Source organism: Dendrobates tinctorius, unplaced genomic scaffold, assembly GCF_039654945.1.
Source record: "Dendrobates tinctorius isolate UK_male_01 unplaced genomic scaffold, ASM3965494v1 ptg000370l, whole genome shotgun sequence".
In the NCBI taxonomy this organism is placed as follows: Eukaryota; Metazoa; Chordata; class Amphibia; order Anura; family Dendrobatidae; genus Dendrobates; species Dendrobates tinctorius.
The window spans coordinates 3,173,286-3,317,464 of record NW_027362036.1 but is presented as its reverse complement, the minus strand read 5'-3'; the positions used below and the strand labels follow the sequence as shown (position 1 = coordinate 3,317,464).

The following is a 144,179-nucleotide window of genomic DNA, read 5'->3' as shown; positions in this document are numbered from 1 at the left end:
TGTGGGCAATCCCTTCGTTGTGTCATTCTCAATTAAGCAGATAAAAGGCCTGGAGTTGATTTGAGGTGTGGTGCTTGCATTTGGAAGGTTTTGCTGTTAAGGAAACATGCGGTCAAAGGAGCTCTCCATGCAGATGAAACAAGCCATCCTTAAGCTGCAAAAACAGAAAAAACCCATCTGAGAAATTGCTACAACATTAGGAGTGGCAAAATCTACAGTTTGGTACATCCTGAGAAAGAAAGAAAGCACTGGTAAATTCATCAATGCAAAAAGACCTGGGCGCTCACGGAAGGCAACAGTGGTGGATGATCGCAGAATAATCTCCATGGTGAAGAGAAACCCCTTCACAACAGCCAACCAAGTGAACAACACTCTCCAGGAGGTAGGCGTATCAATATCCAATTCTACCATAAAGAGAAGTCAGCATGAAAGTAAATACAGAGGGTTCACTGCACGGTGCAAGCCACTCATAAGCATCAAGAATCAAAAGGCTAGACTGGACTTTGCTAAAAAACATCTAAAAAAGCCAGCACAGTTCTGGATGATGGAAAGAGAAAAGTATGGCGAAGGCGTGGTACAGCTCTTGATCCAAAGCATACCACATCATCTGTAAAACACGGCGGAGGCAGTGTGATGGCTTGGGCATGCATGGCTGCAAGTGGCACTGGGTCACTAGTGTTTATTGATGATGTGACACAGGACAGAAGCAGACGAATAAATTCTGAGGTATTCAGAGCCATACTGTGTGCTCAGATCCAGCCAAATGCAGCCAAACTGATTGGTCGTCGTTTCATACTACAGATGGACAATGACCCAAAACATAAAGCAACCCAGGAGTTTATTAAAGTAAAGAAGTGGAATATTCTTGAATGGCCAAGTCAGTCACCTGATCTCAACCCATTTGAGCATGCATTTCACTTGATAAAGACAAAACGTCAGACAGAAAGGCCCACAAACAAACAGCAACTGAAAACCACCGCAGTGAAGGCCCGGCAGAGCCTCAAAAAGGAGGAAACACAGCATCTGGTGATGTCCATGAGTTCAAGACTTCAGGTAGTCATTGCCAACAAAGGGTTTTCAACCAAGTACTAGAAATGAACATTTTATTTACAATTATTTAATCTGTCCAATTACTTTTGGTCAAGTTGTAGGCACAGGGAAGAAAATCCTGGTCCCGGGTTACCCGACAGCTGGGTAATGACCGGGATATAGTATGATGGCTTATTGTCAACGCATTTCAGAGATTTCAGAGTCACCCACTCATTCCTCAGCACAATCATACATGAGACTATATATATATATATATATATATACACTGTAATGCACTGAAGGAGTTGGTGTGGCTCTGAACCGCATTGACAATGAGCCATCTATAATAATAAATGCCCTAAGCAGCTTCCGGTTGTAACAACTTCCGTCCAGTTGTAACCGGTGACGTCACCGCACACCTCTTTCCATGTTAACCCTCAACACACACACTCCTCTCACCTTTCACCATCTCCACTCACTCTTTCACTCCACATACGACTCCTTCTCTCACTCCGTCTCTCATACTCACGCCGTCATCGCCGCTGATCCCCGATCCCCGACATTTTCTTCCGCCGGCGCCATCCTGGATCCAGACGTCCTTCACGCCGGCGACATGCTCTTGCGGCGACGCCTTTTTGGATCGGCGAAATCCCGCGATAGTCAAGATGGCGTCGCCGCAAGAACATGTCGCCGGCGTGGAGGACGTCGGGATCCAAAATGGTGTTGGCGAAATCTCGCGAGATTTTGCCGACGCCATTTTGGATCCCGACAGCATCCACGCCGGCGACATGTTCCTGCGGTGACGCTATTTTGGATCGGCGAAATCCCGCGATACTCAAGATGGCGTCGCCGCAAGAACATGTCGCCGGTGAGGACGACGTCGGGATCCAAAATGGCGTCGGCGAAAACTCGCGAGATTTCGCCGACGCCATTTTGGATCCCGACGTCGTCCACGCCGGCGACATGTTCTTCCGGCGATGCCATCTTTAGTATCGCGGGATTTTACGATACTCAAGATGGCGTCGCCGCAAGAACATGTCGCCGGCGTGGACAACGTCTGGATCCAGGATGGCGCCGGCGGAAGAAGATGTTGGGGATCGTGAAGCAGCGGCGATGACAGCGTGAGTATGAGAGACGGAGTGAGAGAAGGGGTCGTATGTGGAGTGAAAGAGTGAGTGGAGATGGTGAAAGGTGAGAGGAGTGTGTGTGTTGAGGGTTAACATGGCAAGAGGTGTGATGCTATCGCATCCTCCCAATGCGATAGCATCGGGCCATTATCTAGTCATACTATATCTGATTATGGATCTCATGTTTACAGTAAGAGCAGATCACTTCCATTTACTTGGCAATTTGTGCATTAAGGTATTTTTGTGTCTGTCAATGTGTTCATATATCATACTGACTTACATTTAACTGTCCCTCATATAGTCTTATTATCCTGCATATTAGGATGTAATAGTATTAGTAATTACCCAGTATTCTGACAATATTCAGGGTCAGTGACCCTATTTAATATATGTGTCACTGTGTTCATTTCTATTAGAGGATTGTAAACAGTTACCGTTCGTTTTTTTCTTTGCCTACAGAGAAATCATGTTAAGGGCTACAGCTTGTATGAGTTTCAGTCTAGCATGTAGAAAATATCTTTTTTTAGCAAGGCTTCCAGCCAAACCAGAACTCCATGATTGGATTCTAAAATAAGGTTGTTGGGCGATGCACAATGTCTTCTGCTTACAGCCGGTATGGTTATTGTTATTAATAGTGTTTTGCAACACATGCCACTCTACCAACTCTGGGGTGTCTTTGTTTATTATGTTGGCACTATAATTGTTGTTCTTGTTTTTGTGCTTTTCAGTAATATGGTCTTGTGCCAGCATTATAGACAGACATCTTGGCTCCGTATACTGAACTTATTGACTTTTGTGCTCCTTTAGTTTATAATGTTTTAATTATGCGTGTAGGAAACATATTTATTAATTTTCTTTTATTACCGTAATATACTGTTGGTTACAATTGTCTATTTTGGAAATTATAATACTTTGCATTTATGATCTATTTCTTATGTTTTAGTATAGTAAAGTGCTTGTTTTTATTTAGTTGAAACTTTATAGTTATTTTATCATGGTTTAGCGGTGTTTTTACACAAGAAGTGTGAAAATGTGTGGATTTAACCAAAGGTTACATGGACATTACTGTAATACAGCTCAGATAATTAAGAAATCAAAATGCCATAATACAAGATCACCTACTTCTTTTGCAGTGCTGATGTTCTCAGTCAAAAGTTGCCACTTTGCTTTTGGCGCAAGCTATCATGACCAATTAGGTGGTCTAACCATCCAATCAAAGGAGCTCGTCATCAGTCAAATAAATGGACGGGTTTGTCAGCCAATTTATAAAAGGTATCAACCACTGAGGACTCTCAATTCTGAATATTTTACTCCCATCTCTATGTTTAACTGCCCTTAGTCCTTTCATCTGTGCCAGCCATCTGCCTACTGCCATGATATACTTCTGTGTTATTTTTCTGCCCTCTGAGCAGTGTAATTTCTTCACCTTTCTAAGGGGTTACATTTCTCCTTGTAGAGAGTGACATATCGACCCTGGCATGCCAATGCTCTTCTAGGAAAATTAAATTGTCATAAACACTGTGTCTGCAAATTGAGATTCTGATTTGGCTTTTATCCTAAGTCAAATTACAAGACTCGTTAAATGGTCAATAGTGACTTGTAGGATTGCTGCTTCCACCAGGTGGCGCTATAGAGGTCAAGTCCTCTTCCTCCCTGTAGAGGCAATTTGCATATTGACCATTCTACTGATGGTCTGCATACCCATTCTGGTTCAACCTATCACTGCATGACCCCTCTTTGCCCTTTTAATGTGCCTGACCTCCTAAAATCAAACCCTGATTAAGTTTTTAAATCCAAGTCTGTCTTTATCCCTGACTTTGTGGTTGGGACAGAGTTTGTCTAGTATTTTCCCTCAACACACTCCACTGGTAAGTGGCTACTTCACTGATGGAACTCGGATGCACCTGCAGTATGGACCACATATAGATGTAAACCTGTATTGCGGTTTAAGGGTGGAAATCAGGGAGTTCCTAGAATCTGCTAAGTGGAGTGGTTAGTGCCAAACCTAGCCATGGAAGTCTGCAATAGATTTATTGTTCCTGGAAAATAATTCCTCCCTAGTATGGCATCATATACATATATATACAGGTTGGGCCATTTATATGGATACACCTATGGTAAATAAAATGGGAATAGTTGGTGATATCAACTTCCTGTTTGTGGCACATTAGTATATGGGAGGGGGGAAACTTTTCAAGATGGGTGGTGACCATGGCGGCCATTTTGAAGGCGGCCATTTTGGATCCAACTTTATTTTTTCAACGGGAAGAGGGTCATGTGACACATCAAACTTATTGAGAATTTCACAGGAAAAACAATGGTTTGCTTGGTTTTAACGTAACTTTATTCTTTCATGAGTTATTTACAAGTTTCTCATTGTTTAAAGCCATTGACATGTCGCAGAGGTTAACACGTGAGGAGCAGATAGAAACTGTGTTGATGTCTGGTGAACGCAGTACCCAGGTCATTGATGCAGATTTCAATGCAAGACACTCTATGCAAAAACTGTCACCATTCCCATTTTATTTAGGTGTATTCATATAATGGCCCACCCAAAAATGTTTGTCTCATCACTGAACATAATGTTGTCATGATCCATGCTGGATCAGAACTGATAAAAAGCACAGGTAACCTTTTTTTTTTTTCTTAAGCTGTGCTTAAGTTTGTTTTTTGCCCTCGGTGGCCATTAGGATTATTGCACTGTGGTGTCTTTTGTTCTAAATTTGCCCTCGGTGGTGGTGAGCGTCATTGCACTCTGGTTTATTTAGTTAGTGCACATGATTAAAATGCAGGTGTGATTGCTCTTGCTCTGCTATGAAAGAGTCACAGGTGTTGCAATCAGTATTGGTGATAGTGTTCATTTCAACCATCCTTGGAGGAGGAAGGAGCTGGACAGCGTTCCTTGCAGCACTGTCTTAGCCCTGATGTGGAAGGAGTCAGAGGGGATTTCCTTGTAGCTCTGACAGAGCTTGGTGGCAGCTATACAGGAGGAGAGCTGCATTCTGGTGGTGGACTCTGTTGCCAGGAGCAAGTGCAACAGAGTAAAGCTAAGTGGTGTTTCCCTGTTTGTGTTTTTCCTTAGTGTGTATTAGTACAGCGGTGGGCCAGTGCCTGCGCCACCCAGCTCCCTAGCGAGGGATAGGTGTAGGGTGTGCTAGGGCGACAGGTTCCTGATCGGTGCCCGGTGTGGAACCGGCATAGGGAACGTTAGGAGCGTTAGGGACACTGACTCAGGGGAGTGCAGGAGGTCTCCACGTCCCCTTTTCCTATCGCAGGGCCCACTGTTGTAACTGTTTCCCCTTTCCCCGTGTCTTGTTGTTTTCGTTACCGGCCTGCGGGCTGTGTCACACAGGACAGCTTCACGTGCCGCGTCTTGTTGTTTCAGTTATCGGCCTGCGGGTCGCGTCACACAGGACGGGCATCATGACATTATCACCAACCCATAACTTTTTTTTTCTGCTGAGCCATGGACCCAGTTCAGCCCTTTGCCCAAATGCTGCAGATCCTTACTAATGAGATTAGGGGGCTGCGCGGAGGGTTGGTGCAGCAGCTACGGCTGTTGGTGGGCTCTGGGGGCTTGGTTCAGGAACAGGCTCAGCCAGAACCCAAGATATCCCTCCCTGACAGATTTTCTGGAGGGAGAGATCAATTCTTGGTGTTTCAACAAGCCTGCAAATTATATTTCAGGCTGCGCCCTCATTCATTAGGGAGTGAAGAGCAATGGGTGGGAATCATTATGTCCCTTCTTAAAGGGGATCCCCAATCCTGGGCCTTCTCCCTACCAGACGATTCTCCATTATTAGTGTCCGTGGACGAGTTTCTTGCGGCTTTGGCGCTTGTGTATGGGGATCCTGATGGCGTCGCCCTGGCGGAATCCCGACTCCGTAGGTGTAAACAGGGAGCCCAGGTTGCTGACGAGTACTGCTAAGAGTTTAGGAAGTGGGGTATTAACACTAAGTGGAATGACCCTGCACTTAGGAGTCAATTTGTGCAGGGTTTGACTCCAAAGTTGCAGGATACTCTGGTGCAGTATGCTGCCCCCAGGTCTCTGGAGGCCGCCATGTCCCTTGCCATCCGGGTGGATAGACGCCTTAGGGAAAGACATATACAAAAGGTGCCCCCTGATGTCCTCGCTAGGGAGGAGGACCCACCAGTGCGGACGGAGGAACCCAGACAGCCCGGAGTTGTTGATACAAAAAATGGGGTATCTGCGGCTCATCGTGGTGGGGGGGTATGCTTTTTCTGTGGGAAGCCTGGCCATTTTATGAGAGCCTGCCCAGTTAATGCCAAGTCTCCAGACGAACCTATGCAAGTAGGAGGAGCTAGTTTGTATTCGGAGCTGCCTATGGTTCGGGGAGTGGTGTCGGCATGTTTGTACTGTGGGCAGACTGGTCATGGCCTGAAGGCTTGCCCATTGCGCATCAAATTATCTGTGCCATCTGAGGAGCCGCATTCCCCTGGTTGCTTCGAGGGAGGTGACCAGGGAGTACACATTTCCTCCATTTTGCCCTCCCAAGGTACCATGTCAGCAGAGGTCTTGGCTGGCGGGGTACCGGAGGTGATACCGGTGCTTGTGGACAGCAGAGCAGGAGTCAGTCTCGTGGATGCTCGCTTTGTCCAGACTCATAGTCTGAGGTATAGGACGCTAGCCCAACCTATTAGCGTCCAGGCCATAAACTCTGTTCCACTGAGCGAGGGGAGCTTGACCCAAGTCGTAGAGAATATCCATCAACGTATAGGACATCATGAGGAGTCCTTGTCGTGCTATGCCTTGGAGGGAATGCCAGTACCTATTGTTTTAGGCCTCCCTTGGCTGAAAAGACACAACCCGGTAATAGATTGGCAGGCGAGGGAAGTGGTTAGCTGGGGGCAGTCGTGTGAGGGCTGCTGCCTACGAACTACTGTCTTTTCCGTCTCTCCTCAACTGACCCCTTCCTCTCTGGTGAGAGCAGCAGGTGTACTACAGGAGAGTCACAGGTGTTGCAATCAGTATTGGTTGATTGGTTGGATGCACGACTTCATCCACTAGTATTGAGATCACCCAGCTATATCAAGGACAGCAAACATGTGTTACGTGTAATGAAGAACATTAAGTGGAATAGTAATTATATATGGGTTACTGCAGATATTGCTATACTGTATTCATCTATACCTCATCATCTAGCTATTCGTGCACTTCAGGATCAGTTGCTTAAATATACTAAATACAGTGTGGAATTGCAGCAATTTATTTTATCTGTAACTGAATTTTTGTTAAAAAACAACTGCTTTATGTTTAAAAGAAAAAGCAATTTGTTCCTTCAATTACAAGGATGTGCGATGGGGGCGAAATTTTCCCCATCGCTTGCAAATATATTTGTTACTTGGTGGGAGGAAGAAAAAATTTATGGTCAGGAAAATATTTTTATGGATCATATAGAATTTTTTGGAAGATTCATTGATGATCTGATAATAATATGGAAGGGTGATCCAGATAATATAAAAGAATTCATAAAATTCATTAATACTAATAATCATAATCTAAAATTTACATATCATATGAATAAAGAACGAATTGCTTTTCTTGACATGATGTTGATTGGAAATGAAGCAGATTTTAGGGTTGAAGTATGTTTATATAGAAAACCGCAATCAGGTAATTCTTTGCTGCATGCTAGCAGCAACCATCCCAAACATGTCATTAATAATCTCCCAGTAGGTGAATTTGTGCGTGCCAAGAGGTGCTGCACAACTGATTCATTTTACAGACAGGAATGTGAAGTAATTGATGAACGATTAAAGACTAGAGGTTATCACAAGCATCAAATTAATAGGGGTAAAATTGTAGCAGAAAGAAAAACAAGAGATGATTATTTGGAAATAAAATCAAAATTTAGTAATTTTGAGGAGAAACCAGTTTTTATTACTAAATATAGTGATCAATTTAATCAAATAACGGAAATTATTAAATCAAATCTACCTATTTTACGGGTGGATCCAACTTTGAGAACTATATTGGATAAAGGCTGCAATTTTATTCCTAAAAAAGGAACTACAATTGCGAATATTTTGTCCCCCAGTGATCACACTTTGCGTTTTTCATCAGAAAATAATTCAAGCTGGTTATCTGTCTCTGGTAGCTATCGTTGTGGAATAAGATCATGCGGTTTATGTAAATACATGTATAATACGTCTACATTTAAATCCACAGTTACAAAAAATGAATATGTCATAAATATGTTTGCCAACTGTAGTTCCACATATGTTATTTATTTAATAACATGTGAAACATGCTGCATTCAATATGTGGGCAACACCACACATCCTCTTCGCAAAAGGATTTCTGAACATCTTTATGGTTCATGTAATAAAACTACAAGGAGTCCCTCGGGAGCCTCTCAGCATTTTATTTCTGTACATGGAGGAGATGTCAGTACTTGTAGGGTTAATATAATAGAAACTGTCCCAAACCCCAAGAGGGGAGGTGATAGAAAAAAGGAATTGCAGCGCAAAGAAGCAATGTGGATTTTTAAGTTAAAAACATGATATCCCGCAGGCATGAATTTAAAATCTGATCTTTTATATATATATGATTAAGATGATGTGGTGATTTCCTCCATGTTCAGATACTATGCCTTTTTTTTTTTTTTTTGTGGAGAAAATCCTCCCTTCCTGCTATTGTGGACCTCCGCCCATTTTGTTTCCCTCCCACTTTACTTCAGCCAGCAAGTGTATAGGTATATGCTTATTTGTAAGATGTTAAGCTATGAGTAAGGACCCTCTAGTCCGAAACGCGTAAGCGTCTGTCACATTGGTGAACCATATGTTTTTTATGCATCTATTCTGTTTTTAATCGTTTTTTTGGAATAAAGTCTTTTGATTTTAACCATCCTTTGGTCGAATTTGCTGGAACATCTCCCAAGTATTGTGCCTACAAGATTTTCCGGAATCCAAGTTCCCTGCACCGCCCAGGATTGATTGCATTCCTCCAGACTTCACATTTGCTACGGTTTGGTGAGCTGACAAAAAACTTTTTCCTTTGTGTACTACAGGAGAGTATGGGCAAGTCTCAACCCTCGCCATTGTCCAACCCTGGGAGGCGCAGACCTCGTGGTGGAAGGGGTTGGAGGGTGGTGTACCCCTTGGTGAAGTGTGGGGGTGTGAGTGTGGTGACACAGGGGGACATCTATGTTGTCAATCCCAGAAAGAGTTCTCCAAATGGTGACAAACGAACGAGTGGTAATAAACGTTCAGGTCTGGACCTGTGTGTGAACGAGCATGTATGGGTGGCCACCAAAAAACATCCAGTGTAAGTGTGTTGTGGAGTGTTACCAGCTCATACCAAACATACACATACACAACTTGTTCCCCAGGTCAGCGCTTCGGAGATGTGTGGTGCCTCCAGAACATATGTTGCCAATTCCAGCGGGCTCATTTCTCATCAACCTGATGTGCAGGTAGTTGCTGGGGTGAACTCTCGGTCTGGGCGTCCCCGCTGTAGGTGGTTCCCTGACGAGGAGCGGTCTTGAGGGTCCAGAGGCCCCTCATTAAGGGGAGGTTACTGTCATGATCCATGCTGGATCAGGACTGATAAAAAGCACAGGTAACCTTTTTTTTTCTTAAGCTGTGCTTAAGTTTTGGTTTTTGCCCCCGGTGGCCATTAGGATTATTGCACTGTGGTGTCTATTGTTCTAAATTTGCCCTCGGTGGTGGTGAGCGTCATTGCACTCTGGTTTATTTAGTTAGTGCACATGATTATAATGCAGGTGTGATTGCTCTGGCTCTGCTATAAAAGAGTCACAGGTGTTGCAATCAGTGTTGGTGATAGTGTTCATTTCAACCATCCATGGTGGAGGAAGGAGCTGGAGAGCGTTCCTTGCAGCACTGTCTTAGACCTGATGTGGAAGGAGTCAGAGGGGATTTCCTTGTAGCTCTGACAGAGCTTGGTGGCAGCTATACAGGAGGAGAGCTGCATTCTGGTGGTGGACTCTGTTGCCAGGAGCAAGTGCAACAGAGTAAAGCTAAGTGGTGTTTCCCTGTTTGTGTTTTTCCTTAGCGTGTATTAGTACAGCGGTGGGGCCAGTGCCTGTGCCACCCAGCTACCTAGCAAGGGATAGGTGTAGGGTGTGCTAGGGCGACAGGTTCCTGATCGGTTTCCGGTGCGGAACCAGCATAGGGAACGTTAGGAGCATTAGGGACACTGACTCAGGGGAGTGCAGGAGGTCTCCACGTCCCCTTTCCCTATCGCAGAGCCCACCGTTGTAACTGTTGCCCCACCGTTGTTTTAGTTACCGGCCTTCGGGCCGTGTCACACAGGACAGCTTCACGTGCCGCATCTTGTTGTTTCAGTTACCGGCTTCGGGTCGCGTCACACAGGACGGGCATCATGACAAATGTTCTGTGTAAACTGATGGTCCTGTCCTAATTTTTGTTTTGACCATTCTGCAAATTCAGAACGTCGATCTGGGTCACCAACCATTCCCATTTTATTTAGGTGTAACCATATAAATGGCTCATCCACTGTGCTTCTAATTAGGTGATCACCTGAACCAAATCTTATTTAATGAAGGAAAGTATAAAAAAAACCCTGCTGTGGTGTTCACGATCCTCTTGCAATAGGACATGCTGGATGGGAAAACAAGTGATAGTAATATCCCAAAATTTATAGGAATGAAAAAATAACCTTTAACCATGCTAAGGAATTGAAAAGAAAAGTCTTGAGTGAGGAAAAGAAGGGCTCAATTCTGGTTTTACTAGCAGAGGGATACAGTGAGCGTCATGTCGCCTCCATCCTTAAAATTTCTAAGATGGCAGTCGATTACAACGAGGTCAAGCAGCAGACATTGGGGACAACAAAGCTACAGACAGGCAGAGGGCGAAAACGACTCTCCACTGACCAGGAGGACCGTCGTCTTATTAAAATGTCATTCAGCAACCGTTAGATGACATCAAGTGACCTACAAAAGGAATGGCAAATGACAGCTGGGGTGAAGTACACGGCAAGAACAGTTCGTAACAGACTCCTAGAGGCAGGATTCAAGTCATATAAAGGTAGAAAAAAGCATTCCATCAATGAGAAGCAAAGGAGAGTCAGGCTGACGTTTGCCAAAGACCATAAGGATTGGACCATAGAGGACTGGAGTAAGGTAATCTTCTCTGATGAGTTTAATTTTCAGCTTTGCACAACACCTGGTCATCTAATGGTAAGACGGAGACCTGGAGAGGCGTACAAGCCACAGTGTCTTGCACCCACTGTGATATTTGGTGGAAGATCGTCGATAATCTGGGGATGCCCTATTTTGTAAATATCCATGCTCATGAAAATCACTTACTGGAACTAGAAATAATAGTTGTAAGGTAAAGGCCTCAGCTATTTTGAATACACAAAATCCCCATGGCAAACCAATGTGGAGCTCCCTTTGCATGTTGCCCCACTGGCGTAGTTAGTCACAGCGCAGTTTAGTGTAGCAGAAGCCTCTCTCTGCTACACTGCTAAGTGCAGAGCACAGTGCAGTATGAATGAATGATGCAGCCATCTTCTTCACCCTTTCCCCCTAGCGCTCTGATTGATGACCTGAATGAAGCAGGATCTGCTGATTACAAGAGCCATTGATTTGAGAGATTAATATCCTCCGACCCTCACCCTAAGTAAACAATTGGCATAGGAGCTGATAACTATGGACCTTCTTGAGATTGCTAGAGCCCACATTATGCTACATTTTCATGTACAGTGCTTCGATGTGGGCACCGAATGCAACAGGAAATGGTCAGCAAAGAATCCGGTAAGCACTGCCCCCTTTCCCAGCTTGGTAAATGTGGCAGGAGCAGAAGGCTGCAGGTTGGTGAATCAGTAGCAGTTGAGCCAATGCAATAGTTAGTGTAGTGGAATGAATTTGGATGAGATGGCTTTCTTCTTCCCCCTTCCGCTTGGTACTGTCCCCGTTATGAAGAACCTTCCTGTACAGCACTTAGTTGTTGGTGTTGAAGGTGAGTGTAACAGGAGAGTTGGTAACGTGGTATCATTATCCCTCAACTCCACCTCCTGATGGATGAATGTGGACGACAGTATAGACAAGTAGGTGTCAAGTCCCCTTCTGTTGGCCCACAAATATACACTGCTCAAAAAATAAAGGGAACACTTAAACAACAGAATATAACTCCAAGTAAATTAAACTTCTGTGTAATCAAACTGTTCACTTAGGAAGCAACACTGATTGACAGTCAATTTCACATACTGCTGTGCAAATGAAATAGACAACAGATGGAAATTATTGGCAATTATCAAGACACCCTCAATAAAGGAGTGGTTCTGCAGGTGGGGGCCACAGACCACATCTCAGTACCAATGCTTTCTGGCTGATGTTTTGGTCACTTTTGTATGTTGGTTGTGCTTTCACACTCATGATAGCATGAGACAGACTCTACAACCCACACAAGTGGCTCAGGTAGTGCAGCTCATCCAGGATGGCACATCAATGCAAGCTGTGGCAAGAAGGTTTGCTGTGTCTGTCAGCGTAGTGTCCAGAGGCTGGAGGCACTACCAGGAGATGTGGAGGGGGCCGTAGGAGGGCAACAACCCAGCAGCAGGACTGGTACCTCAGCCTTTGTGCAAGGAGGAACAGGTGGAGCACTGCCAGAGCTCTGCAAAATGACCTCCAGCTGGCCACAAATGTGCATGTGTCTGCACAAACAGTTAGAAACTGACTCCTCGAGGATGGTCTGAGTGCCCGACGTCCACAAATGGGGGTTGTGCTCACAGCCCAACACCGTGCAGGACGCATGGCATTTGCCACAGAACACCAGGATTGGCAAATTCGCCACTGGCGCCCTGTGCTCTTCACAGATGAAAGCAGGTTCACACTGAGCACAAGTGACATATGTGAAAGAGTCTGGAGATGCTGTGGAGAGCGATCTGCTGCCTGCAACATCCTTCAACATGACCGGTTTGGCAGTGGGTCAGTAATGGTGTGGGGTGGCATTTCTTTGGTGGGCCGCACAGCCCTTCATGTGCTCACCAGAGGTAAGTTGACTGCCATTAGGTACCGAGATGAGATCCTCAGACCTCTTGTGAGACCATATGCTGGTGCAGATGGCCCTGGGTTCCTCCTAATGCAGGACAATGCCAGACCTCGTGTGGCTGGAGTGTGTCAGCAGTTTCTGCAAGATGAAGGCATTGAAACTGTGGACTGGTCCGCCCGTTCCCCAGATCTGAATCCGATTGAGCACATCTGGGACATCATCTCTCACTCCATCCACCACATTGCACCACAGACTGTCCAGAAGTTGGCGGATGCTTTTGTCCAGGTCAGGGAGGAGATCCCTCAGGAGACATTCCGCCGCCTGATCAGGCGCATGCCCAGGCGTTGTTAGGGAGGTCATACAGGCATGTGGATGCCACACACTACTGAGCATCATTTCCTTGTCTTGAGGCATTTCCACTGAAGTTGGATCAGCCTGTAGTTTGATTTTTCACTTTGATTTTGAGTATCCTTCCAAATCCAGACCTCCATGGGATATTAATTTTGATTCACGTTGATCATTTTTTTTTCTTGTTCTCAATGCATGCCACTATATAATGAATAAAGATTTGCAGCTGTGATATTTCATTCAGTGATATCTATGATGTGGCATCTTTGTGTTCCCTTTATTTTTTTGAGCAGTGTATATGCCTTAGTTTATCGTGTGGTCACCCAACCACATGGTGGAAACATTTCATTTACAAACCGACATAGGAAGCGCTAAGGTATATATATTAAAAATGAGTGGTGCACTACACGCTTCCCTCATCCACACTCCAGGTCAGTGGTCTCTGACCATGGACAGGAAGAAATTTCTTGACTTTCTGGGATCCCAGGTTCGTCTGCTCATCTCTAATACAGTCATGGCCAAAAGTATTGACACCCCTGCAATTCTGTCAGATAATACTCAGTTTCTTCCTGAAAATGATTGCAAACACAAATTCTTTGGTATTATTATCTTCATTTAATTTGTCTTAAATGAAAAAACACAAAAAGAATTGTCCTAAAGCCAAATTGCATATAATTCCACACCAAACATAAAAAAAGGGTGGACAAAAGTATTGGCACTGTGCGAAAAATCATGTGATGCTTCTCTAATTTGTGTAATTAACAGCACCTGTAACTTACCTGTGGCACCTAACAGGTGTTGGCAATGACTAAATCACACTTGCAGCCAGTTGACATGGATTAAACTTGACTCAACCTCTGTCCTGTGTCCTTGTGTGTACCACATTGAGCATGGAGAAAAGAAAGAAGACCAAAGAACTGTCTGAGGACTTGAGAAACCAAATTGTGAGGAAGCATGAGCAATCTCAAGGCTACAAGTCCATCTCCAAAGACCTGAATGTTCCTGTGTCTACCGTGCGCAGTGTCATCAAAAAGTTTAAAGCCCATGGCACTGTGGCTAACCTCCCTAGATGTGGCCGGAAAAGAAAAATTGACAAGAGATTTCAACGCAAGATTGTGCGGATGTTGGATAAAGAACCTCCACTAACATCCAAACAAGTTCAAGCTGCCCTGCAGTCCGAGGGTACAACGGTGTCAACCCGTACTATCCATCGGCATCTGAATGAAAAGGGACTGTATGGTAGGAGACCCAGGAAGACTCCACTTCTTACCCCGAGACATAAAAAAGCCAGGCTGGAGTTTGCCAAAACTTACCTGAAAAAGCCTAAAACATTTTGGAAGAATGTTCTTTGGTCAGATGAGACAAAAGTAGAGCTTTTAGGGCAAAAGCATCAACATAGAGTTTACAGGAGAAAAAAGAGGCATTCAAAGAAAAGTACACGGTCCCTACAGTCAAACATGGCGGAGGTTCCCTGATGTTTTGGGGTTGCTTTGCTGCCTCTGGCACTGGACTGCTTGACCGTGTGCATGGCATTATGAAGTCAGAAGACTACCAACAAATTTTGCAGCATAATTTAGGGCCCAGTGTGAGAAAGCTGGGTCTACCTCAGAGGTCATGGGTCTTCCAGCAGGACAATAACCCAAACACACACTTCAAAAAGCACTAGAAATTGGTTTGAGAGAAAGCACTGGAGACTTCTAAGGTGGCCAGCAATGAGTCCAGACCTGAATCCCATAGAACACCTGTGGAGAGATCTAAAAATGGCAGTTTGGAGAAGGCACCCTTCAAATATCAGGGACCTGGAGCAGTTTGCCAAAGAAGAATGGTCTAAAATTCCAGCAGAGCATTGTAAGAAACTCATTGATGGTTACCGGAAGCGGTTGGTTGCAGTTATTTTGGCTAAAGGTTGTGCAACCAAGTATTAGGCTGAGGGTGCCAATACTTTTGTCCGGCCCATTTTTGGAGTTTTGTGTGAAATGATCAATGTTTTGCTTTTTGCTTCATTCTCTTTTGTGTTTTTTCATTTAAGACAAATTAAATGAAGATAATAATACCAAAGAATTTGTGTTTGCAATCATTTTCAGAAAGAAACTGAATATTATCTGACAGAATTGCAGGGGTGTCAATACTTTTGGCCATGACTGTATGTAGATTAAATAATATGATGGCACTTGAAATGTATATGGTCCTATATTGCAGAGATACAGAGACCATTGGACCCTCCATATAGGCTTTGCGAGCATAACTTTGCTTTAAATGCATCTTAAGATGGTGTTAAAGAGCAGTCTCAAGTTAATTATTCTATGAGAAATTTGTCTAGTGCATATCTTAGCTTTTCGAGATGAAAAAAATCATGCTTTTTAAAGAACAGATGTAAATGGTCAATTTGCTCTCTGTTTCTCATCCAACAAATATAATATTTGATAATCATCATTAAAGATCCAAACCCTTAGATTCAGAGACCAGCAGAGCTGGATTAATATGAAAAAAAAAAATCTAAATAGAATGGGGCTCCTGTGACATAGAGGAATGTGTGATGACAATAAACTACCTGTAACTCAATCACTGCAAGGTAAAAAGTGACTGTGGCAGATTTCTTGTCTTCAGCGCATTATTTCTAGCACAAATGTCAGAGTATTAAGAGGTTTGAACAGAATAAATTGTACCAAATTATAGAGTATCTACTGAAACCTCTCATGAGATGACCACATCTAGTCTAGATTGTTCATGACAGTTTTTTCCACCATATATTATGTATGTGGGCATCTTCTTAGATTACTTCTCAATGCAGTTTTGAGTGGTCTTCATAAAGAAGTTTCTTTGTATATGTTTACAGCAGTCAGTTCATCAGCTGATTGGTGACAAGTTTCCATGAGCCAATGATCAGGAACAAATGGTTTTATGAAAGCCTGTTTGCAGATTATCAACCTGGGCAATTGCCCTTTATAGGTCCTGAATTAGAGATTCCTTATTATTCACTAGTCAGAAATCACTAATAAGTACCAAAGGGATTTAGAAACTTGATATTCCATTTAATCTATAGAAAAAAAGAGCTTCTCTATCAATGAGAATGACCATTCATACAGAATGATAGACACATTCTTAGGACCCTATTATTCTCATCTAGTGAGGTGATTTCTCAAAGCTGCAAGTCAGGATGGACAGGTGGACCCAGAGCATTGGTGCAGCAGGCTGGAAGGTACGTGGAACAGCAAGGACTTGGACACACTGGAAGCCAAAGAACCTAGACGGAAGATGAAGAAGGGAACATCAAGTCTGAAGGCAGAGAAACCACATGAGTTTTGCAAAAATTAATATGTAATCTGAACAAAGTCCACTAACAGTTCTTGGTGCTTACTGCAACCAAAGGATTATCTGGGAGATAGAGAGTTGAGAGTAAGGGTCCCGTTACATATAGCGACGCTCCAGCGATCCCGACAACGATACAACCTGGTAAGGATTGCTGGTACATCGCTACATGGTCGCTAGTAAGCTGTCAAACAGGCAGATCTACTCAACGACGCAGCAACGATACGGCAATCCGTATAACGACCTCGGCGGTCGTTGGGACCTTGTCACACAGCAACTATTCTAACAACTCAGACCTCGATAGGTGTGCTTCAGTGTTGCCTTTTGAGTCATCAACGAGGTCGCTCATCGTTGTTACGGCGTCAAACACAGCGATGCATGCTGGCCAGCGGGACATCAACGATAAAAAAATGGCCTAGGACATTCGAGCACGATCAGCGATATCGCAGCAGGGGGACGGTTGCCGCTATGTGTCACACGTAGCGAGATCGCTGGCGAGGTCGCTGTTGTGTCACAAAACCTGTGACGTTTCAGCGATCTCGCTAACGATCTTGCTATGTGTGAAGTACCCTTAAGCCTTTATGTCTGAGGATTTGCATGACTCACAGGAGTTTTGCAAAGATTAATACAAAATATGAACGGATAGAGACGTACTCTAAACAGCAATTGGACACATAGGTGTCACAATCCATGCTTGGATCTGTGGCAGATCTGGGCTCACATATATCCTTTTTTTTCCCTTCAAGCTTCTGGCTTAATGTTAGTTTTTGCCCCCGGTGGCCGCCGGTATTATTACAACCTTAGAGGCTGCTAATGGGTTTTTCCCCCGGTGGCTGCTGGGGTTATTACAACCTAGTTGCTGCTAATGGGTTTTGCCAACGGTGGCCGCTGGGGTTACTACATGTGTAAATTAGCCAGCAGGTGTTAACCCTCCCCTCCTTCCTATAAAAGGGTGTCAGGTGCTCTGGATCACTGTTGGTGATACTGGTCATTTCCTAACCAACCTTGGAGGAGAGAGGAGCTATTTGGAGCAGTGCTTTGCAGCTCATCCTGAGCTTTGGTGTTTCAGCTGTTCAGTTGGAAGCTGTATCCGGCTGCTGTACTCTGTTGCCTCAGGAGCACTGGCAACAGAGAAAGCTAAGTTGTTTGTTTTCCCTGATCGTTATTTTCCCTAATGTTATATTAGTGCAGCGGTGGGACCAGTGTCCGCACTAGCCAGTTCCTTAGTAAGGTATAGGTGCAGGGCTAGTGAGGGATTCAGGTATCCTGGTCAGCGACAGGTGAAGAGCCTGTATAGGGAACGTGAGGAGTGTTCAGGGGCACAGCCTCAGGAGAGTGCAGGAGGTGTCCACGTCCCCGTTCCCTATTGTAGGGCCCACTGTTGTAACTGTGTCCCTGGTGTTCCCTTATTGTCTTGTCGTTCTAGTTACCGACCTGCTGGTCGCGTCACACAGGACAAGTCACTACGTGACAATAGGTCTCCATACCAAGACACAGTTGTGTGTAAAATTGGGCCTCAAAAGGCCTAGGGAAATTACATCACTAAGACTTGCCAAGCAATGTGTAAAACCTGACATGGAACACAGGAAAGGGCAGTGGTCATAGGGTACGTGAAAGGAGCCCGGCCCAGACATGACAGGTGCTTAACAGTCCTTAAGTCATCATTACCTTTGCACCTTTTTTTCTGGCATAGAAATGGTTTCTATGTTTGCCATTTATTTAATATTTCATTTGTGCCTTATTACAGTTAACTTTACTTGTTTTGTCAGCTTTTGCTTGTTTGACAATGTAGGCATGGTTTTCCTTATCCGGACATTTTAACTTAATAAATCATAATTTAGTCTAGTTGAGGATGGAGTACAAAATCTGTATAATTTTATTTTTGCACAGATGAAGAATAATGTATGTCAGTTTATACGATTGTGAACACAAGAAATTAAAGCATATTTAATTTTGTAGAAGTATTTACCCACATGTGTCATTTGAAGAATTTGGCTGAAAACAGGCTATGAATACTAAAAGGAATTCTCTTAAAAATGGAATTCCTTACCAACCTTTTTTTAGCAAAATCAAGTAAATGTTTGTATTGTGTTGTATTTGGACAAGATTAGGAACTTTCTTTCAGTGTTTACCCAACACTTAAACTCTTACGAATTTGGGATCACAGATCAGCTGTGTTTACCTGCTTTATGAGATTGCGTCCGCTACTTTTTACACTATCTACATACAGAGTGATATTCTCTTCTTGTTGCATTGTATAATATGCCCCAGGTGGAGGCCTATATATTGACTATTAAGGTGTCTTCAGATAATCTACTTAAAGCAGCTGTCATTTACCCTCACCTCTAAGAAAATATTAACTTTGCATATTATACAAAATCCTGTATCCTAGAAATGGAGGTGCTAAGAACCAAAGAAGAAAATAGTCCCCTGGTGCTGCCTAGAATCACACCAAGGAATTGTGTTAATATAGCCTATTCTTCATACAATGTGTCACGGAGTTGGATTAACTCCTTCTTCAGGTATAATCCATCCATGATACATGAAGAAGGAGTCGATCCAACTTTAAAATGTGTTGTATTAAGAAAAGACTAGCTAAGCCCGTGCCAAATTTTCGTACACTGGTCGTCGGGGGTGCAGGAAATTTCAGAAAAAGCAAGCTGGTCAAATGTAAATGTATTTCATGAGCTGATGAACACAGACAGGTATTTATATATGTAGATTGGTAATGCGATAAATTGTTTTGATAAGCAGAGGCCAAAAAATGTCTTCCGATTGAGGTGCCACCTGCAGGTCATTGTGTTTTTCTGCAGGTTTATGAAAATGAATGTTTAAACTGTATTTAGTGATAAAATTGTGAATGTGTGGTTTGTTTGGCTGTTTTCTTGCTGAAGGGAGCAAGTTTACCTTTCAAATGGTGTATCATATGTGTGTGTGGGACAAAAAAGCAGTGCATGCATACAAATGTGTTGGTAGTGTGCTTTGGGGTACTGTGGTGCCACCTGCAGGTCATTTTTCCTTACTGCAGGTTTATGAAAATTAATGTTTAAACTGTATTTTGTGATCAAATCGTGGATGTGTGGTTTGTTTGGCTATTTTCTTGCTGAAGGGGGCAAGTTTACCTTTCAAATGGTGTATCATTTGTATGCGTGTGTGGGTGCAGTATGAACGGGGATACAAAGGAATCACCGAAAAACAGTGTTTAGAAATAATAGAATAGGTTGTATTAACAACATTCCTGGTCAGCAATTCTTGGCAGCACCCAGGACCACTTCTTTCTTTTCTTCTTTGGTCCCTAGCAAGTCTCTTCCCACCTGGATGTGTGTCTGTGGTTGGAGTAGCAGCCTCTCATCGGTTTATGAGTTACGCAGTTGTGCCTAGTCACATCCTATTCAAGTGAAACATTTTCTGCATATAATCACGTTGTATTCCTGCCTGAGACAACACACTTTGAGCATCTCTTCCTCTTTCTTTTACTGGAAATGGAGGTGTCATCACTAGGGATTTTTAAGATAAAGGGAATGATGAAAGAAAGTAGAACTATTGCAGTGGTCACCTGAATTAAGTGTGATAAGAACATTACTTCTATAACTTCCAAATAATGACCATAAATGTGGCTCATATTAATAGAAGATGGGGATGAAGATTAACCCCTTCCCGACCTTTGACGCCACGTAGGTGTCATGAAAGTCGGTGCCAATCCAACCTATGACGCCTATGTGGCGTCATGGGGAGATCGCGTTCCTGCGGGTCGGGTAACGGGGTCAATGAAAGGTCACCTGACCCGCAGGTACAGGAGGACCTTTGCTTCACCCCGGGGGGTGGCTTTGCCCCCCACATGGCTACAATCTCTCTGATTGGCTGTTTCACTTTCAACAGCCAATCTGAGCGATTGTAATATTTCACCAATGAAACTTGGTGAAATATTACAATCCAGACATGGCCGATGCTGCGATATCATCGGCCATGGCTGGATACTACGATCTGACCCCCCACACCGATTGACGGGGGTGATTTGACCCCGCCACCGACTGACGGCGTCGATCTGCCGCCGCCATCAGTATTTGGTCCCCCTCCCCTGCCCCCTGCTCCCCCACCTTCTGATCACACCCCCTCCCCCCGGTACCTACCGAGTCCCGATACCTCCCAGTGTCCCTCCAATCTTCATCCATGGGAGCTGCCATCTTCCAAAATGGCGGGCACATGCGCAGTGCGCCCGCCGAATCTGCCGGCCGGCAGATTCATTCATTCGTTGCAGGTACATTTTGATTACTGTAATAAACTCTGTCACAGTGATCAAAATAAAAAAGTAAATAAGCCCCCCATAGGTAGGGAGAAATAATAAAATAAAGAAAATATATTTATTTTTATTTTTCCATTAGGGTTAGAATTAGGGTTAGAATTAGGGCTAGGATTAGGGTTAGGGTTAAGGTTAGAATTAGGGTTAGGGTTGGAATTAGAGTTAGGGCTAGAATTAGGGTTAAGATTACGGTTAGGGGTGTGTTGGCGTTGGGGTTGGGATTAGGGTTAGGCTTGTGGTTAGGGTTAGGTTATGGTTACGGTTGGGATTAGGGTTAGGGGTGTGTTGGGGGTTAGGGTTGTGGTTAGGGGTGTGATGGGGTTAAGGTTGAGATAGAATTGAGGGGTTTCCACTATTTAGGCAAATCATGAGGTCTCCTAACACGACATGGCGCCACCATTGATTCCAGCCAAATTTGCATTCAAAAAGTCAAACAGTGCTCTCTCCCTTCTGAGCCCAGAAGTGTGCCCAAACAGTGGTTTACCCCAACATATGGGGTATCAGGGTACTCAAGAAAAATTGCACAACAAACTTGGGGGTCTAATTTCTCCTGTTACCCTTGGTAAAAAAATAATATTTTGAGGAAAAAAATTATTTTTTTATTTTCATGACTCTACGTTATAAACTTCTGTGAAGCACTTGGGGGTTCAAAGTGCTCACCACACATCTCTAATTTCTACTGTTTAGGCACATCAGGGGCTCTCGCAGACCATTCCATCAAAGTCGGCATTTCAAAACGTCACTACTTCCTTTCTGAGCCCTGACGTGTGCCCAAATAATTTTCCATTCAAAAAGTCAAATGGTGCTTCTTTCCTTCCGAGCCCTGCCATGTGCCCAAACAGTGGTTTATGACTACATATGAGGTATTGATGTACTCAGAAGAAATTGCCCAACAAATTTTATTACTCAGTTTATCCTGTTGCCCATGTGAAAATGAAAAAATTGAGGCTAAAAGAAAATTTTTGTGAAAAAAAAGTAAGCTTTCATTTTTACGGATCAATTTGTGAAGCACCTGGGGGTTCAAAGTTCTCACTATGCATCTAGATAAGTTCCTTGGGGGTCTAGTTTCCAAAATGGGGTCACTTGTGGGGGTTTATACTGTTTAGGCACATCAGGGCCTCTGCAAACGTAATATGACGCCCTCAGACCATTCCATGAAAGTCTGCATTTCAAAACGTCACTACTTCCCTTCCATGCCTCGCGTGTGCCCAAACAGTGGTTCCCCCACATACATAGGGTACCAGCATACTCAGGATAAACTGGACAACTTTTGGGGTCCAATTTTTCCTATTACCCTTGTGAAAATAAAAAATTGCGGGCTGAAATATAATTTTTGAGGAAAAATAATGATTTTTTATTTTCACGGCTCTGCGTTATAAACTTCTGTGAAGCACATGGGGGTTCAGAGTGCTCACCAAACATCTAGATAAGTTCCTTGGGAGGTCTAGTTTCCAAAATATGGTCACTTGTGGGGGAGCTCCAATGTTTAGGCACACAGGGTCTCTCTATACGCGACATGGTGTCCGCTAATGATTGGAGCTAATTTTCCATTCAAAAAGTCAAATGGCGCTCCTTCCCTTCCGAGCCCTGCCGTGCGCCCAAACAGTGGTTTATGACCACATATGAGGTATCGTTGTACTCAGGAGAAATTTCCCAACAAATTTTATCCATTTTATCCTGTTGCCCATGAGAAAATGAAAAAAATTATGCTAAAAGAAAATTTTTGTTGCAAAAATTAAAATGTCCACTTTTTCCTTCCATGTTGCTTTAGTTCCTGTGAAGCACCTGAAGGGTTAATAATCTTCTTGCATGTAGTTTTGAGTAGCTTAAGGCTATGTGCACATGTGCGGAATTGATGCGGATTTTATGCGCTTTTGCCAAGTTTTTTCACCGTGAAAATGCGGTGAAAACGCATACAATAAGCAACCCATTGTATTCAATGGCATTCCGAACATACTGTGCTAATGCTGCGTATTTTTCCATGATGGAATCGCTTTGCGGAAAAATACGCAGCATGCTCATTCTGCACACATAGGAATGCATTGTTCCGCTTACTTTCTGCATGTGGCTATGCCCACCATGCGCAAAGTAAGCGGAAAATGTGTGGATAGTACCCACGGTCTGGATGAGAGGAGACTCTCCTTCAGGCCCTGGGTACCATATCCCTGTTAAAAAAAAGAAATAAAATAAAAAATTGTGATATTCTCGCCTTCCGGCGGCCCCCGCAGCGTTCCAAGGCCTCAGCGATGCTCCCGCCAACTCCTGTTCCCAGTGATGCTTTGCGACAATGACCTGTGATGTCGTAGCGGTCTCGCGAGATGCTACGTCATCTGGGGTCATTGTCGCAAGGCACCGCTGGGAACGGGACTTGCCGGGAGCATTGCGAAGCTCAAGAAGGCTGCGGGGGACGCCGGAAGGTGAGAATAATGCGATTTTTTATTTTTTTTAATTATTTTTAACATTATATCTTTTTACTACTGATGCTGCATAGGCAGCCTCATAGTAAAAAGTTGGTCACACTTGTCAAACACTATGTTTGACAAGTGTGACCAACCTGTCAATCAGTTTTCCTAGCGATGCTGCAGAACGACTGGAAAACGCTAGCATTCTGCAAGCTAATTACGTTTGCAAAACGCTAGTTTTTCGTGGGAATTCCGCATGCGGATTTCCTGCAGCACGGAGTTGCGGAATTGCCGCAGAGATTTCCATGGCAATTCCGCACGTGTGCACATAGCCTGAGGGGTGCAGTTTTTAGAATGGTGTCACTTTTGGGTATTTTCTGCCATATAGACCCCTCAAAGTGACTTCAAATGTCAGGTGGTTCCTAAAAAAATGGTCTTGTAAATTTTGTTGCAAAAATGAGAAATTGCTGGTCAACTTTTAACCCTTATAACTTCTTCCTACCCCAAAAAAAATGTAGTTTCCAAAATTGTGCTGACGTAAAGTAGACATGTTCAAAATGTTATTTATTAACTATTACAGAATAAAAATTGAAAATTTCAAAATTTTCAAACTTTTTGCCAGATTTCCTTTATTTTCACAAATAAATGCAAACATTATAGAACTAAGTTTACCACTAACATGAAGCCCAATATGTCACGAAAAAACAGTCTCAGAATCACTAGGATCCGTTGAAGCGTTCCTGAGTTATTACCTCATAAAGGGACACTGGTCAGAATTGCAAAAAATGGCCAGATCATTAAGGTCAAAATAGGCTGGGTCATGAAGGGGTTAAGGAGAAAGTCAGTAGGTTCAACAATGGGGATTTGTAATAGGCTGATTACATTTACCAAGCAGAGTGCTCAGGAGAAAAAAAAATTCTGATTATTTTGGTCTCCTTTCTGTGCCATTTGTTTATATTGATGCACATGTATAATCTAGCAGTGATGTCACACTACTGAGACAATAAAATACTGTACATAATATAATGTTTTCATTTTTGCAATAGGTCCCTTTTATCGGTATTAGGTGATGAGAAGTGCTACCTCTCAGGTCATCATTCAGGTCATTGCTGCTTATCCCTCACCTCCAGCCACTGTCTACACTCCTCGGATTAGATAGGTGGCCTCAATTACTTAAGCTTGTCTGTTCTATTTCTGCAGTCTGGTGACTCAGGTCCATCCAGGAAAGAGGAACAAGTAGAATGTCAATATAAGGAAACCTGGTTACACACATCTATTCAGCCATTGTGGTTACTTAGTAACATCTGCTCCACATAAGATATGCCCTGTCCTGGATAATACCGTTCAAAAGTTTAGGGTCACTTAGAAATTTCCTTAATTTTTGAAAGAAAACCACAGTTTTTTCCAATGAAGCTAACAGTAAATGATACAGAAATACACTCTATACATTGTTAATGTTGTAAATGACTATTCTAGTTGCAAACGTCTGGTTTGTAATGCAATATTTTCATAGTTGTATAGAGGCCCATTTCCAAAAACCATCACTCCAGTGTTCTTATGGTACTTTGTGTTTGCTAACTCTGTAAGAAGGCTAATGGATGGTTAGAATACCCTTGAAAACCCTTGTACAAGTATGTTAGCACAGCTGAAAATAGTTTGGCTGATTAGAGAAGCTATAAACCTGACCTTCCTTTGAGCTAGTTGAGAATCTGGAGCATTACATTTGTTGGTTCCATTAAACTCTCAAAATGGCCAGAAAAAAAACCTTTCATGTGAAACTCAACAGTCTATTCTTGTTCTTAGAAATGAAGGCTATTCCATGCGAGAAATTGCCAAGAAACTGAAGATTTCCTACAATGGTGTGTACTACTCCCTTCAGAGGAGAGCACAAATAGGGAGGTGGGAGGCCCCGCTGCACAACTGAGCAACAAGACAAGTACATTAGAGTCTGTAGTTTGAGAAATTGACATCCCACAGGTCCTCAACTGGCAGCTTCATTAAATAGTACATGCAAAACGCCAGTGTCAACGTCTACAGTGAAGAGGCGACTCCGGGATGCTGGCCTTCAGGGCAGAGTGGCAACGAAAAAGCCATATCTGAGACTGGCTAATAAAACGAAAAGATTAATATGGGCAAAAGAACACAGACATTGGACAGAGGAAGATAGGAAAAAAGTGTTATGGACAGACGAATCGAAGTTTTAGGTGTTTGGATCACACAGAACATTTGTGAGAAGCAGAACAACTGAAAAGATGCTGGAAGAGTGCCTGACGCCATCTGTCAAGCATGGTGGAGGTAATGTGATCGTCTGGGGTTGCTTTGGTGCTGGTTAAGTGGGAGATTTGTACAAGGTAAAATGGATTTTGAATAAGGAAGGCTATTACTCCATTTTGCAGCGCCATGCCATACCCTGTGGACAGCGCTTGATTGGAGCCAATTTCATCCTACAACAGGACAATGACCCAAATCACACCTCCAAATTATGCAAGAACTATTTAGGGAAGAAGCAGGCAGCTGGTATTCTATCTGTAATGGAGTGGCCGGCGCAGTCACCAGATCTCAACCCCATTGGGCTGTTGTGGGCGCAGCTTGACCGTATGGCACGCAAAAAGTGCCCATCAAGCCAAACTAACTTGTGGGAGTGGCTACTGGAAGCATGGGGTGAAATTTCTCCTGATTACCTCAGCAAATTAACTGCTAGAATGCCAAAAGTCTGCAATGCTGTAATTGCTGCAAAGGGAGCATTCTATGACGAAAGCAAAGTTTGAAGGAGAAAATTATTATTTCAAATAAAAATCTTTTTATCGAACCTTGTCAATGTCTGGACTAGATTTTAAATTCATTTGGCAACTTATTTGATTAATAAAAGTATGAGTTTTCATGGAAAACACAAAATTGTCTGGGTGACCCCAAACTTTTGAACGGTAGTGTAATCCAGGATTTGAAATCGGCATACACAGATTACTAAATCTACCCCCCTATGTACCTGTGCTGTATACGAATTAGGAAAATTTTGCTAATACTCATGCAAAGGAAAAGAGGAATACTTGCCAATATCAACAAATCAGATTCCAATTCTTATTTTTGAAAGACCTTTTCAATATAAAGTAAGCATCTGATTGGCTGGTATGCACAACGTACTTTGTACCGCTTTTGATAAATCTCCGTAGTAAGTTGGTATAACAGGGCCTAAATGATTATATATTGTTGGGTGCATACATCACTCCTTCTCGTCTAGCATGACCCTTTGTGCTGCATGCCTGTGCCTAATACTACCCATCTATTGAGGAAGCGCATTTATCGCTAGTATTTATTGTCATTCTTTGAGCATGACTGCATATATAGACATAGACACAACACAAGGTTATTTTTGCACCCAGGATGTAATATATTTTAAGCTGCATGCTCAGCGGTTCAATTCTGACAACCTTCTATTCTGCAGAGTTTGCTCCTAGGTGGCCCACCGAACGACATGCTAACATGAAAGGGCTCTCAGCAAAAACACATTTACCTTCATTTCACTAAATATAAGTGGGATATGTCAAAAATGTCCATTTCTCATCACTATTTGTAGACTCTACTGCTTCCTAAGTAAAATATAGTTATTACCCTTCTTGGCGGCAACTGCAAATACGTTTATATCCTGTGCCTAAGGGGAGTTCACCTTCATACTTCCCATCCAAGAGAAGGCAGCGGCATTATGTCAGGAGTAGCAGAGGCAAGATTGTCAGACGGGCGGGTTTGTAATTCACTAGCTGAAATGCTTGTCCCATAAAAGACATTTATCACCTATCAATGTGACGGGTGATAAATGTCTGATTGGCCGGAGCTCTCCTGTGGAACCGGCAGCGATCACTGTGATTGCAGTGTAAAAGTATGTATAATGGGGGAGACATAGACAGGGGAGCACTGCGCATGAACTTTTCTGTCATCTCCATAGACATTAGAGGCAGACTCGTCTCTTCATCATCATGTCCTCTTATTGCAGATCTATTATCTCTCTATCTATCTACCTCATATCTATCGATCTATCTATCATCTATCTATATATCCCATATCTATCTATCTATCTATCCCATATCTATCTATCCCATATCTATCTATCTATCTATCTATCTCTTAATCCCATATCTATCTATCCCGTATCTATCTATCTCCCCCATATCTATCTATCCTGTATCTATCTATCTATCTATCTATCTATCTATCTATCCCATATCTATCTATCCCGTATCTATCTAGCTATCTATCTAGCTATCTAGCTATCCCATATCTGTCTATCTATCTATCTATCTATCTAGTCCATATTTATCTATCTATCTATCTATCCTGTATCTATCTATCCCATAGCTATCTCTCTATTCCATATCTATCTATCTATCCCATATCTATCTATCTATCTATCTATCTATCTATCTATCTATCCCATATCTATCTATCTATCTATCTATGTACCTATCTCATATCTATCTATCTCTCATATCTATCTATCTATCTATCCCATATCTATCTATCTATGTACCTATCTCATATCTATCTATCTCTCATATCTATCTATCTATCTATCTATCTCATATCTATCTATCCGATATCTATCTATCTATCTATCTATCTATCGATCCCATATCTATCTATCTACCTATCTCATATCTATCTCATATCTATCTATCAATCTATCCCATATCTATCCCATATCTATCTATCTATCTAGCTATCTATCTATCTATCTCTCAAATCTATCTATCTCATATCTATCTATCTATCCATCCATCCCATATCTATCTATCTATCCGATATCTATCCTTCCATCCCATATCTATCTATCTATCCGATATCTATCTATCCCATATCTATCTATCTATCTATCTATCTATCTATCCAACAGCACAAAAAAACTATCCAATAATGTATTAGAAAGAACATAAATTCCGAATTACTGAGGAATGTGGGCCACAGTAGCCGCATAATAATGCACAGCCGGAATTAATGCTATATCTGACATCATGGCCAAGTTGAGACGTGGCGAGGATAAATTGGCCGAATGTTCGCCTGTGCTGTCCCTCCGATTAGTGCGCCTTCTATGGCTGATCAATAGTTTGGGACAGAATAGCTTGATAACACATGTCGTTTTCCTCTCCACTATCCTTTTCATCATTCTGCAATGAAAAAGATTCCACACAAGTGGATTTGGGAATGTGACAATGTTCTAGGCTGCGATGAAAGCGGATACTTTGGCTGCCTAAACAGTGAGATGGGAGGGGGGATAGAAAGGGATAAAGTAGTAAGTGTGGCCGGATAACCAGACCACTCCTCCCTTGTAAAACACTTCTTTAGCATGAATGAAGCTGGGATTAAGTCCTTCCTATCCCTCGTGTCATTGGCTGAGCCGGCTGAGGAAAAAGATTTAAAAAAGGAGAATAATTAGTGTCTGAGTAAACTCTTAAGCTGAGACTGAGCTGGAAGAAGCATCAGAGGCAGCACCATGTACTTTGCCTTGGCTGTACACTGCACCCTACTGCTGATCTACACTGTCCTAGATCCTGCGCTGGGGTGGCCATCACTCAAAAACGACGCCACAGAGATCATTCCGGGCACCATCGAAAATACAGAGGGAGTCGTGGAAGCCACCATCACCAGCGACAATTACACGCTGAACCAAGCAAAACATGGGGGAAGATACCTGCACCAATCCACAGACCCAACAGGTAACTACACAAGTTCCAAACTTTTCAAATATTGCTTCCTGCACACATGTAGCAGAGCCGAGACCGCTCATTAGCGCAAAACTTATAGTTATACCAGAGGTTGTCATTTACCATTGTCATTTTTTATGGAAAAATATGGAAAAAAAGTATATCCTTATTACGAAGACTAACACAATACAGCCCCCCCAAAATATAAATTAATAAATTTAACTCTGCTACATCCGTACTGCAGGTTAGAAAACAATGTAAGGTTTTTGTGCTGTTATATGAACATTTATAAGAAGGATTATTAAAAGATTAAGCACAATTAATTACAAATGACTAGTAAATGAATTACTAACAACTGTAGTTCCGATAATTAATATTATAAGTCTGGTTGTAAAGCTTTGGCACTTGTACCCCAGATGATAAACAGTTTGTATGTAGGGGGCTTCCATGTAGTAGTTATACTTAGATTTCGTCATAGACGTGTCGCACAGTGATGTATCCAGGTGGGAGGTAGGACATGAGTTATCAATGAGAAACACCAAAATGGAATTCCCCTTTAACCTCCGTTCATTATGGTCGTTCTAGAATGATCATTTCCATTTTATTATTATTAGGTGACAAAAGTTTACATGGGAATCTGTTAAAAATATTACTGTGCAATGTGGAAAATGTATATTGTAACGTAAACGATATAATATTCTGTGGGTTAATCATTTTTGCGGAATATGTACTCCATAAGATTTTTTTGCATGTTTGCACCTCAATATATTGGCATCACGAATCCTATGATTTGTCCTATGTAAAATAACGAATAGTCCAACATAAAATCACCGAAAGACCGTTTGCGATGTTTTAAAAGACTTTATGATATTAAGACATGTTTTCTAACCTAATCCTCAATGTGTGATTGATCCAACCTTGCCCCTTGCGTCGTCACTAGAGTTGAGCGAAACAGGTTGGTCAGATTCAAAAGTCGCCGACTTTCCCCAAAGTCGGGTTTCATGAAATGAAACCCGACCACAGTGTGAAGTCGGCCATGCGGTCGGCGACCCAAGCGCCAAAGTCGGGTTTCGCCGAATGCTTGCACGTGACTTTTTTCAGCCAATGAGAGAAGCAGAGCATAGCGTAGCGGGAGCGTAGCCGGAGTGGGAGAGAGAGAGGGAGAGGGAGAGAGAGAGAAGAGAGAGCGAGAGAGAGAAGAGAGAGAGATTTTGCCGCCTCTAGGGTTAAAATTCATGCCAGGTGTGTTTACAGTCCTCCTCTCACTGCCGACTTTTCTCCCCATTGACTTGCATTGGTTTTCATGTTTCACGACTTTTCCCTATAGTTGGCCGATTTCGTTCGACTCGACTTTTGAGAAAGTCGGGTTTCATGAAACCCGACTCGACCCTAAAAAAGGCAAAGTCACTCATCTCTAGTCGTCACCTTCAGCTATGTCTGGCATAACATTTTTCTTTCTACGAGGTTATGGAATTTCCCACATAATACTGAGGAAGAAACCAAACATTAAGATCGTGAGCAGCTGTCCATGTCTAGTAAAATTAGTGATTTTTAATTGGTGCTCCAGATAGATGGCGTTACTCATTGGAAAGGTGAACAAAGCTGCTTTGGAAGGGGCGCTGTATACCTAGGGTCTGATTCACGTGATAATAATATGGATACATTTTAAAATAGTTCCCACTAACAAGCTTTATCATTTACTGTATACACAGCATAGACAACAGTTTCAAAGTATGATACCAATTTGGTGGGGGTCCCAAATTCTTCTATGTGAATGGAACATTAGCGTGTATAACTTACATACTCCCCATTCACCTCTATGGGACTTATGGGAAAGCTGTCACTGTCAGTCCTACAGAAATAAAGAGTGCAGCCATCATACATACGTACTACTGCTCTACAAACCTTGGCACCCCCCTAGCTCTCTGGAATAGTTGATTTCCAATGGTCAGACCCCTAATAGTGATACATTTGTCAATTGTCCTGTAAATAAGTGACATATATTGTTTATGGGGCAACCTGTGTTCTAGCAGTGTCACTCTATTACTTATGAGGTTCTATAGAACCAGATTTAGGGTTCTATGAAAACATTGGTTTTGTCATACAATGAACAGTGCACTGTGTCTCAGTGGATAGCACTGCAGCCTTGCAGTCTGGGGTCCTGGGTTCAGATCCCACTAAGGACAACATTTGCAAGGAGATTATGTGTTCGCCCCGTGTTTGTGTGGGTTTCCTCCGGGTTCTCCGGTTTCCTTCCAAAGACATAACGATAGGGAATTTAGATTGTGAGCCCCATCAGGGACAGTTTCAATAATGCCTGTAAAGTGCTGTGGAATTAATGGTGATATATAAATGAGTCAAATAAATAACCAACACCTCAGTGTTCTCCATGAGGTTCTACTACATCAGTCTTAGATCACCACGTTGGTTCTGAAATACCTTTAAAGATGAAGTTTGTCGCGAAACCTCTGACCCAATAATGTGGCCATATTTTAGTTGTGTGAATTTAGGGATTTTACACTCTACATCTTACCTGAAAGTGATCCTCCTGATGTATGAGATCTGCTAATCTTCATAAACATTGTCAGGTGGAATCTGATGAAATGACGCTAAAACGCCTCATTCCAAGCTGTCAACTAATCATCACAGCATGTCATTATATAATGTGACCCCAGTTTACATGTGGCAATAAAAGGTTGAGAGAGAATTATGTTCTGCCAAGTATTTTTGCAATCTCTCTGCACTTGTTTCCGAGGTAGATCTGCTAAAGACCCAAAAACTGTGAAAATAGGCTGGTTAATAAGGACATGCTGCTTGAAGGATTGAGATCTTTATGGTTGTTAAAGGGAACCTATCAACAGGATTGTGCACAGTAAGCCGGGATCACACGACTGTGTGAGGTGCGAAAAACTTGCACGAGTCTCTCGCATCAACACCCGGGGCTGCTGCCGGCACTCAGGACCGGAGCTGAGGCTGCATAGAAATACATGCAGCCGCACCTCCGGTCCTGAGTGCTGGCGGCAGCGCCGGGTGTTGATGTGAGACACTCATGCGAGTCTCTCGCATCACACACGGTAGTGTGATCCCGGACTAACCTACAGACAGTGTCAGGTCGGCGCCGTTATCCTGATTATAATGATACCTGGTGATGAAATCTGTCTTGTGGTTGTTATTTAATCTTTATTTTCAGTTTTGAGTTAATGATATACCCGTGCTCTGGGGTGACCTGTGGGGGGTTTTCATGTGCTCCTCTGATTAGGTATTCATAATGCTGACTGCGGACAGGTCACTGATCGCTCTCTGACCTGCCCCCTAGTTTACATAATGAATATTGTACGTATTGAAAAAAAAAAAGAGCACCTTCAGCAGGTACTGGCCATCTTGCTAGAGGAAAAAAATAAAATTGCCTCCTCCAAGATGGCACCTCTGGCACCTGAGCAGTAGCATCTATGGGATCGCCAATAGCCGCTACTGCGCCAGCGCGGCAGGAGCCATTTTGAAACAGTTTTTTCTATTTTTATGAATTTATTTATACCATCAAAAATAGAATTATATGCACATTTTATATGCGCACATGGTGCAGCGCAGGTGCTGCTGCCTGCCTGATCAAGGTGTTTTTTTTTTTTTCTTCAAAATATAGTATATTCATTATGTAAACTGGGGGGCAGGTCACTGAGGAATCAGTGACCTTTCAGAAGCCTTACAATTGAATAGCTAAGCAAAAAGCAAAGCACCACATGGAGTTCCCAAACAGGCCGCCTCGAAGCACGAACTTATCATTAACTCAAAACTGAAAAGCACTATATGGGCAAGTATGTCAGAGAAAGTTGAATAAAATGATATCTTTTTATCTGCGATCCGATGACTTTTTCCAGAAAAATCCACGTTTTTCTTAATGTTAAGATCAATGGGCCGGACACAGAGCATCCTGAGAATCTGCCTCCGGCGCTCATTTTAAATGAAAGGGGGCGTTACCAGTGTAGATCAGGAGAGCAGACTGTCCATCATTACATGTCTCACACTGGTAAGCTCCCTTTCATTTAAAAGAAGTTCTGGAGGCAAATTCTCAGGGAGATCTGTGTCCGACCCATAGATCTTAACATATAATTTACACATTATGTTAAATATGGATTACTATGCAACAAAACCTCATATCGCAGATATCAGTGTGTTGGGCCACTGGGGAGGCGCCAGATGTTGCAGAAGGGCCAGCTGGGGCATGTAGTCCCACTGGCAGAAGATAATGATGTCACAGTAGCTGAGGTGGGTCGCTGGACCCCTCAACACTTCCCTTGTGTCCAAAACAATTGTCAATGGCACTTGTGGATGGTATTGTACCCCCCGGAGGCACTCCTGTAGTGGTGGTGTCTGGGTGCAGGTTTTGGGGCGCTCGTGTTGTTTGTGCAATCTCAACCTCCAGATACGCAGGTGAACTTGTAAACACAACAATTTTACTGAAAGAGGTAACTTGGTACAGTCTCTCTTAAAGGGAATCTGTCACCCCTTTTTTTGAGATATCACATAATGATATCATTCAATTGTGTGTCACATAAGGATTCTCTTAGTACTTTTGCTTCCCCCTGACCCCGCACCTTTCATGCATAAATACTTTTTTTATATCGGCTCAGATGTATGTAAACTGCCGCGGTCCGGTCCGCTGGGCGGGGCTTATTCACCTGCTCCCCCCCTTCCTGTCTTGCTGCACACAAGAAGAAATGCATAGAGCAAGACAGGGGGGGGCAGGTGAGTAAGCCCCGCCCAGCGGACCGGACAGCGGCAGTTTACATACATTTGAACCGATATAAAAAAGGTATTTATGCATGAAAGGTGCGGGGTCAAGGGGAAGCAAAAGTACTAAGAGAATCCTTATTTGACACACAATTGAATGATATCATTATATGATATCTCAAAAAAGGGGTGACAGATTCCCTTTAAAGGCAAAGTTCAAAGTATATTGTGCATATGAAAGCAATGGTTTTCTACTCGTGAGACAAGCGAGGTTATGGCGGCTGGAGCAGAGTTCTCTTCACTTGCTATTAGAGGAAATGCTATGCGCAGTCCAAGAAATATTACACTGATGGAGGGACCTTCACAGATTGGCTCTACGTGGAAACACACTAAAGTGAGGAAGTACTCACAGTTTTGAGACTACCATTTCCTTTTGCAGGGGGTAGGTTAAACAAAGTCAGTGGTGAGGCAGCCACGTGGATCTGGTGCTGGCTAGAAGCAAACAGGATAACCAGCATGCAGGAGAGCACATGTGCAGCTTTATCTCTCCTGACTGGATGAGGCTTCACTTCTTTGTGGAGAAGATTATTTGGAGAAAAATGTCCCCCCAGGGTGGACTAGCATGGAGACTATGCTGGGAGCAGAAGTGTTTGCTTCACCAAGAACTGGTTTGTACAAGTGTTCAGGAAGTGTGTGAGCCCTGAGCTGGCTGGCATTTCTAAAGGCCCCGTCACACTAAGCGACTTACCAGCGATCCCGACACCGATATGAAGGTGTCAGGATCGCTGGTAAATCGCTATGTGATCGCTGGTGAGCTGTCACACAGACAGCTTCACCAGCGATCAGCACAGCGATACTGAGCGCCCGGCATCGCTGGCCATCCTGTAAAAAATAGAATCAAAATAAAAAATAAAGTTATTCTCACCTTCCGACGTCTCGTTCAGCCATCCTGCCTCTCTCCACGCTCCGGTCCCAGTGATCCTTTGCACGAATGACCGCAAGATGTCACAGTCTCGCGGAATAACAAAGTCTCGCGGTCATTCGTGCAAAGGATCACTGGGACCGGAGCGTGGAGAGAGGCGGGATGGCTGAACAAGACGTCGGAAGGTGAGAATAACTATATTTTTTATTTTTTTATTATTTTTTACACCTGATCGCTGGTCTCCCGCCTGTCACACACAGCGATGCGTGCTGGCCAGTGGGAGACCAGCGACCAAAGAAATGTCCAGAGGTTACTTCCAGCGATCAGCGATACCGGCAGGGGGGCCGCTCGCTGATCGCTGTCACACACAGCAATCTCGCTGGTGAGATCGCTGTTACGTCACAAAAGTTGTGACTCAGCAGCGATCTCGCTACCGAGATTGTTTAGTGAGACGGGGCCTTAAGGCAGTTTGTTGTGAGGAGAATAATGACTTAGCTTTCATATATACATTGACCATTAGATGGCAGCAAAGCACATTTATGAATCATCTGTATGCAATGCAATGTATTACATCTCCTAACTTGCAGTGCCCAAACTAATTCTGACACACTGGAACAAATCTACTGCCACACGACAACTGCCTCATTCAGCAGCAGTAGAATGGGTAGCGGGATACCTCATCAATGTATCATTTTATTCCTCTTTCCATGACCTGCATGTTCACATAGATGGCTTAGGAGGATTGATCCTACTGACAGATGACCTTTAAATGTGAACTTGATCTTACTGGTTCATCTATGGCACAACTCAAGAGAAATACTTTGACATTTGTGACCATTAATTAAATACATCTTTTGCTTTTATTAATGGCCATGGAGCTCTTTAATTTACACTTTCTACATGTTTTTCTAAGCACCGTATATACTCGTGTATAAGCCGACCAGTGTATAAGCCCATCCCCCCTAATTTTGTCACAAAAAACAGAGAAAACTTATTGACTTGCGTATAAGCCTAGGGTGCACAGTGAGTGGCCCCAGTTTTGCTGCACAGTGAGTGGCCCCAGATAATGCTGCACAGGGAGCGGCCCCTGTTTTGCTGCACAGTGAGTGGCCCCAGATAATGCTGCACAGTGAGTGGCCCCAGATAATGCTGCACAGTGAGTGGCCCCAGTTTTGCTGCACAGTGAGAGGTCCCAGTTTTGCTGTACAGTGAGTGGCCCCAGTTTTGCTGCACAGTGAGTGGCCCCAGATAATGCTGCACAGTGTGTGGCCCCAGATAAGGCTGCACAGTGTGTGGCCCCAGATAATGAGGACAGTGAGTGGCCCCATCATGTTGCTGCTGCTGTCGCTGCCTCCTTACAAAAAAAAGCTGAGAACGCATACTAACTACGTCATCGCGCCCTCTGACCTGAACGTCACACCCAGAAGACGCAAGACAGCAGAGCGACGTGCAGCGGTGGAACGGGGAAAGGTGAATATGGCTCCCCCCGTTCATACTCACCCCCTCCTGGCGCTCGTCTCTGCAGCCCCCCTGCTTGTTCCTTGTTCTCGGCGCCCCTGCTCTTCCTGCTTCAGCGGTCACGTGGTACCGCTCATAAAAGTCATGTATATGTGCATATTCATGACTTTAATGAGCGATACCATGTGACCACTGAAGCAGGAAGAGCAGGGGCACCGAGAACAGGGAACAAGCAGGGGGCTGCAAAGACGAGTCAGGAGGGGGTGAGTATGATCGCCGACCCCCCGGTATATGACTCGCGTATAAGCCGAGAGGGGGACTTTCAGCCCAAAAAAATGGGCTGAAAATCTTGGCTTATACACGAGTATATATGGTAGTTTATGTAATCATTTCAAGGATTGGGTTGACTCTTTTGAGTTGGCAGGACATAATCTAGAAGAAAGCTGTGGCCCTGGGCAAAACCCCCAATTACCTTGTAGAAAAAAATCATGACTTGTAGAATATGAATGCACTGGTAACATTAAAGCGGCATTCCAGTCAAAACAGATTAACTATGTTATGCTACAGAGAGTTTAGAAAGGTGTGACACAGGGAATCACCCCCCACCAAAGAGAATTAGTCAAACTGTTCCACCAAAGTCTATACTAGGTATAACTAGTGTTGAGCATTCCGATACTGCAATATCGGGTATCGGCCGATATTCGCTGTATCGGAGTTCCGATACTGAGTTCCAATACTTTTAGAATATCGAATACCAGAATCGGAAGTTCCCATAATGCAATGAGCCAGTTTGATTTTATTCAGCCAATGAGGAATCCTAAGAAGTGTGGGCACATCCTGTTATGCATGTTAGGCATGTTAACTAATGGCATGGCTGTGATTGGCTGCGAGCAGACCACCCAGCTGCTCCTCCCCGAGACACACGCTGAACAGTGATCTATGGAAAGTGAAACTAGTGAGGGAGGAAGAAACGACCAGTTCTCATTTCAATGCCAGAACACCCCCCCAGACGTTTATCTTAGAAGCAAGAGATGATATCTTGGAAACCGTGCAGACTAGCCACAGAAGGTAAATTACTTATTGTCAGCATTCTGCAGCCCAGATATGCACTGAGATTATGTGAAAAGCCCGGACAACCCATTTAACATAGTCCATATCTTTGTAACTCCGAACGTCTTAAAAAAAAATTAATTCCTGCTATTCCATTTGATTGGACTAAACCTCTATGCCTTTAATGTCTCCTCCACCTCCCCCAATACATTCTACATTATTCTTAGTTGTTTTCCTTCATGTAGAATTAGCCTACAAGGAAAGTAAGGGTTTATTTTCATTCCGATATTTGTGTCCCATTGACTTGCATTGGTTTCCGGTATCGGAATCGGCGATATCCGATATTTTTGGGGTATCGGTCCGATCCAATCCGATCCAATATTTCCCGATATCGGAAGGTATCGCTCAACACTAGGTATAACACATTGTATCAGTTTTGACAGAATTGTCTTCTTGCCACTTTAGAACTAATCAAAAATTGTGTAATGTATGTATATAATTATTAATACACTCTGTGCACGTGAGTGCCAATAATAAATTATACAACTTCGCTCTGTGAGAAAGTACTATCAAAAAGACTACTTTTGTCTACAAGTTGGCATCAGATAGAAGGGATATGTGATCAGATATGAGACACAGTCTCCTCCATTGAAACACACATCACCTGCTCTACATTTCTTTTGGCACAAGCACATTGGGAAGATGCTGTGTTCTTCGATAAAGTAGGTAGAAGGACATATCTGATTCCATCCCCTTCCACCTGCTGTCATCTCATGAATAGGAGATTATTTATTTGTTATGCATTGCTTATATAACGCCATTAATTCCACAACGCTTTACAGACATTATTATCACTGTCCCCAATGAGGCTCACATTCTAGATTCCCTATTAGTATGTCTTTGGAGTATTGAAGGAAACCCACACAAAAATGGAGAGAACATACAAACTCCTTGCAGTTCTTGTCCTTGGTTGGATTTGAACCCAGGACCCCAGTGCTACAAAGCAACGGTGCTAACCACTGAGACACTGTGCTGCCCTTGGAATACCATGCAGAAGTCACTTTATTTGTAGGCTTTATTATCACAAATAGTATCATTATGCCTTGTAAGATGGATGTCTCCCTTTGTATGAAGGGAACAGGTGTACCCTGCACTATATATTCTCATAGAGGAGATGTCATGAAATACCCAAGCCTAATTATCATAGAGCATCTTCTGACCTAGATATGACTGATAGATGGTCCTTTAGAAGTTTACACAATGGCTAGTAAGTTTCTTTGCTGAGCAATAAAGGTGTTTCACCAGGTGACAAAAGTAAATGTTCTTATCCCTTCAATTATTCCTATGCGACATAAGCAAACGTTTGTCATGCCCCTGAATGCCACTGTTTGTCTGTGATCATAGGTCATTATATCTAATTTTTGTCACGCCTGGCAGCAAAGGGGTTAATGCCCCTTTACATGCATCATAAATACCAAGTTAGAGTAATGACTCTTGGTTATTTGGACTGTTTCTATCTCTGAGGATGTGAGAGCTTTGTGTAATAATATAGATAATGGAGGCCCATTCATCACTTGAGTCTACTGTGTACCTAAACATTAACACTTATCTCTAGGGTCTACTCTCCTCTCTCCAGCCTCCAGTAGTGACAAGGACCAGCAGCACGCTAGTTTTATTGGCACATAAAAATTGCATTTTGTAGGTATTTCTTGTAAAGGCAACCAAGCACAACTCAGGCCTGACTTAAACTGACATCGTTAGAGTGAAGACTCCGAGGACCGGTACATTCTATATACGATATGGTGACTTGGTCCCTTCCTATTGATAGATGCAGTTTGGATTGATGACATTAAATAGTCACTTATTCTCAGAAGCAAAAGAAAGAGATTAACAAAGGACCCAGATTGTAAACCCTGTTTATAGTATTGATCCTCACGTGGTGGCAATAAGGTGTATGGAAAGGCAGAACTCTTGTGAGCATAGTACAGGTATTCTGCTCCTTTTCTATGGTTAGAAGAAGTCCATAGCAATGAAGTTTCAAAAAGTTACCTAAAGTTGTGACCTTGCAGAGTTTCTTTCAAGCCATGAAAAACACAAGATTGCTTCTTTCCTATGGTTGACCTCTGAATCAGAAGGTCAGTAACTGAAAGGTAGGATATGTGTACCTTATTGGGTAGGAATTAACTTTGTAAGCAATTTCTCAAGAACCACGCTATAATCCTTACTATTCTTGAAGGGGCAGTTCTCCATTATATACTGTACAACTCATTTTCAACTACCAATTACATGGCTATGACCTACAAGTTTGTATATGCCTTTACATCAACCTACAGAAGTTATTCTGCAAAGTTTATCATTGTGATGTCCATAGTGCAAAAAAAAAAATCACTTGATCAAATCAATGTCATCTGGGTATGCAGATGCCACCAAAGTTCACCATGAAGTATATGGATGAAACCCTTATCTTATATTACACTGGATTATTAAAATTCATGCAGTAGAAGACCAAAAACTTAGATTATTTGTATGACATTGGCCCCTTTAGGGTCATATAGTACATTACTCTTGAGTTGTGTCAACTGAATAAGCATTATTTTCTCCTATGAAAAGTGTTAATGACTTCTGCAAAGTTATGTGGCACCATGAGGTCCCTGGTGCTTAATGGAAATTAATTAGCTATTGTAAGAGCAAACCAATACTGTGACCATCATGCCAACATTGAGGCTCCAATTCAAGGATGCCCTGGACTTTCAAGATATGTCACTGAATATGACTCATTTCAGCATCAATCTTCAAGGAAAAGTTAATAAAAGAAGCACTCTCTTCAAAATTTTAGTCTCTTAGGCTACTTTCACACTTGCTTTTTTTTGCAGCGCGTTTTTCCCACATAAAAATGCATGGAAAAAACGCATACAAACGCATACAAATGCTGCGTTTTTTTCAAGCATTTTTATGAGCATGCATGAAAAAATCGCTGCGTTTTTATGCGTTTGTATGCGTTTTTAGTGCGTTTTTACCTCGTTTGTGTTTTTTCCAACATTAGTTGGCCCCTCACACTAACCCAAACCATGACTTTACTAACCCTAACCCTGACCCTAACCCTAACCCTTAACCAAACCATCCCTAACCCTGACCCTAACCCTGACCCTAACCCTAACCCTGACCCTAACCCTTAACCAAACCATACTAACCCTAACCCTAACCCTTAATCAAACCCTACCCTAACCCTAAACCCTAACTAACCCTAAACCCTAACCCTTAACCAAACCATACTAACCCTAACCCAAACCCTAACGCTAACCCTAACCCTAAACCCCCTTAACTAACCCTAACTATAACCCAAACCCCTAAATTCCATTGTCTAACTAATGGTCAACAAAAAAATGCATGCGCAAAAAAACGCATACATGAGCATGGCAATGCGCACATATGCGCACCCATAGACTTATAATGGGTGTCTTGCTGTAAAAAAACGCATTGCGCGCATGCGTTTTTTTGAGGCAAGTCGGACGTCCAAAAAATGCAACAGGATGCATTTTGTGCGCCCGAGCGCACACCACAAAAAAACGCACGCGCTGAAAAACGCATACAAACGCATATGTATGCGCACATAAGCGCATCCCATGCAAGATATAGGGAAAAAACGCATGCGTTTTTTAGCGCTAAAATCCAGCGCAAAAAAACGCAAGTGTGAAACCAGCCTTAACATATTGCAGTCATCATACAATATAGAAGAGAAGAAAAGGGGAAATTTATAATGTCTGCGCTGCTGAATTCTAAAGAAGGATCAATAAAATGAAGGTAGTTTATTGTCAACACTTTTCAAAGTCAAACTGACACCTTCCTCAGGAAACCACATGCAATCATATTATTTAGCACTATGTACTTACAATTGCTTATTTTGCCCAGTTTACACAGTTCCTTCTTTTCTTTTCTCTGCTCTAACAGGAAGTCTCTTTTCCCTGCATGAGTCATCTCCCTTTTCAACTCCTGACCCAGTTGCTCCCTTCTCCGCCTGCCAGGTATCTTTGCAGTGATGACTTATTCAAAGAAAATTGACCTCCTGTTTCTACATAGAGCTTAGAAGGATTCAGCTAGTCAGTTTTTAATCATGTGATGTCATAAACCTAATGGAAAAGAGAAGAATTAGCTGGGTAGAAGGGCAAAATGAGCAATTGTGAGGACACAGTGCTATATAATATGGTGAGTTCTTGATATTAAGAGGATAACAGTTGTGATGGAAAGAGTGCTTCTTTCATATCATAATTATCAATTTATATAAAGATAGTTTTGTTTTTCACATATATAAATAGCCTTTGTGCATAATTCAAGTATATCAGCTTAACCCCAATACGCTTCACTGGTCATCGTAGATAACGATGGGTCCATCGTCAGTGCTTTTTTGGGATAAATCAAATAGGAAATATAAATATTTGCAGTTGGTTCATGAGTGAAGTGTTATCCTGCACTTCGGAGAAATCAGGGTTTACACATCAGGAGAGCGATATGGTGGTATTATTACTTGCGAGTCTGTAGACAGAATGCGGATGCACATAATCTAATTTGCAGAGTTTACTCTTTGTATGATTACTGTGTTCCAGCGCAGAATACAAGTTCTTTTATACCATCTCTGATATCATTCTCAGCCTAAGAATGCTTTCAACACCCACACAAGAAATGATTGAATGGATTTTTCACATACTGCAGTACAGTTTGCATTCTGCTTTTAATTAATTTCAACCAAGGCAATCCATTTAAAGGCTGCCAATTAAATGGCACAACTCTTTCATGTCCATTGGTGGTATGTAGAAGAACAATGAGAGTGAGGGGCCATACTGTGAAGCATTTACATTGACAAACCACTGACAGCTACCAAAGAGAAGAAAGAACCCAGGGGTTATCATAACTGGTGACCTCAAAGAGGGCAAACATTGTGACAAAGCGGCAGGGGTTGTGGGTACAACATTGGCGTTCATGCTTTGCAGCCTACGTTGCCTCTCAAGAGCCAAAGTGCACTAATGCCTTCACTTGTTAAAAGTGGATTTGCATTGGGAAAATGTGTTTAGCATAAAATAGTTATTCAATTCAGTAATTGTTGTGACACATAAATCTACACTTTACATGTTCTATTCACCGTTGATTATTTAAGGAAATGTCAGAAAATAACCTGTTTAAATAAAGTTATAATGTTAAATGTATTTTTTTTATTTTTTGGGGGTAAAGTTTTGGCAAGTTTTTAATACTAAGGCCTCTTTCACACTTCCGTTTTTTACAATCAGTCAAAATCCGCCAGGTTTTGAAAAAAACGGATCCGCAATTTTTTTTTGCGGATCCATTTTTTTCCCCATTGACTTTCATTATTGGCGGATCTTGACGGATTGTCGTCCGTTGCATCCGTTTTTGTGCGGATCCGCCATAATGTTGCTGTCCGTCAACATCCTCAAAGATTTCCAAATGGAGCTTGCAACGTTTTTTTGGCCGGCGGATCCTCCAGACACTGATTTAACCCGAAATTCTGTCTGGGTGCTGGCCAAAAAAAAACAAAAATTCTCTCTCTCTCTCTCTCTCCTCTTCCCGGCCAGCGATTTCTTTAAATTTCTTCATTTTGCGGATCCTGTGGCATCCGTTCACATCAGTTAAGAACGGATCCGCTTGTCCGCCTTTTTGGCGGATTTTAACTGACACAAAAAACTGAAGTGTGAAAGAGGCCTAAGACTTGAAAAGTCTTCTGTGAAAAACAAGAACTATGACTCTAAAATTAGCTCCAATGGCCAGCGTGAAAATTGCTAGATTTCTATTTTTTTTTAAAAAGTTATCTTATGAAAAATAAAATAATAATCAAATAAATACAACATTAAAATAGATTTTTTCTAATCAATTTAATCAATAGGTCATTTTCTGATGACACTATCCCTTTAAAAGAACCGTTGCAAGTCAGATATTTGAAAATAAATAATATATTATTACACATTGTGGGCAAAGCAAACTGTAAAAGATATTTTGTAGAAAATGTAAGGGATTGGGATCGTTTATTTGTAAAGTCACTTAGGATTAGAGAAGGGCGAACCCGAATAGTAAAGTTCGGCGTCCATACCAAACACCTACTGTTCGGGCACGAACACCGAACACGGACTTCACCAAGAAGTCCATGTTACTGTTTAAGTTCGCTCCCCTGAACACCGAGTGTTTGTCACGCTGTCATGTGCATGACAGTGCGGCAAATACTGCTTCTGATTGGCAGTAAAATCATCACTGCTGGGCAGACAGCCATGGCTCCCATGCTGTCACATGACAGCAGAAGCCCACAGCTATGATCAGAGGTAAAAAGTTTACCTCCGGTTATTAGTGTCGACTGATAGGAATACTGCTCCCATCAGCCGATGCCTGCTGCCGCTAATAACAGTGAGATCAGATGGCAGCTGATGAGAGTATTCATCAGTTCCCCCCTGCACTGTAAATAAATAAATTTAAAAAATGACTTGGGTTCCCCTATATTTTGTATTAGTCAATGCCTGATGAAGAGACCTGAGTATTCTTGAAAGCTTGCAGTGTGTTACCATCTTTTCAGTTAGCCATTAAAAGGTATCAACCACTAAGGACTCTCAATTCTGAATATTTTTCTATATTTTTGATCACCAGCCAAGCAAAACTCACAGTTGGGGGGTGCAACCCCTAGTTCTCTGCCTCAGCAATGTTGGTTATCAAGAATAAAGTTCCACATGCCATTTTATATATTATTTGAATAAATAATAAAAAACTATGTTTGGTTTTGACAACCAGCCAAGCTACAGCACACAGCTGGGGGCTGGTATTCTAAGGCCGGTAAAGGACCATGAATATTGGTCCCCAGCCAGCCTAAAAATAGCAGCTCGCAGCTGCCCAGAAAAGATGCATCTATTAGATGTGCCAATATTGGTGCTTTGCCTGGCTTTTCCCACTTGCCCTGTAGCGGTGTCAAGTGGAGTTGATATTTGTGGGGTTAATGTCACCTTTGTATTGTTCGGTGACATCAAGCCCACAGATTAGAAATGGAGAAGCGTCTATAAGACACCTATGCATTACTAATCCTGCAGATATATGGTAAATAAATACACAGCCAGAATAAAGTCTTTTATTTGAAACAATGCAAAACACACTTTTCTATTTTTCTTAAAATAGCAAACACAGTTAAACTCACCTAACTCATAATTCCACTGAATCCCTAACCTCCTGTAATAAAACAAAAAGAAAAAAATAACTCTCTCTCACCTGTCCATTGTTCTGTCCTACACCATAATCCATATCTGGGGGATAAACAGTTTTCAACTTGGACAGTACCAAGATGCAACCATCAGGCTGAGAACCACTGGGGAATAAGCTGCTGCGAGCGCAGCATCAGTGACATCATCAAGATTACTGCAGGTCACTGAGGATGCATTCCCAGTCTGGCTGAACTGCGGTGACCTTGGTGAAATCTCCGCTAGCACAGTGAGAAATTCTCACAGTGCAGCACTGAGCTCAGAGAGTTCACCACAGTTCACTGTGAGTAATTTCTCCTGGTGAATAGCGGTGAACTTTATGAGCTATGCTCTGCATCATGAGACTTTAAATAAATAAATAATTTTAAAAAGCAGCCCACAGCCATCCACAAAAGGCGCATCTATTAGTGCACCAATTCTTGTGCCTTGACCAGCTCTTTCCACTTGCCCTGTAGAGATCGCAAGTGGGGTAATATTTGTGAGGTTGATGTCACCTTTGTATTGTCAGGTGACATCAAGTCCACGGATTAGTAATGGAGAAGCGTCTATAAGACACCTATCCATTACTAATCCTATAATTATATTGTAAATAAACACACAGGCAGAAAAAAGTTTTAAATTTCAAGAATGACACAGACACCTTTAATGATTCTAAATTAAACCATACTTACATCAACGCCAATTCCATTGAAACCCTCGTCTCCTGTAATAAAACCAAAATAAAAAAACAACAATATCCCTCACATCATATCAAAAATGTTCAAGATGTATAAATACCACCTCAAAAATTATTCATAAACCATAACTACCATAACTACCAGAATGGTGACCGGTCTGCAAACCCTGTCTTATGAGGAAAGGTTGCAGGAATTGGGAATGTTTAGTTTGCAAAAGAGAAGACTGAGAGGAGACTTAATAGCTGTCTACAAATATCTAAAGGGCTGTCACATTGTAGAAGGATCAACTTTATTCTCATTTGCACAAGGAAAGACTAGAAGCAATGGGATGAAACTGAATGGGAGGAGACACAGATTAGATATTAGAAAAAACTTTTTGACAGTTAGAGTGATCAATGAGTGGAACAAGCTGCCACGAGAAGTGGTGAGTTCTCCTTCAATGGAAGTCTTCAAACAGAGGCTGGACAGACATCTGACTGGGATGATTTAGCGAATCCTGCTTTGAGCAGGGGGTTGGACCAGATGGCCCAGGAGGTCCCTTCCAACTCTACGGTTCTATGATTCATTAGTAACTGGCAGAAAAAGAGGCAAAAAGCATGATAATAAAATTTCTTCAAAATTTATTATTTACTCAATACATAAAATAAACAAGGGGATATGCACAAAATGCCATGATAATACACAGACCAGAAACCACATCAGAAAATATGACAGGAAAACACCATAAAACTCATGTAATAAAAAATTTATTGTTTGATTATAATAAAATGCTTGATGTAATAGACAGATTATATGCAAAATTCACAATGAAAAAAATGCTACATGCAAGGAGGTGCCAATAATTGTCTGCTGCATATAAAATGCTAGCCACCCTATTGAAAAACAGCACAGCCTTTTATTAAATGCACAAATATCCACTGTTGAGAAAATGGTGTATAACGCCACTCAGAATGAGCAGTCACTTATTTCATATAAATTCCAGTCACCTATACTTCAAAAAAATAAAGTGCTTAATGCAATAAAGTTGATTTTGTGTGCAAAATATGCAGGAAAAGTGCATAAATAAACGTGCCAATAGTTGCCTGCTGCAAATAAATGCTAGCCACCGTATTGAAAAAGCACAGTCCTATATTCAGTGCACCTACCAAGTCACAACTGAGGGGAAAAAAAAGGTGATTCAGTTTCATTAGGAATGTTCATCTTCTTGCTGCATGAAAAGCTGCTAGCCACTTAAATCTCTTTATTTTGCTGCATATAAAACGCTAGTCATCTATGGGCACAATGATCTCCTGAACTTACATATGTTACAGGTACTGGTCTGGTCTATCACAGCCACCCCGACAGCGCCGTTTCACCTCAAAGGCTTCTTCAATCAGGGGCACTGAATATAGGACTGTGCTTTTTCAATACGGTGGCTAGCATTTATTTGCAGCAGGCAACTATTGGCACGTTTATTTATGCACTTTTCCTGCATATTTTGCACACAAAATCAACTTTATTGCATTAAGCTCTTTATTTTTCTGAAGTATAGGTGACTGGAATTTATATGAAATAAGTGACTGCTCATTCTAAGTGGCGTTATACACCATTTTCTCAACAGTGGATTTTGTGCATTTAATATAAGGCTGTGCTTTTTTCAATAGGGTGGCTAGCATTTTATATGCAGCAGACAATTATTGGCACCTCCTTGCATGTAGCACTTTTTTCATAGTGAATTTTGCATATTATCTGTCTATTACATCAGGCATTTTATTATAATTTTTGCTATCTATCAAACAATAAGTTTTTGATTACATGAGTTTTATGGTGTTTCCTGTCATATTTTCTGATATGGTTTCTGGTTTGTGCATTATCATGGAATTTTGTGCATATTCCCTTGTTTATTTTATGTATTGAGTAAATAATAAATTTAGAATAAATTTTATTATCATGCTTTTTTCCTCTTTTTCTGCCATTTACTAATGGTAGTTATGGTTTATGAATATCCCTCACCTGTCCATCGTTCTGTCCCATGTAGTAATCCATGTCTGGAGGATAAACAGTTTTCAACCTGCATGGTGCCAAGATGTGAAGGTCCAGGCTGAGAACAGCTGATTAATGAGCTGCTGAAAGCACAGCCTAAGTGACTAAACGGTAACATCATCGAAGTTTCTGATGGTCAATGAGGCTGCGCTCTCAGCTGAGCTGAACTGCGGTGAACTTTGTGAGATCCCTACTAGCACCATGAGAAAGTATCATAGTGCCGAGGCGAGTTCTCCGCAGTTCACCATGAGAATTTCACTAATAAATGCGCCTTTTCTGGGTGGCTGCAGACTCCTATTTTTAAGGCTGAAGTGGGTCAGTATCCATTGTTGTGATGGATCGCATAAGGGAAGGGGATGTCAACTTCACTCACCTCGGGGGAGGGGAGAGAAGGACCCAGCAGGGATTGGCTCTCTGGCATCACCACTTGCCCCAGGTCAGTCAGGGAACTTCACTGAGGGTAAATAGTTGCCGGAAAGGCTTCCCTTATTGGTACGAGTTATTGAGGCGCTCCTAGTTAGGGAAGATATATATCATCAGTCCAGGCTAGGGATATATATATAAACCTCCCTGCCATCACTACTAAAACAGTATGGTCTGCTGCCACCAGTTCCTCATTCGAAATAAGCCCCGTCCATTAGCAGGCTTACATCTGGTCAGAAACCAACCTGGGTAGCGTATAATAACCAACGGAGCGTGCGGACACGGGGCTTCGTATATCGAGATAAAATAGCAGCCCAAGATTAATTTTATGTTTAATCGCTGAAAGGTGCACTAGAAATATACAGGCATATTATTATTATTTTTATTTATTGTTATAGCGCCATTTATTCCATGGTGCTTTACATGTAAGGAGGGGTATACATAATAAAAACAAGTACAATAATGTTAAACAATATAAGTCATAACTGGTACAGGAGGAGAGAGGACCCTGCCCGCAAAGGCTCACAATCTACAAGGGCATATATTTACAGTACAAAATACAGGCATACAGTCAAGAGTGTAGCACAAGGATAGGGTATAGATAGGTTGCAATTACCGTGTTATGTAGCATGGGACCACAGGGAGGCGCTGATGGATCACAGGTCAAAATCTTTGTTACAGGATTTCCTGGCTGCGTCAGGCAATGGATCCTACTGCCAGTGGAAATCTCAGCTCAAAATTAGGAGCTGCCTCTTATCTCTTAGGCTGCTCCCTCCACACAAACTGCGCCCACCTCTGGGCTTGTGCAGCCTCTCTCCTCCCATATTTGAGAGTATGGTTTTCTGTCCAGAACTGTGGAGGCTCATAATTTTTCTCCCGAAGCTCTGAATGGAACGACAGCAGTGCCACTGGATTCTGCTGGATTTTATTTGTACAGAGAGATGAAATATGCCTACTGTATGTAATTCCTGAAAAAAGAACCAAAATCTCAGATACAGATATACTATATAAACATCCTAGACTAGTAACCAGGCCTAATGCGGGTTATACCCAGTGGAGCTTCCCACTACAATGAAACACGAAAACATGGAGTTAAACAACCATCAAATAGTAAAAAATATTTTTTAATAACAAAATAATTAAAAACACACAATAGATCCCAAATATCACAAAACAGTATCAAAACAGAGAAATTGATTATGAGTATAGGTACTCCAAAGTGGTGTCACATCAAAAACATCAGACCTGGGAAGAAACAACATGGAATCAAAAAATCCAACTTTAATCCAATTTAAAGTGACTGTCACGGGGCAGTAGGGAAAAAGCAGGAGAAGTGGAACCTGGGCCCTGTACTGCCCCTCAGGCTAAGCAGGCGCCCTGACTTTCCTTAACTTGGGGGTACACTTGATGGTAGTGAGGCCCAAGTCCCCGACCTGTCCCTAGCTCCTGTTTAGCCCTGAGCTAAACACCCAACCCCCTCCCCAGGAGGTGAGACAGGGAATAAAGTGAACTGCACTAATAACACAAAAGGAAAAAATAAAACAGACACCACGGGGTTAAAGCAACTAAAACCCAAAACTTAGCTTTATCTTCTGCCAATGCTCCAAGCAGCAGAGTAAGGCACCCGATCAGCATCCAGCAGCAACAGCACTGCTCCAGATAAGCTGAACCCCCTCTGCACCAAGTAGGTCCAGTCTTCACCAAGGTTGGTTAGCAAATGACCAGTATTACCAAGAGTGATCTGCATCACCAGGTGGGCTTATAAAGGGAAGAGGGAGTGGCACCCACCTGCATAGATAATTAATCATCATGCAGTAACACCAGCAGCCACCGGGGGGAAAAACCCATCAGCAGATCAACTACAGTTGTAGTAACACCAGCGGCCATCGGGGGCAAAACTGACATTAACCCACAATGGCCTGAAAGAGAAAAAGTTTATAAAGGAGAATCTAGAATCTGACAGATCCAAAAATGGATCGTGACAGTGACAATGCACAGATTCACAATAATAAAAGTAAAAGAAGCTCCCTATTACCATATAGATATTACCACCAAAGTATCATGCATATCCATTATATAAAAAGGTCAGTGACCACTCAGTACAACAAGGGAGCTAATATTACCATAATAAGTCCTTACTCATGTCAGTGTCCATAGATGTGGACATGCGCCCTGACGAGCTTTTGGCTATGGCTTCCTCAGAGGCCCAATATGCTGTTAATGTCCCCGATGTCCTATTTATATATCCCTCAGATGATCACCTAAATTGGTGCATGTACCCGAACATCCGGACAGCACTTGACGCATCACCCCTGGTGCCAAAATGGTGGTGCGGGTCTCAGTGAAGTCCCCAATGATGTCAGTGACCCAGATACGTCATTGTAAGGTGCCAGAGATAATGTTGTGGCCAGAGTCCATGTCGGGGACATGCACACTGATGATATCCTAGGTCCGCTATCCCAAACAGTGTACAAAGATGCCATATCATGTTGCAGGCAGCGGTACCAATATGTCATGGTTATAGATGAGCGATTTTGCCTCCGGGAGGGTCGAGTCGGGTTTCGGACCACCCGACTTTACCATAAGTCGAGTATACAAAAAAACCACTGCACTCAAGAGAAAAACAGAGGAGAATTGGTGCTCAAGTAAGGTTTCCAACCCATAGACTAAAATCGGATAAGCAATTTTTTTATTGTGCATCCAGACAAAAATAGACTCATATCATATGAACGTTTTCGGTCCAGCAACGGACTTTCATCAGAAAGGTCTTTTTGTTTCTTTTAGAGTAGACTGTAAGAGATAAGGCCCCGTCACACCTAACAACTCACCAGCGATTCCGACAACGATATCAATGTGTCAGGATCGCTGGTAAGTCGCTATGTGATCGCTGGTGAGCTGTCAAACAGACAGCTTCACCAGCGATCAGCACAGCGACACCGAGCGCGCAGTGTCGCTGTGTTCGTTAGTTACCAGCGCACTGATGCAGGGAGCTGGTAACTGACGTACACATCGGGTATCCAAGGGATGTGCTGGCCAGCGGGAGACCAGCGACCAAAGAAAAGTCCTGGGCTTTCCTACAGCGATCAGCGATACCGGCAGGAGGGCCGGTCGCTGATCGCTGTCACACACAGCAATCTCGCTGGTGAGATCGCTGTTGTGTCACAAAACTTGTGACTTAGCAGCGATCTCGCTAGCGAGATCGCTATGTATGACGGGGCCTATACAGTAGGGTAAAACATATCCTAAGGCAGGAATGAAATCCTGTAATGCTGTTTATTTTGTAATGACTGGAGCTCGAGTCTATCAAAGGGGCTGGATACAATATGACTGGATGAAGCAGGCCTTAGGGAGAGAGAGTCAGCGCTGTCTGGAGCAGTATCTGCAAGGGGCTGTAGCACTAAGAGGCCGCTGAAACAATCCAGGGTGCCGCCGTGAGAGGCATAGACTCGAGCTCCAGTCATTTGATAGACTCGAGATCCAGTCATTTGATACACTCGAGCTCCAGTCAAAAAGACCTTTCTGCTGAAGGTCCGTTGTTGGACCGAAAACGTTCATATGATATGAGTCTATTTTTGTCTGGATGCACAATAAAAAAAATTGCTTCTCCGATTTTGAGTGCCAAGTATTTTTGTATATATTTACCAAAAGTAGAGACGAACGAAATCGGTCGACTATCGGCAAAAGTCGGAGTTCCGACCGAAACCTGACCCCAATGCAACTCAATGGGGAATAAAAGTCGGCAGTGAGTGGAGGACAGTAAACACACCTACAGTGCCCATTTCTATGGCAACAACATGAATTCTTATTACTTAAGCTTGTCAACCTTAATTTACTTTATAATAATAGTAACGCATTGAAAACTGGGGGTTATTTGGCTAAAGTTGTGGGGGCGGGTACAGCCCAGTTAGGGAAGTGGAAAAACTGGCATATGTTGAGGTGTAGGCTGGACGTTCAGCAGCCACAAATGGAGGAATTGGAGAAGTCGGAGGAAGAGGAGGACAATGCAAGCCATTTTGCTGGCAACCTATGTGTCATCAGGGGAAGGTGGTACAAAATCCTTTGAAAACCAGGCATGGTTCATTTTAATGAAGGTGAGATTACCTACATTTTGGGTCGACAGCCTGGTTCTTCTTTCTGTCAGGATTGATCCAGCAGCACTGAAGACTCTTTCTGATAGCACACTACCAGCAGGGCAAGCGAGCTCCTGTAAGGCATATTGTGCCTATTCAGGCCAGGTGTCCAGTTTACAGGCCCAGTAGTCAAAGGGGAATGAACTGTGAGGGAGAACATCGATAGGGGAGGAGAGGTAATTTTGAACCATATTTGACAACTGCTGTCTCCTGTCTGTTGCAATTGATTCAGTATTACCAGTCGTGTGAGCAGTACTCGAGAAATCAGTCCACAACTTGGTCATGAAACCCCTGTCTCCAACACCACTTCGGCTGTGTGCACCCCGAACACCTCTTCCATATTGCCCAGGATGTCTCGTGGTAGAACCTGCACTGCTGCTCTGTGCTGGGAATGCCACTAACAAACGGTTTACCAGAGTTGCTTGTTTGTTTGCCAATATTAGCTCTAGGTTCTGCTGTGGCAAGATGTTCTGTAATTTGCCTTTATAGCGTGGATCGAGGATGCTGGCCAACCAGTAGTCATCATCCTTCATAATTTTGGCAATGCGGGGGTCCCTTTTTAGGATCCGCAAGAGATAATCACACGTGTGGGCCAATGTTCCAGGTGTCAATAATGCACTGCCATTGGTGGGTGGAGGAGAACTTTCTGCCAAATTCACATCCCTCCAGTCACACACAAACCCTGTACCTGACCTTGGCAAGCCAACATTTTCTCTTGCCCCCTGAGAAGCATCCTCCTCCCCAAAATAATCATCCCCCTCATCCTCCTCCTCCTCCTCTTCCTCTTCTTCCTCCACCTCATCCAGGACAGTTCCCTGAGCAGACAATGGCTGACTGTCATCAAGGCTTCCCTCCTCCTCCTCCTCCCCCTCCTCCGCTGCAGATGCCTGATCCTTAATGTGCATCAAAGTTTGCATAAGCAAATGCATAAGTGGGATGCTCATGCTTATGATGGCGTCGTCTGCGCTTACCAGCCGTGTGCATTCCTCAAAACACTGAAGGACTTTACAGAGGTCTTTCAGCTTTGACCACTGCACACTCGAAAACTCGATGTCTGCCTTCAAACTGCCTGCCCGTGTATCCTCCCACAAATGCATTACAGCCTGCCTCTGTTCGCACAGCCTCTCAACTATGTGCAGGGTGGAGATCCACCTTGCTGCAATGTCTATGATTATGCGGTGCTTGGGGAGGTGGAGCGATCGCTGCAGCCTCTGCATACGACTGGAGTCTACGGGCGAGCGACGGATGTGCGAGCACAGTCTTCGCACCTTATGGAGCAGGGCTGGTAAATCTGGATAATTATTTATGAAGCACTGCACCACCAGGTTCAAGGTGTGAGCCAGCCAAGGCATGTGTCTGAGTTTTGCCAGGGCTATGGCTGCCACAAAATTACACCAGTTCTCACTGACTACCTTGCCTTGCTCAAAATGTAGACTGCCCAGCCATGACTCAGTTTCTCGCTGCAAGTAGTCGGCCAGTACCTCTGCGGCGTGTCTGTTGTCGCCCAAAGACATCATCTTTAAAACAGCCTGCTGATGCTTACCATTAGCTGTTCGATAGTGGGACACCTCATGTGCAACACTGGCAGCTGCGGATGGAGTGCTGGTGCGACTGCGCTCTGTCGACGAGCTTTTGCCTCTGGAGGAGGAGGCGACGGGTCGAACGCCTACAGCCAACTGTTTCCTATACCGTGGGCTAGGCAGCACTGTCCCACCACCTCTGTCCTCTGTGGACCCTGCATCCACCACATTCACCCAATGCGCAGTGATGGACACGTAACGGTCCTGGCCATGCCTACTGGCCCATGCATCTGTTGTGAGGTGCACCTTTCCATTCATTGATTGTTTGAGTGCATGGACAATGCGGTCTTTCACATGCAGGTGGAGGGCTGGGATGGCTTTTCTAGAAAAGAAATGCCGACTAGGTAGGTCATAGCGTGGGACAGCGTAGGCCATGAGCTCTCGGAATGCTGCGCTTTCAACCAAACGGAAGGGCATCATCTCTAATGAGATCAGTTTGGTAATGTAGGCGTTCAAAGCCAGTGTACGCGGATGAGAGGATGAGTACTTTCTTGTCCTACTCAGAGTCTCTGCTAGGGTGAGCTGCATATGGTAGAACTAGCGGTGGACATGGCGGACTGAGAGGGGGTTGGTGATGATGGTGGTGGTGGTATTGGCCTAGATGCAGTCTTTCGTTGGAAAGACATTGTAATTCCCTGACTGCTTTGGCCTTGCGACGACACCGCAACATTTCTTGCTGGTGGTGTGCTAACCGGTGGGCTTACAGTGGGGGAAGCGATGTAGCGTTGCTGGCTACCTTCAGTCGGAGCAGGTTCTCATGTGCTACCTGAGGTTTTGCAGTTCGTCCACGCTTGCAAGTGCATGGTGTTTACATGTCTAAGCATGCAACTGGTATTCAAATTTCGGAGATTTTTCCCTCGGCTAAAGGTTCTTCCGCACTTCTTACAGATAACCTTTTCCTCATCAATAGGATTTTGGTCAAAAAAGTGCCACACTGCACTCTTACTACTGTGGGAAAAATTTTCAGGGCTTGCACGCTGTGCTAATTTGACCATCTGGCCAAGCTGTCCTGCAACCCTTTTTGTTTTTTTAACACGTTTTTGGACTGCTACGGGCCTGCCAGATAACCGCAGCTGAGATATCGATGCCTGCTGCGGATCCTCCTCCTCTTCTGAGCTATTGCCAGTGGCACCCTCTTCCTCCAATGGATGCCAATCCGGGTCAACAACTGGGTCATCCATCACCTCCTCTTCAATTTCATCTGCACCTTCCTCTGTGTCACCATGTAAGGTGGTATAGTATGCGGGAAGAGGCACCTGAGTTTCATCAGGGTCAGAATCTGGCTCAGAAGACTGCGAGGGCAATGCAGTCCTCTGGGTGAATGTACCAGCAGAATTATATGGCACTGGCTGTGCATCAGTGCACTCCATGTCATATTCATCTTGGTCTGGGGAATTTCAGGATTTCACTTGATAACTTAGGCATGGTATGTGAAAAGAGCTCCAGGGAGTAATCTGAAGTGTGGCCCGTCGCATCCTTCACTTTTGGCGGGGGTGACAGACACAAAGAAAGGTGTTGTTCCTGACCAGGAGCCTGCACTGACGACTCAGTGCTTGCAGTTTTTGAAACTTCAGAAGAGGAGGAGATAGAGCTGGAGGCTTTTTCGGCAATGTAAGCCAAAACCTGTTACTGATGCTCCGGTGTTATGATTGAGTCACCGTAGGAGGCAAAAACAGAAATACAAGCTAAGTCCAGAAAACCAGAGAAGTTGGCAACCATCAGATTGCAGACCCCTGAACCTACCAACATAACCAGCAGTAGCCGTGGGGGGTTCCTACGATGCCCTAGACCCCTCGATCACAGCCGGAGAATTAAATAGGCCTAAAGAAAGAAAGGGGAAATCTAAACTGCCCCAGAGCAGACCCCAAAGCAATAGGCAGCCCCCAACATATAATGACGGTGAAGCAAGATGAAAACACTAAAACAGACAGAAAGATAGACTGAGCAAAGCCGGGGCCCAAAACTACCTAGATAGGAAAGGACAGGAAGGCTGCTGTCTGCAATCTGCCAAAACCCTATCAAAGACATAAGCCAACAAGCCGATATGAAAAAGACCCTGAAGCAGCTAGGCTTCAAAAACTAAATCAGCACTCAGGTATTTTCAGAAGACAGAGCTAAAGGAATCCAGCACACCCCAGCAGGGAATGGCAGAAATCCAGAAAAACAAAGCAAACAAAGTCAAAGCACAAATGCAAAAAGCAGAGCAGCAAACTTAGCTCTAGTGGAGCAGGAATTCAGACTGGTCTCCAAGGATCCCACAGAGAAATCACCCGCAGGGCAGAAGGGCGTCAGCAGCCTTATATCCAGTCAGTAACTCCACTCAGCCAGTCATCATCATCAGCCTCAGGTGTTTGATAATCAGGCTCACTACCTTTCTTTACCAGAAGAGGGAGTTCCTCGGGCCTCAATAGTGAAGGGGAAAATGAACTCACAACAGTACCTCCCCCTTGAGGAGGGGTCACCGAACCCTCAACCATGCCACCAGGGCGATCAGGGTGAGCCCGATGAAAGGCACGCACCAATCTTTTGGCATGAATATCAGAGGCAGAAACCCAGGAATTATCCTCCTGACCATAACCCTTCCACTTAACCAAATACTGGAGTCTCCGTCTAGCCAGACGGGAATCCAGTACTTTCTCTACCTCATATTCCATGTTACCTTCAACCAATACAGGGTCTGGAGGTGCCACCCCCAGAACAACAGGTTCAACAAACCTCTTCAACAAAGATTTATGGAACACATTATGGATTTTAAATGTGACAGGAAGAGCCAAACGAAAAGAGACCGGATTAATAATCTCCACAATCTTGTAAGGTCCAATAAATCTAGGCTTAAACTTAGGAGAAGCCACCTTTATAGCAATATTTTTTGATGATAACCACACCATATCACCAACCTTAAACTGGGGACCAATGGTCCTATGTCGGTTGGAAAACCGCTGGGCCTTTTCCTGGGAGAGAGATAACTTATCCACCACTTGGTCCCAGATCTGGTGCATTCTCTCCACCACAGTGTCAACACCTGGGCAGGCAGAGGGCTCCACCTGCCCTGAAGAGAATCGAGGATGAAACCCAAAGTTACAAAAAAAAGGTGACATCAAAGTGGCAGAACTAGCTCTATTATTTAAAGCAAATTCGGCCAAGGGCAAAAATGAAACCCAATCATCCTGATCAGCAGAAATAAAACATCTCAAATATGACTCCAAGGTCTGGTTTGTTCTCTCTGTCTGCCCATTGGTCTGAGGGTGAAAAGCAGAGGAGAAGGACAACTGAATTCCCAGCCTGGAACAGAAAGTTCTCCAAAATCTAGACACAAACTGGACTCCTTTGTCAGATACAATGTTCTCAGGAATCCCGTGCAAACGAACCACCTGTTGTAAAAACAGGGGCACCAACTCAGAGGAAGACAGCAACTTAGGGAGTGGTACAAGATGAACCATCTTAGAGAACCTATCACAAATCACCCAAATAACAGTCATCCTTTGAGAGACAGGCATATCAGAGATGAAATCCATTGAAATATGGGTCCATGGCCTCTTGGGGACAGGCAAAGGCATCAACAACCCTCTAGAGCGAGAACACGATTTAGACCGGGAGCACGTCCCACAGGACTGCACAAAATTCCTGACATCACGAGACAAGGAGGGCCACCAAAAAAAACGACTCACCAGATCTCTAGTACCAAAAATACCTGGATGACCAGCCAAAGCAGAGCAATGAACTTCAGACATCACTCTCTTCTTCCACTGGTCAGGAACATACAACTTTCCACTGGGACAACGCTCAGGTTTGTCCTCCTGGAACTCTTCCAGAGCACGTCTCAAATCGGGCGAGATGGCAGAAAGAACTACCCCTTCGCCTAAGATGGTAGCAGGCTTGGTCACCACAGGAGAATCAGCAAAGAAGCTCCTAGAGAGGGCGTCTGCCTTGACATTCTTCGTTCCAGGAAGAAAAGAAACCACAAAATCAAAACGTGTAAAAAACAAGGCTCACCTAGCCTGTCTAGGGTTCAAGCGCTTAGCCGACTCTAGGTAAATCAAATTCTTGTGGTCAGTGAGGACCACGACTTGATGCTTAGCTCCCTCCAACGAATGTCTCCACTCCTCAAATGCCCATTTCATGGCCAACAGTTCCCTATTCCCCACATCATAGTTACGTTCAGATGGAGAGAACTTTCGGGAAAAGAAAGCACAGGGATTCATTTTAGATGTTACAGGATCCTTTTGGGACAAAACAGCTCCTCCACCAATCTTAGAAGCATCCACCTCTACCTGGAATGGAAGTGAGACATCAGGTTGCCGCAAAACCGGGGCGGAGGTGAATCTTCGCTTCAGCTCCAGAAAGGAAGAAACAGCCTCCGGAGACCAATTTAACACATCAGCACCCTTCTTAGTCAAATCAGTCAATGGCTTGGCAATACTAGAAAATTTTGCTATAAATTTCCGACAAAAATTAGCAAAACCCAAAAACTTCTGGAGGGCCTTCAAAGAAGTGGGCTGTACCCAATCGTAAATGGCCTGTACCTTGGCCGGGTCCATTTCAATAGTTGACGGGGACAAAATAAATCCCAAAAAAGAAATCCTCTGTACTCCAAAAAGGCATTTAGATCCTTTGACATACAGGGAATTCTCCCTCAAGATCCGGAACACAGTCCGAATATGTTCCACATGAGAATCCCAATCCTTGGAGAAGATCAAAATATCATCCAGATAGATAATCAAAAATGTATCGACAAAATCTCGGAAAATATCGTTCATGAAGCACTGGAAGACAGAAGGGGCATTAGTGAGCCCAAAGGCATCACCAGGTACTCAAAATGTCCCTCCGGAGTATTAAACGCCGTCTTCCATTCATCCTCATGCTTAATGCGAATAAGCTTATACGCCCCCCTGAGGTCAAGCTTGGTAAACCAGCAAGCACCTTTAACTCTGGAGAATAGATCAGAAATCAGGGGTAACGGATACTGATATTTAACCGTAATTTTGTTGAGGGCACGATAATCAATACAAGGTCTTAATGATCCATCCTTTTAGGCTACAAAAAAAACACCCGGCACCTAAGGGTGACGAGGATGGTCTAATATGACCCTTCTCCAACACCTCCTTAATATAGGATCGCATAGCCTCGTGCTCGGGTACAGATAAATTGAAGAGCCGACCCTTGGGAAATTTACACCCCGGGCTCAGTTCAATTGCACAGTCATAACTCCTATGAGGAGGCAGAGACGCAGACTCATTCTCACTAAATACATCATAAAAGTCCGCCAAATAATCAGGAACATCATGCGACTGAGGAGAGGTGGAAAAAACCAGAGCCTCACTAAAGGCACACCGACAACCCCAACTCACCACAGACACAGATTTCCAATCCAAAACTGGATTATGAATTTGTAACCAGGGAAACCCCAGAACAATAGTATCATGCAGATTATGCAACACCAAAAATCTGCAATTTTCTTGATGGTCTGGGGCGACCCGCATCACCACCTGGGTCCAAAACTGAGGTTTATTTTTAGCCAAAGGAGTAGCATCAATCCCCCTCAAAGGGATAGGCGTTTGCAGAGGTGTCATCGGAAATCCACAACGTTTAGCAAAATCCAAGTCCATTAGGTTTAGGGCTGCTCCCGAATCCACAAAAGCCTTGGCGGAAAATGTGGACAGGGAGCAGATCAGAGTAATAGCCAGAAGAAACTTAGGTTGAACACCCCCAACAGAAAACGTGTGTGCAAAGCGTTTCTCTCGTTTAGGACAGACAGAAATAATATGCGAGGCATCTCCACAGAAAAAACACAACTTATTACGCCTTCTGAACTCCTGACGCTGCTCTCTGGAAAAAACTCTATCACATTGCATAGGTTCAGACATTTGTTCAACAGGTGGCAACACCTCTCGTGCAGCTTTGCGTTCGCGCAAACGCCGATAAACCTGAATGGCTAATGACATAGAATCGTCAAGACCAGAGGGAACAGGAAATCCCACCATAGTATCTTTTACGGCTTCTGACAACCCCTTCCGAAAGAGAGCAGCCAAGGCATTATCATTCCAGGTAGTAAGTACTGCCCACTTTCGGAATTTTTGACAGTACAATTCTGCAGAATCACGACCCTGGTTCAATGCCAGCAGGGTCTTTTCAGCCTGTTCAATGGCATTAGGTTCGTCATACAACAACCCCAAGGCCTGAAAAAATGCGTTCACATTAGTCAGAATAGGATCATCTGGTTTCAAAGAAAACGCCCAATCCTGGGGATCGCCACGCAGCAAAGAGATGACAATTTTAACCTGCTGCGCGGAGCTCCCTGACGACTTAGGCTTCAAGGCAAAAAATAATTTACAATTATTTTTGAAATTCAAAAATTTAGACCGATCCCCAAAAAATACATCAGGTGTAGGAATTTTTGTTTAAGCAGCATGTGAATGAGCAAGGTAGGCGGAAATTCCCCGCACTTCCGCAGCGAGCTGCTCCACACGATCAGACAATTGCTTTATCTCCATTGAGAGAAAAAAAAATTCCCCCTACGGCCTCAGAGATATAGAGAAAAAAATATACACATCTTTTTTTTTTTTTTTTTACAATTCTTTCCTGCTATTGAGTACCCTAGGATCTGCGGTATGGCGGGTGATTCTGTTATGATTGAGTCACCGTAGGAGGCAAAAACAGAAATACAAGCTAAATCCAGGAAACCAGAGAAGTTGGCAACCATCAGATTGCAGACCCCTGAACCTACCAACACAACCAGCAGTAGCCGTGGGGGGTTCCTACGATGCCCTAGACCCCTCGATCACAGCCGGAGAATTAAATAGGCCTAAAGAAAGAAAGGGGAAATCTAAACTGCCCCAGAGCAGACCCCAAAGCAATAGGCAGCCCCCAACATATAATGACGGTGAAGCAAGATGAAAACACTAACACAGACAGAAAGATAGACTGAGCAAAGCCGGGGCCCAAAACTACCTAGATAGGAAAGGACAGGAAGGCTGCTGTCTGCAATCTGCCAAAACCCTATCAAAGACATAAGCCAACAAGCCGATATGAAAAAGACCCTGAAGCAGCTAGGCTTCAAAAACTAAATCAGCACTCAGGTATTTTCAGAAGACAGAGCTAAAGGAATCCAGCACACCCCAGCAGGGAATGGCAGAAATCCAGAAAAACAAAGCAAACAAAGTCAAAGCACAAATGCAAAAAGCAGAGCAGCAAACTTAGCTCTAGAGGAGCAGGAATTCAGACTGGTCTCCAAGGATCCCACAGAGAAATCACCCGCAGGGCAGAAGGGCGTCGGCAGCCTTATATCCAGTCAGTAACTCCACTCAGCCAGTCATCATCATCAGCCTCAGGTGTTTGATAATCAGGCTCACTACCTTTCTTTACCAGAAGAGGGAGTTCCTCGGGCCTCAGTAGTGAAGGGGAAAAAGAAACTCACAACACTCCGGCTTTAAAAGCGGTTTACCTACTCCCAGAAAAGGGAGCCTTCCAAGCCTTCTGGAGCGATGACACAGGCTCAACACCTCCTGCCTTAGGTGCTATTGTGCTTTTGGCACTACCAGCAGATTCACCACCACCATCAGTACCAGCTGGCCCCCCCACCCACATCCGTGGCCTCTTCCACCATACTTTCTCATGTTTGGGAAAATGTACCAAAAATACCAGCAGATATATGGTACTGTATGAGGAGAGTACAGCTGTATACGGTGTAGGGAAAAGTTAGAATCTCCGTATATATTTCCAGAGTCACACAAGATGCTCACTCAGTATGGATTTGACCCTAATACAAACAGCAGATATACGGTACTGTATGAGGAGTGTATAGTTGTATACGGTGTAGGGGGAAATTTAAATCTCCGTATTTAATTCCGGAGTCACACACAGATGCTCAATCAGTATGGATTTGACCGTGATACAAACAGCAGATATACGGTACTGTATGAGGAGCGTACAGCTGTATACAGTGTAGGGGAAAATTTAAATCTCCGTGTTTATTTCCGGAGTCACGCACAGAGAGTCAGCATGTATTTGTCCGTGATACCAGCCGGTACACGGTTGTGTGTGAGGAGCATACAGCTCTATACGGTGTGGGAAAAAATGAACGGTCAGTAACTGTGCAGAAAAAAAGAATAAAAGTATTAGTGCTGTGTAAAAAGCAGTCTGCACAGCAGTGTACACACAGCAATACAGCTATCAGGCAGCCTAATAACCAGCCCTGCTGCACACAAGAAAATCCTCCCCTGTCACTGCACACTAACTGTACAGCACAATTGCTAACAGCAAAGCACATAAGAACTTCTTATATCTTTACAGCTCTAACTCTCTCCCTACTGATAAACAGTAACCTCTCCCTTCTGTTAAGATCGGCAGAAGTAAAATGGAGGTCGGCGGTCAGGGCTTTCATAGATACTATGACACCCCCCAAAGCAAGCGAATCACTGCAATGCCCTTCTCTACGATGGTGGTGGACGCTGCATGCCATCTCGCTGCCCACAGTGTATGTCCTTGCTCATTGGCTGAAAAAAAGGCACCTGCAAGCATTCTGGAAATCCGACTTTGGCGCTCGTTTTGCCGACTGCATGGCCGACTTCACGGTATGGTGGGGTTTCGGTCGGCAAAACCCGACTTTGGCATAAGTCGGCGACTTATGAATCTGGCCGACCTGTTTCGCTCAACTCTAGTCATACCAGAAAGTAAGATAAACCAATGTATACAGCACAAACAAGTTTGGCTAATTAAAGTGCAAGTGCATGCAAAAACTATATAAACTAAGAATAATAATAATAAATCTAAATAAAGAGTGCACAATTTAGCCATATAAATAGACATTACCAATAGGGTAATATGCCTATTGTCATTTATATTGCTAAATTGTGCACTCTTTATTTAGATTTATTATTTTTATTTTTCTTAGTTTATATATGTTTTATGATTTGTGATCTATTGTGTGTTTTTAATTATTTTGTTATTAAAATTTATTTTTACTATTTGGTGGTTGTTTAGCTCTATGTTTTTGTGTTTCATTGTATGTAATTCCTGGTAGCTATGCTTCATAACTCCATAATGCAGAGTGCTAGGAGTGGCTGAATTTTAAGGGCTTGTGGGGGATGGAATGCAGAGTCCAATAATGTGCTCTGCTAGGCTCAGAGATATTGCATTCTGTTATTATAGGTCATTTTCTAGACTCAATACCTCAGAGTCTTGCTGTGACCTGTGATGCTTGATGTAAGCCTGATGGAACAAAGGGAGCCAGCTTGCTGTAGCTGCACTAGAGCTCACACCCTTGTGCTAATTGCTAGTCACAGAGCTTCAAAGGGCTTGTTCCTGGAGTTTAATTAAAGAAAAACAATGAAGCTATGGAATTCCAAGGGCATGGGCACATTTCGGGAGCGGAGGGACATCTCCGTCGTCCCTCACAATTGCCTCTTACCAGCCTGAGAATATCATCCCCAGTTGTCTGCTTTACTTTGTCTAATCAAAAATGGGTAACCAGCCTTGCTGAAGCTGATAGCTGAGGGTTGCAACCCCCATCTGTGAGTTTTGCCTGGCTGGTTATCAAAAATACAGGGGAACCCAAGCTGGTTTTTAAAAAAATTATTAATTTACAGCACAGGTGCCAGCTGGGTACTGCCATCAGTTGCTCCCCTGCTCTCATTGTTATTAGTGGCAGCAGGGGGTAAACTTTATACCTTTAATCATAGCTGTGGGCTCACGCTATCATTTGACAGCATGGGAACCGCGGCTGTCTGAACAGTGTTGATGATTTTACCGCCGATCATCAGCGGTGTTTGCCGCACATGACAGCGTAGCAAACACTGGATATTTAGGCCCCCTATTCAAGTGAATGGAATCCGGGTTCTGTTCTGGTACCCGAATCCGATCTTTTTGTGACTGTTCAGCATAACCTGCCAGACCCGACCATTGAGGTATCCGTCCATCTCTACTCAGGATATAAGTTATAAAAAATTCTGACATTTCCATTGGCCTCTTTGTATCCTTGTCTGTTTAGACAAGCATAATTATTTAAGGTTGAGTCCTCATGATCATAATTTAGCTAAGTAAATTTGCAATCAGTCCAAACATTGAAGAAATATAGATACCTTTGTTCTCCCTGATGATGATGATTTTTAAAGCCTTTACAACTTATCACAAGCTTGAAGAATGGCCACAATAAAATCAGGAAGATACACCGCCATTGTGTACAAGTGTCTGCCAGTAGTCCTTGACTCCAATAGCAGATGTTGATGAACCGAAAGATTGCGTTCCTTATGTCCCACAGATTAAGGCAAGAGTAATTGCTTATGGTAAAATCTGGGTAGTTACTGAAGGCCGAGACCTAGCTCATTTATACAACAAGATTCATTTATGTTCGATACATTTAATTTGCCATGTTACAGTTTGTCGTAAAAAAAAATCTACAGTCTAGGATGTAGGGCTTCTTGTGCTCTTCTGGACTTGTGAAGCTGTATGAGTAAAAGTTAAGGAGATTAAACTGGAGTCAAAATGAAAGTCTTTCACCCTAAGCAAAAAAAATTGAAAGTAGCTTTCCTTTAGAGGGCAGAAAACTGTCATTAGGAGAAGGTTTTATTTTTGGAGGTGTGCTGCAGAGATGTCAATGACATTCTGTCAGTTCCACTATTATAGCTGTATTATAAAAAAAAGTAGAATTTACACTGATTTTCTTAAAAACGCTCTTTTCACTATAAAATTTTTCAACATAAAGAGGCTGTTGATCTCCCGATGAATGAGCAAAACACTTGTTCATAGGGTATAAGGATCTTTTGTGCAGTGCAAAAGATCATCATTGTTGGCGGCACAATGTCCTGTGTAGACAGGGTTCACACTGCCGAGGACAATGTCATAGTTTGAGCGCTGAATGATCTATTCCAGATTATTCAGTGTGCATCGCTCACTGAGGATGGCCTATATAAACAGGCTATTAAATGGCGACCAATAACTAAATGTTAACCAAACGGGGGTCATATACTCAGATTATGTAAATTGACCCTAATAATCTCAAATAACTTTTTGCTACAGACAGATGACATACTAAATGGGGTTGGGGGCTATGTCAATGTTAAAACAGACAGTGGGCACAATAAGGAAATATCATCTGTACAATGCTCCATGGTGCTGGAGGAGAGTTTCGGGTTTATGACAGGTAATTTATAGTCTTTTACTTCCCAATGCTGAAATTCTCGGTTTTGACGTGAGCGTGTTTGGACCACAAAATCCCAGGTTCCCTTTATCTAAATGTGTAAATACAGTTGTGCTCAAAAGTCTACATACCCCAGCATAATCTTTGCTTTGTTGGCTTTTTTGAGAAAGCATGAATAATAACACCAAACTTTTTTCTCCAGTTATGGTTAGTGGTTGGGTGAAGCCATTTATTGTCAAACTTCTGTGTTTTCTTTTTTTATATCATAATGACAAACCAAACCGTCCAAATGACCCTGATCTAAAGTTCACATACCCCATTTCTTATTAATATGTATTGCCCCCTCTATCATCAATGACAGCTTTAAGTCTTTTGTGGTAGTTGTTGATTAGTGTTCTTTATTTTTTCAGATAGTAAAGCTGCCCACTCTTCTTGGCAAAAAGTCTCCAGTGCCTGTAACTTCCTGGGCTGTCTAGCATGAACTGCGAGCTTGAGATCTCCCCAGAGTGGCTCAATGATATTGAGGTCAGGAGACTGAGATGGCCACTCCAGAACCTTCACGATGTTCTGCTGTAGCCAATGACAGGTCGACTTGGCCTTGTGTTTTGAATTGTTGTCGTTGTCATGTTGTAACGTTCAAGTACATCTTATGCTCAGCTTCTGGGCTGATGATTGCAAATTTGCCTCCGGTATTTGCTTATAACGTGCTGCATTCATCTTTCCTTCAACTTTGACCAAGTTTCCTGTGCCTTTGTAGCTCACACATCCCCAAAACATCAGTGATCCAACTCCTTGCTTTACAGTAGGAATGGTGTACCTTTCATCATAGGCCTTGTTGCTTGTTGACCTCTCTCCAAATGTAACCTTTTTGGTTGTGGCTAAAAAGTTTAATTTTGATCTCATCACTCCAAATTACCTTGCTCCAGAAGTTTTGAGGCTTGTCTCTGTGCTGTTTTGCGTATTGTAGGTGAGATACTTTGTGGCATCTGCACAGTAATGGCTTTCTTCTGGCGACTTGACCATGCAGTCCATTTTTCTTCAGCCACACTGCTAATTTTCAGAGAGTCCAGTATTTCAGCTGATGTTATTTGTGGGATTTTCTCTGCATTCCGAACAATTTTCCTGGCAGTGGTGGAGAAAATTTTTGTTGGTCTACCTGATCGTGGTTATGTTTTTACAGAGCCCCTGATTTTCCATTTGTTAATCACAGTTTGAACGCTGCTGACTGGCATTATCAATTCCTTGGATACCTTTTTGCATCTCTTTCCTGTTTTATACAATTCAACTACCTTTTCCTATAGATCCATTGACAATTCTTTTGTTTTCCCCATGACTCACAATCCAGAAACATCAGTGGCTGGATGAAAGATGCAAGAGTTTGTCTGGATTCCAGAAACTCAGCTTTTATACACACATAATGATTACGAGCAAACAGGTCACAGGTGAGGATGTTATCTTTAGTAGCCATTCAAACCCATTTGTGTCAACTTCTGTGCATGTTATCAGGCCAGTATCACCAGCGTATGTGAACTTTTGATCAGGGTCATTTGGATGTTTTGGTTTGTCATTATGATTTAAAAAGAGAAAAAACAGTAGTTTGACAATAAATGGCTTCACCCAACCACTAGAGAAAAAGTTTTGGTTTTATCATTCATATTCTCTGAAAAAAGGCCAAGAAAGCAAAAATTCTGCCGTGGTATGTAAACTTTTGAGCACAACTCTATGTCTACGAAGACCTTCCTCCAGTGATGGCTGTTACAATTTTCTTATTAAAATTAGTGTGTAAATTAGGGCATTTGATGTTCTATATGTGGTGAAGTTTCTAGTTGGAGAGTTGTAAGACTCTCCAATCCTGTAGGCACTTATGCAGTGCCCAGTTGTCTGACCTCTCAGTCAACCCTTCCACCTTATGTATACATTTACATAATAATACATGTGAAAGCTACATATACCATACGTCCATATAAATGCAGTTCATCATAATAACTAAGCATTCTGCAGGAATCCATTGTAGAATCCACAGGGTTGACTACTTGTAAACATCAGTTCTACATCTAGATGGAGCATTTGGTAGTGTTTACTCCAGGACACGTAATAAACCATTTATAAAGTAAAGCCTGTGTTTATGGCCACAAGGCACATTTAAAATGTGCTTTGAAGCATTAGACCATGCAACTCCAGAATTCTGAAAAGCTTGATAAGTTGAATTTGCAAACCCATTAATCTGATGAAGCATTTGGATTAGATGTGATGTCCGTAGGGTGAAAAATATATACTTTAAGAAATGAAGCACATTTTTTCCAGCTTCCTTTATTAAAATTGGCTTCTTTTCATATATGTGTTGATCAGAGAAATGCGACTCAAAAAATTGAGTAAAATTCTATTTTCTCCAGGCACTAAAATGTTATTGAAAATGTATTATAGCTCTGTACAGTATCAGCATTTGTTTTTCTTCTTTTTTTTTGTTCTAACATTGGCTAAATAAGTGATGCCATTACAGTGGATATATATTTTACTAGATTGTAGTGGAACTAGGGTAACACATGAAAAATCTGTACTTCCCTTATTATGTAGGCTTAGGAAAACTGTGCAGAGAAAATATAGAAGAATTCCTTTCCTCAGTCAGAGAAAGATCAAAACTCCTCTGCTGGGGATAAGTGCAATGGTACAGAAAAAAGTGATGTCACTGTTAGCATCAGATTTTATTTAGCTTCATGTAAATGGCTGAATCATCACTAGTATATGGAATTTTCATTTATATATATTATTCTTAGAAGAAACGCTCCAGGCAAAACGGATGGGGCCTGGGGGCGCAGGATGATACCGGAACTCTATCTTTTGTGGTCTATGAATCACTGTCATGCACTGCTCCCTCTGTAGTATGCACATAATTTCACCATTTTTGTATCCTACTAAGTTTACTTCTTGGATGCTCTTAGGCACCACTACATCACACTCCTAATACTGATACTGAATTGAGTTTATACTTACAGATTTTTCCAGCTGTGTAACCAAAAGGCATCAGTTTACAACGCACTTTGGTGAAACTTTTTGCCCATAGTTATGCCCCTTTTTTTATGATTTTTTTCTTTGTTAGTTTTCAAAGCTTGTAACTTTCCATCTCAGTGTTTTATTTACTTATGTACATATTTCCTTTGTTTCAGATCATGTCTGCTCCTTCTTCCTCTCGTCGTAAATGCCTAAACAACCCTGACTCCTTCTGCTATATTTGTGGTGCTTTCACCATTCCAGTTCAAAGGGCAAACATCAGTGCATTTGTCAAACAAGCATATTTTGCATATTTTAAAGTAGAACTCGGTGATCAAGATAAGCCATGGGCCCCTCACATAGTGTGCAAGCAGTGTGTCGAGAGTTTACGGATGTGGACCAAAGGAACACGTGAAAAGTTGGCATTTGGTATCCCCATGGTGTGGAGAGAGCAAAAAAGTCATTCCACAGACTGTTACTTCTGTTTAGTGAAAACATCAGGATTTAACAGGAAAAATAAAAGTAAAATAGAATATCCAAATCTACCGTCAGCTATCAGACCAATGCCTCATTCAGCTGAAATTCCAGTGCCAGTATTCGAACAGCTACCATCTCTAGAAGTTCTGAGTGATGTTGACGAACACAGTGACAGCAATGATGCAGAATTTGAAAGTCACAAGGATTCAGTTTGTAAGGGATTTGATCAGCACGAGTTAAATGATTTAGCACGTGAATTGGGCTTATCAAAAAAAGCTTCAGAATTACTAGCATCAAGGCTGAATGAGAAACAGTTACTTGAACAAGGAGCGAAGGTATCATACTTTCGTACTAGAGAAAGTACATTTTTGCACTACTTTCGGTGTGACAGCGGTTTTGTGTATTGCTATAATATTCCTGGTTTACTACAAGAATTAGGGCTTTCAATGTACAATCCAAATGAATGGCGACTGTTTATTGATAGCTCAAAGTGGAGTCTTAAGTGTGTCCTTCTACACAATGGAAATAATTTATTTGGTGCAGTCCCTATTGGGCATTCTGTCTCTCTTCGTGAAGAACATGGAGATGTAAAGTGAGTTATTGAGTTATTGAAATATGACACACACAATTGGATCATCTGTGTTGACCTTAAAATGGTTTGCTTCCTTCTTGGTCAGCAACGTGGGTACACAAAGTATCCCTGTTTTCTCTGTATGTGGGATAGCAGAGCTCGAGAAAAGCATTGGGTTGTGTCGAATTGGCCTCCAAGATCTGGTCTTAAACCTGGAGATCCTAACATTCTACATCAGCCACTTGTTGACAAGAAGAATATACTATTCCCACCTCTGCACATAAAACTAGGTCTCATGAAGCAATTTGTAAAAGCATTGCCAACTGACGGCGACTGTTTTAAGTACATCATGTTGGCACTTCCTGGACTGTCCATTGAAAAAATCAAGGCTGGTGTGTTTGATGGTCCACAAATTCGACAGCTCATCAAAGATGAACATTTCACCGGGACTATGTCAGATCTTGAGAAGAATGCTTGGTTATCATTCAAAGACGTCGTCAAGAACTTTCTTGGAAATACACGTGCAAGTAATTACAAAGAAATTGTTCAGAAACTATTGGAGAGCTACAAAGCGCTTGGTTGCAACATGAGTATTAAACTACATTTTCTGCATTGCCATCTTGCCAACTTTCCGGAAAATCTTGGTGCTGTTAGCGATGAGCAAGGTGAACGATTTCACCAAGATTTGAAGGTTATGGAAGACCGTTACCAGGGTAGATGGGATGTACATATGATGGCTGAATATTGCTGGAGCATCAAACGTGATTGTCCTCAAGTTAAACACTCCAGAAAAAGCTATAAATGTCCATTTTTACCTTAAACACTTGCATATATATATATATATATATATATATCCTTTGTAAAAAACATGATAGTGTTAAAAAACATATTTGTCATGCCTATTTCTTATATATTTCATTTTTTGTTCATATTTGTACTATTTAAAAAAAACAAAACTTTTTAGGTGCAGTAATTTACATATTTTTGAGAAGACAAAAATCCTATAGTTCAAAAACTTGACGTGATAGAGAAAAACTGAGATCATTTCTGGATTCAGCATCCAAAAATTAATTAAGAACAGTTGTCTGACCTAACTCCTAAAAAATTGCGTTCCCCAGTGTTATTCACACCAAAGCTTTGTCTAGTGAAGGAGCATTCCTATGTTATGCACTACAACCCTTCAGGAAATTCAGGTTACCAGTGTTAGCCTGGGTGGTCAGGAGCCGGAATCTCCAGGAGTGGACCCGCTGGACCGTGGCACCGAGGGGCCCCCGGGCGAGCTGCCAGGTGGAACCGACCCCTATACAGGGACCGTTAGGAGCAGGCCCAGGGGTTCGAGTACCACGGTAGCCGGTACTGAGAGGGGCGGCTCAGAATGGACTGGAGTAGGAGTGTGGGACTGAAGCGTAGACTGTAAGGCTGGAATATGGAGAGGTGGCTGGAGCGGAACACAGGAGACAGAACTGGAGTAGGACTGTAAAAGTGTGGATAGCTGGATGGAGCAGGAACACCGAAGGCAGGACTGGAGTAGGATGGAACAGGAACGCTGGTGCAGGACTGGAGTGGGATGGAACTGGGACACAGGAACAGGAACACAGGAACAGGACTGAAGTAGGAGGAAACGGAACGCTGGAGCAGGACTGGAGTAGGATGGAGCTGGAACACGGGAACAGGACTGGCGTAGGAAGGAACAGGAATGCTGGAGCAGGACTGGAGTAGGATGGAACTGGAACACAGGAACAGGACTGGAGTAGGAAGGAACAGGTACGCTGGAGCAGGATTGGAGTATGCTGCAGGGAACACAGGAGACAGGGCTGCGAGGCTGCTGCATGAAACACCGCAGACGGGACCGAGAGGCTGCAGAGAGCACAGGAGGAAGCAGGGCCCAGTTTGCAAGGTAACACAACGATCAGGCGCCTCCCTCAGGGGGAAGCGGCTTGATATAGCCCCATCTGGTCTGCCATTGGTCCAAAGGTGCTTCCGGGTCAGGGCACAGCCGGAGCACAAGAAGCAGCAGGGAGGCACGGCCGCGGCCTATGGCGCATGCACATTGCATGCAGGGATGGCGTCGGCCGCGAGCCTGTCAGAGGTGACCGCCGTGGCCATTGGATGGAGAGAGGCTGTGGCGTGGGTGCGGAGGCCGGCTGCGGTGTGGGAGCGGAGGCCGGGTGAGTATGACAGAGCGGTGTAACAACCAGGAAGTCTCAGGTGGTTTTGGCCATGCCTGTGAGCGCCACCAACCCATCCAGGAGATCACCCCTATTTCTGGTAGCCTCCCAGATGTTCCTGGGGAGTTGTAACATATGCTGAAATGGGGTTAGGGTGTCAATCATTCTCTAATAGTCTTTAATGATTGTATAAAATAATGCAAATGACCACAAGCATGCTCCAAAAAAATGGCTGATATTCTCCTATGCAAAGCAACTGCATTTCTACCAATGGAGGTGGGGCTGAACCTGCCAAAGAGTCACAGATGGGGAAGACAAACGTTATTCCCTTCTCTCAGTTGGTGGCAAAAGCAAATTGGAGAAAACCCATTTTGAAGTTTGCTATTAGACCCTCTATCTGTTTTGTAAATCATTGATAAAGATATATCTTCTGTTGTGACTAGCATTAGCTCTTGATCTTCAGTATCTCTTAATAAAAAAATGACAAATTGTATAGGGGTGAATTACAAAGTTGTGATTATTTAGACATTCAGACTCCCTAATCTGCTAAGTACTTTCATAGCTACATTTTTTTTATTTCCAGTGTTAGCACTATGCACATTTTGTGCCTCTTTCAAAGTTCTGAAGACGTAAGGGAGCTATTGCATGTGAAGTTGGAAATATACAGTTCCCCCTCATACATAGTAATCAAAGCTTCTATGAAAAAGTTAAGAATTTCTGTGGACAAGAATCTCCTTGCGTTACAATCAATGGTATCGTTGCTCCTAGCTGCAGGACTCACCACTGAGCTACTTAGAAATAAGAGAGTGAAATAATTTGGGAAGTAACTCGAAAAGCTACAATTTGGCTGAAATTCATAAATTATTGTAAAAGGATCTTTAGCAATAAGATTTGCTCTTGGATGTACACTTGAACTGTAGAAGCTTTTTCCAAATGCCAACTCCATTGGCAAAATAGGAAATTAAGCATTGGCTTGGATTAAGAACAAATCAGCTCTGGCTGTTGATGTAAGTAAATACGGTCAAGCCAGATATTGTTTGTGTGACTTAATTTACCGTATATTGTTTTTCTTTTCTTATATGTTGAGTTATTCTAAGATCAATGATCCATCTAACCTTTGCATTTGATATTTTTTAGACACATTATTGAACTTTACATTTGCCGGAAGTCTTTTGCTATAGTTCATCCATGTTATGATCAAACTAAATGTTGAGCCTTCAGGAGTTACCAAAGTAACACATTGATATACTGGTTGGAAGAAAGGGATTTGGGGCTTTCTACCATGTCTGGATATAAATGCATCATCATGCCATAGTTATGACCTTAGTATTGAATTGGCTTAATAATTACTGTTAAATTCAATCCAATTTGTAACATTGAGGTCACAAGTTAGGTTCACTTTAAAAATGATAAAAACTATCAGCAGGATTTTGTTAAGTAACCTACAGACACTGTCAGGTTGGCAGTGTTAAACTGATCAAAATGATAACTGGAGTGAAGAAATTCGTCTTGTGGTTCTTGTGTAATCAGTGTTAGAAGTATTCAGTTAATGGGGTTTTCATGTTTCTGGACAGGACTGTAGGCAGAGTCTTATCTTCCTGCTTTAAGCCAGAGAAACCAAGGAAAAACTTGCCCACAGGCCATCTCGAAGTATAGTCAGTCTCTATTATGAGGAACATGTTTGTGCTTTGGGGAGGCTGTGGGCAGGTCTTTCCTTGGTTTCTCTGACTTGGAGCAGGATAGAGCACGAAGATAAGACTCTGCCTACAGTCCCAACCTGGAGCATGATCGTCTCATTAGCTGCAAACTTCTAACACTGATTACACAAGAACCACAAGACTAATTTCTTTACTCCAGGTATAATTTTATTCAATTTAACACTGCCAAGCTGACAGTGTCTGTAGGTTACTTAGCAAAATCCTGCTGACAGGTTTGCTTTAAGTTGAAAAGAATGTGAAAGAGTTAAAAGTAGAGGCATATACAAAGACAAGGAGGCTTCATGGCAAACATCAAAGTGGACAGCCTTGTTCTAGAGAAGTGTAACTTGCAATTTGGCCCTTTTGTTAACCCATAATTTGCTAATGTTGGAGTTCCTATGTAAAGGGCATCATTAAGGGGGCTTCACACCTAGCGATATCGCTAGCAATATCGCTAAAGCATCACCGACTTTGTGACGCAGCAGCGATATTGCTAGCGATATCGCTACATGTGACACTTACCTCTGACCGGCTCCCCCGCTGGCTATCGCTGATCGCGCGAGAACGTCCTGGGCCGTTTCTCGTCGGCAGCTTCCTGCTGGGCTTCCTGCTGGCACCAGCGAGTGATGTGTGGACACAGGTGGAGGACGTCATCATCGCTGCGTCTGACAGGTAAGTAACGACCGATGCTGCGTCACTGCATCGCTGGTGAGATCTGCCTGTTTGGCAGCTCACTAGCGACCATTTAGCGATGCACCAGCGATCCTGAGCGGGTCATATCGTTGTCGGGATCGCTGGTGCATTGCTAAATGTAACGGGGCCCTTAGAGAGGTCATTCCAACCTGAGCTGCTCTCTTTATGCTCAAAGTCAATAGTAACCTCTGAATCTATATCTCTTTGAAATAGACACCATTGTTGAAAAGTGGAGATGAAGCTATGAAGGGGTGCAAAGATAAGAGTTGCTCACAAAAGGACAAAAACTCAAAAAACATCACAGAAAAAGCAATACCAGATCAGATTACCAATGTACTAGACCCCCTTGATAAAGGTGGGCTCAGCATAGGTGCAAAATACTGATGGAGCAACCACTCACTTGATGGAGCAACTGTCTCACATTTGGTAGATTTTTGAGTGGTTCCTCCATCAGTATTTTGCACTTGTGTAGAGATACGAGTTGACAACAGGTCCAAAGGTCCTTCTGTGCCATAAGAAGATACAAGTACTATAGCCAGCTTATGGAAGTTGGAAGAATTGTTTTGCATTGTGGCCCAGGAGATTCAAGTTACCGCCCTGTGTATATTTCCTTTATTTATTTGATTAGTGTTTTATTAAAGTAAGTCATTTTGAGGACATTTTGGGTTACAAGTGTCTGAGACGATACTATATATTTGATATATTCACACGAATACATCACAAATGATATCACTTTGTATAATGGTGATTAATGTGTCACTTATGTAAAATCTCATTCTAAACAATCCATGCTAAGTATATTTACTTTTCTTATTTTTCTTCAGATCCCTCTGAATTTAGCTGCAGAGAACTACGTTCTGCTCAACATATCACAGATGGTCCATGTCGCAGTCTGAAACCAGTGAAAGAGCTGGTTTGTTCAGGACAATGTTTGCCATCTCATCTCCTTCCAAATGCTATTGGTCGAGGAAAATGGTGGCGCCAGAGCTCAATGGATTACCGCTGTGTGCCAGCTCACAGTCATTCCCAACGTATTCAACTCATGTGCCCTGACAATGAAGTGCGAACATACAAAATTCGAGTGGTGACTTCATGCCGATGCAAGAGATATACTCGCTTCCACAATCAATCAGAACTAAAAGACTTTGGAATAGATACAGTGAGGCCTGCAAAGAACAAAAAGCCTCGACTTGCAAGGCTGAGGGGCAAAACAAACCAGCATGAGTTGGAAAATGCATATTAATCACCCAGTGCTAAGGTTGATGCTATTTATGCTTTGTAAGGATGAGGTGACTGTAGGTGTCTCATGTGTGACTCACATACAGATTCAGTCTGAGGAGTTACTTAAGGAATTTAAGATTAAGGCTGACCTATTACCTACAGATTAAGATGAACAGACCATGTAGCAGCCTTAAAAAAGAATGACTAGACTGGAGTAGAGAAGAGAAAATACTCAGTATGTTATTTCTAATATTACATATTATATTCCAGAGTATTCAGTTACTTGCGTATATAATGGCAGCCCGCTTGTATGGACGGCTACTATGCAAAGATGAAAGGGGTTGAGAGACTACTGCAATGTTCTACCCTAGGAAATGATGTACATTTTGGAGATTGTATGAAGTGAAATGGACTTTGAAACTAACTGCTTGTATATGCTTTGTACTATAGCCCAAAGACAAGCGTCCAATTTACGCCATGAATAAAAGTGTATAGAGGCTAGCTGACGCTCTTTATAAAAAAGAAATTTTTACCATAAATGATATCTTTACTGTGTGAAAATGTAATTCATGTCTTGTTCTACATAGAATCAAAAATAGAACCCCCCCAATTTCAGTCTTCCCTATTTTTGCCATAAAGATACAGATAAAGACATTTAAGGGCTCCCAGGTGAGAATAGAAGAAGGGTCTATTGTGCTTTAATTGCAATTCAAACATCTCCCCCACCTGACTCATTAACGCTCCACCAATGATTGTGATGTACAAATTCAAGAAAATGTTGAACCACTCCCCCATGCGTGTTTAGGGGCAATTGGGTACGGACACCCCTGAGTTAGACCCATTTTATTAAAAGTCATCCTGCTTTGTTCTGTTGGTTTTTTTTTAACAATTGAGAAAGATGCCGGTATGGTGTTAAAATGTGAAGTTGTTAATAAAGATCCTTCAAGGAATATTACAACTAGACACTTCTTTTACAGCAGCACAGATGATTTTAAGCATGATTTTTATCTTCCTTTGGAAAGAATCCTGCTGTGATTTGTTCATTTATACAAGTTCAGTAATATTCGAGAGGTGAAGGCTGGCTTCTCTTAAATCTTTGACTATTTGCTATTTTTCAGTAGATTTTTGTATCTACCATTGCCAAGACATTCAGTAATTAATGTTTTAAGAGACTGGTGTCATTATCCTTAAATGCCAGTGTTTCATAGAAACATGTAATATGCTCTTTCAAAATTTTTAATAAATAATATGGGTCTTAAAGAACACAAATGGTGCACAACTTTTTATGAATTCTTGTTGAATGTGAAACTTAATGGGAACCTGTCACCTCGGAAAAACGCTGTTAACCTGCAGATATGGGATTAATCTGCAGGTAAGTAGTGTTTCAGTGCTGAATGGCTATCTTACTGCAAGTGCGGTTGCCCAAAGAAAATGAACTTATTTCCTACCGGGAGCCGCCGGCTTTCAGTCACTGAGGCATTCATAGAATGGCTACAGTCACCACTCATAGCACCGCTCACTATAGAGATGAATGTGAGCATGCCAAGGCACTTTGACAGAGACCTGAAAGCCGGTGGCTCCCTGGAGGAAATAATTTCATTTTACCTTGATAGCCCTTTCAGTATGGTGTTTGGGAAGCATTGTAATACTATTTACCTGCAGATTAACTCTATATCCGCAGGTAACTAGTGTTTTACAAGATGATTGGAACCCTTTTAAGGACACCTTCAATAATGAAGAAAATCATTTTAAGAAAAAAAAACCTCAATATAGTGCCTTTAAAATTTTCAGGCTACAATCTATCGGTTCATTAATATTCACTGTCAATGTACTGGAAAAGTTACACTTTGTTGTCCCTTGTCAAGGTGTTTCTACTAACTTTCAAATGGCTTGTGGCCATTGAAAACTCTTTATTGGTCTAGATAAACTCAACATGCCCTTTTATGATATCCTAGTGGTATGGAAAAGGGGTACTATGGTCAGAACTTTGCTTTATTAATCACAGCAGAGATCCACCCTCTAACGGATCCATCTCACCTGCACTGTACATGGACTGTTCCATTGATTACTATGTTGCTGGAAATAGCATGAATCTGTCCTCCGATTGATGATCTGCATATCGTAAGAGGAACCGTGCACGTAAACAGAGGTTCTCCAAGTTGGACAATATCTTTCCCAATTTTTAAAAAACACTACAAAAAAAAATCAAACATCATAAATGTGAAATTCTGGATGCTAAGTTTATAAAGTTCTTTTGTCCTACTTTAAGACCATTCTAAAGTAAGTCCCAATCAATCTTATGGCATGTCTTCCCACTGTAATACCATTGGTTTAAAAGATGGAATATATTTATTTCTGTTATTTATTAATGTATACATATTGTATTGTAAAGAAAGAAAAGGAATATTGCCTTAACATATTGTAATATTGCAGATATTTTGATTTATTGTTAATAAACCGTTGAATAAACCATTCTGGTGTATGACCTTGAATCACCTTCAGGCTATGTGCACACGTAGCGTTTTAAAACGCTTACTAAAAACCGGACTCCTTCCCAGAAATCGCGCGTTTTTTTCCACGCAATTTCACTGCGATTTTACTGCGATTATGATCGCGATTTTGCAGCGATTTTCGCGTGCGATATTCAAGCACTTTGCAAGCGATTTGAAGCATCGCTTGGAAAGTGATTGACAGGTTGGTCACACTCGTCAAACATAGTGTTTGACAAGTGTGACCAGGTTTTTACTATTGAGGCCGCCTATGCGGCCTCAATAATAAAAGATAGGATGTTAAAATGCTAAAAAAAATAAAAAAATCGGTGTATATTTACCTTCCGGCGTCCCGCGCTGCATTCTCGGGCCTTGCGCGACCTGTGATGAGGTAGTCTCGCGTTGCTATAGCGATCTCGCGAGACCGCTAGAGTCACGCGAGACTACGTCATCACAGGACCTTGCCGCAAGGCATTACTGGGAACGCTTAGGCCGGGAATGCATCGCGGGACGCCGGAAGGTAAATATACCCCGATTTTTTATTTTTTATTCTTTTTTTACAGGGGTATGGTACCCAGGGCCTGGAGGACAGTCTCCTCTCCTCCACACCGTGGATACCAACCGCACATGAGACGCTTAACTTCCCGCATGGTGGGCATAGCCACATGCGGGAAGTAAGCGGTTCTCATGCATTCCTATGGGTGCGGAATCGCGGCAATTCTTTGCGATTCCGCACAAAGAATGAGCATGAAAAAAGCGCAGCATTAGCACAGCATGTGCGGAATGCCATAGGAATGCATGGGGGGTGTTCTGTACACGATTTTTAAGCGTTTTTGCACCGAAAATCGCGGCAAAAACGCTTAAAAATCGCTACGTGTGCACACAGCCTCAAACTATGATGACACACAGATCTACATCTCTGGACCAGATATCACCTCCCTACTAACCAGAATCCCTCAATGTCTGTCCACTATTTCATCCTTCTTCTCCACTAGATATCTGAAACTCAACATGGACAAAACAGAATTCATCATCTTTCCCCCATCTCACGCGACCCCCCCTACGAACCTATCAATTACAGTAAATGACTGCCCACTCTCCCCAGTCCCACAAGCTCGCTGCCTCGGAGTAATCCTTGATGCTGATCTCTCCTTCAAACCACATATCCAAACCCTTTCCACTTCATGCCGACTTCAACTCAAAAATATTTCACGCATCCGTTCATTCCTCACCCAAGAATCTGCAAAAACCCTAGTCCATGCCCTCATCATCTCTCGCCTTGACTACTGCAACCTCATGCTCTGTGGCCTCCCCTCAAACACTCTCGCACCCCTCCAATCTATTCTAAACTCTGCTGCCCGACTAATCCACCTGTCCCCCCGCTATTCCCCAGCTTCTCCCCTCTGTCAATCCCTTCACTGGCTCCCAATTGCCCAGAGACTCCATTACAAAACCCTAACCATGACATACAAAGCCATCCACAACTTGTCTCCTCCATACATCTGTGACCTCGTCTCCCGGTACTTTCCTGCACGCAACCTCCGATCCTCACAAGATCTCCTTCTCTACTCCCCTCTTATCTCCTCTTCCCACAATCGCATACAAGATTTCTCTCGCGCATCACCCCTACTCTGGAACTCTCTACCACATCATATCAGACTCTCACCTACCATCGAAACCTTCAAAAAGAGCCTGAAGACCCACCTCTTCCGACAAGCCTATAACCTGCAGTAACCACCGATCGACCAAACCGCTGCACGACCAGCTCTACCCTCGCCTACTGTATTACCACCCATCCCTTGAAGATTGTGAGCCCTCACGGGCAGGGTCCTCTCTCCTCCTGTACCAGTTATGACTTGTATTGTTTAAGATTATTGTACTTGTTTTTATGTATACCCCTCCTCACATGTAAAGCGCCATGGAATAAATGGCGCTATAACAATAAATAATAATAATAATAATAAACTATTTGTAAGAATGTATTTGATATATATGCACATTATAGAATCCCCTAACATAATCTATTTATTTTCTTCACCTGCTGTAGAGTCAAATGTGTAATCTCTTCTGTTTCTACTACTTAGACATTTTACTGAGATGCCAATTCAGGAAAGAACATTTACAGTATATACTCGTGTATAAGCCAAGATTTTGTGCTGAAAATGCCCCCTCAGCTTATACACAAGTCATTGCGCAGAAACCAGCAGGGGAGAGGGAGCGGCGGCACAAGCCAGTGGCTGGGACATCATACCCTCCTGTGCCATCGCTGAATGTCCCCTGCATCCTCCGTTGTCCCAAGGCTGGCAGCATATTCCTGCATTGAGCGGTCAAGTGGTACTGCTCATTAAGGTCATGAATATGGACACAACTCAACTCTCATAGGCGTGGCGCCCATATTCATGACCTTAATGAGCGGTACCACATGACCGCTCACACAGGAAGAAACTGTCGCACCAGGACAACGGAGGATGCATGGACATTCAGCAATGGCACAGCAGTGTGAGTATGACAGGGGGGAGCCACGAGGGAAGCACGGTGAAGCATAGAGCAGGATGGGAAAGCATGGGGGAGCATAGAGGAGGATGGAGGGAGCACAGAGGAGGATGGTGGAGCACTGAGGAGCATGAAGGAGGATAGGGGAGCACTGAGGAGGACAGGGGAGGACAGGGAGCTGAGCCATACATGTAAGGATGGGACGGGGGAGCTGAGCCATGCATACTGGGAGGGGGGAGAGCCACACAGAGCAGGACAGGGATGAGGGGACAATGTACACACGATGTTAGGGATGGCGGAACACACTAAATATTAAATAGTAGAAAGTGCGTTCGCTGCCCGGGGTCCACCGTGTAGTAGGTGTTAATACCGCTGCTAGACAATGGCAGACGTGCTGTATGGCGGTATAATGCGAACGGGTTCAACGTCACCCAATGTGCGCAGAGCGGACTCTGTTAACTCACAAAGGCGCTGTAACATAAACATAAACACAGAGCCTGTTAGACTCACAGGTCTCAGCGAAATAGCACGCACGGTATCAGGTCACAGGACAGGGTCCAAGACAGGGGACGGTGTCGGTCTAGACCTGCCGTGCGTGCGGCATCGCAACTGCTGACACCGGTAAGTGCTGCTGAATGCAGCGTGGCGGCAGACACAGCCGCTATGCGATAGTGCCAAGAGAGACGTGACACCACCGGATGCTAGTGTAGAGGTGCGGTGTCAACAGTGACCTAAGGTTTGCCACTGACTGGTGCTGACTTTTTCTGTAGTTCCCTATCCACATGCGTAATATCAGAGGGAGGGGAATCTTAATAAGTCAGTCACCAGAATCATACATCCATCACCATTCACACATCTAGCAAGAAGTGTCTATACTAGCACATCGCCAAGCGGCCATGCGGGCCTTTTATAGCCATGCGCTGCCGGGACCTTACAGATCTCTGAGATGGACCAATCAGATCAGGAGAAGGACCTGAGCATGTGACTCCCGATCTCCAAAGGGAGATCGTCTCGTGAGCATGCCCAGTACCGGGATGAGAGGACTTAGACTTTGGAGTGGCTTGCTGCAGGACAGGCTGCGCTGCTATTGCTGACCCAGAGGTGGCAGCAACAACCAGTCCTACAGACCTGGTCTGAGCAGAGCGTCTGGGATGACGAGATTGCTGTGCAGGCTCCTGAGCTGTCTGTGGAGAATGGGAGACCACTGGATGCAAGGATCTGGATTCCCGCTGTGCAGCTGCAGGAACCCGACGCCTAACACCCGGCTTATACTCGAGTCCATAAGCTTACCCAGTTTTCCGTGGCAAAATTAGGGGCCTCGGCTTATACTTGGGTTACCTCATACTCGAGTATATACGGCACATTTATGTAGTTTATTACAGCTTTATAGAAGCTTGCAATTAACAGATGTATCTAAAAATTATTCTTATATTTCATCCTTTGTTTCTCCCAAAAAAATCACCCTTGTTTACCTTTTGCCCAAATAATTAACAACAAAGTTTTCAAAAGTAGGTTCAGAAATAAGCAGTGATGATTGTGGGAAACGCTAGAGCGGTGTTCCCCAACTCTGGTTCCTAGAGGCCCCAACAGGTCACGTTTTCAGGATTTCCTTAGAATTGCACGGGTGATGAAATTCTTGCCTGTACAGGTGATACCAAGGAATTCCTGAAAACATGAGCTGTTGGTTGCTTTTAAGGACTGGAGTTGGGGAACTGTGCCGTAGAGCATGATTGATCATAAGTGTCGATGAGGAACTCAAAGTTGCCCCATTCTCCACCACTGATGTATATTCATAATACAGGAGATTTGGAAACCTACATTTCCTTTAAAGAGGTCGTCTAGGCTTGTCATGAAAGCCTGCACTCATTCTATGTGATTACAGACTTTTGAATCCTCAAAGCATGTGCACCGGATGCTGTCAGGAATCTCCGGTGGAGAAAGAGGGCTATCACTTGACAGCAAGGATGTGATTTGCATTATTCCGGCCACATTCTCTCTAGATGTGTGCAGCCTCGCTCAGTACAAGTGAATTAAGTGAAGCAGCACACATCCTGTCGGCACATGATCGCATATATGCAAATCTCGTACTTGCAGTCACGTGACCATTTTCTCTCGCTGCTGGCATCAGAGAATCCTGACGGCAAGCGATGCAAATGCTGTGAGGATTCAAAAGTCTGCAGTGACGTATGATGACTGCAGGCTTTCACCACAAACACAGGCAACCTCTGAAAGTACTTGGTCGCAAGGTATAAATAACGCTGAAACACTAAAATACTGCAAACTATGAAAACAAACAATGATGTAATGCTACACAAAATGCAAATGAAGTATGAAATGAGCTTCCAAGCTTCCGCCAATCATTTTGTCACCAATGTAATGCTGATCATGGTTTTGACTACTTTTAAGTAGTCAGATTTGGCTGAGCTTTTACTATTTCTATTACTATGTTTTAATAGTCAGCAACCAACATTAGAATGATTGATAGACTTGAATTTATTTTTAAAGGGCGACATCTGAAGTACCTTCTTAAAAGGCACTGTTGGAGATGTAAATGGGCTGGCTGTTTTCCCAGTACAATTGCGTCCAAATGTTTTGAGACTGATAAAAATGTAGCTTTTTTTTATAAAATGTAATGCTTCAGTGATTTTAGATCTTCTTCAGATATTTCTATGGGAACTGAAGTACAAGTATTGGCATTTCATAAGATGTTATACTTTTATGGACAAATACATCAAACTTATGCAAAGACTTAAAATGTACAGTTTTGACCCTTGTTTTTCAAGACTTCTGCAGTTTGCCCTGGCATGCTGGATATCAGCTTCTGGGCCAAATCCTGACTGATGGCAACCCATTCTTACCAAATAAATGCTTGGAGGTTTTTTTTTTACAATTTCTTTGTTTTTGTTTGTCCCTCAACTTTTTGTTGATTGGGGGAGTTTCCTCTTATGGACAAATAATTGAATTTTTTGCTCACAGAGCCACTTAGTTACCACTCTTGACTTGTGACGTGGTCTCCATAATGCATTCACAATTTTGACTAAGAACATGACCATAAAGACAATCCAAGATTATGAAAAAGGCTGTGAGACAGCCAGATATTGTTTTAAAAAATTTGATATATTATCAGATGATCAAATTTCTTTTATTTCGGAGTGTATGTATTTTATTTTGACCCACAACCACTTTTGATATGGGATGCACTACTACTCCCAGCAGTGGGACACTGCCATGGGAACCAGGTTCGCACCGAGTTATGCTAATTTATACGTGGGCAGATGGGAGCAGCAAACCATTTACAAACAAGACTCATTAAGGGCGAACCTGGTCCTATGGTAGTGTTTTATCAATGATATTATTTTCATATGTCAGGTGGACCTAAGTTATTATCCGATTTTATTACTGAATTAAATAAAAATGAGTATTTTTTAAACTTCACAGCTACCACGAGTACAGAATTAATTAATTTTTTGAACCTTAGTATATTTATAGAAGAGGGCACCATTCACACCCAAACATATCACAAACCAACTGATGACAACTGTCCATTGAAATATAATTGTTGCTATCTCCACAGCTGGCTCTTAAATCTCCCTAAGAGCCAATATGTACGGGCACACAGAAACTGCTCAAAGATTCAAGATTTCAATCAAGAGGCTGACTCCTTAACAACATTTTTTTGATGAGGGGCATTTAACACAAACAAAACATCTGGTGGAGAAGCTACCAATGACACAATTGCTTCAAAATAATATCAAAAACACTAATGTTTTAATGTGCGAAAATGTTCCAATTATCACCCAGTTTAATGCTAATACCCATAGTTTAAGAAAAATTGTAACCAAATATTGGGTTATCCTCAAAGAGGGTAAAATAATAGGGGGGAGCTACCATTTCATCCTAAATTCATATACAAGAAAGCTAGAAATTTGGGTAATCTAATAGCTCCTACTATTTCTAACCCCCCAAAGTCATCTATCTCTCATTCTCTGCAAATCCAACCAGGCTTCTTTCCATCTCATAGGTGTAAACCATGTAGAATACAGGAAACAAGAAAACAATCTAAGATATCCGATAGAAACATAGAGTTTAATATCAAGGATTCCATTACATGCACTACGCAGGGGGTAATTTATTCTCTGAAATGCCCTTGTGGCAAAATCTATGTGGGACGAACTAAGTGCCCATTCAGCGCCAGAATAAGCAAACATCTTATGCAACTTTAAAAAGAAATTTACAGGCCACCCGCTATCAAAACATTATGCAATTCATCATGGGGGCTTAATAAAGGGCACTGTTGTTACAGGCCTCCAATCAGTGAAAAAGAGCTGGAGAAAAGGAGATTATATTAAACAAATGTCTCGTGCAGAGTGTAGGTGGATATTTGAACTAGATACGTTAACATCTATGGGACTTAACAGTGAAGTAGGGCTGTTTGATTTTACTGAATGACTTGTGTCACATGACATACTTTGAAGATATATGGCAGCTTGGACAGTCAAGGGACCATCCGTGACTAAGGAATCCGAGAATTCCGAAATGCATTGGATTTGGTCCATATTGCACTCCTTACATCGTCACGTGCTTAGTCACGTGACCGCTGGCGTCACGCAAGGTCCTGCTAGTCTACCACACACTGCAGGTCCTAATCGCGAATACTGGTAACCCAGGCACCATGAGGAAAAACCATCGAGGGGCGCCTGTCACCGGCCAGGACAGCGCTCCAGATGTTTACTGCATCAGTTAGCCTCATCATTCTAACTTAGAGGACACTGACTACCTCTTCTATCTGGGACCATTGGAAATAGACTCCCGGATAGCTGCTTCACTTGCAACCTTTGAGGTAATTCATGTCCCAGTGATTATCATGCTTTGACTATTAATGCAGCTTCATGCTTTCCAAGTGTTTTTATTGCCTAAATCCTCTAATCATTTGCTTAACCCTTTATTAACCCTTCACTGACCTTGGAATAACCTAAGGGTGTTATTGTTTGACTGGAATTGATTTTTTAGGTACAGGATACACTTAGCACAAATTATACATGCTTTTAATATAAAGTGATAACTAAATAGCTTTGTGAACAAAACATTTAGGTTTTGGGTTCATGACAAAGATACTCTCCAGATATTAATCTCCTAAAAAAAAGAGTGAACAAACAAAAACACAGAAATTGTAATCAACTCCAAGCACTGGATATTCAAGAATGAGTTGTTGTGAGTCAGGATTTGACCCAGAAACTGATATTCAGCATGCCAGAGTGAAAGGCATAAGTCGTGAAATATAAGAATCAACATTGTACATTGTAGCATCTGACCAGTGGCAAATACGGACAGGAGACGGCCCTTTGCAGTCCAAAAGATCATCATAGTGGACCATTCCACCACCTGCTTTGGAGGTTTAATATGGAGCCACAGAATCCTTGGTCTCCTATGCGACTGTCCAGGTTGCATCAATGATATGTTACCCCGGATGTGACTAAAAAATCTAAAAACACGGAAGCAGCAAAGTTTGTGCGAAACAAAATTTGTGTGAGTCTCAAAACTTTTGTCTCCAACAGTACGTAGCAATCAAATGATTCGGGGATCTGAGCAGAGGAGAGTGTTCAATCAATGAAGACAACTATTTTGTTAGAGTCAAACCAAATATAATGATTGACTACCATAATTTAAAAGGGAACCTGTCACTAGGTTTTCCCAGTATAAAGCACAGCCACCATCATTAATGCCTCTTTTACAGCATTCTAGTAACCTGTACATAAGTCTCCAATTTCCTCTTCATAGCTCAAAAAAATAACTTTTATTATACCCCCAAACAGTGCAGTCCAGTCCGATAGGAGTCGCTCTTCTTTTTTCAGCGCCATCCTCCTTCCCTGCTTCCTGTTGCTGACGCGTCCTTCATCATCCACTCAGTGTCTCCTGCCCAGGCACACTTCTCTCTGCCCTGCTGCGGGCAGAGCAAAGTACCATAATGCACATGCTAAGGAGATAATTCAAAGTTGACAACCAATATGGCTGGTCTTCCCTCTTGCTAAAATAGCCATTGCAATTAAATAGGAAAAATGTCAACATCTCTGTATGTAAATCAAACATTTTGGACAAACTTTGGTTTCTTCCTCAACTGTTTAGTTCCTTAAATATGACATTTTTAGCAGAAACCCTGTTTTATTGTTGACTGAGTTTACTATCTTGTAGGAAGCTGAATGCAAATGTAAACTTTGTTTCTTCAGTAAGTAAACCTTACCAGTGTCTGCTCACACCCGATACATTCCTTTCCAATGAGCAAGCTGGTGGTTGCATCTAGTCAACTGCTATAACATGAATGGGTGGATCAATTCATAACCACCTGCAAAGCTCAATAGCTTAAGCCATAGATTAGGTGCATTTTGTCGGCTTCATTGTAAAGCAGGAAGAACAGATTTACTTAATGGCCTCTACTCAATGATGTCTGGCTTCTGCGACAATACAATTGAAAGTGACACAGGAAATTGGCTTCTCGTGTTGGTATGAAAAACATTTCTGTAGATGATTGCTGTCCATGAGCCATTAAGGAGATGGTAGTGAGGAGAGTCTATTGAGCATTTTTCACATATTTTCTCTTGCAATTCACCATAATCAACTGTGCAATAATTGTTTCAGTGTTGGCAACCGGATCTAATAGAAATGAATCACTAGTTAATCTATCGTCTTTAAAGAAAAATCAGCCAATGCAACATAAATTAGCCGCCCACTCCATATCCTCTGGAATTTCGTGGGATAACAGGGATACTGTAGTATGGAGGACATTAACGTAGGCTGTAATGACGATTTTTCGCCATCTTTTCTTTCCGTACATTTCATGAAGCCTTTTTTCTTTGTGCTCATGAAAGGTCATTTAGGAAAAAATACAGAACACCCTATTTATTAATATGAATGCTTAATTCAAGTTTTAAAAGTTGAAACGTGCTATCTAATTCTTGCCTCAAAAAACCTTTTAAGCCATGTTAATAAATTACCTCTTGACACAAACGGACATACATTTATATAATGACAGCTAAATCGTGAATTCTGAGACATGTGCTTACACCAGAAAAAAAGGAAAAAATAATTGACACAATTGGGATCTTAAAACTATGAACTAAGCCATGTAAAGGGGTGGTCTGAAGTCCAAAGTAATTTTCCTCCAAAATCACTATCAATTTAGTGCCATAATCTAAACTATTTTCTAATATACTTGAATCAAAAATGTCCTATCCTGCCCTATTACATTGTCAAACTGCGTTTCATATTTTTTTCACTACTTCCTTTTTTATGATGCTTTGTTTGAGAATCCCAGTGCATGTTGGAATCCTGAAACAAAGCGTCATCAGGGCTAGAGGCAATGTGCACTGCGCGATGTGCACAATGACAGCATGCTCACTATTACCGGCTCATACACGTAGTAAGGAGCCGGCATCAGAGTGCACTGTCAGAATATCCGGAGTGCAGAGACCAGTGCTGCCCTGCAAGTGATGTCATTTAGTCTCTGCTCATTGGATTTTCTGACACCCCTGTGTTGCCGGTTCATTACTATTGATCTGAGAGTGCGCTGTCATTGTGCACATCACGCAGGAACTAGCCCAGCTCCTGAATCGAGTGTCACTGATGATGCTTTATTTCAGGGAGGGGGCAGAAAATAAAGGAATAAAGGAAGTACTGGAAAAAAAGAAAAGCAGTATGATAGTGTAGTTAGGGAATTTTTAATTTAATTTAATTTTAGATTATGGCACTTAATAGATAGGGATTTAGGAGGAAAATAACTTTTACTTTGGACCACCCCTTCAAGCTCTATAACACAGTAAAAAGTTTGATATGCATGGGGTAAGAAAAACATAGCTGGTGTTTTCCAAAATCAGTGGCACAGCCATCCTTAAGTTGTGTAATTGGAGTCTAACACTATTCTCTTCAATGGAGCTGAGAAGATATCAGCCACAATGCAATAATAGCTGGATAGTATGTCTAAAGGCCCCGTCACACATAGCGACTCACCAGCGATCCCGAAAACGATATCAACGTGTCAGGATTGCTGGTGAGTCGCTACATGACCGCTGGTGAGCTGTCAAACAGACAGCTTCACCAGTGATCAGCACCAGCGACGCTGAGCGTGCGTCGTCACTGTGTACTTTAGTTACCAGCGCGCTGATGCAGGGATGTGCGTCACTTAGAAACCCGATGTGTACCTTAGTTACCAGTTCCCTGCATCAGCGCACTGGTAACTAAGGTACACATCGGGTTTCTAAGTGACACACGTCCCTTAGATACCCGATGTGTACATTAGTTACCAGCTAATCGCTGGTCTCCCGCCTGTCACACGCAACGATGCTGTCATGCCTTCCATGTCCGTTATGCCTGTCATGCCCGCCATGTCTGTTATGCCGCATGACCCCTGGAGCAGTGTGCTCGTGCACCGAACTATCATGCCCGCCATGTCTGGTATGCCGCATGACTCCTGGAGCGGTGTGCACGTGTACTGAATTCTCATGCCCGTTATGTCTCATGCTGCAAGATGCCTGGAGCGGTGTGCATGCGCGCCTTACCTCATGGCTGCACGCCATTGCTAGGTAACCATCCGTCCCTGCTCTGATTCTGCAATCCTCTTTGTATTCCTGGAACCCCTGATCATGTGACCTTTCCCATGTTCTAGCACTGTCTGATTCTGCAATCCTCTAGGTATTCCTGGAACCTCTGATCATGTGACCTTCCCTATGGTTCAGCCCAGTCTGATCTAGCAATGCTTTCTATGATCCTGGAGGATCTGAACCAGAAGTCTTTCCCTGATCCTCACCCGGAAGTGCAGGTGCTATGGTGCTATATCAGACCGCCCCTTCCTATGGTCGGGGCCTGAGTATCGTGTTGCTTCCCTGCATGGCTACTTGGTCTGCTCGGTCGCTCCCTGTATTCTGTGCCCCTGCACTCTGCTCTGTAGTGCGTCTCTGCACACGCTCTGTGCTTGTACTCTGCCTCTTGTCTCATGCCATGTCTTGTGTTGTCTCTCGTGCCATGTTTGTCCTTGCCTTGCTTTGCCTTGTAGTATTTCCGCTGTTCTCTGCTTTAGCCTGTTTTCGCCATGTTATGTGGTTACTCTGCCTTGCCTGTTTCGCCATGTCTGGTCTTTGCTATTCGGAGCCTTGTAGTGCTTCTCATGTTTCTTGTCTCTGCCTGGTTTTCCATACTCTGCCCTATGGTGCTCTCTTGCACATTTCCATGTCTAGTCTCAAGGTTCTCCCTTGACCCGGCTCTGGGCTTCGGACTACGCTCTGCTGCTAGCTCTGTTCTCGCTTTGACCCGGCTCTGGGCTTTGGCCTACGCTTCGCTGCTAGACTCTGTCCTATCGTGTTCTCTTGCACATTTCCACGCTAGTCTCAAGGTTCTCCCTTGACCCGGCTCTGGGCTTCGGACTACGCTCCGCTGCTAGCTCTGTTCTCGCTCTGACCTGGCTCTGTGTTTCTGCCTATGTTCCGCTACGTGTTCCGTACCCTGTCTTGCCTTGTTTTCCGCCTAACCTTGCCTTGTTTCTTGCTTTGCCTTGCCTTGTTTCTTCGTGTGCCCTTTGCATGCGCCTGGATTCCTAGCCTCCTGCTTGTGCCTCAGCCATGCCCGCCTGCTTGTGCCTCAGCCGTGCTCATCGGTCAGTGACAGATGTGTCACCTGCTATGCCCCAGCCGGGTTCGCTGGAGTCTTACCCGCCTGTGCTGCAGCCCATCCAGCTAGCCAGTGCCCCAGCCGTGCTCTCTGTGCTTCCTTGCACTCACGCTGTTTCTGCACTGTGCTCTCCGTGCTTCTCTTAGCACGTGCAGGCCCTTGCCTGCCCCGTGGCATACCTCCCTGTGCTTCTGTAAAAGTATGCGCAGGTCTTGCCATGTACCCTGTCGTGCCCTCTTGCACGTACAGGTCCTTGCCTGTACTCTGTCCCTGGTGTGTCCTCCGCACGCGCAGGACTCTGCTTTTAACCTGACCCTGGCGTGTCTCTCTGCACGCGCGGGACTTTACTTTTAACCCTGACCCTGGCGTGTCGCTCTGCAGGTGCAGGACTTTGCCTTGAACCCTGACCCTGGCATGTCTCTATACAAGTGCAGGACTCTGATTGAACCTTGACTCTGGCGTGCCTCTCTGCTCATGCAGGACTCTGCCTTGAACCTAACCCTGTCATGTCTCTCTGCACGCGCAGGACTCTGCCTTGAACCCTGACCCTGGCGTGTCTCTCTGCACGCGCAGGACTCTGCCTTGTACCTTGTGCCTCGGTGTGTCTCTACACATGCACCCTGTCTTGTTTGTTGAACTTTGAACCCTGGGCCCCTAGCACGCACCCTGCCTGGAATCCTGCCTTGAACCTCGGCGTGTTCTCTAACACACACCATGCCTGGATATCTGTCGCGCCTCCTTGCCTGTACCCTGGTTTGCCAGATGCCCGGATCCTACCGATCACCAGAGCTCCGGAACCTGATGACCTTGTTGATCATTGCCTGCTGTCCGGAGTCCAATGCCATTGAGACCCAGGCATGCCACCTGGCACGTACCATGCCATGGACCTTGGCGTGCCCTCGCACGCACCTTGCAGTGTTTGCTTGTTCTCACGTTTTTGCACTGAATGTTTTCCTGAAGTTGTCTTAATGAAGATACCTTGAACTTACGTCTTATCTTGTCTTGCTTCCTGCTCGTCCTTGTCTTCAGACACTCGTACCTAGTGTCTACCTGAGCCAGCCGTCTGGTGCCAGCAGTCGTGGTGGCTCACCCCCTTGGTCTTGCCCCTGACACTCCCTGTATAGGGGGTGGTTCCTCACAAGGTCAGCTCGCCCTAGGTGGATGGGTGCCACGACCCAGAGGGTCCACTCTAAAGAAAAGTCGACTCAGCGTAAGCGGACCTCGTCACAGATGCGTGCTGGCAAGCAGGAGACCAGCGATCAAAGAAATGTCCAGGGCTTTCCAAGAGCGATCAGCGATACCAGCAGGGGGGCCGGTCGCTGATCGCTGTCACACACAGCGATCTTGCTGGTGAGATCGCTGTTGTGTCACAAAACTTGTGACTCAGCATCGATCTCGCTAGCGAGATCGCTATGTGTGACGGGGCCCTAAGAAAATAAACCATTTATTTTTAATCTAGCACAACCCCTTAATACTGACAGTCCTTGACCTAGTTATGGCCTAAAGCATTTCTATTCGCACATGTCCATAAAAAATGCAATTAAAAATTAATCCAAACTTGGTACTGTAGTTACCCTAAAATAGTAGCAATAAAACTACGGATCACACAGTGATATTCAAGCCCTCTTATAGCTCAATCAATATCAAAATTAAAAAAGTTACAGGACACAGAAAATGACAATGACAAATATTTTTTTTTACAAACTTCAACAATTTTTTAATTCCTTAAATTAAAAATATTTTGCAAGTTTGGTGTTGACATTATTCACCTACAGAATCATGCTGATAATCTATTTTACCGAATAATACACAATGTAAAAACAAAACACCAAAATAATGGCGGAACTGTTTTTTTTTCCACTCTTGCACTGCACTTGGATTTTGTTTCTGTTTTTCAGTACATTATATAGTAAAATGGATGGGGTCACACAAAACCAAATCGTCCAGCAAAATAAAAGCCTTCATATGGCTATGTCAGCGAAAAATAAAAAAGTTATGACTTTTAGGACAAAGGGAGGAAAAAGCCAGATTAGTATTAGCCTATTTTCTGGAGCCTCATCTATTGCATTGTAGGTTACCTTCCTGCATTGTAATAGCTCCAAAAAGTTTGTGATACTATCGCTTTCACATCTTTGGTCACATCCTGTTTGTTTTTTGAAAAAAAAACACGTAAATAAAGTTCACCAAACACTCCACTTGACAGTTGTGTAGGCCACATTAGCTCATATTAAAGTGTAGTCCACACACTTTATAAAATTAGTGTTTCTTATACCTGTTAGCAGCTGTTCAGGAATAAGCACATTAAGCCCCCCCCCTTTGTAATTTTCTGCCTTTCTTTATCAGTCTACCAAGATGAAGAAGGCAGGGAGTAAGGCACGTGGTCATGGGCGTGGAGTTTCAGCAGGGAGAGGATGTGGGGATTCTGTGCCTGCTGCGGGCACCAGTGACTCAGCATCCCCCAGTTTTACCAGGCAACAGTCCTTTAGGCACAGCTTTGTAGGACTTTGCCATACCCCACTACTGTGGGACGAACAAATTGAAGCCGTTGTCGGATGGATGGCAGCTAACGCATCGACTTCAATTACTTCCACATCCTCTCAGGGCCAGAGCACTAAAGAGCAACCATCTGTCTCTTCACCACCTGCCAAATTGCCCAGGCAGTCAGAGAGCCCTGGACAGGAGCCATCTCTACTTCTGTTCTCTGAATCTCTTGGTTTGGAAACAGGGGGCCAAAGTTTGTATATTTTTTTTTACAAACTTCAACAATTTTTTAATTCCTTAAATTAAAAATATTTTGCAAGTTTGGTGTTGACATTATTCACCTACAGAATCATGGTGATAATCTGTTTTATCGAATAATACACAATGTAAAAACAAAACACCAAAATAATGGCGGAACTGTTTTTTTTCCACTCTTGCACTGCACTTGGATTTTGTTTCTGTTTTTCAGTACATTATATAGTAAAATGGATGGGGTCACACAAAACCAAATCGTCCAGCAAAATAAAAGCCTTCATATGGCTATGTCAGCGAAAAATAAAAAAGTTATGACTTTTAGGACAAAGGGAGGAAAAAGCAAAAAATTAAGAAAAAAACCCAAGCAAGTAAATATTAACTGTAGTGGGAAGGGCTTTATATGCAATACCATGACTGTAAGAGCATTATTTTGTAATTATTACATTGTAATTCAAAAACTCGAAACAGCTAAAATTTCACAGCTAAAAATCCATAAAATGAAGTTATCAAGTACCTTTATGGCTTGTTTTACATTTGCGGATGTCAGTGAACCTCCGTGAAGCTTCGCCCACTACCATGCGGATGAATGCGGATGCGTCCGCATTAATCGTTTTGACGCTGCAGCGACCGCAACAAAATGCTACATGTTGCGTTGGACGCAGGTCGCCGCAGTATCAAAATGACGCATGGGGACTCGTCCGCATACATACGCATGGCCTGCGTACCCAATGTTAAAGATAGATATGCAGGCCACTTGCAGACGTAGGCGGAGCTGAACGGAGGAGGTGCAGCAGTGGGCAGAGCTTCACAGAGGAACTACGCAGCCCTCCACAGCGCTGCTGAACGCTAGTGTGAAACTAGCCTTAGATATACAAAATATAAATTTAAAGATGGCAAAAAATGTTTAAGACTATTAACAACAGAACTTTTTTTATCAAGTAAAATCATATCTATTTAAGTTATATATAGTTTAGTCTAAGAAATAATTCTACAACTCTTTCAACATAAATAAGGGCCTCAGACAGTTACAGCAATATTAAATAGAAAAAAGTTATGACTGATAGAATGAGGTCGGAAAATGTGAAAAAATTTCCTCGTTTGAAAGGGATTGTAGGGCTATAAAAACTTGCCTTAGATAGATTAAAAGTAATGAATAGAAGCAGAATTTTCTCTGCTCATACTCATACAGATTGACCACTTTGAAGGTCTGCACCATCTATGTCTGCCCTGTTCAGAAGTCAAAGGAATTCTGTGGCCTTTAATTGGCTGCAGTGGTCACACAACAATGGAGAAACATCTAGTCACCTTTTTTAAAGTCGGCATGGACTTCCAGAGTGGCCTGTGTTGGAACTGGAAGGTCAGTCAGAGGCGTATCTAGGGGGGCAGTCGGGGCATTTGCCCCAGGCACTGCCAGCAGGGGGGCACAGTCGGGCCAGGAGTCAGCTGTTCTGTTTTTTGGCTGTCAAGCTGACAGCCGACACAGAAAGCTGCAGTGCATCGGCTCCCAGTATGGAGTTAATTTTTGAAGGTGGGGCCTATTCAATCCAGTGAAGCTCATAGCAGGAAGCTGAGCTGTTTTTCTGAGGTTGCTGGAGAAGCAGGAAATGAGGGGGCTACACCATGGAGCTGTGTGAGGAGAAGACCGAGAGGCTGGAGCTGTGTGAGGAGAAGACCGAGGGGCTGGAGCTGTGTGAGGAGAAGACCGAGAGGCTGCACCATGGCCCCTTGTACAAATGGGAATGAGGACCCAAGACTCAGTGTGAGTACTCTGAGGATGGATTTTGGAAAGGGGTTGCTGTTACTTGAGTGTGGTTGCATAGGGAAGATTATGATAAGGGTCTGTGTGGGGAATTGGGTGAAGAGGAGCTGTGTGAAGAAGGGGTGATGAGAAGGATGATGAGGTGTAGTGTTGAACATTCCGATACCGCAAATATCGGGTATCGGCCGATATTCGCGGTATCGGAACTCCGATACTGAGTTCCGATACTTTTTGCATATCGAATACCAGAATCGGAAGTTCCCATAATGCTATGAGCCAGTTTGATTTGATTCAGGCAATGAGGAATCCTCAGAAGTGTGGGCACATCCTGTTAGGCATGTAGGCATGTTAACTAATGGCATGGCTGTGATTGGCTGCTGAAATGATGTCATGATGCACTATAAAAACCGCCGCCGCCATTTAGGGTTCACTCTGCTGTGAATTCAGTTAGGGACAGGCTGCTGTTCAAGACTCTGAAGGACAGTTAGAGATAGCAATTTGCTATATAAAATTGTGCTTTACTCAGGCTACATTATCAATCACTGTAGCTTTCTTTTGCCTTGCAGAGCTGTTCACAGCTATCTGCAAGGTCTGTGTGAGTGCAGCTCACATTGTAGTGTGTCCTGCAGCCACCTCAGGTTGAAGGCCGCTCAGCGTGCATCACTGCCTCATACATATTTATTTTTGTTTTATTGCTACTCATTTTTCATTAATTCTCCTATTAGTGTGCATCCATCCGTATCCATCTACATTGGTTGCAAACACTATAGGAGTAGACAGCGGAGCCTTTCTGCAGCCTTTCAGTGCTAGTGCCCAGTTCTCTGCACTGTTCACGGCTGTCTGTGAGGTCTCTGTGTGTGAGTGCAGCTCACGTTATAGAGTGTTCTGCAGCGACCTCTGGTTGTAGTCACTGCCTCATACATAGTCCTTTTTTTGTTTTATTGCAGCTCATTTTTCCTGATTTTTTTCTCCTATTAGTGTGCTTCCATCCATATCCATCTACATTGGTTGGTTGCAAACACTATATAGGAGTAGATAGAGGGGCCTTTTTTCTGGCTTGTGCCCTGCAGCCGCAGCCAGATTAGTATTAGCCTATTTTCTGGAGCCTCATCTATTGCATTGTAGGTTACCTTCCTGCATTGTAATAGCTCCAAAAAGTTTGTGATACTATCGCTTTCACATCTTTGGTCACATCCTGTTTGTTTTTTGAAAAAAAAACACGTAAATAAAGTTCACCAAACACTTCACTTGACAGTTGTGTAGGCCACATTAGCTCATATTAAAGTGTAGTCCACACACTTTATAAAATTAGTGTTTCTTATACCTGTTAGCAGCTGTTCAGGAATAAGCACATTAAGCCCCCCCTTTGTACTTTTCTGCCTTTCTTTATCAGTCTACCAAGATGAAGAGGCAGGGAGTAAGGCACGTGGTCATGGGCGTGGAGTTTCAGCAGGGAGAGGATGTGGGGATTCTGTGCCTGCTGCGGGCACCAGTGACTCAGCATCCCCCAGTTTTACCAGGCAACAGTCCTTTAGGCACAGCTTTGTAGGACTTCGCCGTACCCCACTACTGTGGGACGAACAAATTGAAGCCGTTGTCGGATGGATGGCAGCTAACGCATCGACTTCAATTACTTCCACATCCTCTCAGGGCCAGAGCACTAAAGAGCAACCATCTGTCTCTTCACCACCTGCCAAATTGCCCAGGCAGTCAGAGAGCCCTGGACAGGAGCCATCTCTACTTCTGTTCTCTGAATCTCTTGGTTTGGAAACAGGGGGCCAAAGTTTGTATATTTTTTTTTACAAACTTCAACAATTTTTTAATTCCTTAAATTAAAAATATTTTGCAAGTTTGGTGTTGACATTATTCACCTACAGAATCATGCTGATAATCTATTTTACCGAATAATACACAATGTAAAAACAAAACACCAAAATAATGGCGGAACTGTTTTTTTTTCCACTCTTGCACTGCACTTGGATTTTGTTTCTGTTTTTCAGTACATTATATAGTAAAATGGATGGGGTCACACAAGACCAAATCGTCCAGCAAAATAAAAGCCTTCATATGGCTATGTCAGCGAAAAATAAAAAAGTTATGACTAGTGTTGAGCATTCCGATACCGCAAGTATCGGGTATCGGACGATACTTGCTGTATCGGAATTCCGATACCGACTTCCGATATTTTTTCAATATCGGAAGTCGGCATCGGAATCGGAAGTTGAAGTTCAAAGTTGATTGACAGCCGAAATGACGTCATCATGATGCGCGGTGTGTGCGCATCATGATGCGCCGTCATTTCGGGCCTTCCGGGGGTCTCTGCCGGCCTGCCGGGGGGCTGTGTGGACTGCCCGGGGTCTGTACCGGCCTGCCGGGGGGCTGTGCCGGCCTGCCGGTGGTCTGTGCACCCTGTGGGGGTCTGTACCGGCCTGCCGGGGGGCTGTGCCGGCCTGCCGGTGGTCTGTGCACCCTGTGGGGGTCTGTACCGGCCTGCCGGGGGGCTGTGCCGGCCTGCCGGGGGGCTGTGCTGATGTCCGGGGGTCTGTGCAAGCATCGTCCGATGGGACTATAAGTCCCATCTGCCGATGCCTGCTACCATGACAGTGATTGACACATTAGCCAATGATGGGACAGTAGTAGTCCCATCATCCGGCTAATGTGTTAAATGTTAAAAAAAAAAAAAAAAAAAAAAAAAATACTACATACATACTACATACATACTACATGCATGCTACATACATACTACATGCTACATACATACTACAAATATACTACATGCATGCTACATACATACTACATGCTACATACATACTACATACATACTACATACATACCACATATATACTACATACATACTACATGCATGCTACATACATACCACATACATACTACATACATACTACATACATGCTACATACATAACACATATATACTACATGCATGCTACATACATACTACATGCTACATACATACCACATACATACTACATACATACTACATACATATTACATGCATGCTACATACATACTACATGCTACATACATACTACATATATACTACATACATACTACATACATACTACATATATACTACATACATACCACATACATACTACATACATACTACATACATGCTACATACATAACACATATATACTACATGCATGCTACATACATACTACATGCTACATACATACCACATACATACTACATACATACTACATACATACTACATGCATGCTACATACATACTACATGCTACATACATACTACATATATACTACATACATACTACATACATACTACATATATACTACATACATACTACATACATACATACTACATGCATGCTACATACATACCACATACATACTACATACATACTACATACATGCTACATACATAACACATATATACTACATACATACTACATACATACTACATACATACTACATATATACTACATACATACTACATACATACTACATGCATGCTACATACATACTACATGCTACATACATACCACATACATACTACATGCTACATGCTACATACATACTACATATATACTACATGCATGCTACATACATACTGCATGCTACATGCATGCTACATACATACTACATACATACTACATGCTACATACATACCACATATATACTACATACATACTACATACAATACATTCATACAATACATACATAGACATACAGTACATATAACATAGAGTAACATACTTACCAATACTTGTCACATTGTTCCCCGAAGCCATTGTCTTTTACGGAATAAATATTAACATAACAAACCACAAAAATACTCACCCACGATCCGAAGCAGTCCACGAGTGTGTCCCACGACGATCTGGGGTAGAGAACTGCAGCATCAGCTGATGCTGCCGTTCTCTACGGGCTGCAGGAATCCAGTGACGGAAGGTAGGTATCCTTCCGCACTGTATTCCTCCGCCACTTAAAAAAAAAAAGTCCCTAGTCTCACTTTATGCCATTGCTGTGTGGGAAATTCTTGTGGTTTGTTATGTTAATATTTATTCCGTAAAAGACAATGGCTTCGGGGAACAATGTGACAAGTATTGGTAAGTATGTTACTCTATGTTATATGTACTGTATGTCTATGTATGTATTGTATGAATGTATTGTATGTAGTATGTATGTAGTATATATGTGGTATGTATGTAGCATGTAGTATGTATGTAGTATGTATGTAGCATGCATGTAGCATGCAGTATGTATGTAGCATGCATGTAGTATATATGTAGTATGTATGTAGCATGTAGCATGTAGTATGTATGTAGTATGTATGTGGTATGTAGTATGTATGTAGCATGCATGTAGTATGTATGTAGTATGTATGTATTATATATGTAGTATGTATGTAGTATGTATGTAGTATATATGTAGTATGTATGTAGCATGTAGTATGTATGTAGCATGCATGTAGTATGTATGTAGTATGTATGTAGTATGTATGTGGTATGTATGTAGCATGTAGTATGTATGTAGCATGCATGTAGTATATATGTGTTATGTATGTAGCATGTATGTAGTATGTATGTAGTATGTATGTGGTATGTATGTAGCATGCATGTAGTATGTATGTAGTATATATGTGGTGTGTATGTAGTATGTATGTAGTATGTATGTAGCATGCAGTATGTATGTAGCATGTATGTAGTATGTATGTAGTATGTATGTAGTATATATGTAGTATGTATGTTGCATGTAGTATATATGTAGTATGCATGTTGCATGCATGTAGTATATATGTAATATGTATGTTGCATGTAGTATATATGTAGTATGCATGTTGCATGCATGTAGTATACATGTAGTATGTATGTTGCATGTAGTATATATGTAGTATGAATGTAGCATGTATGTAGTATGAATGTAGCATGTATGTAGTATGCATGTTGTATGTATGTAGCATGTATGTAGCATGTATTTTTTTTTTTTTTTTTTTTACATTCAACACATTAGCCGGATGATGGGACTACTACTGTCCCATCATTGGCTAATGTGTCAATCACTGTCATGGTAGCAGGCATCGCCTGATGGGACTTGTAGTCCCATCGGACGATGCCTGCACAGACCCCTGAAGCCTGCACAGACCACCGGCAGGCCGGCACAGCCCCCCGGCAGGCCGGCACAGCCCCCCGGAGCCTGCACAGCCCCCCGGCAGGCCGGCACAGCCCACCGGAGCCTGCACAGACCACCGGCAGGCCGGCACAGCCCCCCGGCAGGCCGGCACAGACCACCGGAGCCTGCACAGACCCCCTGGCAGGCCGGCACAGCCCCCCGAAAGGCCCGTACAGACCCCAGAGAGGCTGTACAAGGCAAAAACAGGGTTTTTCTTATTCCGATACCGGAAGTCCCATAGACTTGAATGGGACTTCCGGTGTCAGAATCGGCGATACCGATACTTTTTTTAAGATCGGCCGATCCATTCCGATCCGATACTTTGAAGTATCGGACGGTATCGCTCAACTCTAGTTATGACTTTTAGGACAAAGGGAGGAAAAAGCAAAAAATTAAGAAAAAAACCCAAGCAAGTAAATATTAACTGTAGTGGGAAGGGCTTTATATGCAATACCATGACTGTAAGAGCATTATTTTGTAATTATTACATTGTAATTCAAAAACTCGAAACAGCTAAAATTTCACAGCTAAAAATCCATAAAATGAAGTTATCAAGTACCTTTATGGCTTGTTTTACATTTGCGGATGTCAGTGAACCTCCGTGAAGCTTCGCCCACTACCATGCGGATGAATGCGGATGCGTCCGCATTAATCGTTTTGACGCTGCAGCGACCGCAACAAAATGCTACATGTTGCGTTGGACGCAGGTCGCCGCAGTATCAAAATGACGCATGGGGACTCGTCCGCATACAGACGCATGGCCTGCGTACCCAATGTTAAAGATAGATATGCAGGCCACTTGCAGACGTAGGCGGAGCTGAACGGAGGAGGTGCAGCAGTGGGCAGAGCTTCACAGAGGAACTACGCAGCCCTCCACAGCGCTGCTGAACGCTAGTGTGAAACTAGCCTTAGATATACAAAATATAAATTTAAAGATGGCAAAAAATGTTTAAGACTATTAACAACAGAACTTTTTTATCAAGTAAAATCATATCTATTTAAGTTATATATAGTTTAGTCTAAGAAATAATTCTACAACTCTTTCAACATAAATAAGGGCCTCAGACAGTTACAGCAATATTAAATAGAAAAAAGTTATGATTGATAGAATGAGGTCGGAAAATGTGAAAAAATTTCCTCGTTTGAAAGGGATTGTAGGGCTATAAAAACTTGCCTTAGATAGATTAAAAGTAATGAATAGAAGCAGAATTTTCTCTGCTCATACTCATACAGATTGACCACTTTGAAGGTCTGCACCATCTATGTCTGCCCTGTTCAGAAGTCAAAGGAATTCTGTGGCCTTTAATTGGCTGCAGTGGTCACACAACAATGGAGAAACATCTAGTCACCTTTTTTAAAGTCGGCATGGACTTCCAGAGTGGCCTGTGTTGGAACTGGAAGGTCAGTCAGAGGCGTATCTAGGGGGGCAGTCGGGGCATTTGCCCCGGGCACTGCCAGCAGGGGGGCACAGTCGGGCCAGGAGTCAGCTGTTCTGTTTTTTGGCTGTCAAGCTGACAGCCGACACAGAAAGCTGCAGTGCATCGGCTCCCAGTATGGAGTTAATTTTTGAAGGCGGGGCCTATTCAATCCAGTGAAGCTCATAGCAGGAAGCTGAGCTGTTTTTCTGAGGCTGCTGGAGAAGCAGGAAATGAGGGGGCTACACCATGGAGCTGTGTGAGGAGAAGACCGAGAGGCTGGAGCTGTGTGAGGAGAAGACCGAGGGGCTGGAGCTGTGTGAGGAGAAGACCGAGAGGCTGCACCATGGCCCCTTGTACAAATGGGAATGAGGACCCAAGACTCAGTGTGAGTACTCTGAGGATGGATTTTGGAAAGGGGTTGCTGTTACTTGAGTGTGGTTGCATAGGGAAGATTATGATGAGGGTCTGTGTGGGGAATTGGGTGAAGAGGAGCTGTGTGAAGAAGGGGTGATGAGAAGGATGATGAGGTGTAGTGTTGAACATTCCGATACCGCAAATATCGGGTATCGGCCGATATTCGCGGTATCGGAACTCCGATACTGAGTTCCGATACTTTTTGCATATCGAATACCGGAATCGGAAGTTCCCATAATGCTATGAGCCAGTTTGATTTGATTCAGGCAATGAGGAATCCTCAGAAGTGTGGGCACATCCTGTTAGGCATGTAGGCATGTTAACTAATGGCATGGCTGTGATTGGCTGCTGAAATGATGTCATGATGCACTATAAAAACCGCCGCCGCCATTTAGGGTTCACTCTGCTGTGAATTCAGTTAGGGACAGGCTGCTGTTCAAGTCTCTGAGGGACAGTTAGAGATAGCGATTTGCTATATAATATTGTGCTTTACTCAAGCTACATTATCAATCACTGTAGCTTTCTTTTGCCTTGCAGAGCTGTTCACAGCTATCTGCAAGGTCTGTGTGAGTGCAGCTCACATTGTAGTGTGTCCTGCAGCCACCTCAGGTTGAAGGCCGCTCAGCGTGCATCACTGCCTCATACATATTTATTTTTGTTTTATTGCTACTCATTTTTCATTAATTCTCCTATTAGTGTGCAACCATCCGTATCCATCTACATTGGTTGCAAACACTATAGGAGTAGACAGCGGAGCCTTTCTGCAGCCTTTCAGTGCTAGTGCCCAGTTCTCTGCACTGTTCGCGGCTGTCTGTGAGGTCTCTGTGTGTGAGTGCAGCTCACGTTATAGAGTGTTCTGCAGCGACCTCTGGTTGTAGTCACTGCCTCATACATAGTCCTTTTTTTGTTTTATTGCAGCTCATTTTTCCTGATTTTTTTCTCCTATTAGTGTGCTTCCATCCATATCCATCTACATTGGTTGGTTGCAAACACTATATAGGAGTAGATAGAGGAGCCTTTTTTCTGGCTTGTGCCCTGCAGCCGCAGCCAGATTAGTATTAGCCTATTTTCTGGAGCCTCATCTATTGCATTGTAGGTTACCTTCCTGCATTGTAATAGCTCCAAAAAGTTTGTGATACTATCGCTTTCACATCTTTGGTCACATCCTGTTTGTTTTTTGAAAAAAAACACGTAAATAAAGTTCACCAAACACTCCACTTGACAGTTGTGTAGGCCACATTAGCTCATATTAAAGTGTAGTCCACACACTTTATAAAATTAGTGTTTCTTATACCTGTTAGCAGCTGTTCAGGAATAAGCACATTAAGCTCCCCCTTTGTACTTTTCTGCCTTTCTTTATCAGTCTACCAAGATAAAGAAGGCAGGGAGTAAGGCACGTGGTCATGGGCGTGGAGTTTCAGCAGGGAGAGGATGTGGGGATTCTGTGCCTGCTGCGGGCACCAGTGACTCAGCATCCCCCAGTTTTACCAGGCAACAGTCCTTTAGGCACAGCTTTGTAGGACTTTGCCATACCCCACTACTGTGGGACGAACAAATTGAAGCCGTTGTCGGATGGATGGCAGCTAACGCATCGACTTCAATTACTTCCACATCCTCTCAGGGCCAGAGCACTGAAGAGCAACCATCTGTCTCTTCACCACCTGCCAAATTGCCCAGGCAGTCAGAGAGCCCTGGACAGGAGCCATCTCTACTTCTGTTCTCTGAATCTCTTGGTTTGGAAACAGGGGGCCAGCCAAGCAGCATTCTAGAATGTGAAGAAGAGGGAGTATGCAGTGATGCGCAACTGCTTTGTCCCTCTGAATCTGAAGAGGCGGGTGGGCCTGTGCCTATGGTCAGCACACCTCAGTACGCATCAGATGATGAGACTCAGGTGCCACTTTCTGGTGAGTACTGTGCTGGCGAGACTACCCAGGAGAAGCAGGTGCTTGAAGAGGGGAGTGTAGATGATGAGGTCCTTGACCCATCATGGCGAGAGGAACAGGAAGGTGGTGGGAGCAGCTCTGAGGAAGAGATTCCCCGAACGGCCAAAACAGGAGGGAGAGGGAGGGGGCAGACTTGGTTGCTTGTAGCCTCCACTTCAGCACCCGTTAGGAGCATTCCTCTTCCAAAACCCAAAATGGGCGCTCCCAGGACTTGCAGTGCGTGGTCCTTTTTTGACACAGTTGCAGATGACATTTTCTTTGTCAAATGCAAGCTGTGTAATCATAAAGTCAAAAGATCAAAAGAGGGAAAAGTGTCAGCAACCTCAGTACCACAAATATGTGGAAACATGTGCGGACCAAGCATGTGGTGGAGTTACAAAGACACACTGAAGATGTAGGCCAACCTACAGCACCACCTACCACCTCTTCAGCTCGTGTTGCAGCCTCTTCCTCCAGCTCACACACAGCTGGTTCGACTTCCTCACAGGATCGCCATGGAAGAACCTCTGGCACTGTTGTCCAGAGGCCCAGTGACATTCCACCCACAGCACCATGTTTCCTGTCATCCTCACACTCCCAGGCCACTCTACAGCCATCGGTATCACAGGCATGGGAGAAAAGGCAGCCATACTCGGCAAGCCATCCCTGAGCACAGGCTCTGAATGCTGGCATTGCAAAACTACTGGCCCTTGAAATGCTCTCATTCAGGCTGGTGGAGACTGACACCTTCCGTAACTTCATGGCATTGGCAGTCCCACAATACACCGTGCCCAGCCGCTTTTATTTCAGCAGGCAAGCCGTCCCTGCCCTGCAAAAGCATGTGGAAGGAAAAATTAAACATGCACTACTAAACGCCCTCAGTAGCAAGGTCCACCTGACCATCGATGCGTGGACCAGTAACCATGGACAGGGACGACACCTTTCCCTCACTGCCCATTGGGTCAATGTTGTGGAGCCGGGTACAGATATGGAGAGTGGTGCTGTACGTGTTCTGCCAACTCCACGGATTGCAAGAATCCAATCTGTACACAATGACTCCTCCTCATACTCCAGTTCCTCAGAATCAGCGCTGCAGGAGCCATCACGGTCTACCTCCACATGGATCCGTGAACGCTTACCGGATATGAGCACAGCCGTGGCCACACGTCAACAGGCCATACTGAAATTAATTTCTTTGGGGAATCGAAGCCACACAGCGCAGGAGCTCTGGAATGCCATCAAGCAGGAGAGCGACGTGTGGTTTGTGCCAGCGAATCTCCAGCCAGGCTTGGTAGTGTGTGACAATGGCCGAAATCTGGTGGCAGCTCTGGGCCTAGGCAACCTCACTCACATCCCATGTCTGGCACATGCGCTCAACTTGGTCGTGCAGAGCTTTCTGAGGGACTATCCGGATCTTGATGCACTGCTGCACAAGGTCCGCATAGAGTGCGCTCACTTGCGTCGTTCCAGCATGGCAAGATCGCGCATTGCAGCTCTGCAGCGCCGATTCCGCCTTCCGGAACATCGCATCATATGTAACCTACCCACCAGGTGGAATTCAGCGTTACATATGTTGGAGCGGTTGTGTGAGCAGCAGTAATGGAGTACCAGCTGCATCAGGCGCAAACAAGTCGCACTGTGCGTAGGTCACACTTCAGCACCACTGAGTGGGCCTCTATGAAGGATATCTGCCACGTTTTGCATGCCTTCGATGATTCCACGTGGATGGTGAGTGCAGATGATGCACTAGTCAGCATGACTGTCCCCCTTATCTGCCTGCTTCAAAAAACACTGCAAGCACTAAGGGAGGAGGTTTTGGAAGAGGTGGAGGATGAGGAGTCACAAATGCCATCTGCTTCTGGACAGTCTGCGCAACTTGGTTCCTCACAAAGGCCTAGGCAGGGGACACTTTGTGAAGTGGATGAGAAGGAGTCAATGGAGGAGGAAGACATCTCCCAGAGGAGGGAGGTACACAATGCTCTAGTAGTCAGTATGTAGAGCGAGGGTGGGGTGATGCACAGCAGGCAGAGATGACGCCTCAAGCAGGGGACAGCATTTCTTGGGCAGTTGGGAGTCTGCAGCACATGGTTGATTTCATGCTGCAGTGCCTGAGAAACGACCGCCACATCGCCCACATTCTCAACACGGCTGATTATTGGGTGTAAACCCTCCTAGATCCTCGCTACCGGGACAACTTACAAAGCCTCATAACACCATTGAACCGGGAGCGTAAAATGCGGGAGTACCAAGACACACTGGTGCATTCCATCATGTTCTCCTTTCCACCCGAGAGCAGTGCTGCTAGTGCTTTACAAAGCAGCTCTGTGCGTTGAGGCAGTGGAGAAAGCTCTGCCCAAAGAGGGAGCAGAGGCAGCGCCTCAGCACAAGACAAGACCAGTATGGCCCAAATGTGGCAAAGTTTTGTGTGCCCGCCACAAATGTCACCTTCACAGACTGCTCCAGTCAGCAGGAGGCAACGTTTGCGTCAGATGGTGACAGACTACATGTCTTGCCCTCTCAGTGTTCTCAAAGACGGCTCTTCCTCCTTCAGATTTTGGGTCTCTAAGCTGGATACATGGCCAGAGCTTAGCCAGTATGCATTGGAAGTGCTGGCTTGCCCTGCTGCTAGTGTATTATCGGAATGCGTCTTTAGTGCCGCAGGTGGTGTACTAACAGACCGTCGCTCGCGACTTTCTTCCGATAACGTCGACCGGCTTACTTTTCTGAAAATGAACAAGACTTGGATCTCCCCAGAATTTGCCAGTCCTCTTCCTGACTAAATAATTGGTTGGCAACTGTATCCAGGTCTCCTGTTGTGTTCATGTTTCTACCACCTGAACTATAATCCCTTGGCTCCAACACCGCCAGTTGTTGCTCAGAAGTGCCGTCTGCACAGAGAAAAACACATGCTCCAGTGTTAGTGAGGTTCAGTAACGCCAGCTGCTTCCCTGCTGTGTGTTTGGCAATGTCTACTGCTGCCTCCACATTCACACTACTACTGCTTAGTAACCGGGTTCCAGCACCGTCAGCTGGTCCTCGGTAGTGCCATTGGCTCTTGTTCCTTCTGCTGCCCCTCCGGGTTCCAGCACCGTCAGCTGGTTCTCGGCAGTGTCTTTGGCACGGGTACTCCCTCCTGCCCAGCCTGTTTACAGCATGCCTGCTGTTTCCGGGTAGTGTCAACGTCACTTTGCCACCAATATGTTGTCCTGTCGTGTTGCGGTCGGGTTAGCCGAGTCTATGGTGCCTGCAGTTTATGGGCTTCCTATGTGGGCTGTGGGATCTGGCAAAAAAGGCTGGTTCCGTAGTGCCAATAGGACAAGCACCCCCTGTAGGACTGTGGGTTTCGGTAACTGCGGCCGGCTCGCGGCCTTGCAACTTTATTTTTCATGGGTACCTTCTGCTACCCATTCGGGTTTCAGCACCGTCAGCTGGTTCTCGGCAGTGCCTTTGGTTTAGGTGCCTCCTTCTCGGTATCCGAGTTCCAGCAACGTCTGCTGGTCCTTGGTATTGCTTTCTAGCACAGGTACCTCCTGCTTAGTAACCAGGTTCCAGCACCGTCAGCTGGTCCTCGGTAGTGCCATTGACTCTTGCTCCTTCTGCTGCCCCTCCGGGTTCCAGCACCGTCAGCTGGTCCTCGCTAGTTCCATTGGCTCTGGCAGCTTCTGCTACCCATCCGGGTTCCAGCACCGTCAGGTGGTTCTCGGCAGTGCCTTTGGCTTAGGTGCCTCCTTCTCGGTATCCGAGTTCCCGCAACATCTGCTGGTCCTTGGTAGTGCTTTCTAGCACAGGTACCTCGTGCTTAGTAACCATGCTCCAGCACCGTCAGCTGGTCCTCGCTAGTTCCATTGGCTTTGCAGCTTCTGCTACCCATCCGTCTTCCAGCACCGTCAGCTGGTTCTCGGCAGTGCCTTTGGCTTAGGTGCCTCCTTCTCGGTATCCGAGTTCCAGCAACGTCTGCTGGTCCTTGGTATTGCTTTCTAGCACAGGTACCTCCTGCTTAGTAACCAGGTTCCAGCACCGTCAGCTGGTCCTCGGTAGTGCCATTGGCTCTTGCTCCTTCTGCTGCCCCTCCGGGTTCCAGCACCATCAGCTGGTCCTCGATAGTTCCATTGGCTCTGGCAGCTTCTGCTACCCATCCGGGTTCCAGCACCGTCAGCTGGTTCTCGGCAGTGCCTTTGGCTTAGGTGCCTCCTTCTCGGTATCTGAGTTCCTGTAACGTCTGCTGGTCCTTGGTATTGCTTTCAAGCACAGGTATCTCCTGCTTAGTAACCAGGTTCCAGCACCGTCAGCTGGTCCTCGGTAGTGCCATTGGCTCTTGTTCCTTCTGCTGCCCCTCCGGGTTCCAGCACCGTCAGCTGGTCCTCGCTAGTTCCATTGACTCAGCCAGCTTCTGCTACCCATCCAGGTTCCAGCACCGTCAGCTGGTTCTCGGCAGTGCCTTTGGCTTAGGTGCCTCCTTCTCGGTATCCGAGTTCCCACAACGTCTGCTGGTCCTTGGTATTGCTTTCTAGCACAGGTACCTCCTGCTTAGTAACCAAGTTCCAGCACCGTCAGCTGGTCCTCGGTATTGCCATTGGCTCTTGTTCCTTCTGCTGCCCCTCTGGGTTCCGGCACCGTCAGCTGGTCCTCGCTAGTTCCATTGGCTCTTGCAGCTTCTGCTACCCATCCGGGTTCCAGCACCTTCAGCTGGTTCTCGGCAGTGCCATTGGCTTAGGTGCCTCCTTCTCGGTATCCGAGTTCCCGCAACGTCTGATGGTCCTTGGTAGTGCTTTCTAGCACAGGTACCTCCTGCTTAGTAACCAGGTTCCAGTACCATCAGCTGGTCCTCGGTAGTGCCATTGGCTCTTGTTCCTTCTGCTACCCATCCGGGTTCCAGTACCGTCAGCAGGTTCTCGGCAGTTCCTCAGCCTTCTTGTACCTTCTGCTACATTTCCAAGTTGAAGCTTTTGGAAATGGTTTTTGGTTATCACTCTGGATCTCCCTGGTGAAGACCCTGAAGACGACGACCCAGAAGACCACCCCGAAGAAGACGACGACCACGAAAACGATGACCCTGAAGACGACGACCCGGAAGACCACCCCGAAGATGACCAAAAAGATGACGCTGAAGAAGATGACCAAGAGGACAAAGAACATGAAGACAACCACCAAGATGCAGAACAACAAGAGACAGAAGACCAAGAAGCATAAGAACAAGAAGCTGCAGAACAAAAAGCAGAAGAACATTAAGCATAAGACTAAAAATTAGAGCAAAAGATATTATCTAAATTATAAGCAGAAGAAGGATAAGCAGTGTATGGGGGTGAGTCCGTTCCTCCTCGTGGTGCCCCTGGAAAATGCCTGCAGCTGCAGGCCAAACTGAACGCGGACAAATCCTGTTGTAAATCTTTTGTGACAGACAGAACGGAAGGTGTAATCTTCAAACTTTTATAGATATCAACTACAGGAATGACTGTCACAAATAAGATTATGATGGAGAAGAATAGAAAGAAGATGAAGAAGTAGAATAAGAAAAAGAATAATAGTTGAATAAGAAGAATGTAAAAAAAAGAATAATAGGAAGAAGGTGAAGAAGAAGAAGATGAATAAGGTGAAGAAGAAGTTGATGAAAAAGATGCTGCTGCTGAGGATAATGAAGTAGAAAGTGTGTGAGAAGTAAAAAAGAAGGTGAAGAGCATGGAATTAGTGAAACATACATATCTGACAAAATGTAAAAAAGGTTAACATAGTCAATATCTTTGTAACTCCGAACGTCTTTAAAAAACATTTTTTACTCCTGCTATTCCATTTGATTGGGCTAAACCCATTATTATTAGTTGTTTTTCTTCATGTAGAATTAACCTACAAGGAAAGAAAGGGCTTATTTTAACTCCGATATTTCTGTCCCATTGACTTGCATTGGTTTCCGGTATCGGAATCGTCGATATCCGATACTTTTTGGGTATCGGTCCGATCCAATCCGATCCAATATTTCACGATATCGGATGGTATCGCACAACATTAATGAGGTGCTGTGTGGGGATTAGGGGGATGATGAGGTGCTGTGTGGGGATAAGGGGGAAGATCAGGTGCTGTGTGGGGATTAGGAGGATGATAAGGTGCTGTGTGGAGATTAGGGGGATGATAAGGTGCTGTGTGGGGATTAGGAGGATGATGAGATGCTGTGTGGGGATTAGGAGGATGATGAGGTGCTGTGTGGGGATTAGGGGGAAGATGAGGTGCTGTGTTGGGATTAAGGGGATTATGAGGTGCTGTGTGGGGATTAGGGGATGATGAGGTGCTGTGTGGGGATGAAGAAGATGATGAGGTGCTGTGTGGGGATAAGGAGGATGAGGAGATGCTGTGTGGGGCTTAGGGGATGATGAGGTGCTGTGTGGGGATTAGGAAGATGATGAGGTGCTGCGTGGGGATGCAGAGGATGATGAGGTGCAGTGTGGGGATTAGGGGGATGAGGTGCAGTGTGGGGATTAGGGGGATGATGAGGTGCAGTGTGAGGATTAAGAAGATGATGAGGTGTTGTGTGGAGATGAGGAGGATGATGAGGTGCTGTGTGGGGATTAGGGGGATGATGAGGTGCTGTGTGGGGATTAGGAGGATGATGAGGTGCTGTGTGGGGATAAGGGGGAAGATCAGGTGCTGTGTGGGGATTAGGAGGATGATAAGGTGCTGTGTGGAGATTAGGGGGATGATAAGGTGCTGTGTGGGGATTAGGAGGATGATGAGATGCTGTGTGGGGATTAGGAGGATGATGAGGTGCTGTGTGGGGATTAGGGGGAAGATGAGGTGCTGTGTTGGGATTAAGGGGATTATGAGGTGCTGTGTGGGGATTAGGGGATGATGAGGTGCTGTGTGGGGATGAAGAAGATGATGAGGTGCTGTGTGGGGATGAGGAGGATGAGGAGATGCTGTGTGGGGCTTAGGGGATGATGAGGTGCTGTGTGGGGATTAGGAAGATGATGAGGTGCTGTGTGGGGATGCAGAGGATGATGAGGTGCAGTGTGGGGATTAGGGGGATGAGGTGCAGTGTGGGGATTAGGGGGATGATGAGGTGCAGTGTGAGGATTAAGAAGATGATGAGGTGTTGTGTGGAGATGAGGAGGATGATGAGGTGCTGTGTGGGGATTAGGGGGATGATGAGGTGCTGTGTGGGGATTAGGAGGATGATGAGGTGCTGTGTGGGGATGAGGAGGATGATGATGAGGTGCTGTGTGGGGATTAGGGGGATGATGAGGTGCTGTGTGGGGATTAGGGGGATGATGAGGTGCTGTGTGGGGATTAGGAGGATGATGAGGTGCTGTGTGGGGATGAGGAGGATGATGAGGTGCTGTGTGGAGATTAGTGGGATGATGAGGTGCTGTGTGGGTTTTAGGGGGATATTGAGTGGTTGTGTGGGAAATTGGGGGTAATGAGGGTGTGTGTGTAGAAGGAGTGATGTGGGGGTGATGATGGGCTGTGTGGAGGAGTGATGTGGGGGTGATGATGGGCTGTGTGGGGAATGGGGGGATTTAATGTGTGTGGGGAGATTTGAGGACACAAAATGAGGAGCAAAGGGGGAGATGCAGGACATGTATGAGAAAACAGTATAGCGGAATGGGGGGCATGTATGAGGAAACAGTATGGGGGATGGGTGCAGGCACAGTATGGTGAGTGGGGATGGGTGCAGACAGTATGGGGAGCGAATGGTGGAATGTATGCGGACACAGTATGAGTAGTTGAGTAGTGATGTGAAAAATGTATGTGGACAGAGTACGGGGAGTGAGCGTGATGGAAGTGTGCAGACACAGTGGGGGTATGTGTGAGCAGGCAGTATAGAAAGTAGGGGATAAATATACGAGGAGACAGTATGGTGAACAGGAGGATGTGAGACAGTGGGAGGAGGGAGGGGAATAGTGTGAGGCAACAGTATCGGGGGAGAAAAGTGAATGGACACAGAATACAGACTGAGTAGTGGGGGCGTAACTTGGTGAGACAGTGTAAGGGTACAGACAGGAGGGGACAGTATACCAAGGAGGGGGAGTGTGATGACGCAGTGCAGTATAGAGTGTGGGTACTATAGGGGAGATACAATGTGAAAGGACAGTGTGTATGGGGGCCCGTATGAAAAGGAGAGGTCAGTGTAAAGAGCATTTACCATAAGAGGGACAGTATAGGGTCATATTTTGTGCAGACAATATAGTGAGGGGTAATTATTTATTCAGGGGCTCAGTGTACTGCAGATATTTTTATTTAGGAGCATTATAATGACACTTCTATCTTTAAGGGCATCGTGTGGAGATTTGCTGCAGAAGACCGGAGAAGATGGAAGTCTACAGAGACGAGATGTGGGTGAGAAAACTCATCATGGGGTCTGGACAAGATCAAGAAAAGAAAGAGAACGACTTCAGAGACAACGTCATCTATAAGGTACCTGGATGCAAATAAAATTTGTGATACTGACTAATTCTCATTTTTTTATTTATGTTAGGAGCATTAAAGGGGTTGTCCAGGTTTGTGCTGAGTCTGCAGACATTCTATGTGACTGCAGACTTCTGAATTCTCACAGTTCTCACTGAACGCTGTTAGGATTCTCTTGTGCCGGTAATTTACACACATGCTGACTAGAGATGTGTGGCCTCACTCAATGAAAATGAGCAGAGCGAGGCCGGACACGTCTATCTAGTCGGAATGTGGCCAGAAGTATATAAATCACATACTTGTGCTGACATGACTGTATATCGGCAAGGGAGAAACCTAAAAGTGTGCAGTGCATTTGTTGTGAGAATTCAGAAGCCTGCAATGTTAGGATTCAGCTCTGCAGGTACCAGTATTCATCACATGGACACTTCACTCATATGCGATATTGATACTTATGGTCCTGTGACAACAAGCTTCTCTTCCTGATTCTTTCAGTTTTTTACTGAACATTGAGAGCAAAAGGGAGAGCAGCTCGTCGGTACCTGACTAAGTGTGCAGATCGCATGTGTGCTTGGGGGGGGCGCCAAACTGAATTATTGCAATGGGTGCCAGAAAGCCTAGATACTAGAGTTGAGCGACTTTTGGTTTTTTAGGGTCGCGTTTCGTTTCGTGAAACCCGACTTTTCCAAAAGTCGGGTCGAGCAAGATCGTCCGATTATAGGGAAAAGTCGGGGTCGTCCCGAAACACGAAACCCAATATAAGTCAATGGGGAATAAAAGTCGGCAGTGAGAGGAGGACAGGAAACACACCTACAGTGCCCATTTGAATGCCAAAAGCATCAATTCTTCTTACTTAAGCTTGTCAACCTTAATTAACTTCATAATACAAGTTACGCACTGAAAAATGGGGGTTATTTGGCTAAATTTGTGGGGGGGAGGGCTGGCTGCAGGTTTTCATGTGCCCTGGGCGAAAGAGCGCCCCTTTAACACATACCACAACTCATCATGCTCCGATACGGCAGAGAAATAGCGGTATAGTACAATGAAAAATACCTCACTTTTTACATCTCATGACGAGGCCCATCTATTTCTCCATACAAAATCATTGGTCCCATATAATGTTTGAAACAGTATATGATGAGCTCCACATAATGCTATAGTATATGTTGGTCCCCATGGATGAAGCTCCACTGTCTTATGGGCCCAAATAATGCTCCAAACATAATGGGCCCCATTTCTAATGCTCTAGTGTATAATGGGCCCTGTAAATGCTGCTCCAGTGTCTGATGTCCACCTTTGGAATGTTCCAGTGTATGGTGGGCCCCATCTATCATTCTCCAGAGTATAGTGCTCCCCAAAAATTGCTGTCCCAACATTGAAAACAATCAAATAAGTCTCCTCGCTAGGTAATCCATGTACTTGTCTGGACAGGTGCTGTAGCTTGCTTAACAGCTCGCCAGCCGTTCTCACGCTAAGTATGGATTGCACGTGATTGCACAAAGGTTAGAAAGGGTACCGTATCCCTGGATAACATGTATGGATAGCGTACACATTCAAAATATATGTCTATACAGCATGAGGCAGGCTCAGACGGTGTTAGGCCCAGTATGGATTGCACGTCATTGCACAAAGGTTAGAAAGGGTACCGTATCCCCGGATAACATGTATGGATAGCGTACACATTCAAAATATATGTCTATACAGCATGAGGCAGGCTCAGACGGTGTTAGGCCCAGTATGGATTGCACGTCATTGCACAAAGGTTAGAAAGGGTACCATATCCCCGGATAACATGTATGGATGGCGTACACATTCAAAATATATGTCTATACAGCATGAGGCAGGCTCAGACGGTGTTAGGCCCAGTATGGATTGCACGTCATTGCACAAAGGTTAGAAAGGGTACCGTATCCCCGGATAACATGTATGGATAGCGTACACATTCAAAATATATGTCTATACAGCATGAGGCAGGCTCAGACGGTGTTAGGCCCAGTATGGATTGCACGTCATTGCACAAAGGTTAGAAAGGGTACCGTATCCCCGGATAACATGTATGGATAGCGTACACATTTAAAATATATGTCTATACAGCATGAGGCAGGCTCAGACGGTGTTAGGCCCAGTATGGATTGCACGTCATTGCACAAAGGTTAGAAAGGGTACCGTATCCCCGGATAACATGTATGGATAGCGTACACATTCAAAATATATGTCTATACAGCATGAGGCAGGCTCAGACGGTGTTAGGCCCAGTATGGATTGCACGTCATTGCACAAAGGTTAGAAGGGGTACCGTATCCCCGGATAACATGTATGGATAGCGTACACATTCAAAATATATGTCTATACAGCATGAGGCAGGCTCAGACGGTGTTAGGCCCAGTATGGATTGCACGTCATTGCACAAAGGTTAGAAAGGGTACCGTATCCCCGGATAACATGTATGGATAGCGTACACATTCAAAATATATGTCTATACAGCATGAGGCAGGCTCAGACGGTGTTAGGCCCAGTATGGATTGCACGTCATTGCACAAAGGTTAGAAAGGGTACCGTATCCCCGGATAACATGTATGGATAGCGTACACATTCAAAATATATGTCTATACAGCATGAGGCAGGCTCAGACGGTGTTAGGCCCAGTATGGATTGCACGTCATTGCACAAAGGTTAGAAGGGGTACCGTATCCCCGGATAACATGTATGGATAGCGTACACATTCAAAATATATGTCTATACAGCATGAGGCAGGCTCAGACAGTGTTAAGCCCAGTATGGATTGCACGTCATTGCACAAAGGTTAGAAAGGGTACCGTATCCCCGGATAACATGTATGGATAGCGTACACATTCAAAATATATGTCTATACAGCATGAGGCAGGCTCAGACGGTGTTAGGCCCAGTATGGATTGCACGTCATTGCACAAAGGTTAGAAAGGGTACCGTATCCCCGGATAACATGTATGGATAGCGTACACATTCAAAATATATATCTATACAGCATGAGGCAGGCTCAGACGGTGTTAGGCCCAGTATGGATTGCACGTCATTGCACAAAGGTTAGAAGGGGTACCGTATCCCCGGATAACATGTATGGATAGCGTACACATTCAAAATATATGTCTATACAGCATGAGGCAGGCTCAAACGGTGTTAGGCCCAGTATGGATTGCACGTCATTGCACAAAGGTTAGAAAGGGTACCGTATCCCTGGATAACATGTATGGATAGCGTACACATTCAAAATATATGTCTCAGGAGGCAGGCTCAGACGGTGTCAGGCACAGTATGGATTTGACGGCCCAGATTACACAGCGGAGGAGCAGGGAGAGGTAAAGATTGCAAATGCTGGGGCCCTGGCCAAGCAAGGGGGGCCCACTCGTGGGCGTCGGTACTGGCACTGGGCCCCTCATAGTACAGCGGTGTGTCTGACGGCGGGTGTGCACCACCACCATCAGAGACACTTGATTGCACTATGAGGGACCCTGTGCCAGTGCCCGCGCCCAAGAGTCGGCCTACCCACCTGTCCAGGGCAACGGCACTCGCACGGTGTCGTGCGGTAGGTGGTGACCCTGGCCATGGGGGGGAGGCAGCACAGTTATGGAGTTTTAGAAAGTGGCATATGTTGATGTTGGACATTCAGCTGATGCAAAAGGCGAAATAGGTGAAGTACCAGGAAGAGGTGGACCAAAGCAAGCCATTTTTCTGTCACCCTATGTGTCATCAGGGGAAGGTGGGACAAAATCCTTGGAAACCCATGCGTGGTTCATTTTAATGAAGGTTAGATCATCCACATTTTGGGTTGACAGACGGGTCCTTTTTTCTGTCAGGATTGATCCAGCTGCACTGAAGACTCTTTCCGATAGCACACTTGCAGCTGGGCAAGCGAGCTCCTGTAAGGCATATTGGGCCAATTCAGGCCAGGTGTCCAGTTTAGCGGCCCAATAGTCAAAGGGGAATGACCTGTGTGGGAGAACATCGATATGGGAGGAAAAGTAGTTTGTAACCATAGTTGACAACTGCTGTCTCCTGTCACTTTCCATCGATGCAGTATTACCAGTTGTGTGAGCGGTATTTGAAAAATCAGTCCACAACATTGTCATGAAACCCCTGTCTCCAACGCCACTTCTGCTGTGTGCACCACGAACACCTCTGCCAAGCTGCCCCCGGCCCGTACGGCTCTTGTGAGAACCATCACCGCTGCTGTGTGCTGGGAATGCCTCAAGCAACCGATTTACCAGAGTTGCTTGTTTATTAGCCAATATTAGGTCAAGGTTCTCCTGTGGCATGATGTTTTGTAATTTGCCTTTATAGTGTGGATCCAGGATGCTGGCCAACCAGTAGTCGTCATCGTTCATCATTTTGGCAATGCGGGGGTCCCTTTTTAGGATCCGCAAGGCATAATCTGACATGTGGGCCAATGTTCCCGGTGTCAATGATGCACTGCGAGTGCTGGGTGGAGGAGCACTTTCTGGCAAATCCACATCCCTCCAGTCACGCACAAACCCTGTACCAGACCTTGCCACGCCAACATTTTCACTTGCCCCACGAGATGCATCCTCCTCCCCTAAGTAATCATCCCCATCATCCTCCTCCTCCTCCTCCTCTTCTTCCTCCACCTCGTCCAGGAGAGGTCCCTGAGCAGACAATGGCTGAATTTCATCAAGGATTCCCTCCTCCTCTTCCTCCTCATCAACATTGGCTGCAGACGCCTGCTCCTTAAGGTGCGTCAAAGTTTGCATGAGCAGACGCATAAGTGGGATGCTCATGCTTAGGATGGCGTCGTCTGCGCTTACCAGCCGTGTGCATTCCTCAAAACACTGAAGGACTTTACAAAGGTCTTTCAGCTTCGACCACTGCACGCCTGTCAACTCCATGTCTGCTCTCAAAGTGCCTGGCCGTGTATCCTCCCACAAATGCATTATGGCCTGCCTCTGCTCGCACAGCCGCTCCACCATGTGCAGGGTGGAGTTCCACCTTGTTGCAATGTCGATAATGAGGCGGTGGTTGGGAAGGTGGAGCAATCGCTGCAACTTCTGCATACGAACGGAGTGTACAGGCGACCGGCGGATGTGCGCGCACAGTCTTCGCACCTTCTGGAGCAGGGCTGTTAACTCCGGATAATTTTTGAGGAAGCACTGCACCACCAGGTTCAAGGTGTGAGCCAAGCAAGGTATGTGGCTGAGTTTTGAAAGGGCTATGGCTGCCACAAAATTACGGCCGTTATCACTAACTACCTTGCCTGCCTCAAGATGTACACTGCCCAGCCATGACTGAGTTTGTCGCTTCAAGTACTTGGCCAGCACCTCGGCGGTGTGTCTGTCGCCCAAACACATCATCTGCAACACAGCCTGCTGACGCTTTTCACTAGCTGCTCGATAGGGGGACACATCGTGTGCAACAGTGGCAGCTGCAGATGGAGTGCTCGTATGACTGCGCTCTGTGGACGAGCTTTCACTTCTGGAGGAGGAGGAGGAGGAGGAGGGTCGAACGCGTACAGCCAACTGTTTCCTATACCGTGGGCTAGGCAGCACTGTCCCACCACCGATGTCCCCTGTGGACCCTGCATCCACCACATTAACCCAGTGCGCAGTGATGGACACGTAACGGCCCTGGCCATGCCGACTGGACCATGCATCAGTTGTGAGGTGCACCTTTCCGCTCACTGACTGCTTGAGTGCATGGACAATGCGGTCTTTCACATGATGGTGGAGGGCTGGGATGGCTTTGCGAGAGAAGAAGTGGCGACTGGGTAGGTCATAGCGTGGTACTGCATAGGCCATGAGTTCGCGGAAAGCTGTGCTTTCCACCAACCGAAAGGGCATCATCTCAAACGAGATTAGTTTGTCAATGTGGGCGTTCAAACCCAGTGTACGCGGATGAGAGACTGAGTACTTTCTTGACCTACTCATAGTGTCTGGGAGGGTGAGCTGGACTTGAGAGCTGCATATGGTGGAAGTAGCGGTGGACAGGGCGGACTGAGAGATGGTTGATGATGGTGATGGAGTTGGTGTTCTTTCTGATGGCCTAGAATCAGTCTTTCGTTGATATAACAGTGGGATTCCCTGACTGCTGTGGCCTTGCAACGACACCTCAACATTTGCTGCTGTGCTAACCGGTGGGCTTACAGTGGGGGAAACAATGTAGCGTTGCTGACTACCTTCGTTGTGATCAGTTGCACATGTGGCACTTGAGGTTTGGTGTTGTGTCCACGCTTGCAAGTGCATGCTGGTTAAATGTCTAAGCATGCAACTGGAATTCAAATTTTTCAGATTTTTCCCTCGGCTAAAGGTCTTTGCGCACTTCTTACAGATAACCTTGGCCTGATCATGAGGATTTTGTTCAAAAAAGTGCCACACTGCACTCTTCCTACTTTGGCAGACATTTTGCGGCCTAGCACGCTGTGATCTTTTGACCCTCTGGACAAGCTGTCCAGCAACTCTTTTGATGTTTGGAACCTGTCTTTGGAGTGCTCCGGGCCTGCCAGATAACAGCTGTTGCGATGTCGATGTCTGCTGTGGATGCTCCTCATCTGAGCTATTGGAAGCAGCACCCTCTTCCCCCAATGGATGCCAATCTGGGTCAACAACTGGGTCATCCATCACCTCCTCTTCTATGTCTTGTGCACCTTCCTCTGTGTCACCGTGTATGGTGGTATAGTGTGCGGGAAGGGGCACCTGAGTCTCATCAGGGTCAGAATCTGGCTCTGTACACTGCGAGGACAATGTAGTGCTCTGAGTGAATGTACCAGCAGAATCATCCATCAGCGGCTGTGCATCAGTGCACTCCATGTCAGATTCATCTTGGCCTGGGTAATTCACCATTTGACTTGATAATCCAGGCATGGTATGTGAAAACAGCTCCATGGAGTAATCAGTAGTATGGCCTGCGTCATCCTTCAATCTTGGTTGGGGTGAAGGACACAAGGAAAGGTGTGGTTCATGAACATGAGCCTCCAATGACGACTCAGTGCTTTTACTTTTTACAACTGAAGAAGAGGAGGCGATACAGCTGGAGGCTGAGTCAGCAATGTAAGACAAAACTTTTTCCTGATGCTCTGCCTTTAAAAGCGGTTTGCCAACTCCTAGAAAACTAAGCGTTCGAGGCCTTATGTAGCCAGACGATGACGCAGGGTCAGCACCTCCTGCATTCGGTCCTATTTTGCTCTTGCCACTACCATCAGATCCACCACCAACACCATCATTACCAGCTGCCAACCCCCGCCCAATTCCACAGCCTCTTCCACCAGCATTCCTCATTTTTGGTAGAAATGTAGACAAAATCCAACAAACTATATAGTAATGTAAAACAAGGTACAAGGTGTCTATAGGACAGGGGAGTTTTAGAATTTCTGCACACACTTGTGGACAGTGGACACTTGTGGATTGTGTGAGGCCCACTGATATCTGAGCGCTATGTGACACGCTCGATGGCACAGCTGCCTGTGACCAAAGTGACGAGAGGATAATGGAGATTTTGAATCTCTGCGTACACTTTTGGACACTGGACACTTGTGGATTGTGTGAGGCCCACTGATATCTGAGCGCTATGTGACACGCTCGATGGCACAGCTGCCTGTGACCAAAGTGACGAGAGGATAATGGAGATTTTGAATCTCTGCGTACACTTTAGGACACTGGACACTTGTGGATGGTGTGAGGCCCACTGATATCTGAGCGCTATGTGACACGCTCGATGGCACAGCTGCCTGTGACCAAAGTGACAAGAGGATAATGGAGATTTTGAATCTCTGCGTACACTTTTGGACACTGGACACTTGTGGATGGTGTGAGGCCCACTGATATCTGAGCGCTATGTGACACGCTCGATGGCACAGCTGCCTGTGACCAAAGTGACGAGAGGATAATGGAGATTTTGAATCTCTGCATACACTTTTGGACACTGGTCACTTGTGGATGGTGTGAGGCCCACTGATATCTGAGCGCTATGTGACACGCTCGATGGCACAGCTGCCTGTGACCAAAGTGACGAGAGGATAATGGAGATTTTGAATCTCTGCGTACACTTTTGGACACTGGACACTTGTGGATGGTGTCAGGCCCACTGATATCTGAGCGCTATGTGACACGCTCGATGGCACAGCTGCCTGTGACCAAAGTGACGAGAGGATAATGGAGATTTTGAATCTCTGCGTACACTTTTGGACACTGGACACTTGTGGATGGTGTGAGGCCCACTGATATCTGAGCGCTATGTGACACGCTCGATGGCACAGCTGCCTGTGACCAAAGTGACGAGAGGATAAGGGAGATTGGATTGCTTTTAAAAAAGCAGTTTGCGGAGCAGTGGGTAAACAGCAATGCCAGCGTGTCAGGAAGCCTTAAAAGGCAGCCCAACAACCAACACCACTGATACACAACAATATAGCCTCCCCTTGCACTGCACACACAGTGACTTGTGTGTTGTGCAGGCCAAATCGCTAGCAGCAGAAGCAGTTTTTTTGTCTTCTTCCCTGCCTAACGCTCTCCCTACAGAATCAGCAGCAACCTCTCCCTATACTAAGATCGGCAGAAGTAAGATGGCGGTCGGCGTGCACGCCCTTTTATACCCCCTGTGACGCCCACCAAAGCAAGCCAATCACTTGCATGCCCTTCTGAAAGATGGTGGTGACCCGTGCCTATGTCATCACGTTGCCCACAGTGTCCGTGGATCCTGATTGGCTGAAAAAGAGCGCAAAACAAACTTTTGAAACGCGACTTTTTTCGACCCGTTTCGCTCAACTCTACTAGATACATCTCTGAGGTCAGTATTGCTTCATTTATTATTTTTAATTGATCTATGTCTACAAATTCAATTGTTTTGCTGTCGGACAGTTCTTTAATTAGTTTTTTTTGGGGTGCTATTCATCAATCTTGATGTACTTTTTATTACTTTTTTATATGTATATATAATTTATTTTTTATTTTTTTTGTAACTCCTATGAAATAATTCAGCAGTATCCCGATTTTTAGATCAATATTTTGCACCATTCTTCCCTGAAATATAAGAAGTTCATCCTTCCCAAACTTGTAACACCCAGCCCAGCTTTCAATTTTTTCATACATTTTCTAAAGATAAAACAGAACATTGGTAAAATGTAGAGTTCAAAGAATTGAATAGGCATATTATCGAAAAATGCCGGTATTTGTTAAAACAGGAACAACAAAAGGATTGACAGGTTCTCTTTTAATTTTCAGAAGGTGTATTTGGTAACGACGCTTCACAGTCTGTTGTCTAGAGGATTTGTTGGCTCTGATTTATATACAGTTATACTATTTCTTACATTAAGAGCATTGGTAGTGCGTGCCACTTTATTAATGACTATTGTTACTTTGGTATGAATAAAGCATGTTTTTCCAAAAATAAAACTGGGGTGTAAAGAATTTAAATAATATTCACTGCTATTTATTTGAACAGTCCAATAGAAAGCGCTGATTTAAAAAAATGGCGCAGTGGCTAATGGCCTCCTTCTCTACTGAATGGTAAGTCTTGACATAATGAGGTGGTTATTTGGTAAAATGAAACTAAATAAATAGCTTCAGAGGACAGTGAGCACTACACTGCATTTTATATGTTTCTTTTATATCATTAAAGGGTGTTCTTGAGTACTTAAATGGCTTTAATTAGTTGGACAGCAAGAACATATAAGAAAGTTTGCAATTGACTTGCTTTTTCTGTCTTATGTCATTATTCTGCAATGAGATATTTTATCTTTTATAGTGTACAGCTGATTTCCATGGAGCCTGCGCCTTTAGTTCCTGACCAATCTGTGGCAAGAGTGCTCAGTAGTTACATTCTAAGAGAATGGTTAACTCTTAACATCCCAGACTGCTCTCCCCGGTTCATTGATTTATATACAACAGTTAGCTGCTATTCTTGCTTCTTTCCCTTTCATTGTTTGAGGAGATACAGTTATAAATCACCAGTTTGTCAGCTTTCACAATATTTCTCTTGATCTTTATTATTATTATTATTATTTATATAGCACCATTAATTCCATGGTGCTGTACATGAGAAGAAGTTACATAGACAGTTATTGATATCGTTTACAGTAAACAAATTTACAATGAAAGACTGGTACAGAGGAGAGAGGACCCTGTCCTTGCGGACTTACATTCTACATTCTAATCAAGGCTTTCTGTTCTCTGCTCTCTCGCCAGAGTTGTGTGCTAATTCAAATACTTTGTTATTAGGGATGAGCGAGTAGTGAAATACTCAGACTCGCTGCACTGGTTACGAGTAGCTCCTAATACTTGGGTACTTGTAACGAGTAGCGAGTCCAATGTAATTCTATGGGAAATGCGAGTAATGGACAGAGAATGTGTATGGGCGGAGACTATGTGTGCGTGGAGAATGTGTGCTGGGGTCTGTGGGGCTGTGTATGTGTGCGGGACTGTGCCGGTCTGTGGGGCCTGTGTAGGCTGTGCGGGCTCTCCTGGCTCTGTGCGAGGCCTGTGAGGGCTGTGTGGGCATCATCCGATGGGACTACTTGTCCCATCTGGCTACGCCCGCTACAGTGACAGCATTAGCGCATGATGGGAAAGTAGTATTCCCATCATCCGGCTAATGTGGTGAATGTAAAAAAAAAAGACAAACAGAACATACAACATATAGCAAACAGTACATACACATAATATAAAACACATAACATAGAGTACATACTCACCATACACACCTAATTCCCCAAATCGATCGATCACCTGTAAAAAAATTAAAATAATAAAGCAACCTATAATCACCTTTCCGCCATAATCCCATTAATAACAAGGGTCCCACATTGATCTCCCATGGAGAGCAGCCACATCAGCTGATGCGACCACTCTCCAGAGGCTCCAGTGATACAGTGACGCTGCACTGCCAGCCAATCACAGTAATGCCACAACAAAGAAGGCAGCGGCTTTACTGTGATTGGCTAACACATGCTGGGAGGGAGATCTGAATATTGCGAGGCGAGTGGTGAAATTTACTCGCTAGGATTCGAGTACCGTGAGTACCTCATTACTCGCTGAGTACCGAATCCTAACAAATATACTTGCTCATCCCTACTTGTTATCTTTATCTGTAAATACAAGGATAAAAGTGCAGACTTTAACAAGTCTTAAAGTCACTCTTTACATTAATTGAACATTGATGTTTCCAGAGTTTTACCTAGAGTTTGAAAAAAAAAATGTTAGCCTTTTGGGAGAGTCCTGATTCTTATACTTTCTAACAGTTTTTAAAAGGGGCTATCATGTTGGGGCAATCTCTAATTATTAAGGAGACATGTCATCTGAATCAAGGTGATCAAACCACCAGAAACATTTCCGGAGACCAAACTAGTCCACCTTTAGCTCAGGCTGGCTCTTCTCAGTGCTGTTGCAGATGACTGACAGGTCTCTCCCTTGTTTGTACATTGGGAAGGGTCAGTCAGGGGCGGAGACAGAGTAGTCATGTCTCTGGGTATGGTTGGATCATTATTTTATTTTGTCTGAAACTCTTGAGCATTTCAGAGAAAAATATACCTGGATGTAATTGTGCAGCCAGGCTCTAATTCATGTTGCCTGCAGTTCAGGGTGGCCATCAGGAATCAGAAATTTCTGGGCCCCACACTGGCAACATTTCCAGGCCCCCTTGAGACCCTCCACCCTTCCACCCCTTGATCCTTCCACTCTCACACTCTTGGAAAAACTCCACTTCTGCACTACGCCCTCACCAGTAGAAAAATATAATAGAAACACGTCACAACGTCTGCATTTTTCAACAACTCCTGGCCTTGGCTTATAAGTACTGATGTAAAATACTGACCAAATATTGAATGTGTGAATGTGGTCTAAGCATAGGCAATTACTTGTTTTCACTGGAGAACCACTGTATGTGTATAATTGCTGTTGTCTAATAGTCAAAGGACAAAGAAGAGTTAAACATCTAAGTAATTAATCTCTGCTGAAAATAATCTTCCCCTTTTCTTCCCCTTATTTATATTAAGGGCATGTCACACTAAGAGATATCGCTAGCAATATCGCTATAACTTGTGACGTTATAGTGATATTGCTAGCGATATCGCTGTGTCTGATACTTACCTACGACCGGCTCCCCCGTTGGTTATCGCTGATCGCGTGAGAACAGGCTGGACTGTTTCTCATCGTCAGCTTCCTGCGGCGCTTCCTGCTGTGATGACGAGCGACGCGTGGAGCCAGGCGGGAGGACGCAGGATCGCCTGGTGTGACAGGTAAGTAGCGACCCCTGTCCCCAGCGATGTCGCTGGTGAGATCTGCCTATGTGGTAGCTCACTAGCGACCACTTAGCGATGTACCAGCGATCCTGACCGCGTCATATCGCTGGTCGGGATCGCTGGTACATCGCTAAATGTGACAGTACCCTTAGAGAGAACAAGTTACTTCCATACACAACACAATCCACTATACCAAGACCAAGAATACCACATGTCCCACAAGGGACAAATACTACCACATCATGACCAGACCATATATTAACACCACATATTAGGCAAATAATACCACATACATGGGACTAATACCACAAGAACCATGACCAGACCACATATGACTACCACATAGTGACTAAATAATACCACATATAAGGGACAAATACCACCACACTATGACCAGACCACATATTACCACCCCTTCTGCTCATAGGGCCCCATACACCAGTAATGGCAGTAATGCCCTGATGGCAGCCCTGCCGCAGTTTACTCAGTAGGAATCAGTTGACAGGTGCCTTTAAAAAGGTTCCTTGATAATAACTTGATCATGAACTGACCCTTTAATGGAGCCCCTAATAATCAGTTATGATCTGTGAATTATCTGGGCAACCACAGAGGAAATTAAACGCTGCAAAATTTATCTGCAAAAAATAATAAAAAAATCAATGGAGGCTCCATAAATGCTACTATTGAGTCATTTCTAAAATAAAATACTGGTCTACAGACAGCTCAAGTGAAAGTAGCCCTCATTAGTGCATATAGTAAAGAGTAGACATTACTCGCATGAACTAATAATTGGTGAGATAACGAAGAATGATCCATAAAGATTCTCTAATATCTAATCAGAATGAATGAAAATGTAAGAAATACTTTACAGTAGATGCTCATTTAATTTATTTTCTATGTTTTTATCCACTTTTTGTCCACTTGTAATCACTATTGGTTATGGCAGACTTTATTTATGAGGAAGAAGCATTTATCCCTTCCGGAACAAAATGATTGCAGGAAATTTCTTAAATGCATAATTATTAACAAATGATAAGCATTATTCCCTCTACTAATTATCAGTTTATTGAAAAAACAAAAAGTTACAGGGGATAGATATGCCATATCATGAAACATTCTTGCTTACTGCCAATATAGCTGGAAAGTCACGCTCACTTTGTTTTACATAGAAAAGCAAAGAAAACACAAAAAGGTCAAAACTATTATCTCTAATAGCCTTTGAGAATTTAAACAGGAAGGAAACAGCTAAACTAGTGGTGAATTCCAGACATCCCCTGCATCAGTTATCACTTAGTGAAATTCATGCTCATCGCCTATGAAAACCCCAGATCTCATGGGAGTGTTGCTTTATTTATGAATTCTGTAAGATATCATTCACACCTTTGTTTTAAGAGATCTCATTAAATTTCAGTAGTGTGACATTTTGATAAAAAGGAAAAGTAAATAGCATTAAAGAATTAAAGGATCCATAGCTTTCTCTGGGAGATTTCTAAAAAGCTAGAATTTTTGGTCCGATTTAGAACTACTGCAAGTAAAATTAAAGTACTATTGTGTTATGCGCAATACAAGATTTGAAGGTATGGAGTATTTTTTTGCATTCTTTTAAACCTTTCAGGCCTGGCCCTAGTCATAACACAGGGCATTAGCTTTCCTTGACGTGTTCCTTTAATCAGTTAATTTAATACTTCAATTATTCAAGATTAGAACAAAACATAATACTGATTTTCAGATTGTCAGATAATGTTAATGTTTGCGCTAAAATGGTGGAGATACTTAAGGACTGGAAATGGAAAACACAAACTCAGCTGAAAGCTAAAAATATAAATGGAATTGCACACTCATAAACGTTCCACATATGATGGGCTGTAAAGGTCTCCATACACATTACAGTACATTTCAATAACATTATAGGGCCACGGCAGCATTTCACCTTTCTTAGTTCTGGCCCACTTCCTTGTCTCTTCTGAACAGCCTAGGCCCAGCAGTCCGTTCACAAGTTCCTGGATGCTGACACTCCTGTCCACAGTATGCAAGAACCTCGGAGGTGAAGGCTGAGTTTGGGCCTTGGTGGCTCCAACAAAGAGCCCCGTTCTGGACCACAGTCTCCTGCTACCTCCACTGTTTTGCCAGCTTTCACTAGTCACTCCCTTGGGAGCCTCACGTGATTCTGCCATCTTTGTTGCCTACAGACCACATAATACTCTATGAATGGGTAATTGAATAGAGAAAAAATTTCAATGCTTTTTGGGAGTGTTAAATGACACCGAAATGTACCACAGAGCACATAATAATTCATAGTTCATGAGAAATTTAATCCAGAAAAAATTTCATCTCTCTTTTGGACTGTTATACAATGTTGAAAAGTACCACAAAACATTGAACAAAGTATGGAGTGTTAAGATAAAAAAAAATTATTAGGAGGGTAATACAGCAATTTTCTTCAGGTGTCGCTTCTTCTTCCTCCTCAGAAGGCTTTGGGGATTGCCTCCACCTTATTCCTAGAGCCCTATTCCCAAGTACCTGAACTGTAAGTCACCTGGATTGGGGTAGTGCAAGAGCCCGTGACATGCAGAAATAGGCGGCAGCCCCCTGTGTCACCTGCACCATTGCCCGCACCCGCATAACAGGTGGGAAACTCCAAGGACAGTTCGATCTCATGGGGGTGTAATTATTCCCTTCTCAAGCCTCCCTGAGGAGACTCTCCTAGGTCATTCATTCCTCAAGAAGTGTTTATCCCGCTTCCTTCCTTCTCAAATCACACCCACCACATACCAGCGATGCTTTCCCTTCATTTTAAGAAACGTGACTCTGATTCAAGCTGTCAGCTTTTGCAGCCTTCGAGGCAAGAGTTCCATCTATACTAACCGCTAATTGAACAAGATGTGAAAACGGGTACCAAATTGTCATTTGTACAAAAAGAAATCTCCCTGGAATGACAGATGTCGGTGCCTTGCAGTTAGAGGGCCACACCAGCATTTCTCCAACCATCTCAAGTCTGCTCACAAGTTCCTGGATACTGGCATTCCCATCCGCAGTACGCAAGAACCCCGGAGGTGTGACAATATAGCATTTCTTATTAATTATGCCAGATGTAAATTTCAGCAGGCCAGGGCACATAGGCTATTATCTTTCTGTTGGCTATTGAATACATGTATTTTCTTTGGCTGGACAAGAAATACTATTTTTCATATGAGCCAAGATATTGACTTTTGACTTGCTGTTTGTTGCAGCTCATTGTCTGCTGTCTTTGAGGGACAAGGACATAGTTTAATTGAACAATAGATGTTTGTTAATGTGTTGATTAAACATTGTACTAGGCCAGCTAGTTTGCTCAACTGCAAAACAGAGAAGGATAAACTATGCAGATTGATCAAATATTCAAACAATGCGAGTTAATCTCAACACACCTTTCCATTCGCCTGTGGATGATGGCTTGAAGCAAAGTTGCAAAGTAGATAAGGGGGATCTGCCTCTGTTCCAAGAGACAGTATGTCAGCTTAGGGGACCATGCCCCACCTGGAAGAACAAGAGATCTGCTCAATTGACGATTGCTGAACCATCAAAGAAAAATCCAGTTTGGGACAATTAGGTCGCCTGGCCACATACCTCACTGCTATAATCCCGGTGAGTCAGTGGAAGGGTGAGACTATCATTTGCACCATCTTGGGTATTTTCTGGGACTGTTCTTTATATTAATGCTTGTTGCTGGTTAATTAAATTATTGACACACTGTTTTATCCTCATCCTGTGTTTTCTGAGTAGTGTTCTGCCCACGGGAAAAGAAAACAGGGCAACTAGGACAAAGGGTTACCAACAGTACCCATGATTTGCCCAACGCATGGCGCTGTTATACATGTGCTCACTTTGATCACATGGCCAAAGATTGTCCCCAGGGCTATTGCCCCATGCCTTTAGACCCTCTGCCAGCTCAGCCAAGCAACATCTGCCAAAACAAGATGGAAGGGTCTGGGCCATTGCCACATCCAGCCAGTTAAGGTTGGTGATATCCAGGCCCGGGGACTTTGGGACACTGGGTCTTCCATCACCGTGGTCAGCACTTAGTATAAAGGGAGGATCATCACCGTGCTGCCGCACGAAGAAATCCAGAAGTAATAGAATTCAGCGTGGTTTATTTCAACGAGTTTCAGGGTTCAGGTGACACCTTCGTCAGGACATACCACATGCAATGTACAGAAGTCAAAGAGATACAGGGTTTAAATACATGCTTACATTTGAAAAGGGCACCAATAGATCAGATGACACGCAGTGTCAGAGTTTAAGGTCATCCGAGAGTTCAATTGTCAAGATCGAAATTATCATGAAAAATACAGGTAAATGTCCACCACAGTTAATAACTCATCTTTATTCCTAGGTTGTCAAGTTAAAAAGGAAGAAATTATTGAAAGAAAAAGAATAAAAGAAAAAAAGAAAACCGACTTCCTCCAAAAGGAAATGTTGGGAACGAACGCACAGGAAAAAAGGACTTGAAAGTTCAAGGGCATTAGCGCTTGATTTGAGCCACCATATGAATTGATAAATCTCTTCAGAGACAGGAGTACCTGATGTTGAAACATCAGTTAAAAAGCTATTTTTATTAACAATAAATACTTAAAACTAAAAATGTGTTTTGTCAAATTACTAAAAAATGTCAACCAAGAATGCTTTCTATAAAAACCAGGCAGAGAACATAACTGAAGAGGGAAACTAAATGGGAGAACCATAAATGTATTATTACCGAGACTCCAGAGGCCCCAAAAAGGAAGGAGGACACATCAATGTGAGAATCTGTCCAGAATTGTACAAAAAAAAATATATAATAGAGTGCATTTTGAAAATGGGACCCCAGAGAGAAGGGGCCCGCAAAGGATTATAGCGAATGCGCAGCCAAGAGCGACTTCAAACCGAGGATCCGTCTCGGCAGAGACCACTCTCAGTTATAGTCCTGAGGACTGGAGTGAATTAATCCAAAGAAGTTTAGAGGAGCAGCATATCAAAAAATTAAATTGCAGTGAAGCTGACATGTAGCTTTTTTTTCCTTTCAGGCCAGCAAGGGTTAATGTCAGTATTCCTTGCAGGCAGCTGCTGTGTTGTTGGCCAGCTGATGTGGGTGGTGACCACTACCACCATCCTTTAAATAGTCATCTGATGCATCACTGATTGTTGGTGATACAGTTTTTCTCTGGAGACCAGCTGATGAGTCGGGAGCTCCCTAGTGCCAGCATGTATCAGCTGATTGAGGTCCTAGTTCTGAATCCTCTGCTGTGTGGAGCTTGCAGCTGAAGCTTGAAACCTAAAGTTACTTATTCCCTGTCTTTGTCTGTCTCGTGCTTGTCACTACCTCCTGTGTTTACACCATTTTCAGTGGTGATGCTAGCGTCCTTGCCGGCCAGTGCACTAGCCAGGGTATAGTGAGGTGACAGCTAGGGACAAGGCACATGACGTCGGCAGGGAAGGACCTGCATAGAGCCACACATGACCAGGTTTTTAAATACATCAGTTAGGGACTGCTCTGATATGGGTTACCTTATCGTTTGGTAGAGCGACTTAATATACATTTTTTGCAAAATACGTATCAACCAAATACCCTGTTTTTATCATCTTTTCACTAGCACTTGCTGTTTACTGTTACTTCTTTAAAACAAAGTATTTTTATATGTTTGTTTTACTGTGCTTTTAAAACTATGTTTCAGTCTTTTGGTGGTGTGAACACTGGTCCTATGGACTTGTTCACTGTGTGCCTGGCTCATGCGTTTATATTTAATTGGTTTCTTGTTTTTGCAAGATTAGGGAGGTTTTCCACCCCTCCCTTGTGGGCCATGCACATAAAAGCTGTCCTCTGCAGCGTGTCCACATCGGACATTACCTGTCTTAATCCTGCTCATATAGGTACTATACACATGACCAGGTTTTTAAATACATCAGATAGGGACTGCTCTGATATGGGTTACCTTGACGTTTAGTAGAGCAGCAAAAAACCTCAACAGAATACCCTGTTTTTTTTATCAACTTTTACTAGCACTTGCTGTTTACTGTTATTTCTTTACAACAGACTTTTTTATACGTTTGTTTTACTGTGCTTTTCTATGTTTTAGGTATTCTTGGTCCCGGCTGTGACTTTAATGTGGTTTTCTTCCATGATTAAAATATTAGTCAGCTTGCAAAGTCAAGAAATTCTAATTTGACATCTTGACTTTGCAGTCTCAATAGATTTTAATTCTGGGAAAGAAAATCACTAGTAATCATAGAGTTCTCCTCATTGTGTGATTGGCAAGTACAATGATAGATAAACAGAGCCCAATATACCCCAACATAGGTATTCATTTATTTTCTATGGTTCTTCATTGATTTGCTGGCAGGAGCAGAACAGATTAGAAATGAACACATTTTGGCATTCAAAAAGATTTCAGAGGCTACCGAAGAAGACAAGAAAGGAAGTGCATTATTGATCAAAAGCTTTGAAACACAAGTGAGAATAGTTTTGTAATATATTATTATTCGAGTATTTGGATGTTTCCTAACAAACAGGCAATCCCCACATGTATTCAGGCTGGCTAGCAGCCGCAAATAATGAAGTTACGGCGACAGAAACTAAATCTCCGAACACATCCAAACAATTGGAGATCACCCAAGCATGCTCGGGAAATCTTGAGTAACGAGTATACTCGCTCATCACTAATAAATATATCATGAGTGACAACAGAATTCCTAAGGGACCGTAGATATCCTTAGAAGGATTTCTAGAGAATCCTCAAAAACTTGACTTAAAAGGTACTTCCAGTATTGAATGTTAAGGATGAGCGAACTGGTTATAAACAAATCCAATCCACATAAATTTCCAAAGCGAATCTGATTTTTTGGGGCATTCAATTCATTTAGGTGAATCCATCAAAATGGCAGTTAGTGGGCCACCAGTTTTTTCTCTTTATATGGGTAATGAGTTACAGAACAGTAAGATCATACACACCCAGCCCATGAATTGTTCATGCTCCACTTAGTTCTTCCTTTGGCTTTTTAAGGCACCTGCTCCTGCTTCGATGTCCTCTTCACTCGTCTCTGGTACTAGCAAAGATGGCTAAGTCTTAATGCACATTCTCATGTCCAGACATTTTTACGTGCATCACCCTATGGGATCATATGAGGCGGCATATGTCTTAAAGTGTATTGAAACCTAACCAGTGCAGGAAGCGATTGCAAGAGTGAAAAGGAAACTGGAGCTGGAGCCTTATGCACTCTGTATAGGACTGTCAACAATGCAGCTGACATATAAGGTGTACAAAAAGATAGAGTGGTTTTTCAAGTCAATATGGATTTCTAAGTGTATTTCCAAGAAAGTAGTGAAGACATTATAGTACACCTAAAATCAGCAAGTGATTAAGTCGCTATGAGTACCTTTGGACTTTAGAAAACCTACAATAAATATTACTTACTCAGAAAAATATTATACTCATTTTGTCCTTCACCTGTTCCCGGCACTGCAGCTCTCTGCCAGTCCCATGCTGAACATCTTCAATAAATATTACTTAGCCCAATGGAGAATATAAAACATTTTTATTGTTTATGAATACAAACAGAAGGTTGAAAGTGGAAGAAGCACATGTTTTTCTTCCACGTATAGCCTTCTATTTTTATTTAGTAACAATGACCCATTTGTTTTATTATGCTTTGGGAACAGGAGACCTCAGAACATAGAAGACAGCTTTTTTTAATGGAAATTTGCATCAAATAAATTTTGATGCAGAATAAATTTCCCAGCAAATTCAAGCAAATCAATTGAAGTAGAATTTTGACAGATTTGCATATCACTAGTTATAACCTATCCACAAAATGAATACAATTCTGTTGTTTGGGTTTCTGGCTTTTGGGACCTCAACCGATCTGAAAGGTTGGGCCTCTGAAATGCTCCATCCATTTGGAGCATTGGTCACACATACTTGTCAATAACATAATGTAAATGGCATAACATCACAAAGCAAACATTACTTACCGTATATATCCTCCAGCGCCACTCATCAGTTTACTCCACTGAAGTGGTTACAGGTTGTGCACTTGCATGGCTACTGCATTCAATCACTGGCCTTTGGGTTTGTTCATCTTGACCAGTGATTGGATGTAGTGGTTAGTTGGGTAGCATGTGCCCGCAGTGGAGATTGGTCAATGAACACTGTAGAATATATCATATATGTCCAATATGAGGAGACCTGTAATAATGTATGCTTGATCTCTGAAGACTTTGTTACCAAATTTGCAATATGGCCCACAGACTTCAAATTATGATTTTTCCATTAACCAAATAAAATTTATATAAAATAGAGGATCATTACATGTCAATCTATATGTGCATCATGGTGGACTTGGAGTTCACTAAGACCTTTTTATTCATTGTGGTCTCCAAATAGTTCCTCACATAATAGTAACCACCCTGTCCTACATACATAATGGATTGTGCATAGCTAGCTTAGGAAACAATATTCATATGTAATCTACTGGGGTGTAACTATAGTAAGTGTAAAGGTATCAGATTGTACCCTGTCCATGTTACTTATGGGAACCAAAAGACAACTGTGCCACATTAGGAATGTAAATAGCACATGGATGGTGGGGAATTGTTACAGATCTTGCACTGGAGCTTCAGAGCTTCAAGCTACACTTCTGGTAGTCTAAAAAATATTTGAAAATAGGTTTAAGAAAACTCAAACTCTTAAAGGGTTTTTACATTTTCAGGAAAGTGAACCCCAAATGCTGCAAAATAAAGTATCTAAAATTACATACACAGCAGGAACTCACCCTCCCTAGGCCAAGAGATGATTGTCCTACCACTGCTTCAGTTTCAGTGTTTTTGAGTGCAGCACTTACGTTTCGTCGGTAATATTCATCACCGCTATAGGTAATCACTCCTACCTGGGCACAGACGCCCAGCCGCTGAGCTCAGTGTTAAGCTACAGCTGTCGACATAAAGTCACCACTGCAACTCAAACACTAAAACCAGAGCAAGAATAGACAATCGTCACTGGACATGAGGAGGGGGAGTACCTGCTGTTTTTGTAATTTTGGGTATTTTACATTGTTTGAGGCACACTTTCCAGAAAACCCCTCTAAGACATGAACACGGCCATTATAGCCATTATATAAATATTAGAGCTAAGGTAGTTAATGTTTGAAATACCGTTTACTGATTTTACTACAGTCTATAATGGTGGTTCGATGGTCTCTTTCTCCACCCTTGTATTGTTTGATAGAATTTAACCAAGAATTTACTATAAGTGGAACGTAAACGGTTCATTCATTCTGACTTATTGCAGTATTCGCCGTATCTTCGCATTATCTTTGTCCCCACGCCTTATTCAAAGAATTCTTAGAACACATGGTTGTCGGCCTACAAAACCTCCACATGAAGCAAAGTGCATCTATGTGGTGACATTATCTGTAGCACAATACAGACATTTCCTGTGTGTGAATTCCTACAGAATAACTGTGATAGGGATCACTGAAAACAATAACACAGTATGTGTCAGTGGAAGTATGGATTGAAGAGAATTTCCCTTTCTAGTTTCTGCTCAAATATGATTTCACTGACTTCAGGTTATTATCAGCAAGTAAAGAAAACACCAAAGCAAGAAAAATAGCAGAAACAATCGCCAGAAAAAGAAAAATGTCTGTAAATATTTGTCTACGGAATGCATGTGTACAATGCACGAGAAGCCATAGTATAAAAAAGACTTGTGTACAGAATGAGCAGCATAACAAGACATGTTTGACACCTTGGCTGTGTTTTGTATAAATTTTAAACTATGGTCTTTGGTCTGCTAAACTCTAGTGAAGCTGTTTTGAAGAACATTCAGTCCCTGTATGAAATAAGGACTCTCTAAGACAAGATATGGTCCCTCCTTTCATATCTGGAAGGATTGTATGGACCAATACCATAATATTGCCATCAAATCCATATATCTTGCAATATCCTTTAAAGGGGATGTCCACTACTTGGACAATCCTGTCTCAATCAGCATGTTTGCATCGGAAAAATGACACTTGTGTTACTTTCACCTCCGGTGTTGTTAAATTAGTGTCGCACTCGCTCTCCCAGGGATCACATCACATTACTACAGAAGTGTGAAAAAGTATTTTGCCCCTTTCTAATTTCCTATTCATTTGCATGTTTGTCTCACTTAAATGCTAAACAAATTTAAATATTAGACAAAAATAACACAAGTAAACACAAAATGCAGGTTTTAAATGAAGGTCTTTAATAATAAGGGAAAAAGAAATCCAAACCTACAAGGTCCTGTGTGAAATAGTGATTGCCCCCACTTAAACCATAAATTAACTGTGATATATCACATCTTTGGGAAGCTGACTTCAAATTCCCTAGCTACACGCAAGCCTGATTACTGCCACACCAAGAAATCACTTAAATCGAACGTGCCTGACAAAGTAAAGTAGACCAAGAGATCCTCAAAAGCTAAGCATTATGCCGCAATCCAAAGAAATTCTGGAAAAATGAGATACAAAGTAATTGAGATCTATCAGTCTAGGAAAGGTTGTAAAGCCAGTTCTCAAGCTTTGTGATTCCATCAAACCACAGTGAGAGCCATTATCCACAAATGGCGAAAACATGGAATAATGGTGAACTTTTCCAATAGTGGCTGACCGACCAAAATTACCCCTAGAATGCAGCGATTACTCCTCCAAGAGGTCACAAAGTACCCTACAGCAGCATCCAAGGAACTGCAGTCAAGGCCAGTGTTCATGACTCCACCATAAGAAAGGGACTGTTCAAAAATGGCTTGTATGGCAGAGTTTCAAGACGAAAACCACTGCTGAGCAAAAAGAACATAAAGGTTCATCTCAATTTTGCCAGAAAACATCTTCATGATCCCCAAATTTTTTGGGAGAATACTCTATGGTTTGATGAGACAAAGTTGAACTTTTTGGAAGGTGTATGATCCATTACATCTGGCAAAGAAGTAAAACAGCATTTCATCAAAGGAACATTATACCAACAATAAAATATGGTGGTAGTAGTGTGATGGTCTGGGACTGTTTTGCTACTTCAGAATTGCTGTGGTAAATGGAACCATGAATTTTTCTGTCTACCCAAAAACTCCTGAAGGAGAATGTCCAGCCATCTGTTCGTAACCTCAAGCTGAAGCGCATTTGGGTTATGCAGCGGGACAATGATCTAAAACGCACCAGCAAGTCCATCTCTGAATGAGTTAAGAATAGCAATGTGAAGATTTTAAAGTGATCTAGTCAAATTTTTAACGTTAATCCAATTGAGATACTGTGTCGTGACCTTAAACTGTGGTTCATGCTTAGAAACCCTTCAATGAGGCTGAATTACAACTATTCTACAAAGATGAGTGAGCCAAATTTTCTCCAGAGCATGGTAAAAAACTCATTGCCAGTTATCACAAACATTTGATTGCAGTTGTTGTGGCTCATCCAGTTATTAGGGAACAATCAATTTATCACACAGGGCCCTGTAGGTTTGGATTTCATTTTCCTTTAATAATAAAGACCTTCATTTAAAAACTGCACTCTGTGTTTACTTGTGCTATCTTTGTCTAATATTTCAATTTGTTTGGTGATCTGACACATTTAAATTTTGCAAACATGAAAAAATAGGAAATCGGGAAGGGAGCAAACACCTTAGCCCTTTACTCAATCAGTGCTGGCTTCACAATCCCCACCTTTGGACTTATTAGACATCAAGAGGAAGTGAGTTCTGACTCACTCTTAATGTCTAAATTGTCTGAAGGTGGGGATAGTGAAGCCAGCAATGATTGGGCACTTTACTCACGTGACAATGTGATGGGATCCTCTGGAGATCAAGTGTCAACACCAGTGGAATGGCGCCGGCACTGGAGGTGTGCATAAGTGCTGATATTTTACTGGTGCAAACATGCTGATTGCGAAAGGGTTGTTCTTCTCAACCTGAATATTATCCACAGTTAAAACAAAAACACCTATACTCACCTCTCATGCTGGTGCCATTCCAGCGATGTCAGTACTCATGTCCCTGGAGTCACATGAGATTGGGTGCAGGGCTTGCATGATGTAACAATCTGTGTTGGTTTCACTGTCCCCGCCTTCAGACAAATAAGTAATCAAGGGGAAGTCAGAGCTGTGGCTTCTCTGTTACCCCCTCTTCATCATCTATATGTCCAAAGTAGGGAACTGTGAAGCCGACGCTGATTGGGCTCATGGCTTGCATGACGCAACATCCTCACGTGAGCCACGGGAACGTGAGTGCCGACACCACTGGAACAGTGCTAACACGAGAGGAGAGTGTAGGTGTTTTTATTTCAACATGGACAAACATTCAGATTGAGAAGGAATTGTCTTAGTAATGGACAACCCCTTCAAAGTTTTAGAATAGTGGAAATAAAGGTATTTAGAAGGGAGCCCTATGACACACTGAGATTATGGGTTCTATAGGCACCCTGTGGATTCAATTGCATTTAGAGGCAAGAAAATGTAGTATTTTGTCTTTTTTGCAACATTTTATGCAAATAAAAATCTGCATTTTACAGTACCATCAAAAAGCTACAAGATTTCAGAAATGTCATGCACTCAACCTGCTTGTTTTCCTGAATAAATTTGGGAACTGCAGCATTTTATCCGTTGAAATCAATGGGAATGCACAAAAAGACTGCAAAAAAATGCAGCAAACAGGGTTTACTGCGTTTTTGCAGCATCATTGCTGCAGTTTTGGTGAATCAAACAAACTTTATTAACCCCTTACCTACAATTGACGTAATATTCCGTCCATGTGACCATGGACCTAATTACCATGGACGGAATATTACGTCATCGCGATCAGCGGCGCCCACGTGGTGAGCGCCGCTGATCGCGGCCGAGTGTCAGCTAATTATCATAGCTGACACCCGGCACAATGTGTCAGGGGCGGTCACGGACCGCCCCCGACACGTTAACCCCTTGCACACCGAGATCAAACGCGATCGCGGTGTACCGGGGGTTAAAGGGAAGCATCGGCAGGGAGGGGGCTCCCTCCGTGCTTCCCTGAGCCCCCCACAGCAGCGCAATGTGCAGCGCTGCTGCGGGGGGCTCTTTCCCTACAGGCCCCCGGATCCAAGATGGCGACGGGGGCCTGCAGGGAGCTGACTTCCTCACTGCCTGCAAAGCGCAGGCATGAGGAAGTCTGCAGCAGTGCCTGTGACAGATCGCTGATCTGTCATAGTGATCTGTGATGTGACAGATCAGCGATCTGTCACAGGACAGTGATGTCCCACCTGGGACAAGGTAATAAAGTAAAAAAAAAAAAAAAAAAAAAAGTGTTAAAAATAATTAAAAAAAAAATCGCTAAATAAATCAGTAAAAAAAAAAAAAATATTCCCCAATAAATCCATTTTTTCAAAATAAAAAAAACCAAAAACAATAAAAGTACACATATTTGGTATCGCCGCGTCCGTAATGACCTGCCCTATAAAACTGTCCCATTAGTTAACCCCTTTAGCGAACCCCTTAAAAAATAAAAATAAAAAACGAAGCAAAAAATAATGATTTATTATCATACCACCGAACAAAAAGTGCAATAACGCGCGATCAAAAAGACGCATATAAATATGCATGGTACCGCTGAAAACATCATCTTGTCCCGCAAAAAACGATCCACCATACAGCATCATCCGCAAAAAAATAAAAAAGTTATAGCTCGCAGAATAAAGCGATACAAAAATAATTATTTTTTATATAAAATAGTTTTCATTGCAAAAAACCGACAAAACAAAAAAAAACGACCTAAATGAGGTATCGCTGTAACCGTACTGACCCGAAGAATAAAAACGAGTTTTCAATTTTACCGCACGCAGAACGGTGTAAACGCACCCCCCAAAAGAAATTCAGGAAACGCTGGTTTTTGTTCATCCTGCGTCCCAAAAATCGGAATAAAAAGCGATCAAAAAATGTCACGTGCCCGAAAATGGTATCAATAAAAACGTCAACTCGTCCCGCAAAAAATAAGACCTCACATGACTCGGTGGGTCAAAATACGGAAAAATTATAGCTCACAATATGTGGTGATGCAAAAACTATTTTTACAATAAAAAGCGTCTTTTAGCGTGCGACAGCTGCCAAACATAAAAACCGCCATAAATAGTAAATCAAACCCCCCATTATCACCCCCTTAGTTAGGGAAAAATAATAAAACTAAAAGAAAATGTATTTATTTCCATTTTCCCGCTAGGGTTAGGGTTAGGGTAGGGTTAGGGCTAGGGTTAGGGTTAGGGCTAGGGTTAGGGCTAGGGTTAGGGATAGGGCTAGGGTTAGGGCTAGGGCTCAGATTAGGGTTAGGGGTGTGTTGAGGTTCGGGTTGGAGTTATAATTGGGGGTTTCCACTGTTTGGGCACATCAGGTGCTCTCCAAAGGCAACATGGCGTCTGATCTCAATTCCAGCCAATTCTGCGTTGAAAAAGTCAAATGGTGCTCCTTCCCTTCCAAGCTCTGCCATGTGCCCAAACAGTGTTTTACCCCCACATGTAGGGTATCAGCCTACTCAGGACAAATTACAAAACAACTTTTGGGGTCCAATTTCTCCTGTTACCCTTAGGAAAATAAAAAATTGGGGGCAAAAATATAATTTTGCGGAAAAAAATGTTTTTTTTATTTTCACGCCCAGGCGTTATAAACTTCTGTGAAGCACTTGGGGGTTCAAAGTGCTCTCCACACATCTAGATAAGCTCCGTGGGGGGTCTAGTTTCCAAAATGGGGTCACTTGTGGGGAGTTTCAATAGTTTAGGTACATCAGGGGCTCTCCAAACGCATATGACACCCGCATACCAATCCATCAAAGTCTGCATTCCAAAACGTCACTACTTCCCTTCCGAGCCCCGACGTGTGCCCATACAGTAGTTTTCTCCCACATATGAGGTATCAGCGTACTCAGGACAAATTGGACAACAACTTTTGGGGTCCAATTTCTCCTGTTACCCTTGGGAAAATAAAAAAAATGGGGACTAAAAGATGATGTTTGTTGAAAAAATACGATATTTTTATTTTCACGCCCGGTCGTTATAAACTTCTGTGAAGCACTGGGGGGTTCAAAGTGCTCACCACACATCTAGATAAGTTCATTAGGGGGTCTAGTTTCCAAAATGGGGTCACTTGTGGGGGGTTTCCACTGTTTAGGTACATCAGGGGCTCTCCAAACGCAACATGACACCCGCAGACCATTCCATCAAAGTCTGCATTCCAAAACGTCACTACTTCCCTTCCGAGCCCCGACGTGTGCCCATACAGTAGTTTTCTCCCACATATGAGGTATCAGCGTACTCAGGACAAATTGGACAACAACTTTTGGGGTCTAATTTCTCCTGTTACCCTTGGGAAAATAAAAAAATGGGGACTAAAAGATCATGTTTGTGGAAAAAATACGATTTTTTTATTTTCACGCCCGGACGTTATAAACTTCAGTGAAGCACTGGGGGGTTCAAAGTGCTCACCACACATCTAGATAAGTTCCTTGGGGGGGTCTAGTTTCCAAAATGGTGTCATTTGTGGGGGGTTTCTACTGTTTTGGTACATCAGGGGCTTTCCTAACGCGACATGGTGTCCGATCTCAATTCCAGCCAAAAACGTCAAATGGCGCTGCTTCCCTTCCGAGCTCTGCCATACGCCCAAATAGTGGTTTACCCCCACATGTGGGGTATCAGCGTACTCAGGATAAATTGCACAATATCTTTTAGGGTCCTGTTACTTTTGGAAAAATAAGAATTGAGGGTGAAAAGATCATTTTTGTGGAAAAAATATGATTTTTTAATTGTACTGCTGTACGTTATAAACTTCTGTGAAGCCCTTGGGGGTTCAAAGTTCTCACCACACATCTAGATAAGTTCCTTGGGGGGTCTAGATTCCAAAATGGTGTCATTTGTGGGGGGTTTCCACTGTTTTGGTACATCAGGGGTTTTCCAATCGCGACATGGTGTCCGATCTCAATTCTAGCCAAAAACGTCAAATGGCGCTGCTTCCCTTCCGAGCTCTGCTATGCGCCCAAATAGTCATTTACACCCACATATGGGGTATCAGCGTACTCAGGACAAATTGCACAATAACTTTTAGGGTCCTGTTACCCTTGGAAAAATAAAAATTGGGGGTGAAAAGATCATTTTTGTGGAAAAAATATGATTTTTTAATTGTACCGCTGTACGTTATAAACTTCTGTGAAGCCCTTGTGGGTTCAAAGTTCTCACCACATATCTAGATAAGTTCCTTGGGGGGTCTAGTTTCCAAAATGGGGTCACTTGGGGGGTTTCCACTGTTTAGGTACATCAGGGGCTCGCCAAACGTGACATGGCGTCCGATCTGAATTCCAGCCAATTTTGCATTGAAAAAGTCAAACGGCGCTCCTTCCATTCTGAGCTCTGCCATGCGCCGAAACAGTGGTTCCCCCCCACATATCAGGTATCAGCGTACTCAGGACAAATTGCACAATAAGTCTTGCAGTCCAATTTCTCCTGTTACCCTTGGTAAAATAAAGAAAATTGAACCTGAAGTATTTTTTTTGTGAAAAAAAGTTAAATGTTCATTTTTTTTTTTAATATTCAAAAAATTCCTGTGACGCACCTAAAGGGTTAATAAACTTCTTGAATGTGGTTTTAAGCACCTTAAGGGGTGCAGTTTTTAGAATGATGTCACTTTTGGGTATTTTCTATCATATAGACCCCTCAAAGTGGCTTCAAATGTGAAGTGGTCCCTAAAAATAAAATGGTGTTGCAAAAATGAGAAATCGCTGGTCAATTTTTAACCCTTATAACTTCCTGACAAAAAAAAATTTTGGTTCCAAAACTGTGCTGATGTAAAGTAAACATGTGGGAAATGTTATGTATTAAGTTTTTTGTGTGCCTTATCGCTGTGATTTAAGGGCATAAAAATTCAAAGTTGGAAAATTGCGAAATTTTCAAAATTTTCGCCAAATTTCCATTTTTTTCACAAATAAACGCAAGTTATTTGAATGCAATTTTACCACTAACATTAAGTACAATATGTCACGAGAAAACAATGTCAGAATCACCGGGATCCATGAAAGCGTTCCAGAGTTATGACCTCATAAAGGTACAGTGGTCAGAATTGTAAAATTTGGCCCGGTAGTTAACGTGCAAACCACCCTTGGTAGTGAAGGGGTTAAGCATGAACTGTAGAGAAATCACATATGTAATTTGTGCAAAGAAAAGCTTAAAAAAAATCACCAAAACCTGCATCTTGAACACAACATTTTTACTGAGAAGAGAGCTAGTTTTGGCTGCAGAAAAAATTGCTGCCTGTGAACATAGCCTAAGAGCAGTTGTATCCTAATTTTCAGTTATAATATTTACTACATTACTATTTGCATCAGTAACTATTCCAATATTCTGGCTCTTCCATAGACTTGGTAAGGCGATCCATTGTATTCTTACTTCCAAGTTCATCAAGCTACTTTATCACTGTGGCATGACAGCCTTGTGCTTGTGGTACATTGTTATTTCTAGATCAGAGGAAACATCTCAGTTTCCACTAAATAAATACATGAGGTCATTCCTCATTTAGACTATTGCATCTTTATTTTTCCAAACAAACCCCCAAGAGGCTCAACGATTGGGACATGTTGACTCCGCACAGGTTATTTCCATCTCTGCTGTCTCCAGCCATCCTTCGTAATTCATGCTTTAAAGTCTAGAAGACAATATTTATGCCAAGATTACAAACTGTACTTGGCAATAGAATCAATATAATTTCCATAATACTTTTGCTTGGTTTTCACAATCTTGCTATCTTCTTGCATCTAAAAATAAAGCAGCAAGGGCACAATGACACACGTTACCATTCTAGAACGCTTCCTTAAAATTTGGGAGCAATATTATTAGAGTTTCCAAAACAATTTTAGGCCTATATAAAATATAAAATAACTACAATATACAGTATAAATATATATGTATTAAAATTGTCAAATATACAGGTGCTTCTCACAAAATTAGAATATCATCATTTATTTCAGTTTTTCAATACAAAAAGTGAAACTCATCTATATATATAATTGTCTTATCATGTCTGTCTGTAACCGAAATCCTGCGTCGCTGATTGGTCGCGGCAGTTAGGCCGTGACCAATCAGCGACAGTCGCTTAGTCATCACGGCAACACGGCTGCATCGCTTATTGCACAGGCACATTACAGCCGTTAAAGGCATCACTGTTGCATCGCTCATTACACAGGCACAGTCCTGTACATATTCTGGAGTACAATACATTAGGTAAGAGCAGAACAGTGACTGCAGCTCTGGGTGTAACAGGAGTATATTAGGTAACAGCAGAACAGTGACTGCAGTTCTGGGTGTAACTGGAGTACATTAGGTAACAGCAGAACAGTGACTGCAGATCTGGGTGTAACTGGAGTACAATAAATTAGGTAACAGTAGAACAGTAACTGCATCTCTGGGTGTAACTTGTGTACAATACATTAGGTAAGAGCAGAAAAGTGACTGCAGCTCTGGGTGTAGCTGGAGTACAATACATTAGGTAAGATCTGAACAGTGACTGCAGCTCTGGCTGTAACAGGAGTATAATACATTAGGTAAGAGCAGAACGGTGACTGCAGCTCTTGGTGTAACTGGACTACAATACATTAGGTAAAAGCAGAACAGTGACTGCAGCTCTGGGAGTAAATGGAGTACAATACATTAGGTAAGAGCAGAACAGCGACTGCAGATCTGGGTGTAACTGGAGTACAATACAATAGGTAACAGCAGAACAGTGAATGCAGCTCTGGGTGTAACTGAAGTACACTACATTAGGTAACAGCAGAACAGAGACTGCAGCTCTGGGTGTAACAGGAGTACATTAGGTAACAGCAGAACAGTGACTACAGAACTGGGTATAACTGGAGTACAATACATTAGATAACAGCAGAAAAGTGACTGCAGCTCTGAGTGTAACAGCAGTACATTAGGTAACAGGAAAACAGTGACTGCAGATCTGGGTGTAACTAGAGTACAATACATTAGGTAACAGCCCAACAGTGACTGCAGCTCTGGGTGTAACTTGAGCACATTTGGTAAGCGCTGAACAGTGACTGCAGCTCTGGCTGTAACAGGAGTATAATACATTAGGTAAGAGCAGAATGGTGACTGCAGCTCTAGGTGTAACTGGACTACAATACATTAGGTAAAAGCAGAACAGTGACTGCAGATCTGGGTGTAACTGGAGTACAATACATTTGTTAAGATCTGAACAGTGACTGCAGATCTGGCTGTAACAGGAGTATAATACATTAGGTAAGAGCAGAATGGTGACTGCAGCTCTGGGTGTAACTGGACAACAATACATTAGGTAAAAGCAGAACAGTGACTGCAGCTCTGGGAGTAACTGGAGTACAATACGTTAGATAACAGCAGAACAGTGACAGCAGCTCTAGCTGTAACTGGAGTACAATACACTAGGTAACAGCAGAACAGTGACTGCAGCTTTGGCTGTAACTGGAGTACAATACATTATGTAACAGCAGAACAGTGACAGCAGCTCCGGGTGTAACAGGAGTGTAATACACTAGATGGTGGCCCGATTCTATCACATCAGGTATTTTAGAGTCTCTGTTAAAATAAAAAATAGTTATATACTCACCTTCTGACGGCCCCCGGACTCTGTCCCTCCTCTCACCATGCACCCAGCATCTTCCGGATCCAGTAATGCTTAGCGAGAAGGGCTGAAGATGACGCCACTCTCGCGAGAGCGCGATGTTATCAGCGGTGTTTCGCGCAAAGCATTACTGGGACCGGAAGATGCCGGGAGCGTGGAGAGGAGAGAAAGAGTCTGGGGGCCGTCGGAAGGTGAGTATATAACCATTTTTTATTTTAACAGAGACTCTAGAATACCCGATGCAATAGAATCAGGCCACAAATAACTTGATAAGTAACATTTCCCACATGTTTACTTTACATCAGCACAATTTTGGAACCAAATTTTTTTTTTTTTTTTGGAACCTATAAGGGTTAAAAATTGACCAGCGATTTCTCATTATTGCAACACCATTTTATTTTTACGGACCACATCACATTTGAAGCCACTTTGCGGGGTCCATATAATAGAAAATACCCAAAAGTGACACCATTCTAAAAACTGCACCCCTTATGGTGCTCAAAACCACATTAAAGAAGTTTATTAACCCTTTATATGTGTCACAGGAATTTTTTGAATATTTAAAAAAAAAATGAGCATTTAACTTTTTTTCACACAAAAAATACTTCAGGTTCAATTTTTTTTATTTTACCAAGGGTAACAGGAGAAATTGGACTGCAAAAGTTATTGTGCAATTTGTCCTGAATACGCTGATACCTGATATATGGGGGGGGGAACCACTGTTTTGGCGCATGGCAGAGCTCAGAAGGGAAGTAGCGCCGTTTGACGTTTTCAATGCAAAATTGTCTGGAATTCAGATCGGACGCCATGTCGTGTTTGGAGAGCCCCTGATGTACCTAAGCAGTGGAAACCCCCCACAAGTGACCCCATTTTGGAAACTAGACCCCCCAAGAACTTCACAGAAGTTTATAACATACAGACGTACAATTAAAAAAATCATATTTTTTCCACAAAAATGACCTTTTCACCCTCAATTCTTACTTTTCCAAGGGTAACAGGACCCTAAAAGTTATTGTGCAATTTGTCCTGAGTACACTGATACCCCACATGTGGGGGTAAACCACTATTTGGGCACATGGCAGAGCTCGGAAGGGAAGCAGCGCCATTTGACGTTTTTGGCTGGAATTGAGATCAGACACCATGTCGCGATTCGAAAACCCCTGATGTACCAAAACAGTAGAAACCCCCCACAAGTGACACCATTTTGGAAACTAGACCCCCAAGGAACTTATCTAGATGTGTGGTGAGAGCTTTGAACCCCCCAGTGCTTCACAGAAGCTTATAATGCCTGGGCGTGAAAATAAAAAAAATCGTATTTTTTCCACAAACATGATCTTTTAGTCACCAATTTTTTTTATTTTCCCAAGGGTACCAGGAGAAATTGGACCCCAAAAGTTGTCCAATTTGTCCTGAGTACGCTGATACCTCATATGTGGGAGAAAACTACTGTATGGGCACACGTCGAGGCTCGGAAGGGAAGTAGTGACGTTTTGGAATGCAGACTTTGATGGAATGGTCTGCGGGTGTCATG

The 144,179-nt window shown here is 43.4% G+C and overlaps 1 protein-coding gene across 1 annotated transcript; it reads left to right on the top strand.

Moving 5' to 3' along the window:
* The first annotated feature begins 28,857 nt into the window (after positions 1-28,857).
* On the top strand, positions 28,858-77,242 carry SOST (sclerostin). Its single transcript, XM_073562902.1, has 2 exons — positions 28,858-29,218; positions 73,987-77,242. Exons 1-2 carry the CDS (start codon positions 28,996-28,998, stop codon positions 74,403-74,405), a joined length of 642 nt encoding a protein of 213 aa, XP_073419003.1. The 5' UTR covers positions 28,858-28,995; the 3' UTR covers positions 74,406-77,242.
* Positions 77,243-144,179: the final 66,937 nt, after the last annotated feature.

Coding starts and splice junctions, on each gene's coding strand:
- SOST (XM_073562902.1), top strand. CDS start 28,996: ATGTACTTTGCCTTGGCTGTACACTGCACCCTACTGCTGATCTACACT. Junction 29,219..73,986: donor CCAATCCACAGACCCAACAG/GTAACTACACAA, acceptor ATTTTTCTTCAG/ATCCCTCTGAATTTAGCTGC.